The sequence below is a fragment of the Hypanus sabinus genome (assembly GCF_030144855.1).
Source record: "Hypanus sabinus isolate sHypSab1 chromosome X2 unlocalized genomic scaffold, sHypSab1.hap1 SUPER_X2_unloc_6, whole genome shotgun sequence".
NCBI classification, from domain to species: Eukaryota; Metazoa; Chordata; class Chondrichthyes; order Myliobatiformes; family Dasyatidae; genus Hypanus; species Hypanus sabinus.
Window position 1 is genome coordinate 474,284 of NW_026779006.1, and position 144,179 is coordinate 618,462.

Here is a 144,179-nt window from a genome sequence, read left to right on the forward strand (position 1 = left end):
GTGGTGCCCTCTTGGTGATGTGCACATATTTGAGGGTGCGCACCCACATGTTCGCAGATTTAGTGTGCGTTGTCGAACATGGGAACACGCGGATTTAGTGATGTCCGCTTTCAAATATCGGGGTGCATACGTGGCAGCACGTGATGGTCTTGCACATCAAGATTTCCACACGGGTTTTGGACTGGGTTCGGAGTTTTTACGTCGAGGCAGATTTTCAATGCGACTCATTTTTTGTTCTGAGATAATCTCATGCACATATGGGGTTGTCAGCAGGTCTGTTGTGCGCACTGATTTGGAACGACAATCGTGGTCCTTGGTGGTGCGCATGCGTTTAGGGATGCGCACGAGTTCATGGCTGTCTTCCCGAACATGTGGGGGCGCACTTACCTGGGGACCAGATTTAGCGGTTTGTCGGCAACTATGGAGGGCACACGGCTTTGGGTGGGGGGATTTGGATTTGGGGGTGCACGCAGATTTAGGGTTGTGCTGTCGGAGGTAGGACTGCACACGGATTTAAGGTTGCATCCAGATTTGGGGTTTCGGCCGATCTGGAGGTGCAAACAAACAACTGGGTGGCTGGGGATTTTTTTTTAATGTTGATACAGCCATTTTCTAAACTGTTTGAAATGATTCTTGCTCTGAGACAAGATATTATGCATGTGAGGTGTTTGGGTGCGCACTGATTTGGGGCTGGCACAGATTTTCATTACTTTCGGGCTTTATGGCGATGTTTACCGATTTCGGTGTTCTCACAGATTTTTTGGAGACTGCGGATTTGGAGTTGTGACGGGTTTTAATTTCCGATACGTTTATAACCCCTGTACTTTGTCCTTTCAACGGGTGCACATAGATTTTGTGGTGCTCTCTTATTTCTGTGTTGTCGAATATGGGATCAGCGTACGCCAGCGGATTTGGATTTACACAAGAATTGTGGGTTGCGTGCGAGTGCTTATTATCGAGTCAGCCGTTTTGTGTACTGTTTGAAAATGATGCTTTGGGATTAGATGATCTGCATGTGGAGCTTTCACCTGGTTGGTGTGCAAAATGATTATGGAGTGCGCTCCTGTTTCAGAATGTGCGCAGATTTGTGGGTGCACACGGATTTGGGTGTTCACACTGATTTGCGGGTTGCTTGCGCATTTGGAGGGGCACACAGATTTGGGGTTGAACATGGATTTGGGATGTACACAGATTACGGAATGCGTCGCCCAATATGGGATGCACAGTAATTTGCAGATGTACACAGTACGGGGTACACACCGATTTGCGGATGTGAGCAATTGTGGTTCATTTGTCGAATATTGTGGTTCACTTGGATTGGGCATCCATTCAGAATTGGGTGTGAATGAACGGGTTGACTATTCCGCTGCAAAAGCTGTTGAAGATTCAACTGTAGATTCAAACCTTCCACTTTGCAAATCAGGTTTTGAAAGGTTAAGAATTAAGGGCTTATTATAAATTTCGTGGGATACTGGGCACAAGGGGAGGCACCTTTAGAGAACCCCTGTGTTCGGTTCATGGGAGATCCGGGTAAAAACAAGAAGGGAAGGAATTATATTGATACGAGCTGAATTAGCCCGATTATAATGAATTATTCCTTATGTCGTGTTCGAAAACTTCATACTGGGTCATGTAGTTTTTGTCATTATGAAGCACTTGAACACACACTATTCAGGGTGAAGGTGATCAGGTAGACAGAAATGAAATACAGATTTCATTCCAATCGTTGGGGGCGGATATCTTTCATTTCAGTAGTGGGAATGAGTTTAATTTGATTCTCTCTATTGGGCTTCACGTGATACAATCTGTAGGATTTTTGGAGTGTAATTCAGTTTTCATTAGAACAAAGAAGCAGCAAGGGTTTTATTTCCCAATCCTCTACACCATATTCCAGTCCAGTTAGTGGCGGGAACGTGCATTAGTTTGGAGTACCAACCACAATGTATCCAATACCCGCCCTATTTATATGCACGTTAGCCAATCATTCAAGCGGAAGGCGGAAACTGGTGCGTTTGACATTTGATTATCCTACCAGCATCAGACTAGAACACCAGCTGTCTTGTGGGAAAGTCGGTCTGTGAGGTTGGTGGGCGGGAATAGGGATAAATGGACATATTCCCAGACCAATGGATAGCTGGCATTTCAAAGTAGTTCGTTGACTAACATCTGGCGAGTCCAGGACAGTGCTTTGCCCCTCCCCAGAAACACACTATCCTAATGTCCCAGACCTGCTGGTCAGTCGGACAGTCGGCCCCGGAATAACAACTGCGAGATCAGGCGGTGAATGTGAGAAGTTTGCCTCCGGACTGGAGAAATTGTGGTCGCGTCCGGCTTGGGCTCAGGACGCAGCTTTATTAATAAAATGAAGCACCGAGGGGACAGAATATTTCACCAACCTAATTATCTGTTCCCTGAATTTTGACTGAGTCACCGCGTAAATAAATGTGTTGGTGCAGCAGCTGAAATCACTCAGCAAAACCCCGACGTAGATAAAGATCCATTCAGAATCATTGAAACTGAATCCTTCCCCTGAGACCTGATAATATATAAAATTTACAACCACTGTCATCCACAGGAGGATGAAGCTGCCGGAGATGGTGAAGAGTAAAATCACAGACCTCCTCCTGCTCTCCATCTCCGGGTCACTGCAGTTCTCCCCCTTGCTCTGACCCTTTAGCCCCTTACGGACCCGACTGGCCACTAAAATGTGTCTAACTGTCAGAGCGTTGAGCAGCAGGATCCCAGCGAAAGGGAGGAATGGAACTAAAATCGTATCGACCCAGTCATATCCTATCCACCTGGGGTCAGTGAAAACATTGTCCCTGAGATCACAAAACCACGGTACATTGTCGATGATCACCCTGGGTTGCCGTGTGAAGTATCGGGGAACATTTTCCAGATAGAACAGTGCGCCGATTGTTGTTAGAACCACAGCTGCAGTTTTCCCGGTGCAATATTTTGTTTTCAGCTTCTGACAGCAAATGGCGACAAACCGGTCAAAGGTGAAAGCGACGGTGAACCAGACAGAACAGTTTGTGGCTGTGAACAACAGAACATCGATAACACTGCACACAGGAGTGATGTCCAGGAAACTCCACCGGAAGTAATAGGATTTGATTTGCCACAGAATGACCGCGGTGACAATGGACAGTAGATCCGCCGCTGCCATGGCCACCAGGTAGCGAGTGGTGCAGGTAGAGAGGCCGCACTTTCCCCGAGACAGGATCACAATTGCCAATAAATTCACTGCGTGTGGGAAAGGGGGAGAAAAGGAGGGAGAGGGGGAGGGAGACCAGGGAGAGGGGAGGTGGGAGGGCGAGGGAGCAGAGAGAGTGAGGGAGAGAGAGATAACAGACAGTGGGCATTACTGAACGCATTCCTCAAGGGATCGGGTTTCAGCTGAAGACCAGGCGTTGTGGAGTCAGTGCACGGCTGCTAACCTAACATGGAACACTGGTCACACTGTCTCTGACCTGCCTTCTTCAGTGTGGTGATAAGACAATGTGTGGACAATCGTCGGCGATAAAAGCGATCTTCATGAACAACATAGGTCGGTGCTGATCCCGATTCCTGTCCCTGACCTGGCCGGTTTCACTGATTTAACCGTGACTGACCTGGCCCCTGGGAACTCGAAAATGAGGGGGGCGATAAGGCATACAGAGGACAGGAACAGACACAAAACACTGGAGGGACTCAGCAGGCCAGGCAGCATTCTGTACATGGAATTGAACAAACTTTGGTATTGGGCCGAGTCTTTTCTCCAGGATGAAGAGGTGTCCTGGTGAAAATTTACGACGCGTCTCAGAGGGAAAGCAGGAACAACTGAGCAACCTGAGGCTGAGCGGCTCCGTTAATGGATTAATTCCACAGCGCAGTTCAATTCGATAACTATCGTCAGCAGATCCGTGGACCCTGGTTCAGATGATCAGACCCAATTATTGACCGACAGGCAGTGAGATCCGAGTGTGACAGACTCCACAGGGAGACATGAAACACAGGACCAGGGGTTCTCTCTGATCGATAACTCAGAAACAGTGAACTTTACAATGTAAACACATCCCAGTCACAGCTTGCGGGAGAGCTGCCTGTCCCCACACTGGGACAACTCCGGACAGGGTGTCATTGAAGGCAAGAACAACGTTCGAGTCGATCCCGTGAGTTTGATGAGAGACAGGAGTTTAGCTCCGCTTGTCATTAAATATGAAAAGTCAGAGTGTTGAACTGACAGGATCAATATCTCTAACGGATATTTCTACAATGATCATCAAGTTAGAAGCTTGTCAGATTCACATGGTTAACACACAGAAATACCAGACATGAATTGCTCTGTTCACTCACCAGGAACTCCAATGACGGCGATGAACACGTACAGTATTTTCTCCACACTTCTGTACCTATCCAAAATTGCCGGCATTTTCTCTGTCCAATGACCTGTCCCCACTGTGCTACAGGCGATCTCTTGGAATGAAATGTAAAGGCAGCCATGCCTACGGTTTTTAATACCATTTAGCGACTCCACAGGGACACATTTTAACAGATTTAAAAATAGCTGTTTTAAAATTATTTACAAACCAATTACGTCAGGCAGATGCAATCTCCGTGGTGACAGATTGCGATTAAATAATTAACTAGTGCAATGTTTGGACTGTTTGTGTGAATTAGTTTGTCCCAACAAAGGTGACTGAACCTTCAGTGGTTTCTTATCAATTCAATATTCTCCCACTCTAAATATGTACTTCAATGGAGCCAATTGAGAAACATTATACTGAAGTAAATTATGTCATTGTAGCTTGTCAAATTGTATTGAATCACCTACTATTATCATTCTCCTCGAGAGTATGAACTCTTGGATTAGTTTGTGTTTGGGGGACTCTAACCAAGTTGTCAAAAGTCTTGAACATCTTTTCTGTTCTATAAAAGAAAAATATCTTGTTAGTTAAGCAATTTTTAGGATTGCTCTCAAATTATTCCAGTCTTAACAAAATAGTTAATTTCAAATTCCCAAACGTAACGGTACACCAATGAGTAACTTTCTCCTGAAATGTAGGCATCTATCTCTGAATACAGATGCACGGATTTCCATCTGCTCAACCAGGATTTCACATTGCCAGTGTGGAATTCGGGTGTCCTTAATATCAATTACATGGAAAACAAATAAGGAAACACAACGAAACACACACGCACGCGCGCGCGCACCCACCCACACACACACACACACACACACACACACACACACACACACACACACACAAACACTCTCTCTCTCTCACACACACAAGACAGTACAAAAATCCATGTTTGTATCATTCTTTCATTCCTTCATTTCATTATATTTATTATCAGAATATGTATGCAGTACACAATCCTGTGATTCTTCTTCACCATATAGCCTCGAAACCAAGAAAAAAACATCAACAACTCCTCTTCCGCACGAAATGCACAAAAACAAATAAAAACGGAACAGAAATATTGTCCCCAATTCCACAGCTGTTTCGTGCCACAAAATAATTGCAAAACTTAAAATAAACAGTGCACTTTCACACGTTACAAAGAAACGTGGGGGTGGGGGTGGATACAGCTGCGTGGGAGACTGACACAAAAATGCATTTTCAACACAAAAGTGAATTCAGGTCATAATAACATATTTACTTTGATCATCTTATTTTTTGTCCTTCGAAGCCAAAGTCACACGCCTCCTTCCACGTCCTCAGTTAGCATACAGCAAAGCAATCTGGGATAATGCAGGGTCTATTGAGCACATTACAAGATTAAATATATTAAAAAATCTCAAAGTTTCGAATGTATATCAACGGTACTCCCACACGTGAGTGTCACGTAAATTCATTCATAATAACTGCATCTTCTGTTTCCCAATGTGTTGCATTAAAAGCCAATTTAGGGTGGTTCGAGACTCTCCTGCATTATTAACCATATGTATATATATACACTACTATTTCTACTTCTACAGGAAGCTCATTCCACACAGCTACCACTCTCTGAGTAAAGAAATACCCCCTAGTGTTACCCTTAAACTTTTGTCCCTTAACTCTCAAATCATGTCCTCTTGTTTGAATCCCCCTTACTCTCAATGGAAAAAGCCTATCCTCGTCACCTCTATCTATCCCCCTCATAATTTTAAATACCTCTATCAAGTCCCCACTCAAACCTCTATGCTCCAAAGTGGGGGTCGGCAACCCGCGGCTCCGGAGCCACATGTGGCTCTTTTACGTCTGTGCTGCGGCTCCCTGTTGCTTTGGGAAATAATTGGTTGTGGCGACCCTTTTCCTGGCACATCTGAACCGACTCACAATTAGATAGTCTACGGGGGTTTGCGAGCACAGAGCTTTGGAGCCTCTGCGCCATGGGGGGCAGGTTGAGGGAGGCTTAAAAGTGAGGCTGAAGTTTTCGAATAAAGTTTTTTCCTACGACTGCAGTTACCGACTCCGTGTCGTAATTTTAGCGCTGCGTGTAGCACACCGCTACATGGTCAGTATTTAATTAAAATGTATTTTATGTTAGTTTGTTAGTTTTTGAAATGTAATTCTAAATTTGAAGATTATGGTGATCTTGTACAATCTAAATAAGACGTTGTGGCGACCCATTTCCTGACACATCCGAACCGGCTCACAATTAGCCAGTGTTCAGGCTGAGGGAGATAGCCTACGGGGGTTTGTGAGTACGTGTCTTTTGCAGCATCCGCGCCCATGGGGGGTGGGTTGAGGGAGGCTTAAAAGCAAGGCTGTTTAGTTCGAATAAAGCTATCTTTGACTGCAGTTTACTGACACCGCTACAACGTGTTTTTATCGCTGGCTGTCCAGAGGGAAGGTGCTGAAACGCTTTGTCGCGTGTCTGGAAGAAGTGAAAACTTTCCTGGGCAGCAAAGGGCTCAACTTTCCTGAGCTGGAACAGCCAGAGTGGCTGGAAAAGCTACACTTCATGGTAGACATGACAGCGCACCTGAACACGCTGAACACAGCTCTTCAGGGGAAAGGACGTACAGCCCTGCACATGTTGGAGGATGTTTTGGCATTCGAGCGCAAGTTGACGTTGCTTGCCAGAGATTTACAGAAAGGCACATTGTCTCACTTCCCCAATTTGAGAGAGTTCAAACAAGGTCACGACATGATAAATTCGGAGTATTTACATTCTGCAATCATCGCAATGCAAACATCGTTTGGGAAACGCTTTTGTGAGTTCAGAGAGGAAAAAAACACATTATCCTTCCCGGTCACTCCCCTAAGCATCGATTCATCTCTACTGAATACGACTGCATTGTCAGGTGTGAGTCAACCTGAACAAGTATGATAAATATTTTAATTGCCTATTATTTTACGTATATTCATATGTTTTCATTGTTCAGTGAAATAGTCCTTTTATTTTTCAGGTTGACAGCTGGCTGACGTTATTTTTGGTTTGCTGCTGGCGGCAAATTTAAGTTTGGCGTTTTTCATAAATACAAGAAGGACTCAAATAGACGTTGAGTATTTTACTTAAAAGTAACCTTCAACCCAACGTCTTTTTTTCGGAGTTCAAAATGTTTTTGTTGCATGCAGAAATGTAATTTCGTTTTCTCTGCAGGAGTTCATCAATTTCATAAATGCAACACATTATAGTTTGTTTATACATAGCATAAAGGCAAAACAAAACTTTGTATGCAGTGTTATTTCATTTTAAATGTCAAACGGGTTTTGCGGCTCCCAGTGGTTTCTTTTCTGTGGGAAACGGGTCCAAGTGGCTCTTTCAGTGGTAAAGGTTGCTGACCCCTGCTCCAAAGAATAAAGACGTAACTTGTTCAACCTTTCCGTGTAAATAAGGTGCTGAAACCCAGGTAACATTCTAATAAATATGCTCTGTTCTCTGTCTATTTTGTTGATTTCTTTCCTATAATTCGGAGACCAGAACTGTACACAATGCTCCAAATTCGGCCTTACTAATGCATTGCACAATTTTAACATTACTCAATGCTCTGATTTATAAAGGCCAGCATACCAAAAGCTTTCTTCACCACCCGATCCACATGAGATTCCACCTTCAGCGAACTATGCACCATTATTCCTTGGTTCTACAGGTTCTACTGCATTCCTCAATGTCCTGCCATTTATCATTTATGTCCTCTTTGGATTATTCCTACCCAAATATAGGATCTCACACTTATCAGCATTAAACTCCATCTGCCATCGTTCAGCCCACTCTTCTAACTGACCGAAATCACTCCGCAAGCTTTGAAACAAGCTTTCCACAACGCCATCTACCTTATTATCATCTACAAGAAATTTTATGGGGCGGATTCCTACTTTAGTTTCAACAAGGGGTCCAGCTGCATCATCCGACCATGTGGTGAACACACATGTAACTTGGAGACCCCGTAGGTAACTCTGGATTCAAGTCGTGGCTTTTCGTCAGCACCATGGGCATTATATTAACACAATTGACCTTCTTGGGGCAATAGGCCATCGTTACATGATGACAAGTCCCAACCCACCTGGGTTGTGGGCAATCAATGCCAAAATAAACTTCGTGTCCAGAATTGCATCATTTCTTTGTGGATCCAGTATTCACAACAGGGGGAACGTAGATATTCCAACCACGTCTTTGACTACTCAGCCATTAGGTGGCGTTGTTGAGCTCATCCTGATTGGCCATCCCCACCCCCTTCTCCCTTCATTCTGCCACTGCAAACTTTGTTCTGTTATCGGGTCGTTTTCGAACCCTGTTTCCCCTTATCCTCCTCAGTACCTTTCTCCCTCACTCACTTTCCCTCATTCGCATCATCCTTCTGAGAGCCCATGCTTCAGCATGTGTGGGATTTGAATGGATCAATCATTTCACACACCCTTCTGCTTTCCTCGGTACTGTGCGATACCAAGTTCCTCGGCCAGTTCCTACTCTGTCACGGCGTCAAATTCTGCGTATCCAAAGTAGGACCAAAAACATTCGAGAAAACCGGCCACAACCTCATCACAAATATAGAAGGTTCCTTCCTTTTCACTGTCTGCAGTTATGCAAAACCCCCACTGTCACCTCTATTAGTCCAGCAGCTTCTAATGGTGCCTTCTGAACATCACCCCGTGTCCCCTGGGAGGGTGCCTGTTCCTCCGGCAGGGCTGAAGGGAAAGCTGAAGTTAGACAAAGAAGGGTTAGCTTCCCTTCCTCCGTTTCATACAAACCGTGAGCTATCCTGTCTGCTGAATGCACTGGGAAAGTTTCCGAGAATCATCTCATTCACCACTCCAGCACTCAATTGGGCCACGTCAAAGGGTCAGAATACCGTGTCACACACGCCCCACACCCCCGGCTCTGGTGTGTCCTGCAGTCCCTCCATTACTACAGGTACCATTGGGGCACCCACTCTCGGAAAAACCTGCTGGGAGGCGGGCCACTTCCCCAGTAATCCTGGCTTTGACACTGTTAGTCCCGGAGTGTAGGGACAAAGGATGGCGGACGTGGCTGTTCCTCATGGAGATCGACTGTAGTGGGTTCCCGGCACGGCCAGCATGGAGGTTGCTGTCTGTGCTGGGCCTTGATGAAAAGAACAACAAGGAAGCAGGATGGGGGAGGGAGCAGAAAGAGCCCCATACTGGGTATGGAGCTGGAGAGAGGGGTTGAGCTCGAGGTCAGGAACAGATGGGAGGAATGGACAGGAAAGGAGTGGAGGGTTATGGGCTGAGTGCGGGTAGGTGGGACTAGGTGAGATTAAGGGTTCAGCACGGACTAGGAGGGCCAAGATGGCCTGTTTCCGTGCTGTGATTGTTATATGGTTATATGGTTATATGGGCAGTGACTTGGCCCTGACTTCTGATCCACCAGCTGAACAGTGTAGAGGTTAAGGGTTGAAACACTCTATGAAATTTGGACACTACCTGACCATATCTGACCCAGGCCAAAGGCTACGATTACCTCATCAGGTGACTGAAGTAAGCAACCCGGTGTGTGATACAAGCGTCTCTTCATACTTTAAATCACCCCAATCTGCATCACCATCATCGTCAGTCCTCGCAGATATCACTCCTCTCCGAGCTGAGAGTTCACTTTGCAGATTTTCCATCTGCTTAAACACTTGCGATCAGCGCAGCCTTTCCTCTCATCTGCCGATTTCTTCATGACATTCACAACAGCCGTAAATCCCGACCCTGACTTTTCCTTTCTCTACTTCTGTATCCGCCTGTTTATACACCTCTTCAGTTTTCTCATTTTCTCTTGTTAATGTTCTCATGTTCTCATGTGGATCAAATTCCCCTGATCCTACTCTGTCAGAATTTCTAACTCTTCCCTACACTTGCACAATTCCTCCGCCAGTTTCAGTTTTTTCTCCCTTCACTTCAATTGGATCATCCAACAAACATCACATTACAATATTTTTAATCCCCTGTAATTTCTTTAATTTATTTTCACTAACTACTTTTCACAATTCTTTCTCCACAGTCCCGGACCCTTGGCTGTCAAACTTTTCTAACCACTCCTCATAATCTGACCAGTTCCTTCATAATTAACCATGAAAGTAATCTCTGAAATCCTCTGAATCCCTGGGTTCTGCCTGTCCTTTCGCTTTCACATTTTAATATCCTAACCTACTGTGTGGTTCAACTCGTCACCAGGGTCCCAGACCACTTTTCTTTCTTTTCGAGTTCACCCAGGGCGCGAAAATATGTTCACTGTTCATCAACTGAGATCAGTTTGGAAACTCACCAGGCAACTCGTAATTAATGACAGCTCGCATTTTATTTTTCCTACACAAACAACAAAATAACTACGTTGACCCCAGGCTAACATCTTAAAACATGAATACCACTGCTCCCTCTGTACTAATACACACCCTGACCACTTCTCAAATTCACAACACTGAAACAGGAGATCCCACTGTATCCAAATGATCGATCATTTCTTCTCCACTCCCTTCCTTGGGGGTTCTTCCTTGTGATAGTTAGTCTCAGGAGTTATCACACCTTTGCATTTGAAACTCTTTACTTGTTTTGAACCAAGTCTTATTTGAAACATTTGCAATAACTCTTATCAGTTCAGAAGACGCGTCTCATTCTTGTTGGCTGAGGTCCATCAGGCTGATGACTAACAGATTTTCCATTGGATGTAGTCCAAGGACAACACAACTTCATGCCAAAGGGAATTGCTTTTGTTCTCCTCCACTATGGTTCCAAACAGACAAACTGTGTCGCTCAGACTCTCAGCAGAAATATCGAGATTCCTTCTGCAGAACTGCCACTGTACGTAATACACACCTTATCTCAGAGTGACTTCAGGTTCAGAGATAACGAGATTACTTCTGCCAACCTGTCAGTGTACATAATACACAGATTATGTGAGAGTGATTTCAGGCTTACAATTGGAATACCGGAAACTTCTTGTGTTCACTTGATCTGATTAGGTTATCCCATAGCAATCAGTTCACAAAATGGGAGTTACAGAACAGCTTCACAAAATGGCAGCCTCTATTCCTTCGACCTCATGACAAAAACACAGACAGTTGATCACTCTACTTCCACTGTCATTGACCCATTCACGTTCGATGTTTTCTTGCATGTGTTAATTCATTCAGACAGTGGTGTATTTTGGTGCAGAGCAGTCAGGATGGGATGCTCCTCCAGTCAGATGTGGGAACTCTGGACATCTGACAGTTTTCCGATGACTATTTACAGGAAGTGCACCCAATCACAGCGCCTGACTGACTGGTTCAGGGAGTTGGATGTACTCAGGATCATTCGGGAGCCTGAAGATACTATCAATGAAACATCTGAAGAGATGGCCACACCCAGAGTACAAGCTTCGGACAGGAGAAGCGTGACCACCAGCAGAGGTAAGGGTCATTAGGAAGACAGTGCAGGGCTGTCCTGTGGGCATTCTCCTCAGCAGAACACCTTGTTGGATACTGCTGAGTGGGTGGCGAGTTGATCCGTTGGGGCATGAAAGTAACAGAAAGGCCGGCAGCACTGCCCACTCTGAAGCTTAATAGGGAAGTGTACATTTTGGCCTTGTGACAGTTATAAGAGATGATATTCTGGGGAGAGAAAGGAGAAATTAGAACTGATTTCTGCGTCACAGATCCAAACCATTAAACTCCAGTCCCATTAAACGGGAACATTAGCCGAGGAATACCTCCCACGCCCAGTGAACAAAGTGCAGAACTGGGTTTGATAAACAGCAGCAGTAATTGCCGAGTTCGGCATCTACATTCACTTTTGAACTTGATTCAGCAACTGTGATGGTGAAATATCCAGCCTGTAGCCTGTCGCCTGTTTAAACAGTTTCCCCAGTGTGAACTCGGTAGTGCGTCACAAGGTGGGATGACTGAGAGAATCTCTTCCCACATTGGGAGCAGGAAAATGTCCTCTCCCCAGTGTGAATCCGCTGATGTACCATCACTTGAGATGACCGAGTAAATGCCTTCCCACAGTCTGAGCAGGTGAACGGCCTCTCTCCAGTATGAACTCGCTGGTGAGCCTGTTGCCTGGATGAGTCAGTGAATTTCTTCCCACAGTCTGAGCAGGTGAACGGCCTCTCCCCAGTGTGAATTCTCTGATGCACCTTCAGTACAGATGAATGAGTGAATCCTTTCCCACAGTCTGAGCAGGTGAATGGCCTCTCCCCAGTGTGAATTCGCTGATGTTCCTTCAGTACAGAAGACTGAGTGAATCCTTTCCCACAGACTGAGCAGGTGAACGGCCTCTCCCCATTGTGAACTCGCTGATGTACCTTCAGTTGAGATGACCGAATAAACCCTTTCCCACAGTCTGAACAGGTGAATGGCCTCTCCCCAGTGTGAGTTCGCTGATGTATCTTCAGTTCAGATGACCAAGTGAATCCCTTCCCACAAGTCCGAGCAGGCGAATGGCTTCTCCCCAGTGTGAAGTGACTGGTGTCTCCGCAGTTGCGATGACTGAGTGAATCCCTTCCCACAGTCTGAGCAGGTGAACGGCTTCTCACCAGTGTGAACTCGCTGGTGTGTCAGTAGGCAGGATGACCGAGTGAATCCCTTCCCACAATCAGCGCAGGTGAAAGACATCTTATCAGTGTGAACTCGCTGTTGTGCATGCAGGTGAGATGAGTGAGTGAAGAGTGAATCCCTTCCCACAGTTCTTTGTCAATTCACAAATCAAATATCAGATGTAGTAAACCCCTTGCACAATCAATGTAGTTGAAGAACTGATCTCCAGTGAACAAATGCTGGTGTGTTCTCAGCTTCCCGGTTCCAGTGGATTTCAGTGAGTTACAACAGAAAACTTCATTTCAGACACAAAGCACTTTTCCAGCTGTGATGACAAAATTCTTCATCTCCAAGGATCAACAGTGGTACATTGTTAAATATCTAGTAACTCCTTAAATATCTGGGCAGAGACAGCAAACTGACATGTTGTTCTGTTTAAAATTCCCGTACACAATTTTTGTCATTTCTAACCTGTAAAAAAGATTTACAAAAGACATCAATGAATGAAACTCATCATTCAGAGAAGTGTATGGTCATCCACTTTGTTAGAGGCAATGAGAGTGCAGACTGTTTTCTCAATAGAGAGGAAATAATGTTGAAGAGTAGGAGAATATAAAAGCAAGGATGTGTTGTTGAATATTTATAAAGTGTGGCCTCACTTGGACTGTTGAGAGCAGATTCAGGCCCCTTAAGTAGAACAGATGTACTTACATTGCAGAGCGTTCAAAGGAAATTTACAAAAATATTTCAGGACTTATAAGGTTTGTCAGATGAAGAACATTTGATGGCTCAGGGCCTCTACTCACTGGAGTTCAGAATAATGAAGGGGCCCTCATTGAAATCTATCGAACATTGAAAAGTCTCGATAGAGTGGATGTGGAGAGTATGTTGACAAGAGTGGGGGAGTCGAAAACCAGAGGACGCAGCATCAAAATCGAGCTTTGTTCTTTCAGAATGGAGATGAGGAGGAATTTCTTTAACCGGAGCGTGGTGACTCTGTGGGATTTGCTGCTATGAGTTGCTCTGGAGTCCAAGTAATTGGGTCTATTTTTGGGAAGAGGGTGATGGATTCTTGATTAGTTAGGGCAGGAAGGGATATGGGGAGAAGGCAGGAGAGTGCAGCTGAGTTGGAAATGGATCAGCTGTAATGAAATGGTGGAGCAGACTCGATGGGCCAAACGACCTCATTCTGCTCCTGTATCTGATTAATTTTCACAGCCGATATATTATGAAATAATTTTAATCTCCTTTCTGAACTCTGACATCACACTGTTACAGCGAGGATCAACCCAAGTTGGGGGAAAAACTCTCCTTCCAACTGCTCATGATGCCGGCAACTGGTCTGTCCATCTAATTCCCCAACAGATTTCCTGTCTGTGTGAGAATGGGAATTTCAATCTGTGACTTAGCTCAGGCTGATTCCTTCCATTAGTATTATTCTCTGTCCCATATTATTCCGAGCTGCGCAGTAACTGAAATGTTCCCACACAGACAGCCTTTGCTGCTGCACAGCTGGTGTTTTGTTGATGCCGTGCTGTTTTCATGATGTTTAAACATTTAACTTTCAGACAAATACTCGGTCCATACGTTCTGAGAAAAATAAATTAGAGAAAACATTGGTATTATTTCAAGTTCTGGTCATGTACGACAGCACTACAAAGAGCATGTGATGTTACATGGCAAACCCTGGAGAGTTTCAAATTACTCTGCCCCTCCGCACAGGTGATTGATGGTGGAGAGCCCATCAGAGGCAATGCCAATGAACATGATGGGGAGGGCAGTCCTTGTTCTCATTGGAGTGTGGCATATTTGTGATGAGAACGCTACAGGTCACTTGTTACCCAGGCCAAAGGTAATTGGTATCATTATGTACCCAAAGCGAATGGTACTAAACAAGTTCTCACAGGTAGAAAGGTCCAGATCAAGATGGAACAAAGGTGATTTCCACAAGGACTAAAGCTGTCCATCGTGCGCACGCGCGAAACTCACCGCGACCTTACGCATGCGCATGTGATCGTCTGGTCACGGACGGCGATTTCTGGAACTAACAGGAGAAAGTCTGCAAATGCTGGAAATCCAAAGCGACTCACACAAAACGCTGTAGGAACTCAGCACTTCAGGCAGCATCTATAGAAAATTATAAACAGACGGCGTTTTTTGGCAGAAAGCCTTCTGCAGGGCAGAGAAGCACGGGGGAAGGTGCCAGAAGAGAAATGTGGTGGGGGAGGGGAAGAGGCGAGCTGGAATTTGATGCCGGGTGGGTGGGGAAGGTCAAGAAAGGGTGGGCTGGAGAATAAAGAATCTGATAGGAGGGGAGAGTGGACCAGAGAGAGGGCGTGAGGAGGGTCCCGGGAGGAGTGTAGGAAGGTGAGAAGTACAAGGTCAGAGTGGGGCATAGAGGAGGGTGACGGTAATTTGTTCTCCTGAGTGGAAATCGATGTTCATGCCATCAGATTGGAGGGTACCCAGACAGAATATAATGTGTTGCTCCTCCACGGGGAGAGGAGCTCATCTTGGCACAAGAGGAGTCCACGGATCGACACGGCGGAACAGGACTGGGAATGAAGAATTAAAATGCTTGCTGACTGGTAAGTCAGACTTGTGGAGGATGGTGCGAAGTTGCTCCTAATTGATGACTGCACCCTCAGGGTGGCGGAGCAACAACTTATATTCTGCCTTGGTACGAGTGCACCAGTCTTGTCTGTTTGAATCCAGAGCCCAAGAAAAGCTCTCTTTCGTGTCTCAGTGGTCTTTGACCCCCTGAAGAACTGTTTCTGAGTGACAGCTAAGATCCACCTACAATTCCTCGGCCCACTTTCCCAACTCGTCTCGATCCCACTGTAACCTGAGACAACCCTCACTTTCTCCACACACCGGTTTAGGTGACATCCACAACCTCACTAATTGTTTGATCTGCATTCTCCAAATAATTAACATACATCATTGTCCAGTTGTAAGCGGATGAATTTACTTTCTCTTTCATCTCCCAGGGGGACGAGACTGCCTGGATCCGGGGTGGGGGGGGGGTGCAGGGAAACACGGGCTTTCAGTGTCTGAGCCGGTGAGGAAGCCGTAAGTGGCCAGCCCACAAGACAAGACAGCAGATCCCCTTGGCAATCAAACCGACCCTCATCAGGCCTTTCACTCCGTGTCCAATCCCCCTCTCAGTGCGAACTCAATCGCCACTGCGACTCCTTCAATGGGGCGACTGAGTCGTGCAGACGGTGTGAAACCACCTCATTTGCGTCGGGACCATTTCCATTCCACCCATCCCCAGGCAAAGGAGCTGGTTTTAAATTTGTTTTTACATTGGTTTATTTCTGATTTTAAAAGTTGTCATTTCTGTGTACTAATGTCTGTTTGTCATCCTGAGCAGTTCTGCCTGAAGTTGTTTGGCCTGATTGTTTCTTGGTGAAATTTGACAATGGCGTCTCCCCGGGTTTGGACCTTCATGTCCGTAACCCAACAGGAACCGTCCCTGCTCCCACTCCAGGCTCAGCTGAGAGTGACTGTACTGGCACTGGAGACGGCCCAGTCCCTGACCTCCCAGACTGCACCGTCGGGTAAACCCCGTTACGACTGATACCAGGACATCCCAGAATAAAGGACGAGCCCTTGTCTGGCATCTGCTGGCTCTGACATATCTCTACCCACCCGTACAAGTACAACACTAACACCCCCCGCCCCCAGCGCCGACACCTACCGTCAGTGGGTCCATCACCAGGGACACACATCATGTTCTCTGGCGGCAACAAACCAGCCCGAAGACCCCGGTCTCCGGTTGGCAGCAGCTCATTTGAGGGACCCGCCATTTGGGCTCCACCTCATTCGGGGGCAGACGTTGTGGGTGGGTGAAGCTCATTTCACACTCCTGTGACCCTCTGAGTGAAGAGGTATCCCCTCATGTGCCCCATAAACTCCCCATCTTTCACCCCTAACCCCCTGTCAAGTATCTCTCTGCTGAGACTCACAGAACACAATCCCAACACTGAGTGTTTCTTCATCAAGCAGCTTTATTCTTTATTACCTGCCGGGGGTAAGTTCACCTCCATTCTCACCAGGGATGGGAGGGGACTTCAAACACAGCGTTTACAAAATATTCCTTCTGTCCCCTCGTTTCGGTCACATGGAAGAGTAAAATAATCATAATCTGATTATTATTACTCTAATGGTTATTCCATAATGTAAAACCGTATTCTCTCATCCAGATTCCAAAAATGGCTTCCTGAGGGATTATCATTGCGGAAATGTACAATGTAAACCAGTATCCCACCATCGTCCCAGAGTCCCAAATGGCCACCGGCTTCCTGAGGGGTTATCATTGCGGAACAGTACAACGTAAACCAGTATCCCACCATCCTCCCAGAGTCCCAAATGGCCACCGGCTTCCTGAGGGGTTATCATTGTGGAACTGTACAATGTAAATCAGTATCCCATCATCCTCCCAGAGTCCCAAATGGCCAGTGGCTTCCTGAGGGGTTATCATTGTGGAACTGTACAATGTAAACCAGTATCCCTCCATCCTCCCAGAGTCCCAAATGGCCACCGGCTTCCTGAGGGGTTATCATTGTTGAAATGTACAATGTAAACCAGTATCCCTCCATCCTCCCAGAGTCCCAAATGGCCACCGGCTTCCTGAGGGGTTATCATTGTTGAAATGTACAATGTAAACCAGTATCCCACCATCGTCCCAGAGTCCCAAATGGCCACTGACTTACTGAGGGGTTATCATTGTGGAACTGCTCTCCCACTTCTCTCATTCTATCTGCTGCCTCTCAAATATAGTCCATCAGATGAGTTACATTTTCAGATTTGTCTGGTGTGTTGGTGCAACATTCTTGTCCAATTAAAGCACACACACCCCACTTTTTATCTAATATAAAGTCTCGGGTGGCTGGAAAACGATGCTGGAGAGGCAGTGACGGGAGGCAAAGAAATGGTAGACAGACTGAAAAAGTATGTTGTGTCTGTCTTCACAGAGGAAGACACCAGCAGAATGGTGGAATTTCCGGGTGTCAGGAGTCAGAAGTGTGCAAAGTTACCAGAACCAGAGTGAAGGTTCTTGAGGAACTGGAAGGCCAAGTTAGATAAGTCACGTGACCCAGATGGTGTACACCCCAGCTTTCTGAAAGAGGTGGCTAAAAAGATTGTGGCCCCATTAGTAATGAACATTCAGGAATCACAATGTTCCGGAATGGTTCCTCAAGAATGTAAAATTGCCAATGTCACACCACTCTTCAAGAAGGGAGAGAGGCAGAAGAAAGGAATCTATAGGGCAGTTAGTCTGTCCGCAGTGATTGGAAAGATGCTGGAGTTGATTATTAATGATGAGGTCTGAGAGTACCGTGTCACAAGATAAAATAGGCCACAGTCAGCATGGTTTCCTGAAGGGAAAACCTTGCCTGACCAACCTGTAGAAATTATTTTAAGAAATAACAAGCAGGACAGACAAAGGAGAATCGATTGATGTTGTTCACCTGGATTTTCAGACGGCTTCTGACATGATGCCACACACGAAACTGCTTTAACAACCCACGAGCCCATGGTATTACCGGAAAGATTCCAGCATGGACAAAGCCGTGGCTGACTGAGAGGAAACAAAGAGTGGGTATAAACGGAGCCTCTTGATGATTGGGTTCCACAGTCGTCTGTGTTGGGACTGATACTCTTTCTGTTAAATGTCACTGATGTGCATGATGAAATTGATGACCTTGCTGCAAAGTTTACAGGTGCTATGAAGATGGTTGAGGGTCAGGTCGTTTTGAGGAAATAGAGAGACTATGGAAGGTCTTCAACAGATGAGGAGAATGGGCGAAGAAGTGGGAGATGGAATACACTGTCAGCAAAGGGTATCAGCATGCACTTTGGTAGAAGAAATGAAAGGGCTGACTATTTTCCAAATACTTCCTAAAGGTCAATTTGCAGATTGAGTCTGTGGTGAAGAAGGCAAATGTAATGTCAGAATTCATTTGAAGAGGAATAGAATATAAACGCAGGGATGTAATGTAGAAATTTTTGTAAGCACTGGTGAGGCCTCACTGGGAGTACTGTGAGCAGTTTTGGACTCCTTATCTGAGAAAAAGATGTGCTGAAACTGGAGAGTATCCAAAAGAGGTTCACGTAAATGATTCCCAAATTAAATATGTTGTCATATGAGGAGTATTTGATGGCTCTGGGCCTGTGTTGAGAGGAATTCAAAAGAATGAGAGCAGACCTAATTGAAATATATCAAATAGTGAAAGGATTAATAGATTGAATATGGACAGGATGTTTCCTATTTTGGGACAGTCTAAGACCAAAGGACACAGCCTCAGAACAGAGGGGTGTCTTTAGAATGGAGATGAGGGGGAATTTCTTTAGCGAGAGAGTAATGAATCTATGGATTCTATGGATAGTGAATCATAGGCAGCTGTGGAGGCCAAATCTTCATGTACATTTAAGGCAGAGGTTGATAGTTTCTTGGTTGGTCAGGGCATGATGGGCTACCAGAAGAAGGCAGGAGATTGGGGCCAAGAGGGAAATTGGATCCGCTAAAATGAAATGGCGGAGAAGACTCGATGAGCTAAATGGCCTAATTCTGCTCCTATATCTGATGGTCTTCTGGCAACCTCTCATTAAACATCAGCAAGAGCCAGGAGCTAATTATTGACTTCAGGAGGAGGAACCAGGAGATCTGTGAGCCTGTCCTCATCAGAGATCAAAGGCGGAGAAGGTCAGCAACCTTAAATTCCTCAATGTCATCACTTTCCGGGATGTGTCTTGAGCCCAGCATGGAAGTGTAATTACGAAGAAAGCACAGCAACATCTCCATTTCCTTAGAAGCTTGCAAAGATTCAGCATGACATCTACAACCTTGACTAACTTCTACAGGTGTATGTGGAGAATATGTTCAGTGGTTACATCATGGCCTGGTATGGAAACACCAAAGTCCTTGAAAGGAAAATCCTACAGAAAGTAGTGGATACGGCCCAGTACATCACGGGTAAAACCCTCCCCACCACTGCGCACATTTCTCTGGTGTGCTGTCATCGGAAAGCTACAACTATGTGAAACATGATCTCTTCTCACTGATGCCATCAGGAAGAAAGTGCAGGAGTCTCAGGACCCACACCACCAGGTTCAGGAACTGTTATCACCCTTCAAACATCAAGGTCTTCAAACAGAGGAGATAATCTTACTCAAATTCAATTGCTCCATCACTGAACTGTTCCTATAACCCATGGATACATTCACAGATTCTTCATCACCTGTTCATGGTAATTATTTATTTCTTCTTTTTTTCTTTTGTGTTTGCACAGTTTGTTGTCTTTTGCACATTGTATTTTGTCTACAATATTGGGTTCGGGCTTTCATTGATTCAATCATGATTCTTTGATTTACTGAGTTTATCCAAAAAAAAAAATCTCAGGATTGAACATGGTGGCATGCGTAAACTTCGATTATAAACTTACTTTGTAAATTTTGAATTCTACATTTAAATTACTCTCTCAAACACACAAGTGCTTTGTAATTTCTAAAGGTTCAGCATCGACTGGCTAAATGATTTGGCTCTGATCAGAATGATCGTCCCATCACAATGACCCCTCTTCTGAGGTACCCCAGCTACAGGAAAGATTCCTGAATCAAACTGGGATCATTGTTTCAAGCGTGCACGCACACACACAGACACACAGCTGTGATGAAGAGCTTTGAGGGGGTTGGTCCTGACTAGAATCAACTCCTGTCTGTACATGGACCTGGACCCACTGCAATTTGCCAATCACCACAATCTGTCTACAGCAGATGCAATCTCACTGACTCTCCACTCAGCCTTAGATCACCTGGACAATAGCAATACACAAGTCAGGCTGCTGATTACAGCTCAGCGTTCAACACAATCAGACCCTCAATTGTTATCAACAAGCTCCAAAACCTGGGCCTCTGTACCTCCTTCTGCAACTGGATCCTCACCAGGAGACCCCAGTCTGTGTGGATCAGAAATAACATCTCCTCCTTGCTGACAATCAACACCGGCACACCTCAACGATGCGTGCTCATCCCACTGCTCTACTCTCTCTGCACCACGTCTGTGTGTCTAGACTCATCTACAAACTTGCTGACAACCCAATTATTGTTGGTGGAATTTCAGACGGTGACGAGGAGGAGTACAGGAGTGAGATAGATCAGCAAGTTGAGTGGTGTCGCAGCAACAACCGTGCACTCAGCATCATGAAGACAAAGGAATTGATTGTGGATTCAGGAAGAGGAAGTCGAGGGAACACACACCAGTCCTCATCGTGGGATCAGAAGTGAACAGGGTGAGCAGTTTCCATTTCCTGCCTGTCATCATCTCTGAGGAACTATCCTGGGCCCAACATATTGATGCAGTTACAATGAAGGAACAACATCGACTATATTTCATTCGGAGATTTGAGGAAAATCGGTCTGTCATGAAAGGCACTTGCAAATTTCTACAGATGTACTGTGGAGAGCATTCTAACCGGTTGCATCACTGCCTGGTGTGGAGAGGCCACTGCACAGGATCGGAAAATGCTGTAGTAATTTGTAAACTCAGCCAGCTCCTTCATGGGCACTGGACTGCACAGCATCCAGGACACATTCAAAAGATGATGCCACAAAAAGGTGGCATCCATCATTACGGACCCTCATCACCCAGGATATGCCTTCAGCTCATTGCTACCATCAAGGAGGATGTACAGGACCGTGAAGAGACACTCAATGTCTCAGGAAAAGCTTCCTCCCTCCACTGTCAGATTTCTAAATGGACAATGAATTCTAGAATACTTCCTCAGTATTTTCCCTCACGTTTGCCACTACATTTCAAATTTAATTTTATAAATACTTGTTCTAATTTATAGTTTTTATTGCTATGTATTGCAATGTACTGCAGACACAAAGAAACAAATTTCACCACATATGCAGATGATATTAAACCTGATTCTGATAAACAAACACACACAGCTGGGCTCAGACATACAACACTCCCACATTCCTCCCATTGTGACACCCTGCTTGCTCCGTGGCCCCCGGTATGAAGCTCAAACTGTTGCAACACCTGCCCTTTAAATTCATGGCTGAGGCTGTGTTGTGTCTGTTCACTGTTTGAGTTCGATATTAAATGAAGAGGATTGAATGGGAAGGAACGTTTGAATAGAAGAATAAAGATCTCCTCTGAAGGTATATGGGGTCCTTGTGAGAGCGTACATGGAACACTGTGCACAGGTCTGGTCTCCCTCCCGGAGTCAGCCTGTGGGATGAAAGGAATGAAGAGATTTCCCAGATTGATATAGGGGGTGAGGTAGTGTCCTCGGAGAGATTATACTGACTGGGCCTGTCTCAAAATTAGAGAAATAAAAGGCCGTCTGACTGAGACAGTCACAGCCTCACAGGGTATTGACAGGGTAGAGGGAGCAATGATGTTTCCTTTGGCTGTGGTGAGGAATGGGGGTCACAGAATCCGAGTTCACCGCAACACGACTGAAATGAGGCGGAATTTCCTCATCCAGAGGGCAGTGAAACTTTGGAATTTCCTCCACAAGGTTTCTCAATTTGAAGGACAAATTTTACGGCTCTGCGATGCTGGGAACGTTGCGTGAAAGTCGCGCTGAGGTCAAAGATCAGGCATGTTCTGTGTGAAACGCGGAAAAGACACAAGGGACGTCTGTTTATTTGTTTCTAAAGTACGAGATTACCTTTGTGCCTGGTTCTCCCTTGACCTTCAGCCTGTCCTTTTGCACACACCGGAGTTCCATCGGCAGCCGCTGCGGGCCAGCTCCCGTATCCCAGCAGCAGGAGACAGGACTGGGAGGAAACTCCGGACAACAGGCCCCGATCCACGGCGGGGAAAGACCGGGCACCCCCTGTCTGGCTGAAACATCTCACGGAATCTCCGCCCGAATCTTCACCTCCGCCATCGGAAGGGTTCAAAACTCCGGCCGCTGTTGCAGCCTTTACCCGGGGAGCTGCTCCCAATCTCGGGTCTCTGACCGGGTCCACTCGTTCCCGGTTCCAAACTTCGGTCCGCTCAGCGTCCCGCCCACAGACACCTCTCAGCCAATGGAGGCAAGATTCTCCCAGGGGTGTTCTCTGAATGGCTGAGAGTGTGTCTGAGGACGGACTGCTACTGGAAGCTGGAACTGTCAGTCACAGTTGGATCTCAGAAACAAAGCAAGTTCCCCGAGGCTCAAAGTTCAAAGTAAGTTTTATTATCAGAGTACATATAAGTCGCCAGATACAACTCCTACAAACATACAGAGCAAAACTACAGAATGGTAACTATAACTGGATCACTGAAAGATCAACCAGAGTGCAGAAGACAACAAACTTCGCCAATGCTAATAAACAACGAGAACATGAAATAACCGCAGCTGCTGCCAATAGATGTCCGGTGCAGTTATCCTGTGTTGTTCCACAGCCTGATGGTTGAAGGGTAGTAACGGTTCCTGATCCTGGTGGGGCTAGTCCTGAGGCTCTTGTACCTTCTACCTGATTACAGCAGTGAGAAAAGAGCCTGCCTGTGTGGTGAGCCTGATCACAACCGCCTGTATCACCGTCCCCTTTGGCCTGACCTATCCGGGACCAAAGGGATTGTGGAGAGTAAATGTGGTACTCTGTCGAGTATCACTGTGATCCGTCCCCTCTGGCCTGTCCTATCCGGGACCTAAAGGATTGTGGAGAGTAAATGTGGTACTCTGTCGAGTATCACTGTGATCTGTCCACTCTGGCCTGCCCTATCTGGGACCAAAGGGATTGTGGAGAGTAAATGTGGTACTCTGTCGAGTATCACTGTGATCCGTCCCCTCTGGCCTGCCCTATCCGGGACCAAAGGGATTGTGGAGAGTAAATGTGGTACTCTGTCGATTATCACTGTGATCCGTCCCCTCTGGCCTGTCCTATCCGGGACCAAAGGGATTGCGGAGAGTAAATGTGGTACTCTGTCGATTATCACTGTGATCCGTCCCCTCTGGGCTGCCCTATCCGGGACCAAAGGGATTGTGGAGAGTAAATATGGTACTCTGTCGAGTATCACTGTCATCCAGGCTCTCTTCTGGCCCCTTATTATTCTTGTCTGTGATTGCAGTGCGACAATCTCTGGCCCAATGTCCCCTCTTTCTACAAACCCCGGTTCTGTCCTTAGCCAAGTGTCCTCTTCATCTGCACCGTCCGCACGATCCTGCCACCCGTTGTGGGTTCTTCGTCGGGACCCGAACTCCATCTCCTCACTACCGGTTATCTGTGCTCACTCTAGCTTTTCCCCAGTCCCTTTAAAGAGTCAATTGAGCTCCGTATTCATAAGAATTTATGTCACCCTGGGGCCAGGTCTGACACAGCGAATTAAGATTAATTCACTTAAAGGAGTGGGCCGGCTTGGGTCTGAGACAGTTTAGAAAAGTCTGCACTGCCAGCTGGACACACGGATCTGTCCAGGTGTTTGCCGGCATTGGAATCTCACGTATCCTTAAAACGAGCTATAAAGTACGCAAGAGATTCTCCTTTTTTCTGTAGTTATCGGGTAAACTCACCAAAATCCGCATGCAGTCGGGCTGTCATTCAAATGGGTTCCCTTACCTCAGTGACCCACCGTGCCATGGCTTGTATTACACCAGCCCCTCCGGTGGCTCCCGGTCACCTTCAGGTGTCTACCTGGGAAAGGGGAATCCACTCCCTGTCCCTGTCCGAGAGGTTCCATAAATCACCCTGAGGAGTGGCACAAGTCCCCGGGCAGGGTCTGGAAAGGGGAACCCACTCCCTTTTTCAATGAATTCAGGTAAAGCCCCTGGTCCGAACGGTTATACTGCCGAATTTTTAAAATCCTTTTCTTCTATACTCGCTCCTTGGCTTTGTAAAATTTTTAAAGATGCGTTAACTGTAGGTAAATAACCACAATCTTTTTATGATGGCTCCATTTCTCCAATTCTTAAAAAAGATAAAGACCCCACTGAATGTGCATCCTATCGGCCAATATCCTTGCTGAATACGGATTCTAAGATTTTTACCAAAATTTTGGCCACTAGATTAGAAAATATTTACTTCAAATTATCTCTGAAGATCAGACCGGATTTATTACAAACTGTTATTCATCTTTTAACATTAGAAAATTAATTAATATAATTTATACTTCTTCATCTAAAGTACCAGAATATCATTTCCTTAGCTGCTGAAAAACCGTTCGATAGAGTTGCATGGCTATATTTATTTAATACATTGCAGAATTTTTATATTAGGAGGGTAAGGGACTTATCAGTTATCATTATATGCTGATGATTTGTTACTATACATATCTGACCCCGAGAGATCTATTCCTGCTATTTCATCCTTGCTTGCTCAGTTTAGTAGCTTTTCTGGCTACAAACTGAATTTTAAGAAGAGTGAATTATTTTTCATTAAATATGCAATTTCCAATTTATAAACACCGTTTAAAGTTGTCACAGATCATTTTACTTATTTGGGTATTAAAATTACCAAGAAACATAAGGGTTTATTTAAAGTTAATTTTTTACCTTTAATTGAACAAATCAAGCAACTTGTTACCAGGTGGTCCCCATCATCTCTGTCATTGGTTGGTCAAATTAATACTAACAAGATGATTGTATTACCCAAATGTTTATATTTATTCCAAGCATTACCAATTTCTATTCCTAAATCTTTATTTGATATTATTGACTCCAAAATATCCTCGTATGTGTGGCAGAATAAAAATCCTAGATTAAGTAAAAAATATTTACAGAAGCCTAAGAAGGAAGGTGGTTTTGCTTTGCCAAACCTGTGATTTTACTGTTGGGCAGTTAATATTCAATATTTAATATTTTGGACACAAAAATAGGTCATAGTACCTTGCCCACAATGGGTAAATTTGGAGTGTAAATCTGTACAAGACTTCTCATTGTTTTCTATTTTAGGGTCTTCGCTTCCTTTTGCTTTATCTAAACTGAATAAACAAATAGCTAATCCTACAGTTAAACATACACTAAGAATATGGTTTCAATTTCGGAAATTCTTCAGCTTGAATAAGTTTATCTTATCAACCCCTATTATATCTAACTTTTTGTCCAGCCCTCTTTTATGGACCAAGCCTTTGTGTTATGCAAAACAAAAGGTATAACATGTTTTCATGATCAATTTTTAGATAACAGTTTTATGTCCTTTGAACAGCTATCCAGCCTGAAACTTTTTTTTTCACATACTTGAAAGTTAGAAATTTCTTGAATGTGAGTATTTTCTGCAATTATGTCCAATGGATATTGTAGAAAAAATTCTAGCTCTGAATCCTTGCCAGAAGGGTTAAGTAGCCATGATTTATCATATGATCATGAAAATACAACCAGGATTATCAGAAATAATTAAGTTGGAATGGGAAAAAGATAATACAAAAGATGCAAAAGCAGTTCATTCCAATGAGAAGGAAGGATTCAAAGAGGGGGAAGGGGCCACAGTGGTTGACAAAGTAAGTCAGAGATTGTACAGCATTAAAGAAAAAGAAGTATGACAGGGCTAAGATGAGTGGAAATACAGAAAATTGGGAAAGTTTTAAGGAACAGCAGATCTTAACTAAAAAAGCAATACGGAGAGAAAAAAATCAGGTATGAGCTCAGTCTAGCCAGGAACATAAAAGGGGATAGCAAAAGCTTTTTTAGCTATGTGAAGAGAAAGAAGATAGTTAAGAACAATGTTGGCCCCTTGAAGAATGAATTGGGAGAAATTGTTATGGGAAACAGGGAAATGGCAACAGAATTTAATGCGTACTTTAGATCTGTCTTCACCAGGGAGGACACAAGCAATCTCCCAGATGTATGCATGGGCCAGGGTCATAAGATATCAGAGGAATTGAGACAGATTGACATTAGGAAAGAAACTGTGATGAGTAGACTGGTAGGACTGAAGGCTAATAAATCCCCTGGTCCAGATGGTCTGCATCCGAGGGTTCTAAAAGAGGTAGCTCAGGAAATTGCGGATGCATTGGTAATCATTTTCCAATGTTCCTTAGATTCAGGATCAGTTCCTGAAGATTGGAGAGTGGCTAATGTTATCCCACTTTTCAAGAAGGGAGGGAAGGAGAAAACGGAGAACTATCGCCCTGTTAGCCTAACGTCAGTCGTGGGGAAGATGCTTGAGTCCATTATTAAGGACAAAATAGTGGCACATCTTGATGGCAGAAATAGGATTAGGCCGAGCCAGCATGGATTTACCTAGGGTAAATCATGCTTGACTAATCTGTTGGAGTTTTTTGAGGGTGTAACAAGGATGTTAAACGAGGGTAAGCCAGTGGATGTTGTGTACCTAGATTTTCAGAAGGCATTCTATAAGGTGCCACATAGGAGATTGGTGAGTAAAATCAGAGCTCATGGCATTGGGGGCAGGGTTTCAACATGGATAGAAAACTGGTTGGCAGATAGAAAGCAAAGGGTAGCAGTGAATGGGTGTTTCTCGGACTGGCTGTAGGTGACTAGTGGGGTACCACAGGGCTCTGTATTGGGACTACGGCTCTTTACGATTTATGTCAATGATTTAGATGAGGGCATTGAAAACTATATCAGCAAGTTTGCTGACGATACTAAACTGGGTGGCAGTGTGACATGCGAAGAGGACGTTAGGAGAATACAAGGAGACTTGGATAGGCTGGGTGAGTGGGCAGATACTTGGCAGATGTCATTCAATGTGAGTAAATGTGAAGTTATCCACTTTGGAAGCAGGAACAAGAGGGCAGAGTATTGTCTGAAAGTTGTAGAGTTAGGTAAGGAAGAAATGCAAAGAGACCTAGGAGTCCTAGTTCACCAGTCAATGAAGGTGAATAAGCAAGTGCAGCAGGCAGTGAAGAGGGCAAATGGAATGTTGGCCCTTGTTACAAGGGGAATTGAGTACAAGAGCAAGGATGTCCTTTTGCATTTGTACAGGGCCCTAGTGAGACCACACCTGGAAAATTGTGTACAGTTTTGGTCTCCAGGTTTAAGGAAGGACATTCTGGCAATTGAGGAAGTGCAGCGTAGATTCACTAGGTTGATTCCTGGGATGGCAGGGCTGTCTTACGCAGAGAGACTGGAGAGATTGGGCTTGTACACGCTGAAATTGAGGAGATTGAGAGGGGATCTGATTGAAACGTTTAAGATAATTAAAGGATTTGATAGGATTGAGGTAGGAAATATGTTCCAGATGTTGGGAGAGTCCAGTACCAGAGGGCATGGATTGAGAATAAGAGGTCAGTTATTTAAAACAGAGTTGAGGAAGAGCTTCCTCTCCCAGAGAGTTGTGGAGGTGTGGAATGCCACTGCCTCGGAAGACGGTGGAGGCCAATTCTCTGGATGCTTTCAAGAAGGAGCTAAATAGATATCTGATGGATAGGGGAATCAAGGGATATGGGGACATGGCAGGGACTGGGTATTGATAGTGAATGATCAGTCATGATCTCAGAACGGCGGTGCAGACTCGGGGGGCCGAATGGTCTACTTCTGCACCTATTGTCTATTGTCTATTCACTGTCTTATACCCACAGAGCAGTGGGAGAAAATTTTACAATTAGTCAACTCTTCTTCTATTTGTGCTAAACATGCCTAATACAATTTAAGGTTGTTCATAGGGCTCACATGTCCAAGGATAAACTCGCTCGATTTTATTCTTATGTTAATCCAACCAGTGACAGATGTCATTCTGAAGTCACTTCATTGACTCACATGTTCTGGTCTTGCCCCTATTTGCAAAATTACTGGAAAGATAGTTTTGGTATTATTTCAACAGTTCTGAATATCAAATTGCAACCGCATCCTATTACTGCAATTTTCGGTTTAACAATGGTGGATAATAGTCGTTTATCCACCCTCAGCCCGGCGGATGATTGCATTTGTTACATTAATGGCTAGAAGATTTATCCTATTGAATTGGAAAGAAATTAGTCCTCCAACTATATTTCAGTGGTTTTCTCAAACTATTTCTTGTTTGAGTTTAGAAAAAATTACAAGTGTTGTCTTTGACCCTTCAGTTAAATATGAAGAAACTTGGAGACCATTTATTCAACATTTTCATATAAGCTAAACTGACTTTTCCTAAACCTGACTTTTATTGTCCTTAATTATTTGGATGGAGGTGCGGAGTTATTGACGCTACTGTGTATAGTTGATATAATGCAATGGCCCATGTCGGTTAGGATTTTTTTCACTTTTTTTGGGGGGGGGAGGGTTTCTTATTTTCTCCATTTTTTTGTAACCACTATGAGTTTGGGAGGTTAATATCATCTATTTGTATTTATACCTGAACCTATTAATTATGTACTCTCAAGCTCTTTGTATTCATGTTTCATTTATGTTTGTTTAAAATCAATAAAAAGATTTAAAAAGAAAGGACTACTCTGAGGAAAGGGTGGAATAGGCGCAACGGGCCGAGTGGCCTGGCCTGCTCCTGTTACTTATTTTCTAAAGTCCGAGTTTAACTTTGCGTCTGGTTCTCCCTTGACCTTCAGCCTGTCCTTTTGCACAGGGGAGCGCTCACACACCGGAGTTCCACCGGCAGCCGCTGCGGGCCAGCTCCCGTATCCCAGCAGCAGGAGACAGGACCGGGAGGAATCTCCGGACAATAGGCCCGATCCACGGCGGGGAAAACCAGGCACGCTCTGTGTGGCTGAAACATCTCACGGAATCTCCGCCCGAATCTTCACCTCCGCCATCGGAAGGATTCAAAGCTCCGGCCGCTGTTGCAGCCTTTACCCGGGGAGCTGCTCCCAGTCTCGGGACTCTCACCGGGTCCACTCGTTCCCGGTTCCAAACTTCGGTCCGCCCACTGACACTCCTCAGCCAATGGAGGCAAGAGTCTCCCAGTGGTGATCTTCGATTGGCTGTGAGTGTGTCCGAGGGCGGGCTGCTGCCGGTTGCTGGAGATGTCAGTCACAGTTTGTTCTCAGAATCAAAGCAAGTTCACCGAGGCTCAAAGTTCAAAATAAATTTTATTACTATTTTTTTTAAATTTTTATTGAACACAAACAAAAAGAGAAACACTAAACATATGCTAACAAAGCCAGGGAAGCACACAAAAGCAGCAACGAATATATAACCATTAACTTTAAATATACAAATAAACAAGGAAAGCCGCTCTAAATATTTATGACAGAGAAATGATCCCCATGAGATTCGGTGTTATTAGTAAACCCAGATAAGACATTTTCAAAACAAAAAGTAAAATCTATTAATATATTGATCTTTAAATTGACAAACATCAACCTAAAATGTTTTAACATATTCACAATCCCAAAACAGATGAAATAAATCCTCTGGTTATAAACCACAAAAATAACAGTTAGTTTCAATATCAGAATTATCCCGTCAAATAAACACTATTTGGATAATATCTATGTATAGTTTTAAATAAGCCCCAAATACTCCTCCACCTCAGATTCCCCAAGTGACTATTCCAAAAACTAACAGAGTACATATAAGTCGCCACATACAACACCTACAAACATACAGAGCAAAGCTACAGAACGGTAACTATATCTGGATCACTGAAAGATCAACCAGAGTGCAGAAGACAACAAACTTCGCCAATGCAAATAAACAACGAGAACATGAAATAACCGCAGCGGCTGCCGATAGATGTCCGGTGCTCTAAGCGCTCCCTGTTCAATCTGACAGGACAAGAAACAGCAAGGCGCAAAGGTAACTTCGTGTTTCAGAAATTAAGAAATAGAGGTGTGGCCATTCGTCCCCTTGCACCTCTACTGCCCTTCAACTCAGAACAATCTTGTCTTTTGACCTCAGCACCACTTTCCTGCAACTTCCCATCACCGCCGAACCCCAGGATATGTCTATTCAATTTAGAAAACTTGTGGAGATAATTGCAATGATTCACTGCACGCTGGGTGAGGAAATTTCTCCTCATCTCAGTCCTGCTGAGTTGTCCTCGGATTTTGAGTCTGTGACCGCTGGTTCCACACCTTATGGAAAACAGCATTCCAGCCCTTCCGCGATAAATATCCTGTGAGATTGTGTGTCTCTAATTCTGAGACAGGAATGTGATCTGTCTCAGTCAAACCACCTCTTATTTCACTCATTTGGAGACAGTCCCAGTGCGATGATTTGTTGTGGGAGCATCTCTATGGACAGCAGGTGAGTGCAGTTATCCTGTGTTGTTCCACAGCCTGATGGTTGAGGGGTAGTAACTGTTCCTGACCCTGGAGGGGCGAGTCCTGAGGCTCTTCTACCTTCTACCTGATTACAGCAGTGAGAAAAGAGCCTGCCTGTGTGGTGAGCCTGATCACAGACACCTGTATCACTGTCCCCCTCTGGCCTGTCCTATCCGGGACCAAAGAGATTGTGGAGAGTAAATGTGTTACTCTGTCGAGTATTACTGTCATCCAGGCTCTCTTCCTGCCTCTTATTAGTCTTGTCTGTGATTGCAGTGCGACAATCTCTGGCCCAATGTCCCCTCTTTCTACAAACCCCGTTTCTGTCCTTAGCCAAGTGTCCTCTTCATCTGCACCATCCGCACGGTCCTGCCACCCGTTCTGGGTTCTTCGTCGGGACCCGAACTCCATCTCCTCACTACCGGTTCCCTGTGCACACTCTCGCTTTTCCCCAGTCCCTTTAAAGAGTCAATTGCGCTCTCTATTCATCAGAATTTATGTCACCCTGGGGCCAGGTCTGACACAGCGAATTGAGATTAGTTAACTTAAAGGAGTGGGCCGGCTTGGGCCTGAGAGAGTTTAGAAAAGTCTGCACTGCCAGCTGGACACACTGATCTGTCCAGGGGTTTGCCGGCATTGGACTCACACGTATCCTTAAAACGAGCGATAAAGTACGCAAGGGATTCTCCTTTTTTCTGTAGTTATCGGGTAAATTCACCAAAATCCGCCTGTAGTCGGGCTGTCATTCAAATGGGTTCCCTTACCTCAGTGACCCACCGTGCCAGGGCTTGTATTACATCAGCCCCTCTGGTGGGCTGCGAAGAGGACGTTAGGAGAATACAGGGAGACTTGGATAGGCTGGGTGAGTGGGCAGATACTTGGCAGATGTCATTCAATGTGAATAAATGTGAAGTTATCCACTTTGGAAGCAGGAACAAGAGGGCAGAGTATTGTCTGAACGGTGTCGAGTTAGGTAAGGGAGAAATGCAAAGAGACCTAGGAGTCCTAGTTCACCAGTCAATGAAGGTGAATGAGCAAGTGCAACAGGCAGTGAAGAGGGCAAATGGAATGTTGGCCTTTGTTACAAGGGGAATTGAATACAAGAGCAAGGATGTCCTTTTGCATTTGTACAGGGCCCTGGTGAGACCACACCTGGAATATTGTGTACAGTTTTGGTCTCCAGGTTTAAGGAAGGACATTCTGGCAGTTGAGGAAGTGCAGCGTAGATTCACTAGATTGATTCCTGGGATGGCAGGGCTGTCTTACGCAGAGAGATTGGAGAGATTGGGCTTGTACACGCTGGAATTGAGGAGATTGAGAGGGGATCTGATTGAAACGTTTAAGATAATTAATGGATTTGATAGGATTGAGGCAGGAAATATGTTCCAGATGTTGGGAGAGTCCAGTACCAGAGGGCATGGATTGAGAATAAGAGGTCAGTTATTTAAAACAGAGTTGAGGAAGAGCTTCTTCTCCCAGAGAGTTGTGCAGGTGTGGAATGGACTACCTCAGAAGACGGTGGAGGCCAATTCTCTGGAAGCTTTCAAGAAGGAGCTGGATAGATATCTGATGGATAGGGGAATCAAGGGATATGGGGACAAGGCAGGGACTGGGTATTGATAGTGAATGATCAGCCATGATCTCAGAGTGGCGGTGCAGTCTCGAGGGGCCGAATGGTCTACTTCTGCACATATTGTCTATTGTCTATTGGCTCCCTGTCACCTTCGGGCGTCTGCCTGGGAAAGGGGAACCCACTCCCTGTCCCTGTCCGAGAGGTTCCATATATAACCCTGAGGAGTTGCACAAGTCCCCGGTCAGGGTCTCGAAAGGGGAACCCACTCCGTCCCTGCCCGAGAAGTTCCATATATAACCCTGAGGAGTGGCACAAGTCCCCGGGCAGGGTCTGGAAAGGGGAACCCACACCCTGTCCCTGTCCGAGAGGTTCCAGGTATAACCCTGAGGAGTGGCACAAGTCCCCGGGCAGGGTCTGGAAAGGAGAACCCACTCCCTTTTTCAATGAATTCAGGAAAAGCCCCTGGTCCGGATGGTTAAACTGCTGAATGTTTAAAGTCCTTTTCTTCTATACTCGCTCCTTAGCTTCGTAAAATTTTTAAAGATGCATTAACTGTAGGTAAATAACCACAATCTTTTTATGATCCTCCATTAATCCAATTCTTAAAAAAGATAAAGACCCCACTGAATTTGCATCCTATCGGCCAATATCCTTGCTGAATACGGATTCTAAGATTTTTACCAAAATTTTGGCCACTACATGAGAAAATGTATTACCTCAAATTATCTCTGAAGATCAGAAAGGATTTATTAAAATCTGTTATACATCTTTTAACATTAGAAAATAAATTAATATAATTTATACTTCTTCATCTAAAATACTAGAATGTCATTTCTTTAGGTGCTGAAAAAGCGTTTGATAGAGTTGAATGGCTATATTTAGTTAATACATTGCAGAATTTTAATTTTAGCTTGAAATTTATATCATGGATTAAATTAATGTATTATACACCTTTGGCTTCACTTCTTACCAATAATCAAAGATCTCCTTTTTTTCAGTTGTCCCATGGGACGAGGCAAGGCTGCCCTTTAAGTCCTCTATTATTTGACATTGCTTGGAACCTTTAGCCGTTGCCATTCGTGAATCACCTAATATTTTTGGTATTACCCGTGGGTGAGGGACTTATTGCAATCTATCGGCAGCCGCTGCGGTTATTTCATGTTCTCGTTGTTTATTTGCATTGGCGAAGTTTGTTGTCTTCTGCACTCTGGCTGATCTTTCAGTGATCCAGATATAGTTACCGTTCTGCAGCTTTAAGAAATAGAGAAGGTGTGGCCATTCGTCCCCTGGCACCTCTACTGCCCTTCAACTCAGAACATGCTTGTCTTTTGACCTCAGCACCACTTTCCTGCAACTTCCCATCACCTCCGAACCCCAGGATATGTCTATTCAATTTAGAAAACTTGTGGAGATTATCGCAATGATTCACTGCACGCTGGGTGAGGAAATTTCTCATCTCAGTCCGGCTGAGTTGTCCTCGGATTTTGAGTCTGTGAGCGCTGGTTCCACACCTTATGGAAAACAGCATTCCAGCCCTTCCGCTGTAAATATCCTGTGAGATTGTGTGTCTCTAATTCTGAGACAGGAATGTGATCTGTCTCAGTCAAACCACCTCTTATTTCACTCATTTGGAGACAGTCCCAGTGCGATGATTTGTTGTGGGAGCATCTCTATGGACAGCAGGTGAGTGCAGTTATCCTGTGTTGTTCCACAGCCTGATGGTTGAGGGGTAGTAACTGTTCCTGACCCTGGTGGGGCGAGTCCTGAGGCTCTTGTACCTTCTACCTGATTACAACAGTGAGAAAAGAGCCTGCCTGTGTGGTGAGCCTGATCACAGCCGCCTGTATCACCGTCCCCTCTGGCCTGCCCTATCCGGGACCAAAGGAATTGTGGAGAGTAAATGTGGCACACTATCAATTATCACCGTGATCCGTCCAATCTGGTCTGTCCATTCCGGGACCAAACGGATTCTGCAGAGTAAATATGTTACTCTGTCGAGTATCACTGTGATCCATCCCCTCTGGCCTGACCTATCCGGGACCAAAGGGATTGTGGAGAGTAAATGTGGTACTCTGTCAAGTATCACTGTCATCCAGGCTCTCTTCCGGTCCCTTATTATTGGACACAAGAATCGGTCATCGTACCTTGCCCACAATGGGTAAATTTGGAGTGTAAATCTGTACAAGACTTCTCATTGTTTTCTATTTTAGGATCTTCGCTTCCTTTTGCTTTATCTAAACCGAATAAACAAATAACTAATCCTACAGTTAAACATACATTAAGAATATGGTTTAAATTTCGTAAATTCTTTGGCTTGAATAATCAAGCCCTATTATATCCAACTTCTTTTTCCAGCCCTCTTTTAAGGACCAAGCCTTTGTATTATGGAAAACAAAAGGTATAACATGTTTTTGTGATCTATTTTTATATAACAGTTTTATGTCCTTTGAACAGCTATCCAGACTGAAACTCATTTTTTTAGATACTTGGAAGTTAGAAATTTCTCGAATGTTAGTCTTTTCTGAAATTATGTCCAATGGACATTACAGAAAAAATTCAGGCTCTGAATCCTTGCCAGAAGGTTTTAGTAGCCATCATTTATAATACGATCATGAAAATACAGCCAGGAGTATCAGAAAAAATTAAGAAGGAATGGGTAAAAGAACTTTACTGTCTTATACCCTCAGAGCAGTGGGAGAAAATTTTACAATTAGTCAATTCTTCTTCTATTTGTGCTAAACATGCCTAATACAATTTAAGGTTGTTCATAGGGCTCACATGTCCAAGGATAAACTCACTCAATTTTATTCTTAAGTTAATCCAAACAGTGACAGATGTCATTCTGAAGTCGCTTCATTGACCCACATGTTCTGGTCTTGCCCCTATTTGCAAAATTACTGGAAAGATATTTTCGGTATTATTTCAACAGTTCTGAATATCAAATTACAAACGCATACTATTACTGCAATTTTCGGTTCACCAATGGTGGTTAATAGTCGTTTATCCCCCCTCAGCACGGTGGATGATTGCATTTGTTACATTAATGTCTAGAAGATCTATCCTACTGAATTGGAAAGAAATTAGTCCTCCAGCTATATTTCAGTGGTTTTCTCAAACTATTTCTTGTTCGAGTTTAGAAAAAATTACAAGTGTTGTCTTTGACCCTTCAGTTAAATATGAAGAAACTTGGAGACCATTTATTCAACATTTTCATATAAGCTAACCTGACTTTTCCTAAACCTTACTTTTATTCTCCTTAATTATTTGGATGGTGGTGCGGAGTTATTGACGCTACTGTGTATAATTGATATAATGCAATGGCCCATGTCGGTTAGGATTTTTTTCATTTTTTGGGGGGCGGGAGAGGGTTTCTTATGTTCACCATTTTTTGTAACCACTATGAGATTGGGAGGCTAATACCCTGAACCTATTAATTATGTACTCTCAAGCTATTTGTATTCATGTTTCATTTATGTTTGTTTAAAATCAATAAAAAGATTTTTAAAAGGACTACTCTGAGGAAAGGGTGGAATAGGCGCAACGGGCCGAGTGGCCTGGCCTGCTCCTGTTACTTATTTTCTAAAGTCCGAGTTTACCTTTGCGCCTGGTTCTCCCTTGACCTTCAGCCTGTCCTTTTGCACAGGGGAGCGCTCACACACCGGAGCTCCATCGGCAGCCGCAGCTCCAGTAACCCAGCAGCAGGAGACAGGACTGGGAGGAAACTCCGGACAACAGGCCCCGATCCACGGCGGGGAAAGACCGTGCACCCCCTGTGTGGTTGAAACATCTCACGGAATCTCCGCCCGAATCTTCACCTCCGCCATCGGAAGGGTTCAAAGCTCCGGCCGCTGTTGCAGCCTTTACCCGTGGAGCTGCTCCCAATCTCGGGTCTCTCGCCGGGTCCACTCGTTCCCGGTTCCAAACTTCGGTCCGCCCAGCGTCCCGCCCACTGACACTCCTCAGCCAATGGAGGCAAGAGTCTCCCAGTCGTGTTCTCTGATTGGCGGTGAATGTGTCCGAGAGCGGACTGCTGCCGGGAGCTGGAGATGTCAGTCACAGTTTGTTTTCAGAATCAAAGCAAGTTCCCCGAGGCTCAAAGTTCAAAGTAAATTTTATTATTTTTTTTAATAGTTTAATAGTTTTTTTAATAGTTGAACACAAACAAAAACAGAAACGCTAAACATATGCTAACAAAGCCAGGGAATCACACAAAAGCAGCAACGAATACATAACGATTAACTTTAAATATACAAGTAAACGAGGAAACCCACTCTAAATACTGTTGGACAGAAGGAACTGTATCTTAGAGGAGTCACAAAACAAGAACATTTACAGAGATAACACAAAACTTTGACAGATTTGTCCAGTCTTTATAGCTTTCTGGTTACGGGAAGTTTTCAGAGTATAAACGTATAGTTTGAAGTCTGAGGTAAAAATCTAAATGAAGGATTGTTATTGCTGTGGTTGCATTTATGGATATAAAACTTGCTAAATTAACAAAAGATTTATGATACAGAAATGATCCTTGTGAGATTTGGTATTACTAGTAAACCCAATAAGAAAATTTCAAAAGAAAAAGTAAAATCCACATTAATATATTGATCTATAAATTGACAAACATCAACCCAAAATGTTTTAACATATTCGCAATCCCAAAACAGATGAAATAAATCCTCTGGGTATAAACCACAAAAAGAACAGTTAGTTTCAATATCAGAATTAACCCTTGTCAAATAAACATTGTTTGGATAATATCTATATATATTTTATATAAGCCCCAGATACTCCTCCACCTCAGATTCCCCAAGCGTCTATTCCAAAAACTAACAGAGTACATATAAGTCGCCACATATAACTCCTACAAACATACAGAGCAAAGCTACAGAACGGTAACTATATCTGGATCACTGAAAGATCAACCAGAATGCAGAAGACAACAAACTTCGCCAATGCAAATAAACGACGAGAAGATGAAATAACCGCAGTGGCTGCCGATAGATGTCCGGTGCTCTCAGCGCTCCCCTGTTCAATCTGACAGGACGAGAAACAGTGAGGCGCAAAGGTAAACTCGTGTTTCAGAAAATAAGAAATAGAGGTATGGCCATTCGGCCACTTGCGTCTCTTCTGCCCTTCACTCAGAACATGCTTGACTTTTGACCTCAGCACCACTTTCCTGCAACTTCCCATCACCTCCGAACCCCAGGATATGTCTATTCAATTTAGAAACCTTGTGGAGATAATTGCAATGATTCACTGCACTCTGGGTGAGGAAATTTCTCCTCATCTCAGTCCTGCTGAGATCTCCTCGGATTTTGAGTCTGTCAGCGCTGGTTCCATACCTTAAGGGAAACATCATTCCAGGCCTTCCGCTGTAAATATTCTGTGAGATTGTACTTCTCTAATTCTGAGACAAGACTGTGATCTGTCTCAGTCAAATAACCTCTTATTTCACTCATTTTGAGACAATCCCAGTACGATGATTTGTTGTGGGAGCATCTCTAAGGACAAGTGAGTGCAGTTGTCCTGTGTTGTTCCATAGCCTGGTGGTTGAGAGGTAGTAACTGTTCCTGACCCTGGTGGGGTGAGTCCTGAGGCTCTTGTACCTTCTACCTGATCACAGCAGTGAGAAAAGAGCCTGCCTGTGTGGTGAGCCTGATCACAGCCGCCCGTATCACCGTACCCTCGGGCCTGCCCTATCCGGGACCAAAGGGATTGTGGAGAGTAAATGTGGTACTCTGTCGAGTATTACTGGGACCCGTCCCCTCTGGCCTGTCCCATCCGGGACCAAAGGGATTGTGGAGAGTAAATGTAGTACTCTGTCGAGTATCACTGTGATCCGTCCCCTCAAGGCATTGTGGAGAGTAAATGTGGTACTCTGTCGAGTATCACTATCGTCCAGGCTCTCTTCCTGCCTCTTATTATTCTTGTCTGTGATTGCAGTGCGACAATCTCTGGCCTAATGTCCCCTCTTTCGACAAACTCCTTTTCTGTCCTTAGCCAAGTGTCCTCTTCATCTGCACCGTCCGCACGATCCTGCCACCCGTTCTGGACACGAACTCCATCTCCTCAGTACCGGTTCTCTGTGCACACTCTCGCTTTTCCCCAGTCTCTTTAAAAAGTCAATTGCGCTCCCTATTCATCAGAATTTATGTCACCCGGGGCCAGGTCTGTCACAGCCAATTGAGATTAGTTAACTTAAAGGAGTGAGCAGGCTTGGGTCTGAGACAGTTTAGGAAAGACTGCACTGCCAGCTGGACACACTGATCTGTCCAGGGGTTTGCCGGCATTGGACTCTCACGTATCCTTAAAACGAGCTAGAAAGTGCCCAAGGGGTTCTCCTTTTCTCTGTAGTTATCGGATAAATTCTCAAAATCCGCCTGCAGTCGGGCTGTCATTCAAATGGGTTCCCTTACCTCAGCGACCCACCGTGCCAGGGCTTGTATTACATCAGCCCCTCTGGTGGCTCCCGGTCACCTTCGGGCATCTGCCTGGGAAAGGGGATCCCACTCCCTGTCCCTGTCCGAGAGGTTCCATATATAACCCTGAGGAGTGGCACCAGTCCCCAGGCAGGGTCTGGAAAGGGGAACCCACTCTCTTTTTCAATGAATTCAGGTAAAGCCCCTTGTCCAAACGGTTATACTGCTGAATTTTTTAAATCCTTTTCTTCTATACTCACTCCTTGGCTTTGTAAAATTTTTAAAGATGCGTTAACTGTAGGTAAATAACTACAATCTTTTTATGAAGCCTCCCTTTCTCCAATTGTTAAAAAAGATAAAGAACCCACTAAATGTGCATCCTATCGGCCAACATCCTTGCTGAATACGGATTCTAAGGTTTTTACCAAAATTTTGGCCACTACATGAGAAAATGTATTACCTCAAGTTATCTCTGAAGATCAGACCAGATTTATTAAACCTGTTATTCATCTTTTAACATTAGAATAAATTAATATAATTTATACTTCTTCATCGAAAATACCAGAATATCATTGCCCGAGATGCTGAAAAAGCATTTGATAGAGTTGAATGGTTATATTTATGTAATAATTTGCAGAATTTTAATTTTAGCTTGAAGTTTATATCATGGATTAAATTAATGTATTATAAATCTTTGGCTTCACTTCTTACCAATAATCAAAGATCTCCTTTTTTTCAGTGGTCCCGTGGCATGAGGCAAGGCTGCCCTTTAAGTCCTCTATTATTTGACATTGCTTTGGAACCTTTAGCCGTTGCCATTCGTGAATCACCTAATATTTTTGTATTACCCGTGGGTAAGGGACTTATAATTTATCGTTATATGCTGATGATTTGTTACTATACATATCTGACCCCGAGAGATCTATTCCTGCTGTTTCATCCTTGCTTGCTCAGTTTAGTAGCTTTTCTGGCTACAAACTGAATTTTAATAAGAGTGAATTATTTCCATTAAATATGCAAGTTCCAATTTATAAACACTTACCATTTAAAGTTGTCACAGATCATTTTACTTATTTGGGTATTAAAATTACCAAGAAACATAAGGGTTTATTTAAAGTTAATTTTTTTACCTTTAATTGATCAAATCAAGCAACTTGTTACCAGGTGGTCCCCATTATCTCTGTCATTGGTTGGTCGAATTAATACTATCAAGATGATAGTATTACCCAAATTTTTATATTTAATCCAAGCATTACTAATTTTCATTTCTAAATCGTTTTTTGATATTATTGATTGCAAAATGTCTTCATACATGTGGCAGAATAAAAATCCTAGATTAAGTAAGAAATATTTACAGAAGCCTAAGTAGGAAGGTTTTCTGGCTTTGACAAACCTAAGATTTTACTACTGGGCAGTTAACATCCGATAGTTAATATTTTGGACACGAGAATTGGTGTAATGGGTAAATTTGCCCACAATGGGTAAATTTGGAGTGTAAATCTGTACAAGATTTTTTAGGACCTATTTTAGGACCTTTGCCTCCTTTTGCTTTATCTAAACTGAATAAACAAATAACTAATCCTATAGTTAAACATACATTAAGAATATGGTTTGAATTTTGTAAATTCTTCAGCTTGAATAAGTTTATCTTATCAACCCCTCTTATATCTAACTGTTTTTCCATCCCTCTTTTATGGACTTTGTGTTATTGTGTTTATGGCCTTTGTGTTATGGAAAACAAAAGGTATAACATGTTTTTCTGATTTACTTTTAGATAACAGTTTTCTGTCCTTTGAACAGCAATCCAGCCTAAAACCCTTTTTTTTTAGATACTTGCAAGTTAGAAATTTCTTGAATGTTAGTCTTTTCTGAAATTATGTCCAATGGACATTACAGAAAAAATTCTGGCTCTGAATCCTTGCCAGAAGGGTTTAGTAGCCATCATTTATAATACGATCATGAAAATACAGCCAGGCGTATCAGAAAAAATTAAGAAGGAATGGGTAAAAGAACTTTACTGTCTTATACCCACAGGGTAGTGGGAGAACATTTTACAATTAATCAATTCTTCTTCTATTTGTGCTAAACATGCCTAATACAATTTAAGGTTGTTCATAGGGCTCACATGTCCAAGGATAAACTCGCTCTATTTAATTCTTATGTTAATCCACCCTGTGACAGATGTCATTCTGAAGTCACTTCATTGACCCACATGTTCTGGTCTTGCCCCTATTTGCAAAATTACTGGAAAGATATTTTTGGTATTATTTCATCAGTTCTGAATATCAAATTGCAATCCTATGACTGCAATTTTTGGTTTAACAATGGTGGATAATGGTCGTTTATCCCCCCCTCAGCCCTGCAGATGATTGCATTTGTTACATTAATGACTAAAAGATCTATCCTATTGAACTGGACAGAAATTAATCCTCCAACTATCCTTCAGTGGTTTTCTCAAACTATTTCTTGTTCAAGTTTAATAAAAAAATACAAGTGTTGTCTTTGACCCTTCAGTTAAATATGAAGAAACTTGGAGACCGTTTGTTCAACATTTCCATAAAAACTAAACTGACTTTTCCTAAACCTTACTTTTATTGTCCTTAATTATTTGGGTGGAGGTGCGGAGTTATTGACGCTACTGTGTATAGTTGATATAATACAATGGCCCATATAGGTTAGGATTTTTTTCAATTTTTTTGAGAGGGGAAGAGTTTCTTATTTTCTCCATTTTTTGTAACCACTATGAGTTTGGGAGATTTATATTAATATGGTATTTATACCTTAACCTATTAATTATGTACTCTCCAGCTCTTTGTATTCATGTTTCATTTATGTTTGTTTAAAATCAATAAAAAGATTTAGAAAAGTCTACTCTGAGGAAAGGGTGGAATAGGCGCAACGGGCCGAGTGGCCTGGCCTGCTCCTGTTCCTTATTTTCTAAAGTCCGAGTTTACCTTTGCGCCTGGTTCTCCCTTGACCTTCAGCCTGTCCTTTTGCACAGGGGAGCGCTCGACAACAGGCCCCGATCCGCGGCGGGGAAAGACCGGGCTCCCTCTGTGTGGCTGAAACATCTCACGGAATCTCCGCCCGAATCTTCACCTCCGCCATCGGAAGGGTACAAAACACCGGCCGCTGTTGCATCCTTTACCCGGGGAGCTGCTCCCAATCTCGGGTCTCTCACCGGGTCCACTCGTTCCCGATTCCAAACTTCGGTCCGCCCAGCGTCCCGCCCACTGACACTCCTCAGCCAATGGAAGCAAGGTTCTACCAGCGGTGTTCGCTGATTGGCTGCAAGTGTGTCCGAGGGCGGACTGCTGCCGGTAGCTGGCAATGTCAGTCACAGTTTGTTCTCAGACTCATAGCAAGTTCCCCGAGGCTCAAAGTTCAAAATAAATTTTATTTTTATTTTTTAATATTTTAAATTTTTATTGAACACAAACAAAAACAGAAACACTAAACATATGCTAACAAAGCCAGGAAATCACACAAAAGCAACAACGAATATATAACGATTAACTTTAAATATACAAATAAACAAGGAAATCCGCTCTAAATATTGTTGGACAGAAGGAACTGTATCTAAGAGGAGTCACAAAACAGGAACATTTACAAAGATAACCCAAAACATTCACAGATTTGTCCAGTCTTTACAGCTTTCTAATTACAGGAAGTGTTCAGAGCATAAACGGATAGTTTGAAGTCTGAGGTAAAAATCTAAATGAAGGTTTCTTATTGCTGTGATTGCATTTATGGATATAAAATTTGCTGTAAATTAACAAATGATTTATGATAGAGAAATGATCCCTGTGAGATTTGGTATTACTAGAAAACCCAATAAGACATTTTCAAAACAAAAAGTAAAATCCACATTAATATATTGATCTATAAATTGACAAACATCAACCTAAAATGTTTCAACATATTCACAATCCCAAAACAGATGAAATAAATCCTCTGGTTATAAACCACAAAAATAACAGTTAGTTTCAATATCAGAATTAACCCTTGTCAAATAAACATTGGTTGGATAATATCTATGTATAATTTAAAATAAGCCCCAAGTACTCCTCCACCTCAGATTCCCCAAGTGACAATTCCAAAAACTAACAGAGTACATATAAGTCGCCACATACAACTCCTACAAACATGCAGAGCAAAGCTACAGAATGGTAACTATATCTGGATCACTGAAAGATCAGCCAAAGTGCAAAAGACAACAAACCGCCAATGCAAATAAACAAGGAGAACATGAAATAAGCGCAGCGTCTGCCGATAGATGTCCGGTGCTCTCAGCTCTCCCTGTTCAATCTGTCAGGACAAGAAACAGTGAGGCACAAAGGTAACCGAGTGTATCAGAAAACAATAAATCGAGAAGGTGTGGCCATTCGGCCCCTTGCGCTAACACTGCCCTTCAACTCAGAACATGCTTGACGTTTGACCTCAGCACCACTTTCCTGCAACTCTCCATCACCGCTGAGCCCCAGGATATGTCTATTCAATTTAGAAACCTTGTGAAGATAATTGCAATGATTCACTGCACTCTGGGTGAGGAAATTTCTCCTCACCTCAGTCCTGCTGAGTTGTCCTCGGATTCTGAGTTTGCGAGTGCTGGTTCCACACCTTCTGGGAAACATCATTCCAGCACTTCCACTGTAAATATCCTGTGAGATTGTATTTCTCTAATTCTGATACAGGAATTCAATCTGTCTCAGTTAAACCACTCAGTTATTTCGCTCAGTTTGAGACAGTCCCAGTACGATCATTTGTTGTGGGAGCATCTCTATGGACAGCAAGTGAGTGCAGTTATCCTGTGTTGTACCACAGCCTGATGGCTGAGGGGTAGTAACTGTTCCTGACCCTGGTGGGGCGAGTCCTGAGGCTCTTGTACCTTCTACCTGATCACAGCAGTGAGAAAAGAGCCTGCCTGTGTGGTGAGCCTGATCACAGCCGCCTGTATCACCGTCCCCTCTGGCCTGCCTGAACCTGGCCCAATGGGATTGTGGAGAGTAAATGTGGTACTCTGTCGATTATCACCGTGATCCGTCCCCTCTGGTCTGCCCTATCCGGGACCAAAGCGATTCTGGAGAGTAAATGTGGTACTCTGTCGAGTATCACTGTGATCCGTACCCTCTGGCCTGACCTATCCGGGACCAAAGTGATTCTGGAGAGTAAATGTGGTACTCTGTCGAGTATCACTGTCATCCAGTCTCTCATCCTGCCTCTTATTATTTTTCTCTGTGATTCCAGTGCGACAATCTCTGGCCCAATGTCCCCACTTTCTACAAACCCCGTTTCTGTCCTTAGTCAAGTGTCCTCTTCATCTGCACCATCGCACGATCCTGTCACCCGTTCTGGGTTCTTCGTCAGGACCCGAACTCCATCTCCTCACTACCGGTTCTCTGTGCACACTCTCGCTTTTCCACAGTCCCTTTAAAGAGTCAATTGTGTTCCCTATCCATCAGAATTTATGTCACCCGGCGCCAGGTCTGACACAGCGAATTGAGATTAATTAACTTAATGGAGTGGGCAGGCTTGGGTCTGAGACAGTTTAGAAAAGTCTGCACTGCCAGCTGGACACACTGATCTGTCCAGGGTTTTGCCGGCATGGGACTCTCACGTATCCTTAAAACGAGCTATAAAGTACGCAAGGGATTCTCCTTTTTTGTGTAGTTATTGGGTAAATTCACCAAAATCTGCTTGCAGTCGGGCTGTCATTCAAATGGGTTCCCTTACCTCAGTGACCCACCGTGCCATGGCTTGTATTACATCAGCCCCTCTGGTGGCTCCTGGTCACCTTCGGGCATCTGCCTGGGAAAAGGGAACCCACTCCCTGTCCCTGCCCGGGAGGTTCCATATATAACCCTGAGGAGTGGCACAAGTCCCCGGGCAGGGTGTGGAAAGGGGAACCCACTCCCTGTCCGAGAGGTTCCATATATAACCCTGAGGAGTGGCACAAGTCCCCGGGCAGGGTCTGGAAAGGGGAACCCACTCCCTGTCCATGTACGAGAAGTTCCATATATAACCCTGAGGAGTGCAGGCAAGTCCCCGGGCAGGGTCTGGAAAGGGGAACCCACTCCCTGTCCCTGCCCAAGAGGTTCCATATGTAACCCTGAGGAGAGGCACAAGGCCCCGGGCAGGGTCTCGAAAGTGGATCCCACTCCCTGTCCATGTACGAGAAGTTCCATATATAACCCTGAGGAGTGGCACAAGTCCACGGGCAGGGTCTGGAAAGGGGAACCCACTCCTTTTTTCAATGAATTCAGGTAATGCCCCTAGTCCGGACGGTTATACTGCCGATTTTTTAAAATCCTTTTCTTCTGTACTCGGTCCTTGGCTTTGTAAAATTTTTAAAGATGCGTTAACTGTAGGTAAATAACCACAATCTTTTTATGATGCCTCCATTTCTCCAATTCTTAAAAAAGATAAAGACCCCACTGAATGTGCATCCTATCGGCCAATATCCTTGCTGAATATGGATTCTAAGATTTTTACCAACATTCTGGCCAGTGGATTAGAAAATGTATTACCACAAATTATCTCTGAAGATCAGACTGGATTTATTAAAAACTGTTATTCATCTTTGAACATTAGAAAATTAATTAATATAATTTATACTTCTTCATCTAAAATACCAGAATGTCATTTCCTTAGATGCTGAAAAAGCATTCGATAGAGCTGAATGGCTATATTTATTTAATACGTTGAAGAATTTTAATTTTAGCTTGAAATTTATATCATTAATTAAATTAATGTATTATAAACCTTTGGCTTCAGTTCTTACCATTAATCAAAGAACTTTTTTTTTCAGTTGTCCTGTGGTACGAGGCAAGGCTGCCCTTTAAGTCCTCTATTATTTGACATTGCTTTGGAACCTTTAGCCATTGCCATTCGTGAATCACCTAATATTTTTGGTATTACCCGTGGGTAAGGGACTTATAAGATATCATTATATGCTAATCATTTGCTACTATACATATCTGACCCCGAGAGATCTATTCCTGCTATTTCATCCTTGCTTGCTCAGTTTAGTAGCTTTTCTGGCTACAAAATGAATTTTAATAAGAGTGAATTATTTCCATTAAATATGCAAGTTCCAATTTATAAACACTTACCATTTAAAGTTGTCACAGATCATTTTACTTATTTGGGTATTAAAATTACCAAGAAACATAAGGGTTTATTTAAAGTTAATTTTTTACCTTTAATTGAACAAATCAAGCAACTTGTTACCAGATGGTCCCCATCATCTCTGTCATTGGTTGGTTGAATTAATACTATCAAGATGATAGCGTTACCCAAATTTTTATATTTATTCCAAGCATTAACAATTTTTATTCCTAAACCTTTTTTTTTTGATATTGACTCCAAAATATCCTCGTACATATGGCAGAATAAAAATCCTAGATTAAGTAAAAAATACTTACAGAAGCCTAAGAAGAAAGGTGGTTTTGCTTTGCCAATCCTGAGATTTTACAATTGGGCAGTTAATATTCAATATTTAATATTTTGGACACAAGGATCGGTCATAGTACCTTGCCCACAATGGGTAAGTTTGGAGTGTAAATCTGTACAAGACTTCTCATTGTTTTCTATTTTAGGATCTTCGCTTCCTTTTGCTTTATCTAAACCAAATAAACAAATAACTAATCCTATAGTTCATCATACATTAAGAATATGGTTTCAATTTTGTAAATTCTTTGGCTTGAATAATCAAGCCCTATTATATCTAACTTCTTTTTCCAACCCTCTTTTATGGACCAAGCCTTTGTGTTATGGAAAACAAAAGGTATAACATGTTTTTGTGATCTATTTTTAGATAACAGTTTGAACAGCAATCCAGCCTAAAACTCTTTTTTTTAGATACTTGCAAGTTAGAAATTTCTTGAATGTTAGTCTTTTCTGAAATTATGTCCAATGGACATTACAGAAAAAAAACTCTAGCTCTGAATCCTTGCCAGAAGGGTTAAGTAGCCATCATGTATCATATGATCATGAAAATACAGCCAGGAGTATCAGAAATAATTAAGAAGGAATGGGAAAAAGAACTTCATTGTCTTATACCCACAGAGCAGTGGGAGAAAATTTTACAATTAGTCAATTCTTCTTCTATTTGTGCTAAACATGCCTAATACAATTTAAGGTTGTTCATAGGGCTCACATGTCCAAGGATAAACTCGCTCGATTTTATTCTTATGTTAATCCAACCAGTGACAGATGTCATTCTGAAGTCGCTTCATTGACTCACATGTTCTGGTCTTGCACCTATTTGTAAAATTACTGGAAAGATAGTTTTGTTATTATTTCAACAGTTCTGAATATCAAATTGCAACCGCATCATATTACTGCAATTTTCGGTTTAACAAAGGTGGATAATAGTCGTTTATCCACCCTCAGCCCGGCGGATGATTGCATTTGTTACATTAATGGCTAGAAGATTTATCCTATTGAATTGGAAAGAAATTAGTCCTCCAGCTATACTTCAGTGGTTTTATCAAACTATTTCTTGTTCGAGTTTAGAAAAAAATTACAAGTGTTGTCTTTGACCCTTCAGGTAAAAATGAAGAAACTTGGAGGCCATTTATTCAACATTTTCATATGAGCTAAACTGACATTTCCTAAACCTTACTTTTATTGTCCTTAATTATTTGGATGGACGTGCGGAGTTATTGACGCTACTGTGTATAATTGATATAATGCAATGGCCCATGTCGATTAGGATTTTTTTCATTTTTTTGGCGGGGGGAGGGTTTCTTATTTTCTCCATTTTTTGTAACCACCATGAGTTTGGGAGGTTAATATCATCTATTTGTATTTATACCTTAACCTATTAATTCTGTACTCTCAAGCTCTTTGTATTCATGTTTCATTTAAGTTTGTTTAAAATCAATAAAAAGATTTAAAAAGGGCTAGTCTGAGGAAAGGATGGAATAGGCGCAACGGGCCGAGTGGCCAGGCATGCTCCTGTTACTTACTTTCTAAAGCACGAGTTTACCTTTGCGCCTTGTTCTCCCTTGGTTTTCAGCCGTTCGGATTGCACAGGGGAGCGGTGAGAGCTCCGGAAATCCATCGGCAGCCGCTGCGGGGCAGCTCCCGTCTCCCAGCAGGAAGGGACGGGTCTGGGAGACAACCCCGGACAACAGGCCCCGATCCTCGGCGGGGAAAGGACGGGCGCCTCCGTGTAGCTGAAACATCTCACGGAATCTCCGCCGGTCGCTTCAGCTCTGCCTTCGAAAGGATTCACGACCCGCCGGTGGTGCTGCCGAAATCCGAGGCGCAGGTCCCGGTCCCAAACAGCGGCCCGGCCGGGCGTTCAGCGTCCCGCCCACTGACACCCCTCAGCTAATGGGAGCATCCCTCTCCCAGCGGTGATCGCTGATTGGCTGTGAGTGTGTGAGATCGGGTTGCTGCTGGGAGTTGGAGATGTCAGTCACAGTTTGTTCTCAGAATTAAAGGGAAATCCCCAAAACTCAAATTAACATAGAAAATAGGTGCTGGAGCAGGCCATTCGGCCCTTCGAACCTGCACCACCATTCAGTATCATCATGGCTGATCATCCAACTCAGAACCCTGTACCTGCTTTCTCTCCATACCCCCGATCGTTTAGCTACAAGGGCAATATCTAACTTCCTCTGAAATATAGCCAATGAACCGGCCTCAACTGTTTCCTGTGGGAGAGAATTCCACAGGTTCACCACTCCCTGTGTAAAGGAGTGTTTCCTCATCTCCGTCCTAAAAGGCTTCCCCTTTATCTTTAAACTGTGACCCCTCGTTCTGGACTTCCCCAACATCGGAAACAATCTGCATCTAGCCTGTCCAATCCCTTGAGAATTTTATACGTTTCAATAATCTTCCAAATTCCAGTGAGTATAAGCCTGGTCGATCCAGTCTTTCTTCATCTGAAAGTCCTGTCATCTCAGGAATCAATCTGGTGTCTCTGTACTCCCTCTATGGTAAGAATGTGTTAGCATTAGGATCGATACAGACATACTGACCAAAGAACTTGTTTCTCTACTTTATCATAGAGCCATTCAGCATGGACTCATCATTTGGCCCAACTGGTCCATGCTGACCAAGATGTCCATCTAATTCCATTTGCCTGTGTTTTTTGGCAAATTGCAAAATAAATTTTATTATCAGAGTCCAGATAAGTCACCACATACAACCCCGAGAAGCATTTTCCTGCGGACATACTTAGAAAAAGTATAGAATAGTAACCATAACAGAAGCAGGCAGTGAAAGATCAGCCAGAGTGCTGAAGGTAACAAACTGTGCAAAAACAGAGAAACAGCGATAAATAACAAGAGCATGAAATAACTGCAGCGGCTGCTGATGGATCTCCGGAGCTCTCACCGCTCCCCTGTGCAATCCGACAGGCTGAAGGCCAAGGGAGAACAGGCGCAAAGGGAAACTCGTGATTTAGGAAATAAGAAACAGGAGCAGGCGTTGCCATTCGGCCGGTTGCACTGTTCTGCCCCTCAATCAGAACATGTTGAACTTTGACCTCAGCGCCACTTTCCTGAAACGTTCCCAACATCGCCGAGCTCCTAAATATGTCCGTTTAATTTAGAAATCTTGTGGAGAAATTTCCAAATATTCACCGCACTGTGTTGGGGCAATTTCTCCTCATCTCAGTCCTGATGAGGTGATCACGGATTTTGAGTCTGTGATCCCTGGTTCCACTGCCCAGCCAGGAGCAACATCATTCCTGCCCCTACCCTGTAAATACACTGTGAGACTGTGTCTGTCTCAGTCAGGAAGCTTCTCCATGTGAACCTTGTGCTAATGAAATTGGTGACAGTTCTTTCAGACCAGCAGCTTTGACCACAAGAACACCAGACAGTGGTCAGCACGGAATGTCCTGCAGTTACTGCAGGAGAAGGACTGGATGGACACAGTGGAGTGGTTCCCTGAGCAGACAGTCCAGACCATCTGGCAGAATGCCTCATCACCAGATCTCACAACCAGGCAGCAAGACCTCAGCTGTGTGGCGGAGATTCGGGCCCCTCCCAGTCTGATCCTTGCTGCATGCCCGGAGATCACTCCCACAGCGCGCTGCCCCGAGATTACTGCAGTGGAGACGAGAGGGCCCCTCCCAGTCTGATCCTTGCTGCATGCCCGGAGATTACTCCCACAGCGCGCTGCCCCGAGATTACTGCAGTGGAGACGAGAGGGCCCCTCCCAGTCTGATCCTTGCTGCATGCCCGGAGATCACTCCCACAGCGCGCTGCCCCGAGATTACTGCAGTGGAGACGAGAGGGCCCCTCCCAGTCTGATCCTTGCTGCATGCCCAGAGATCACTCCCACAGCGCGCTGCCCCGAGATTACTGCAGTGGAGACGAGAGGGCCCCTCCCAGTCTGATCCTTGCTGCATGCCCGGAGATCACTCCCACAGCGCGCTGCCCCGAGATTACTGCAGTGGAGACGAGAGGGCCCCTCCCAGTCTGATCCTTGCTGCATGCCCGGAGATCACTCCCACAGCGCGCTGCCCCGAGATTACTGCCGTGGAGACGAGAGGGCCCTTCCCAGTCTGATCCTTGCTGCATGCCCGGAGATCACTCCCACAGCGCGCTGCCCCGAGATTACTGCAGTGGAGACGAGAGGGCCCTTCCCAGTCTGATCCTTGCTGCATGCCCGGAGATCACTTCCACAGCGCGCTGTCCCGAGATTACTGCCGTGGAGACGAGAGGGCCCCTCCCAGTCTGATCCTCGCTGCATGCCCGGAGATCACTTCCACAGCGCGCTGCCCCGAGATTACTGCCGTGGAGACGAGAGGGCCCCTCCCAGTCTGATCCTTGCTGCATGCCCGGAGATCACTCCCACAGCGCGCTGCCCCGAGATTACTGCAGTGGAGACGAGAGGGCCCCTCCCAGTCTGATCCTTGCTGCATGCCCGGAGATCACTCCCACAGCGCGCTGCCCCGGGATTACTGCAGTGGAGACGAGATGGTCACTCGCCTCTTTGCGGACTGTGGGCTGGCGAAGATCTGTGGAGAAAGATGCAAGGGCCTATGCCACAGCAGCTGCGTGACAGAAGGCTCACTGATCCTCGGGCTGTTCCCAGGACGCGCAGGAAAACGGACAGCGGGTGCTGCTGGAAGATCATCTATTCGGGGAAAGATGCCCGAAACTTGTTGGCCTGCCATCACATCGAGATGTCCGGAAAGCAGGGGTTCGCAACCTGGGGTCCACGGTTCCTGTTACTGGTATTGGTCTTTGGCATTAAAAAACGTTTGAGAACCCCTGTCGTACAGGAATACTGCCGACTGACACATTCCAGACTACAGGGACACCATTGGAACTACAGGGATCCTCTACACTGGACAGGGAGAGGCCGGGTTGGCTGAGGAAGCCTCACAGTTATTGTAGTAGTGAACCACCCCAGGGGGGCAGACGGCTTCTCCTTTCAGCGCAGGACTTCAATCGTCTTCCAGGGGAAGGTCCTTCCGACCGCAGGGATGGGGCCTTTGGAGATTCAGCTGACGTTTTTGTCGCACTGGGTTTTTACAAGATGGGGTTGCTCACACACTAAACATAGAAATGGTCAGAATTTCCACTGAACACATCCAGCAAAACCATGTTGATTCCCAGAGCAAACACGAAGAAATATGCTGATGCTGGAAATTCAAACAACACACACAAAATGCTGGTGGGACACAGCAGGTCAGGCAGCATCGATAGGGAGAAGCACTGTCGATGTCAGGACTGACTGAAAGCAGAGATAGTAAGAGATTTGAAAGTAGTGGGGGGAGGGGAAATGCGAAATGATAGGAGAAGACCGGAGGGGGTGGGGTGAAACAGAGAGCTGGAAAGGTGATTGGCAAAAGGGATACAGAGCTGGAGAAGCGAAAGGATCATGGGACGGGAGGCCTCGGGAGAAAGAAAGGGGGAGGGGGAGCACCAGAGGGAGATGGAGAACAGGCAGTGATGGGGAGAGAGAGAGAAAAAAAGACAAACAACTAAATATTTCAGGGATGGGGTAAGAAGGGAAGGAGGGGCATTAACGGAAGTGACAGAAGTCAATGTTCATGCCATCAGGTTGGAGGCTACCCAGGTGTTGTTCCTCCAACCTGAATGTGGCTTCATCTTGACAGTAGAGGAGTCCATGGATAGACATATCAGAATGGGACTGGGACGTGGAATTAAAATGTGTGGCCACTGGGAGATCCTGCTTTCTCTGTCGGACCGAGCGTAGGTATTCAGCGAAACGGTCTCCCAGTCTGCGTCGGGTCTCACCAATATATAAAAGGCCACACCGGGAAGACCGGACACAGTATAACACACCAGCTGTCCTGACGAAGAGTCTCGGCCCGAAACGTCGACAGTGCTTCTCCCTACAGATGCTGCCTGGCCTGCTGTGTTCCACCAGCATTGTGTGTGTGTTGTGTGATTCCCCGAGTCTGCAGCGCGCGTAGTGGACAATCGCGGTACTGCAGGGGATCAGCAACTCCCCGAAAGTGAAAGCATTCTGAATCAGGAAGTGCCGGAGTTAACATGGCTTCGAAAGGAGAGACCGACAGTTTGAGCGAGGAAGTAATTTGTCCCGTCTGTCTGGATTTCTTCACCGATCCGGTGTCACTGGAGTGCGGACACAACTTCTGTCGCTCTTGTATCACACGGTATTGGGAAAGGGAGCAGAGAAACTCCTGCCCGGAATGTAGAGAGGAGTTTGCTGACCGCACCCTCAGGGCCAGTCGGGCCTTAGCAAATCTGGCTGAAAAATTTCGAAATCTAAACCTGAATCCGAAAGGGAAGGAAAGTAAACGTCACTGCGAGGAACATGAGGAAGAATTGAAGCTGTTTTGCGAAACGGACAAGACACCGATCTGTGTGATCTGTGCAGTGGCGGAGGAACACAGAGAGCACCGCTTCAGGCCGATTAAAGAAGCTGTTAAAAACTATATGGTAAAAACTAACGTTAGTTCAATACTTAAAATATTTCCTTTGACCTACATATCATCACACGAGCCTCTATAACTAACACGTGATTCTCTGCAACTTCCGCCTTCTCCAACGGGATTCTAGCATCTCTCAGTCCAACAGCCCACCTCCGCACCCCGCAACTCTCCGCTCTCTATTCGGATCGCTCCCCGTACTGTATCGCCCTGATCCACTCGCTCCTCCCCACTGATCTCCCTCCTGGCACTGACACCTGCAAGCGGGATAAGTGCTACACCTGACTCCTAACCTCCTCCCTCGTCACCATTCAGGGCCGCAAACAGCTCAGTTCTTCCCGTTTCTTCCATGGTCGAATGTCCTCTCGTATTAGATTCCTATTTCTCCAGCTCTTTACCTCTTCTACCTGTCCACTCTCAGCTTCTCACTTCATCACCCTCCCTCACGTTGTCTCACCCGTCACCTGTCAGCTGGTTCTCATCCCCAATCTTTTTATTCTGGCTTCTGTCCCATTCCTTCCCAGTCCTAATGAAGGGTCTCATCCCGAAGCAGCGACTGTTTATTTCCCCTGAATAGAGGCTGCCTGACTCACTGAGTTCCTCCGGCATTTTGTGCGATAATCGGGTTTGATCACCTGTTTCTTTTGATGCATCTTTGTTTCTATTTCCTTCACTCTCTGACTTCCAGGATCAGATAAAATCTTCCTTAGACTCTCTCACAAAAAAGAAATCAGACTTCCAGGAAAAGGAGCAGCAACAGAAAGAGAAGATTTCCGGAGTTCAGGTGAGGCTTCCTGAGCGGAATTTCTGATATTACTGTCGAGTTTTGCTCCCTTTAATGCAGAATAGCCGAGTATCGCAGCTCCAGTGACCTAGGTTCGATCCTGACCTCTGCTGCTGTCTGTGTGGAGTTTGCATGCTCCCCCTGTGACCAGGAAAGATTCCGACACATCCCAAGGACATGCTGGATGAATGGCTAATTACCGTTAACCCTGTAAAGGTGGGGAGCGTGTGTGTGAATCAGATGGGAGTTTATGGGTCAATAAGTGAGAATAGGTTTCAGGAAAACGTGAGTGAATGGTGTTGACGGGAATGCACTCAGAAGTAGCATAGACTCTAATAGACTGAACTTAACGACAAAAGGAAACAGAGCACAGCAATACAGTATATTAATCTTCACCTTTCATTCAACAGGAACAGTCACACAGCCTTCAGTCTCACGTCACATCCCAGTTTGCTGAACTGCGCCAGATTATCACTGAGAAAGAGCAGAGCTTACTCAGGGATCTCAGGGAAGAAGAGAAGAGGATTCTCAACCAAATGGAGAAAAATCTTCGGGAGATTCAGGAGAATATAAGGATTATTCAGGAGGAAATCACTAAGTTAAAGGAACAGATGGATCAGAAAGATGGTGTGATATTTCTCAAGGTGAGGAATTATATTTCAATTTGTTTCTGTCAAACGGCACTAAATGAACAGTGGTATATTTGAAATAAACACAGCACAGAGGCCAATTCTAACAAATCAATTGCCGCTACTGGCGACCTCACACAAGTTGTTATACCTGCATGATGCGCCCTCCCATCACTCCAATAATGGCATTTTAAAATGTCCAAGATACGCTTTCAGTCCTTCATTAGCAAAATACAATCTTGAAGTGATGAAACTTCAGAGTAATTCATTGTGAAGTAAGCTGCAACACAGCGGTCAAGAACAGAATGACATCCGCCCGTCCCCAGCTCAAAACTGCCCAGAACAAAGTACAGATACGTAACTTTTTCCCTTCGCTTTTACCACGTCCCCACTCACGTGACGAGTTACCATAATAAACACGTAACACAGAATACAATGCAGACAGAAAACAGACGTGTTGCTCCTACACACAGCATTTACAAATGGCAGTAAACTGTTTCTCACCAGACAATTGATGCAACTATTCAGGGTTGTTGTTGTCCCATAATAATTAGATTATTAAGGGATTGGACACGCTGGAGGCAGGAACCATGTTCCCGCTGATGGGTGAGTCCAGAACTAGAGGCCACAGTTTAAGAATAAAGGGTAGGCCATTTAGAACAGTGATGCGGAAAAACTTTTTCACCCAGAGAGTGGTGGATATGTGGAATGCTCTGCCCCAGAAGGCAGTGGAGGCCAAGTCTCTGGATGCATTCAAGAGACAGTTAGATACAGCTCTTATAGATAGAGTCAAGGGATATGGGGAGAGGGCAGGAATGGGGCACTGATTGTGTATGATCAGCCATGATCACAGTGAATGATGGTGCTGGCTAGAAGGGCCGAATGGCCTACCCCTGCACCTATTGTCTATTGTCTATTGTCCTAAAACTGGGCTTCCACAACTTCTGTACACCCCAGGACAAAATGCAAATTTCTCTGAAATTATTTACTCCGATCATAACACAGAGCTGCTGACTGTTTCCTTAATTACTGCATTAAATATCCTTTGAAATTCCCATTAACACCCGGTTCTAGTCACAGGCTGTGCGTGTGTCTGGTGCGGAGGGTGTGAGGGTCTCTGTCAATCAGTGAGAACAAAGAATGTGACCCACACATTAGACTTATCCTCCATATCCGGTTTCCATCAGATTATGGAAACTTTCACTGTCTCTTTATTTTTTGGATATATTTCGCATGGGATTATATCCCATTCTCTATCATAAACAGGCCATTAGGTCCATCTTCTATCAGTATCCCTGCTTCACAATCCTCCTGCCACCTACTCACCGCACCCAGCAACAGTGCCCCGAACTCCCTGGTCCCTCAACTGTTTATTCAGCCTCCCCATTACAGTCACTCTGCTGTTCCATTTCATCCACTCCTGTGGCACTGAGTTACACATCCTCCTCACTAAATTTCTTGTGGAATTTGTTAAAATCCATCTGGAATTACATCTCCCCACGAGTCTCCCCATAAATAGAGGTACTTCCTCCACCCGCACACAATCACATACATCACTGATCATAAATTCCTCCATCCTATCACACTGACGTCATATCCAGATGATAATGCACAGCCTGTCCTGTCTTCCCTGTAAGTTTCATCCTCTCAGTAATGGTCTGACATTCAGAAACTTTCCCTGTCATTTACCCCATGGTTCTGTATTGTCGGTGTGCCTGAGTGATTGTGGGAGTGGGAATTTTCAACTCCTTGTAATGATTTGGATGAAATTCAGAATGTGGACAGTAAGTCCAGGTCTAATCAGATTTGTGTTTTATTTATTTCAGGAGGAAGCTCGTCGGAACAGGAGGTAGGACATGCTCTTTACTGAAACACTGAATGGATTTGTAAGATAGTTCAGAATAGCAATTTATAACCAGTAGTTTAATATTTACAGGATTAATGACGATGTCCAGGAATTGTCAGTGACAGATGAGACCCTACCGGTTGAAAAATTCGATCACCTCTATTTGTTGAAAACAGTGCTGAGAGAAATGCTTGATGCTATTAATCGAGGTAAAACTTACAAAGATTCATTTCCCCTTGTTTATGAAGATCAATTTAGTTCCAATGTGAGGCAAAGATTGTCTGTAATACTGGGCTGAAGGGGAACTGAAGTTTATTCCACATCAACCCCACCGACTGGGAGGCATCACTGTCACATGGTCAGCTGGAGATGTCAGACCCCTGGACATACCAGCACAGGGTCACAACACAATCAATATACAGGACTGTCAGATGAACCACTGTGTTCCAATCCCAGGCAAATGCATTAACACACCAGGACATAAGTTTGGATCTACCAGAGGAGCTGAGAATTTAATACTGACAATAATATTGTCAGGAATAAAAATGAGTATCAGTGTGGTGATAGGGATTGTCAGGAAAATACACAAGTCGTTCATGTGCCCTGTGAGTGCAGACTCTGACTGACACAGGTCTTCCCCCTTCCGGATCAGCATCTCTCATTGTTGATAGAGGCAGAAGAGGGGAGTGGTCGTGATCGGGGACTGAATCGCCAGGGGAACAGACAGGAGATTCTATTGATGTGAACGGGACACCTGAATGGTATGTTGCCTCCTGGGTGCCAGGGTCAGGGATGGGTATCAGTGCATTAGGGAATCGTCAGGGGAACAGACAGGAGGTTCTATTGATGTGAAAGGGACACCCGAATGGTATGTTGCCTCTTGGGTGCCAGGGTTAGGGATGGGTACCAGTGCATTAGGGAATCGTCAGGGGAACAGACAGGAAAATCTATTGATGTGAACGGGACACCCGAATGGTATGTTGCCTCCTGGGTGTCAGGGTCAGGGATGGGTATCAGTGCATTAGGGAATCGTCAGGGGAACAGACAGGATAATCTATTGATGTGAACGGGACACCCGAATGGTATGTTGCCTCCTGGGTGCCAGGGTCGGGGATGGGTATCAGTGCATTAGGGAATCGTCAGGGGAACAGACAGGAGAATCTATTGATGTGAACGGGACACTCGAATGTTATGTTGCCTCCTGGGTGCCAGGGTCAGGGATGCCTCGAATCGTGTCCGCAGCATTTTAGAGAGGGAGGGAAAAGAGCCAGATATCTTTGTAAATTTGTGACAATGACATTGGAAGTAAAAACAAAGAGGTCCTGAAAATAGAATTTGGAGAGCTTGGTAGAAAGTACTGAAGAAGCACCCACAGGGTTGTAATTTCTAGATTGCTGCCTGTGCCACGTGCTGGTGAGGGTAGAAACAGGATAATTTGACAGATAAACATGGCTGAGAAGATGGTGCTGGGGACAGGGATTCAGGTTCTTGGATCATTGGGATCTCTTCTGTTGGAGGAATGACCTACTCAAAAGGGATGGGTCGCACCTCGACCCGAGGGAGAACTCACAGAGTGGTTTGATAGAGCTGTTGGGGAGGATTTAAACTAATTTGGTGGGGGGGGGGTGTTGGAACTGGAGTGAAGGGATAAGACTGATGGTAAAAATGCAAAGACAGCGTCCAGTCAGACTGTCAGATAGGGCGGACAGATGAGAGGAGAAAATTGCAGCCAGTAGAGTGAGTATCAGTGCATTAGGGATGCAGAATTAAAAAGGGTAGCAGATATAGTACACCAAGTGTTATATTCCAATATATGGAGTATGAGAAATAAGGTGGATGATCTTGTTGCACTATTACCGATTGTTAGGTATGATGTTCTGGCCATCACTGAATTTTGACTGAAGGATGGTTGTAGTTGGGATCTGAATGTTCAAGGTTACACAATGTATCGGAGGAAGGAAGGAAGGTCGATGGGGTGGTGTGGCTCTGCTGGTAAATCAGTAGCAAGATGTGACATAGGATTGGAAGATGTTGAATCTTGTGGGTTGAGGTAAGGAACTGCAAAAGTAAAAATGACACAGACACCAGTCATATACAGGCCTCCCAACAGTCAGTGGGTTGAGGCCCACAGATTACAACTGGAAATAGAAAAGGCTGATGCAAAGGACAATGATATGATAATCATGGGAGATTTCAACATGCAGGTCAATTGGGAAAATCAGGTTGGTAAAGGATCTCAAGAGAGTGAGTTTGTTGAATGCATTGTGATGGCTTTCCAGAGCAGTTTGTCGTTGAGCCTACTCGGGGAACAGCTCTACTGGACTGGGTGTTATGTATTGAACCAGAGGGGAGTAGTTAAAAGAAACCTTAGGAGGCAGAGCTCACAACATGACCGAGTTCAACTTGAAATCTGATAAGGAGAAAGTAAAGCCTGACATTGTAGTATTTCAGAGGAGTGAAAGAAATTACAGCGGTCTGAGTGAGGAGTTGGCCAAAGCAAATTGGAAGGAGATGCTGCCAGGGATGAGAGCAGAGCAGAAATGGTGTCAGTTTCTGGGAAAATGAGGATAGATATACTCCAAAAATAAATAAATACTCAAATGGCGAAATAGTTCAACCATGGCTGACAAGGGAAGACAAGTTAATGTAAAGGCAAAGGAGAGGGCATACAACTAAACAAAAATTATTCGGAAGAGAGAGGATTGGGAAGCTTTGAAATATCTACAGAGAGGAACTAAAAGGATGATTGGGTGGGAAAAAATTAAACAAGAAATTGATTTGAATTGAACTGGCCTGGTTGAAGAAGCTGTCCCGGAGCCTGTTTCTCCCGGCTTTTATGCTGCGGTACCGTATCCCGGATGGTAGCAACTGGTACAGGTTGTGGTTGGAGTGACTCTGGTATCCAATGATCCTTCAGGCCCTTTTTACAAACCTATCTTTGGAAAGCAAGATAGCAAACAATATCAAATTGTTTTTCAAGTATTGTAAAAAAATAAAACAGAGATGAGAGTGGATATAGGACAGCTAGAAAATGAGGCTGGATACATAATAACAGAGGATAAAGAGATGGCAGATAAGCCAAATATTTTGCACCAGTATTCACCGTGGAAGACACCAGCACTGTGCCCGGTGTTGAAGAGTGCGAGGGAAGAGAAGTGAGTGCAGTTACTGTTACAAGGGAGAAGCTGCTCAAAAAGCTGAAAGCCCTAAAGATACATAAGTCACCCAGACCAGATGAACTGCACCCTAGTGTTCTGAAAGAGGTCGCAGTAGAAATTATGGAGGCATTCCAAATAATCTTTCAAAATCATTGGACCCTGGCATGGTGCCAGAGGACTGGAAAATGGCAAATGTCACTTGACTCTTTAAGTAAGGAGGAAGGCAGCAGAAAGGAAATTATTGACCAGTTTGCCTCACCTCTGTGGTTGGGAAGAAATTGGAGTCAATTGTTAAGTATGAGGTTATGGAATACTTGGTGACACTGGACAAGATAGGACAAGTCAGCATGGCTTCGTTAGGGAATATCCTGCCTGACAAACCTGTTGGGATTCTTTGAGGAGATTACAAGCAGGATCAATAAAGGGGATGCAGTGGATGTTGTATATTTGGAATCTCGGAAGGCCTTTGACAAAGTGCCATGCATGAAGGTGGTAACCAGGTTAAGAGGCCATGGTATTACAGAAAAGTTACAGGCATGGTTAGAACATTGGCTGATTGGTAGGAAACAGCGAATGGGAGTAAACGGAACCTTTCCTGGTTGGCTGCCAGTGAGTCGTGTTCCACAGGGACACAGGTGTTAGGACACCTTCATTGTATGCTGTATATCAAGATTTAGCTGATGGAATAGAAAATAAGATATAGGAGCAGAAATAGGCCATTCGGCCCATTGAGTTTGCTCTAATATTCAGTCATGGGAAGACCCAATTCTTCCGGACATCCCCACTCCCCTGCTTTCACCCCATACCATTTGATGCCCTGGCTAAATGAGAACCGGTACATCTCTGCCTTAAATATGCCTTGGCCTCCACAGCCACATGTCGCAACAAATTCCACAGATTCTCCACAGACACTGACTAAAGTAATTTCTCTGCATCTCAGTTCTAAAAGGACGTCCTTCAATCCTGAAGTCATACCCTCTTGTCCTAGAGTAGATGGCTTTGTTTCCAGGTTTTGCAGATGATACGAAGATTGGCGGAGGGGCCGGTAGTGTTGAGGAAACAGTTAGGCTGGACAAGGATTTGGATGAGGAGAATGGGAAAGAAATTGGCAAATTATATACAATGTTGGAAAATACATGGTCCTGCACTTTGGTCGTAGAAATAATGTGCAGATTTTTATTTCAAATGGGGAGAAAATCAAAAAATCTGAGACGAAATTGGATTTAGCAGTCATTCTGCAGAACTCCCTAAAGGTTAACTTGAAGGTAGAGTCACTGGTGAGGAAGGCAAATCCAATGTTAGCATTGAATTCAATCGGTTTAAATTGCATTCATTTCAAGAGCAGGGATGTGATGCTGAGGATTTATAAGGCACTCACCTTGAGTATTGTGAACAATTTTGGGCTCCTTGTCTAAGAAAAGATGTGCTGGCATTGCAGAAGGTTCATTTCATAAGGATGATTCCAGGAATGAAAGGGTTATCATACGAGGAAAGTATGATAGCTCTGTGTCTGTACTCGCTGGAATTTAGAAAGATGAGGGGGAATCTCATTGAAACCTTTCGAATGTTGAAAGTCCTAGACAGAGTAGATGTGGAAAGGATGTTTCCCATGGTGGTGGAGTTTAGGACAAGAGGGCACAGGCTCAAGACAGAGGGGGAATCTATTTAAAACATGCGGAGAAATTTGTGCCAGTAGCTAGTGAATTTGTGGAACCTGTTGGGTGTATTTAAGGCAGAGCTTGATAGGTTCTAGATTGGACACAACATCAAAGGTTACGGGGAGAAGGTCAGGTAGTGGGGCTGAGGAGGGAAAATAAGGATCAGCCATGATTGAATGGCGGAGCAGACTCGATGGGCAAATGGCCTAATTCTGCTCCTATGTCTCATGGTGATCAGACCACTACATTGAAGCATTGTGAGAATGAGTTCGGACACACCAACAAGCATTGACATGGGTCAAGATTTCATCTCGGGAGAAGCACACACAGCATAACCGGCCTGGCAAACTCCCTCACACACATACCCAGGAAGGACTGGCAGATTGTAGTCAGAGCCTCAGCAATGTACGTTGTTATTTCCCTCAGTAACCTGGAAACCAATCTCTTCAGAGAAAGTCACTTATTCATTTAAACAACTCAATCACGTGTGACATATTGTCAACACACACTAGACATGTGATGACACACTGTAACATAGAAATTCTTCAATGTGCACACTATCCTTAAATGTGTATACACAACACACACACACACACACACACACACACACACTAACAGAGTGTGACACACGGCCACAGAAATAGGCACAAATTCCCATTTAGGATTGAAATCTGCCGTCCTTACCCAGTCTGTCTGTTCTGTGGCACTGAGCTGCCCTCTGACGTGACGTCACATCAACACCTCACAGATAGACTCCGGGGTGAGATTCCTCAGGAGGATGATCTGGGAGGGTTTGATGGATGTTGAACTCACGGCCCACTTCATCAATCTGCAAGACTAAGATGCCTTCTTGAGCATGGCCCATTTGTGTGTATTTGCACCCCCCCCCCATCCCTCTAACCATTTCCCATCTGTGTATTTATTTTAAAATATGTTATTTTTTACCTGTTTCTACAGCGTCTGAGGGCAAATTCCGTTCACCAACCTCCCTCTCTCTGAGAATGTTACCCGATTTCCCATCTCACTTTCAATCTGAGGCCTCTGGTTCTGTACTCCCATTTCTTGGAAAAAGAACGTTATTTAAGCTCTTTAGAATTATTTACCTTGATAAGGGGTCATACCTGAACATCCTACACTACAGCTGAATAGCCCAAGCTTACTCACTCTTTGCTTTTAACTCAAGCCCCCAGTCCTGGTAACATCCTCCTGAAGCCTCCTGTCCAGTGTAATGACATCCTCCCCATATTCGGGAACCGGAAAAGCAGACAATACTCCAAGTGTGGTCTATCATCGACATCAAAGGCCTTGCTGAATTTCATGTGGACAGTGTGGAATAGGCTGATGAATACAGGACTGAAGGTGTTTTTTAGATTGGGACAAGAAGGGCGGCGTGGGAGCTAAATTCTGAAGGAAGTCAGTGTAAAAAAAATCTTCGCGTACAAGAACGGCGAGACTGCGCAGGACAGCGTGGAGAGTTTAAAAAGATGACCACCCTATACAGCGGGCAGCGGAGGGGGTGGCAGCAGAGTGTAGGGCTTTGGCTCAACGGGCTTAGGCGGTAACGGGAAGAGGCGAGAGCGAGGCACCGACTCTTTTTCTCCCCTTGGCAAATCGGCCTGGACAGACGGGGGAACAGCAGGGCACATTAGCGAACGGTTTAAAAAGTTCATCTGCTTAGCGAAGAAAGTGGGGGAGTAGACCTATCTTTCTTTGTTTCATTCCTGTAGAATTAGGTAGCATGACTGCAGGGTTAGTGCTTTGTTCAGGGTGTCAGATGTGGGAATCCTGGGAGACTTCCAGCCTCCCTGATAGCCACATCTGCACCAGCTGAACCGAGATTCAGCTCCTCGGAGACCGTGTTAGGGATCTGGAGCTGCAGCTTGATGACCTGCTGCTTATTAGAGAAAACGAAGAAGTGATAGACAGGAGCTACAGGGAGGTAGTCATCCCTAGGCTACAGGGGTCAGAAAACTGGGTGACTGTCAGGAGAGGGAAGGGGAATGTCCAGATAGTGGAGAGCACCCCTGTGGCTGCCCCCCCAAGCAACAAGTATATTATTTCGGATGCTGTTGAGGGGGATGACCTGACAGGGGACGGCCACGGTGACCGGGTCTCTGGCACTGAGCCTGGCGCTGTTGTGCAGGAGGGAAGGAGGGAGAAGAGGAATGCCGGAGTCATAGGGGATTCCATAGTCAGGGGAACAGACAGGAGATACTGTGAGCCTGGTAGAGATACCCGCACGGTGGGCTGCCTCCCAGGTACCAGGGTACAGGATGTCTCAAACCGGGACCAGAAGATATTGAAGGGAGAGGGCGAGCAGCCAGCTGTCTTGGTACATGTTGGTACCAGTGACATAGAGAGGAAAGGGAAGGAGGTCCTGAAGAGAGATTTCCGGGAGTTAGGAATAAAGCTGAGAAGCAGGATCTCCAGGGTCACCAGGGTAGTAACCTCAGGATTGCTACCTGTGCCACGTGCTAGCAAGGGCAAGAATAGTAGGATCAGGCTGATGAATGCGTGGCTGAGAGACTGGTGCAGGGGGCAGGGCTTCAGATTCTTGGATCATTGGTATCTCTTCAGGGGGAAGTATTAACTGTTCAAAAAGGACGGGTTACACTTGAACAATAGCGGGAATGTTTAATAGAGCTGTTAGGGAGGGTTTAAACTAATTTGGCAGGGGGATGGTAAACCGGAATGATAGAGTAGAGGAGGGGGAAAACAGAAATAAATCTAAGATATTGAGCAGTAAAGATGTCAGGAAGGACAGGCAGGTGATGGGGCAAATTTTCAGCCACTTGGATGAGTTGCAGTGCAATCAAACCAAAAATGACCAAATACTAGACTTAAGGTGTTATACTTAAATACACACAGCATAAGGCATAAGGTGGATGATCTTGTCGTACAGCTACAGATTGGCAGCTATAATTTTGTGGCCATCACCTAGACGTGGCTAAAGGATGCATGTCTCTGACAGCTGAACGTCCAAGGATACACGGTGTATCGGAAGGATAGGCAGGGAGGCAGAGAGAGTGGCGTGGCTTTATTGGCAAGAAATGATGTTAAATCATCAGAAAGAGGTGAGATAGGATCGGAAGGTGCAGAATCTTTATGGGTTGAGCTAAGAAATCGCAGGGGTAAAAGGACCCTGATGGCAGTTATCTGCAGGCCTCCTAACAGCTGCAGTGATGTGGATTACAAATTACAACAGGAAATAGAAAAGGCTTGCCAGAAGGGCAGTGTTATGATAATTGTAGGGATTTTAACATGCGAGTGGATTGGGAAAATCAGGTCGACACTGGTTCTCAAGACAGAGAATTTGTAGAATGTATACGAGATGGCTTTTCAGAACAGCTTGTTGTTGAGCCCACTGGGGGATCAGAGGTACTGGATTGGATATTGTGTAATGACCCAGAGGAGATTAGAGAGATTGAGGTGAAGGAACCGTTAGGAGGCAGTGATCGTAACATGATTGAGTTCACCGAGAAATTTGAGAAATAGAAGCCGAAATCCGAAGTGTCGGTATTTCAGTGGAGTAAAAGGAATTACAGTGGCATGAGAGAGGAACTGGCCAAATTTGACTGGAAAGGGACACTAGCGGGAGGACGGCAGAGCAGCAGTGGCTGGAGTTTATGCGAGAAGTGATGAAGGTGCAAGACAGATATATTCCAAAAAAGAAGAAATTTTCGAAAGGATAAAGGTTGCGACCGTGGCTGACAAGAGAAGTCAAAGCCAAAGTAAAAGCAAAGGAGAAGGCATTCAAGGAAGCAAAAATTAGTGGGAAGACAGAGGATTGGAAAGTTTTAAAAAGCTTACAAAAGGAAACTAAGAAGGCGATTAAAAGGGAAAAGATGAACTATAAAAGGAAGCTCGCAAATAATATCAAAGAAGATACTAAAATCTTTTTCAAGTACATAAAGAGTAAAAAAAAAACAGGTGAGAGTGGATATCGGACCGATAGAAAATGATGCTGGAGAGATTGTAATGGGAGATAAGGAGATGGCTGAGAAACTGAACGAGTATTTTCATGTCCTCAATGAGGAAGATATCAGCAGTATGCCGGACATTCAAGGATGTCAGGGATGAGAAGTTGCGCAGTCACAATTACGACAGAGAAAGTACTCAGGAAGTTGAATAGTCTGAGGGTAGATAAATCTCCAGGACCAGATGGAATGCGCCCTCGTGTTTTGAAGGAAGTAGCTGTGGAGATCGCGGAGGCAATAGCAATGATCGGAGCATGAGGAGTGGAGGTTCCGGAGCAGTGGGAGATTGCAAATGCCACTCTGGTATTTAGGAAAGGGGCAAGGATGCAAAAAGTGAATTATAAACCTGTTAGCTTGAGAAATGGTTGGGAAGTTTCAGGAGTCAATTGTCAAGGATGAGGTTACGGAGTACCTGGAGGCATATGACAAGATAGGCCAAACTCAGCATGGTTTCCTTAAAAGAAAATCCTGCCTGACAAACCCATTGAAATTTTTTGAGGAGATTACAAGTAGGCTGGACAAGGGAGATGCAGTGGATGTTGTGTATTTGGATTTTCAGAAGGCCTTTGACAAGGTGCCACACGTGAGGCTGCTAAACAAGATAAGGGCCCATGGAATTATGGGAAAATTACGTCGGTCGATAGAGCATTGGCTGATAGGCAGGAAACAGAGAGTGGGAATAAAGGATCCCATTCTGGTTGTCTGCCAGTTACCAGTGGTGTTCCACAGGGGTCTGTGTTGGGGCCGCTTCTTTTTACATTGTATATCAACGATTTGTATTATGGAATAGATGGCTTTGTGGCTAAGTTTGCTGATGATGCAAAGATAGGTGGAGGGGCTGGTAGTGCTGAGGAAACAGAGAGTCTGCAGAGAGACTTGGATAGATTGGGAGAATGGTCAAAGAAGTGGCAAATGAAATACAATGTTGAAAAGTGTATGGTCATGCACTTTGGTAGAAGAAATAAATGGGCAGATTATTATTTAAATGGAGAGAGAATTCAAAGTTCTGAGATGCAATGGGACTTGGGAGTGCTCGTGCAGGATACTCTTAAGGTTAACCTCCAGGTTGAGTCGATGGTGAAGAATGCGAATGCAATGTTGGCATTCATTTCTAGAGGAGTAGAGTATAGGAGCAGGGGTGTGATGTTGAGGCTCTATAAGGCAATGATAAGACCTCACTTGGAATACTGTGTGCATTTTTGGGCTCCTTATTTAAGAAAGGATATTCTGACAGTGGAGAGGGTTCAGAGAAGATTCGTTAGAATGATTCCAGGAATGAGGGGTTAACATATGAGTAACGTTTAACCGCTCTTGGACTGAACTCCGTGGAGTTTAGAAGAAAGAGGGGGGACCTCACAGAAACATTTCGAATGTTGAAAGGCATGGACAGAGTGGATGTGGCAAAGTTGTTTCCCATGGTGGGGGAGTCTAGTACGAGAGCATGACTTAAGGATTGAAGGGCGCCCATTCAGAACGGAGTTGCGAAGAAATTTTTTTAGCCAGAGGGTGGTGAATCTCTGAATTTCTTGCGGCAGTGGAGGCTAGGTCATTGGGTGTATTTAAGGCAGAGATTGATAGGTATGTGAGTAGCCAGGGCATCAAAGGTCACAGTGAGAAGGTGGGGGAGTGGCACTAAATGGAAGAATGGATCAATTCATGATAAAATGGCGGAGCCGATTCGAAGGGCCGAATGGCCGGCTTCTGCTGCTTTGTCTTATGGTCTTATTTGAATGAACCAGAATACGTAATAAGGATCTTGTAGGACAGGTAGAGTTTGACAGGTACAAACTTAGACACGTACGACTTTGGTCGAAGGGATAAACACATAGACGATTCTGTAAACAAGGCGAAATTCAAAAATCAGAGGTGCAAAGGGACATGGGTGTCCTTGTGCAGGATTCCCTGAAGGTTAACTTGCAGTTTGTGTCAGTGGTAAGATTGGCAAACTCAATGTTTGCTTTCATTACGAGAGGATTACAGTACGAGAGCAACGATGTAATTCTGAGGTTTTATAAGGCATTGATCAGACCACACTTGGAGTATTGTGAGCAGTTTTGGGTCCCTTCTATTGGAAAACATGTACTGGCATTGGAGGGGGTGCAGAAGATACACAAGAATGATTCCGGGAATAAAAGAGTTAACATATGAGGAATGTTTGATGGTTCTGGGCCTGTACTCACTGGAGTTTAGAAGAATGGCTGATTTATTATCCCCCTCAATCCTATTCTCCGGCCTCCTCCCCATAACTTTTGAGACTCTGACTAATCAATCTGTTTAGTTATTAACTTCTGCTTTAAAAATCAAACAGGAGAAAATCTACAGAAGCTGGTAATCCAAGCTACACAGGTCCTGATGAAGGGTCTCGCCAGATCTCTCTGACACCCGTCTGGAGAGAGTTAATGTTGGGAGGATGTGGGTGGGTCGAGAACGGTAAGCAAAGCCTCCGACCATAGGGATGTCCATTTAGGACAGAGATGAGGAGGAATTCCTTTATCCACAGGATAGTGAATCTGCCACAGGCAGCTGTGGGGGCCAAATAATTGAGTATATTTAAAGCAGAGTAACACAGAGTAACAGCAGGCCGGGAAGTTTCTATGGAAAAGAGTAAAAAGTCGACGGTTCAGACTGAAACACTTCATCAGGACCTGTGTTGCTTAAGGGTTCCTGCAAATTCATCCCCTGTCCTAATGAGGGGCTGCGGGGCATGCGGCTCTGGGAAAGGGGACAAAGCCATCCTCATCTGCGATCTTTGCCCCCTCCAGCTTCTCATTACGTCTACACTCACAGATCACCCACGAGGTTTCCACCCCTCCCATTCCTGGTCCAATCTGCCATTCATCTCTACCCCACTGGTTACCATTATCACCTCCTGTACTGTCTCAAACCATCACACTGCCCCACTTCCCACTCACAAATGAATGTGAACATTGAATGACGGGCCTGTTCCGGTATTGTGCTGCTCTGTGCCCCGCTGCCCGAGTCTCCCCCCGATCCCCGGGGCCGCGCTGTCCGAGTCTCCCACCGATCCCCGGGGCCGCGCTGCCCGAGTCTCCCCCCGATCCCCGGGGCCGCGCTGCCCGAGTCTCCCCCCGATCCCCGGGGCCGCGCTGTCCGAGTCTCCCCCCGATCCCCGGGGCCGCGCAGTCCGAGTCTGCCCCCGATCCCCGGGGCCGCACTGCCCGAGTCTCCCCCGATCCCCGGGGCCGCGCGGTCCGAGTCTCCCCCCGATCCCCGGTGCCCCGCTGTCCGAGTCTCCCCCCGATCCCCGGGGCCGCGCTGTCCGAGTCTCCCCCCGATCCCCGGGGCCGCGCTGCCCGAGTCTCCCCCCGATCCCCGGGGCCGCGCTGTCCGAGTCTCCCCCCGATCCCCGGGGCCGCGCTGCCCGAGTCTCCCCCCGATCCCCGGGGCCGCGCTGCCCGTGTCTCCCCCCGCTCCCCGGGGCCCCGCTGTCCGAGTCTCCCCCCGATCCACGGGGCCGCTCTGTCCGAGTCTCCACCAGATCCCCGGGGCCGCGCTGCCCGAGTCTCCCCCCGATCCCCGGGACCCCGCTGTCCGAGTCTTCCCCCGATCCCTGGGGCCGCGCTGCCCGAGACTCCCACCGATCTCCGGGACCCCGCTGTCCGAGTCTCCCCCCGATCCCCGGGGCCCCGCTGTCCGAGTCTCCCCCCGATCCACGGGGCCCCGCTGTCCGAGTCTCCCCCCGATCCCCGGGGTCGCGCTGTCCGAGTCTCCCCCCGATCCCCGGGGCCGCGCTGTCCGAGTCTCCCCCCGATCCCCGGGGCCGCGCTGTCCGAGTCTCCCCCCGATCCCCGGGACCCCGCTGTCCGAGTCTCCCCCCGATCCCCGGGGCCGCGCTGTCCGAGTCTCCCCCCGATCCCCGGCGCCGCGCTGTCCGAGTCTCCCCCCGATCCCCGGGGCAGCGCTCTCCGACTCTCCCCCCGATCCCCGGGGCCGCGCTGTCCGAGTCTCCCCCCGATCCCCGGGACCGCGCTGTCCGAGTCTCCCCCGATCCCCCGACTCTCTAACTCTCTGCCTCTCCCCACAGTCTCTGTCACCCTGGATGTGGAAACGGCGTATCCGTGTCTCGAGGTGTCTGAGGATCGGAAGAGTGTGAGATGGACCGGGACCCGGAGGAATCTCCCTGACACCGGGAAGAGATTCACATACTGGGCTTGTGTGCTGGGATCGGAGGGATTCACATCGGGGAGACATTACTGGGAGGTGGAGGTGACGGGGATTCGGGTCTGGTTTCTGGGATTCGCCGCAGAGTCTGTGGAGAGGAAGAGAGGGGTCAGACTGAGTCCGGAGTCCGGATTCTGGGTCATCGGGCGGTGTTGTGACGTATTACATCGGGATTATGACGTGTTCGGTCTCCCCTCCCCCGAGTCCCGTCTCGCTGCCGGTCCCATCCCCGGGAGGGTGGGAGTTTATCTCAGTTACGAGTCCGGGACAGTTTCATTTTACAACGCGGAGACCAAGTCCCATCTCCACACCTTCACTGGGAATAAATTCACGGGGAAACTTTATCCTTTCTTCGAGACCTGGGATGTGAACCAGTGGCTGAGAATCTGCTCCGGTTCCGCTCCGGGTCTGTAAACGGGTCGGGTCCCGGCACCGGCGTCAGGAGTAAAGTCCCTGTAAATATAAATGTGCGGAGATTGCAGCTAAATACGTGGCTAAGGGGATGGTGCAGGAGGGAGGGCTTCATGTTTCTGGACAATTGGGCTTTGTTCCCGGGAAGGTGGGGCCTGTTCCGACGGGACGGTTTGCCCCTAAACTGGGCGGGGGGGGGGGGAAATAACATTCTTGCGGGTAGATTTGCCAGTGCTGCTCCGGGAAATTTAATTTAGATTTGCAGAGGGAGGGGAACCAGAGTGTAAGAGCAGATAGTGAGGTGCAGGAGGATAAGGAACATGAGAGGACTGCATGTTTAAACGGAAATGAAAAAAAAAAGCGGATGATATACATATTCTCAGGAACATCTATTTCAATGCACGGAGTATTGTCGGTAAAACAGATGAGTTTAGGGCTTAGGTTGACACGTGGGATAACGTCATTACTGCTATTAGTGAGGGGCAGAACTGGCAGCTTAATGTTCTGGTAAAATTGGAGATCGGCCAATTTTGTGGAAATGAAAAAGGATCTAGGAAGAGTGGATTGGGATAAGTTTTTTTTTCTGGCAAGGATGTGCTCAGTAAGTTCACGGGCATAAGAAATTAAATAGAGATTGGGTTGGAAATGTTATAGCAACTTCATTTAATTCAAAATCGAGAGGAGTTGCAATTTCGGTTAATAAATCTTTACCAATTAAAATACAAAATGTAATAATTGATTCTGTGGGGAGATATGTGATTATACATTGTCAATTTTTTTTCAGAATTATGGACTTTTATGAACATTTATGCACCAAATGAAAATGATCCAAAATTAATTCAAGAAGATTTTTTGAACTTGGCTGACGCAAATGATAAAATATTAATAGGCGGAGATTTTAATTTTTGTTTACATCCAGTTTTGGATAGGTCAACTAAAGTTGTTACAAAATTAAAAGTAATAAAACTAACTTTATCATTAATGAAAGATTTAAACCTGATTGATATATGGAGAAAAATTAATCCAAGAGAAAGAGATTATTCATTTTATTCAAATAGACATAAAACTTAGATGGAGATTTAATACAATTTTATTAAAACGTCAAGATTTTTGTGATTTTATGAAAAAACAGATTCAATTTTTTTTTGGATACAAATTTACATTCAGTTGAGGATACAATTGTATTATAGGAAGCGATGACAGCATATTTAAGGGGTCAGATTATAAGTTATACATCTAAAATTAAGAAGGAAAATTGGGAAAAGATATCATAAAGTTAGAAAAAGAATCTCAAAGATATATGACAGAAGAAAAACAAAGACAACTTGTTAATAAAAAACTACAATATAATACACTCCAGACATATCGTACAGAAAAAGTAATTAAGAGAACTAAACAGAAATATTACGAATTAGGTGAAAGATCACATAAAATTCTTGCTTGGCAGTTGAAAACAGAACAGGCTTTTAAAACAATAAATGCAATTAGAACAAGTGTAAATAAGGTTGCTGATAAACCTTTAGAAATTAATGAAACATTATTTTTTTTATACTGGACTATATCAATCAGAATCACAAAATAAGATTACTGAGATGGATAAATTTTTATCACAAATAACCCTTCCAAAATTTAATTTGGAAGAACAGAAAGGATTAGATATGCCCTTTACATTAAAAGAGGTTGAAGAAGCTTTAGGATCACTTCAGAGTAACAAATCCCCAGAAGAAGATGGTTTTCCTCCTGAATTTTATAAAAAAATTTAAAGATATATTAATTCCTCCCTTTATGGAATTAATATACGAAGTGGAAAGAATGCATAAACTCCCACAATCTTTTTTAACAGCGTTCATAACTGCACTGCCAAAAAAAGAGATCCTCTAAAACCAACATCATATAGGCCTATTTCTTTGTTGAATACAGATTATAAGATAATAGCAAAAATTTTATCTAATAGAATATCTAAATATTTACCAAAATTAATACATATGGATCAAACAGATTTTGTTAAAAACAGACAATCAATGGATAATCTAACCTGGTTACTTAGTATAATTCATCTGGCACAAAAAAGAGAGGAAATGAGTGTGGCATTTGCTTTGGATGCAGAAAAAACATTTGATAGATTGGAATGGGATTTTTTTGTTTAAGGTATTGGAAAAATATGAGCTAGTAAAATCTTTTATACAATGGATTAAAACCTTAAATACTAATCCTCAAGCTGAAGTAGTTACAAATGCTCAGATTTCAACACCATTTTGCTTAACGAGGTCAACTGGACAAGGCTGCCCGTTATCACCTGCTTTATTTGTATTGGCAAAAGAACCATTAGCTTAATTAATTAGAACAGATTCAGATATTGGCGGTTTTAGAGTTAATCAAGAAGAATATAAAATTAATTTATTTGCTGATGATGTTTTGATTTATTTAACAAACCCATTACAATCTTTGCAAAGATTATCTTTTAAATTGGAAGAATACGGGAAAGTATCAGGGTATAAATTAAATTGGGATAAAAGTGAAATTTTACCCCTTACAAAAGGAAATTATAATCAATGTCGATTAGTAACTCAATTTCGATGGTGAATAAATGGGATAAAATATTTAGGTATCAGAGTTGTCAATGATGTAAAAAATTTATATAAACAAAATTATTTGCCATTATTAAAAAAAATAAAAGAGGATCTTGATAAATGTATGATGTTACCAATAACATTAATAGGTAGAGTTAATGCTGTAAAAATGAATATATTCCATAGATTGCAATATATATTCCAAACTTTACCAATACAATTACCGCAGAAGTTTTTTCAAGAACTAAATAAATATGTAAGGAAATTTCTTTGGAAAGGAAAGATGTCAAGAATATCATTGGAAAAATTGAGATGTAAATTTGATTTAGGAGGGTTACAACTTCCGAATTTTAAGAATTATGATAAAGCAAATCAACTTAGATTTATTGCATCTTTTTTTTTGATGAAAAAAAAACCCGGCATGGATTAGCATAAAATTAGATAAGATAGGAGAAAACATACCAGAAGATTTTACATATAAATGGAAATCCAAATTGATACGGGAAAAAAAAGAATCTCCTATATTAAGACACTTGAATGATTTATGGAATAAGGTAAATATGGATGATAAGATAAAGAAATCTTTATTAGCAAAAATAAACTTTAATTCAAAATAGGCTTATTCCTTTTACAATGGATAATAAACTTTTACATAATTGGTTCCAAAAGGGGATTAAATATATACGTAATTGTTTTGAAGGAGGTATATTGATGTCGTTTGATCAATGAAAAAATAAATATAAAATATCAAACAACACTCTTTTCTCTTATTTTCAATTAAAGGACAATTACGAGAAAAGCTGGGTCAAACAATGTTGATGCCAAAACTTAGTGAAATAGAAATATTAATTCAAAAAGGAAAAATTTTAAAAATTACATCTTGTATGTACAATTTGATTGAAAAACAGACGGAATCTGGAATTCATAAATCAAGACAAAAATGGGAAACTGATTTGAATGTTAAAATTGTTGGAAAAAGTTGGTCAAGATTATGTTCTGATAGTATGATAAATACAATAAATGTTCAAATTAGATTAATACAATATAATTTTTACAACAATTATATATAACACCACAGAAAATAAATAGATTAAATTCAAATATGTCTGACCAATGCTTTCGATGTAATCAAGAAATTGGTACTTTTTTACATTCTACTTGGTCTTGTTTTAAAATTCAACCATTTTCGATATATCTGACTTTTATTGGAACAAAGTACTGGAGTTCAACTCCCAAATAGTGCAATATTATTTTTATTAGGAGATATTGAAGGGACAATACCGAAAATTAAATTGAATATGTATCAGAAAAAAAGTATAAATATTGATTGGCAGTAGCTAAAAAAGTTATCGCAATTACTTGGAAATCTGAGTTATATTTAACTATGGATCATTGGAATAATGAAATATATAGTTGTATTCCACTTGAAAAAATTACATATAATCTAAGAAACGAATATGATATATTTTTCAAAATTTGGCTCCCATACCTACAAAAGATAGGATTAAATATATAGGTCCTTTGAAGATAACATTATAATGTAATTGGGGAAAGTAAGAATAAATATTAAAATTATTTTGAACTCCATGGAGCATGTGGGTATCCTCCAATATCGAGGCAATCTTTTTCTTCTTTATTTATTTCTTTAGATAAGGGTTAAGGTGGGGATGGGGAGGAGGACTAATATTATTTTTCTTTTTCTTAGTAATTTTTCATTGCATTTATTCTTTGTAATTTTCTAAAAAATTAATAAATAAATAAAAAGAGCATCCCAGTAATCCAACAGCCCACTCACCTTTGCTACCCTTTATGTTATTTCCTTACGTTTTACACAATTATTACGTGCCTTTTCCAGCTCAAACTGTGAATTGATTTAAAGTCAGTCCCATAATTTAATAGCTTTTATTTGAAAACTATCTACCCTCGCAAAGATTGTACTGAAGACTGCATTTGATTTTTCTTCAGCCTTGTACGCTTCACATTGAAATAGTATGTGTTTCGACGGTTTCATAATGACAAAATGTACACGACACAGAATGAAGTTTTCCAATTAGTTACAAGGCATAATTAAGCATAGTGTGGATATTTCCGTCATGTGAATATCATTCCTTCCCTTGTTTTAAGCCCTTCTTCTATAAACCCAACAGGTTTATGTATTCTGGAAAGGTGTCTGTCTTTACGTCCATTATCCTACGTCTTGCCATAAGCCCCTTATTCTTAACACTACCAACCCTTTAGCTTCTAATTTGCTAAGTGGAAGGTCTATATCCACAGCTTAACATTTAACAGCTTTTGGTGCTAAACAGTCAACATCATCATTTCCCTCAACAGTGTGATATGCAGGCCCCATAATGTGCAGACATATAAATCAAACTTTATATATGAAATACCGTTTGACAAGTTTCCAACAGTCAATCTGACCTACTGCCAGAATGACCTGTTTAAGACTCATCAAAACCGAAATGTATTCTGAGCAAATTATAAGGACCAATTTCCTTCATCCACTGTAAGCCTAAACTGTTGGGAAAGAATTCTGCCTTCTATGCTGATAAATGGCTATAAGTCATTTCTTTATCATTACCTGCTATTCAGGCACACAAAAACAGCCACACCAACATCCCCAATTAAATTATCTTTTGATTCATCTGTAAAAATGGTTACTGTATGATAATAACTTTCATTAATATACTGATGACCAACAGACTCTCAGGCAGAACCGAATCCGATCGTGTAAAAACTAAAATCAACTGAAGTCATTGGAAAAAACAATGTGGGGTTACAGAGAACGCTACCGTGGGACATACTGTATCATCAGATACACCCATATTCGCAGCGTGGTAAGAACTCAACCACCCAAAACTAAAAACACTCTTCTAGTGATGTCCCGAACCGTCCTCCAGCTTACCTTTAACAGGATGATCATTTCCTTGACCCGCAAATTAATCCAGTATGTTGACATCAACTTGAACCTCTGTTACTTTGAGGGCAATTGTCCCATTGCAATCAGTAAAGCCAAAGCAGGAGACAACATTACCGCACCAGAACACAATCTAAAAGTCTGTAATTGTATCTCATACAAACACTTTTAATTTGAAGATGAAGCTGATCCATAAGCCACACAGATATAATCAAGAACAGATCAAATTAAACAAATATAATTGGTCAACAAAGATTTTCATGTTGCACCCAAGAATACCCACATAGATGTCTGAGGAGATTTAAAGCTCTTTTACATTTATAAATTATTTTACTGATAGGTGGTTCCCCGTCAGCTTATTATCCATCCACATACTGAGAAATCTTACCACTGACACTTCCTCAAGACATTAATCCTATAAGTTAAAATCAAGTGCAAGTCTATTAATGCTGTTTGTAAACCACGTAATGTGTTTTAACGACGGAAAGCTAACAATCCTCATCAATCTGCCCACTGTTTGATCTATTAATTGTAAATTGCAGTTAATACCTCAAATCCATAAAGCTAAGTCATCTGTATATTGTGATTTACCCAGGGAATCCCATTTTCGCATCTCAGAGAAAATATCATTAATCATAATATTAAATAATGAAGGGCTACAAATACTGCCTTGTGGGATTCCATTCTCTATCTCATAGACACAAACATGCCGACCCTTACTTGGATAGTCCATACAAAAAAAAACTCAGAAAAATTATACAATGTCCCCCTTACTCCTAATTTAATCAAAAGTCCTTTCTTCCATATCATTTCCCTTTTCAGTCTCAAGACAAACTGCTATTACAACAACTTTATTTAATTGTGATTTCCGAATATCATCTTCCAAACCTAAAACTGAATCTAATGTCATTTCACACTTCCAAAATCCACTCTAATAAAACATTTTATCACCACTCTTTCCAAAATATAACTCAAGCGCTTGATTACTATACATTCCATAAGTTTACATAAATGAAACTTTCACGATATAGGCCCTTAACTCGAAGGATCAAATGGGGATCTGTCAGGTTTTCAGGCACTACTATTTCCATTTTTCATGAGGAAAGTGGATGCACAATTCAAATATTTAATATTTTACAAATGCAAATTATATACAATTACAATTTCAAATATCACTCTTTCCTGGAGACACCTGACCTGCATTATTAATAGACTTCTTAAATTCATACAAAGAAATCTCTCCATCAGTGATACTATCATTGCTGCAGCTGACTTCCAGCACATCAGGGTATTCATTGAAAAACATATCCCTACATTGTTTAATTTCTTCACTTAAATTATCCTGATTATGAATCTCAGCAAATGACCCAGCCAGTAACACAACCTTCCCTGTTTCAGTAACAATCATTTTGCCCTCATTAATCAACACTGGAATATTATGATCCCCACAAATCCCCATATTTTCTAAATCTTATCCCAAACAATTCCAAGTTTGATATCCGTTCCAATATTATCTCCATATAACCACCAGTAAATCACCTACTTCCTCACCACTGCCTTTGCCCTTTTGTTGTTAATAATGTCACTCAGAGACCGATGCACCATCACATAAAAACTCACATTTCTCCCAATTTGCTTCCTGTCCCGTTATAAATCCAAATCCAAACTCATAAAGACTGGAAGGCTGACTGACGTTCACATAAACTAATCACCCTCCGAGTTCCCACTTGAGCGACGGCACTACAGCCAATGATGCAGGGGTCAGTGTTAGGTCTGAGCTACGATACGCTGGAGGAAATCGGCCTATGACCAGCCCCTCCTCTTCCGCTCCATCGCCATGTCGGAGATCAGCGAGTCGCTTCTGTCGGTGTCGCCGGCCTCGGCGCCCACAAGGACGGGTGTGATTCCCCTTCGCGTTTCGGTGCCGCCTGTGGTGGCTGACGGAACATGCTTTGACAGGGAGCGAGCGAGGACCAATGACTACAACTCCCGGAAGGCCCCACTGATGACGTTGTGGTGTTGTTCAGGGGTAAGGTATAAAAGCTAAATGGAGAAAAATTCAATGCATTACGTTTTCTGTACTGTGTCGTGCCTTCAATAAAAAAATAAATTAAAAGAGTGATTCCAGCGAGAAATAGATAGAACATAGAATAATACCGCACAGTACAGGCCCTTCGGTAGTGCCGACCCTTAAACTCTGCCTCCCTAAGCTTAAATTCCTCCATATACCTGTCTAGTAGTCTCTTAAACATCACTAGTGTTTCTGCCTCCACCTCTGACTCGTGCAGTGCATTCCAGGCACCAACCACACTGAGTATAAAATCTTCCTCTGATATCCCCCTTGAACTTCCCTCCCCTTCCCTTAAAGCCATGTCCTCTTGTATTGAGCAGTGGTGCCCTGGGGAAGAGGCGCTGGCTGTCCACTATCTATTCCCCTTAATATCAACTATCCCTCTATCATTTCTCCTCTCATCCTCCTTCTCTCCAGAAAGTAAAACCTTAGCTCCCTTAATCTCTGATCATAATCCATACTCTCTAAACCAGGCAGCATTCTGGTAAATCTCCTCTGTACCCTTTCCAATGCTTCCACATTCTTCTCATAGTGAGGTGACCAGAACTGGACAGAGTACTCCCAAGTGTGGCCCAAACAGCGTTTTATAGAGCTGCATCATTACTTCGCGACTCTTAAGCTCTATCCCTCGACTTATGAAAGCTAACACCCCATCAGCTTTCTTATCTACTCTGTTTACCAGTGAGGCAACTTTCAGGGATCTGTGGACATGTAGCCCCAGAACCCTTTGCTTCTCCACACTTCCAAGTAGGGATCCCTTGTGGGACACCACTAGTCACAACCCTCCAATCCGAATGTACTCCCTCCACCACAACTCTCTGCTTTCTGCAGGCAAGCCAATTCTGAATCCACCTGGTCAAACATCCCTGGATCCCATGCCTTCTGACTTTCTGAATAAGCCTACCGTGTGGAACCTTGTCAAATACATTACTAAAATCCATGTAGATTACATCCACTACACTACCCTCATCTATATACCTGGTCACCTCCTCAAAGAACTCCATCAAGCTTGTTGGACACGATCTGCCCTTCAGAAAGCCATGCTGACTGTCACTGATCAGACCATGATTCTCTAAATGCCAATAAATCCTATCTTTTTGAATCTTTTCCAACAGCTTTCCCACCACAGATGTAAGGCTTAATGGTCTATAATTATCTGGACTATCCCTGCTACCCTTTTTGAACAAGGGGACAACATTTGCCTCCCTCCAGTCCTCCGGTACCATTCCCGTGGACAATGAGGACATAATGATCCTAGCCAGAGGCTCAGCAATCTATTTCCTCACCTCGGATGCAGAACTGGGAAGTGGCAGAGGGAGTTCAACACAGATGAAGAGATTCATTTCTGCAGGTCAAATTTGAACACAGAATATAATAATGGTAAGACTCTTGGCAGTGTGGAGGGTCAGAGATATCTTGGGGTCCATGTCCATACGACACTCAAAGCTGCTGTGGAGGTTGGCAGTGTTGTTAGGAAGACGTCTGGTGTGATGGCCTTCATCAATCGTGGGATTGAGTTCAAGAGCTGAGAGGTGATGTTGAAGCTATATTTCTCCTAACCTGTACATAAGTAATTGTAATAAGATGATGAGAGGCTTTGACCATGTGAATAACCAGAGGCATTTCCCAGGCTTGAAGTGACTAAGGGGTAAGTTTCTTACACACAGAGTGGTGGGTGCGTGGAATGCACTGCCGGCAGCGATGGTGGAGGTGGATACAACAGGATATTTTAAGAGATTCTTAGATAGGTTCATGGAGCTTAGAAACATAGAGGGATATACGATCAGGAAATCCGAGGCAGTCTCTAGAGTAGGTTACATGGTCGGTACAACATTGTGGGCTGAAGAGCCAGTAATGTGCTGTAGATTACTGTGTTCTGTGTCAAAGACAGGCAGAGGGATTAGATTAAATGCACTGGAGGACAGCATGGAAAGGTTGGGCTGAAGGGCCTGTGTTACTGCCGTAAGGGAGGGGTTCTGTCCCAAACATCGATTCTATTCCCCTCAACAGATGCTGCCTGACTTGACAACGTTCTTGAAAAGTTGCATTCAGTTCCGCTTAGCATTCTGTACAAAGGATGTTTTGTGCTGGAAGAGTGCAAAGGAGATTCATCATGATTGAGGGGGCTTGTGTTCATAAGTCCATAAGGCATAGGAACAGAATTAGGCCATTCAGCCCATTGAGTCAGCCACCTTTCCATCATGGCTGATCCCAGATCGCACTCAATTCCAGATATCTGACCTCCCCCCATATCCATTGATGCCCTGACCGATCAGGAAACGATCAACTTCCGCCTTGAATATACCCACACACTCGGCCTCCACCGCAGTCTGTGGCAGAGCATTCCACAGATCCAATACACCTTGGCTAATAAAAAAGTAACCTTCTTACCTCTGTTTGAAAAGGTGGCACCTCTGCTTTGTGGCTGTGCCCCACCACAGGAAATACCTTCTCCACATCCACCTTATCCAGGCCTTTCAACATTCGGTAGGTTTCAATGAGATGCCCCGCATTTTTCTGAGTTCCAGTGAGCACAGGGTCAAAGCTGCCAAGTGCTCCTCATATTTTAACCCCTTCATTCCCAAAATCTTCTTTCTGAACTTCCTCTGGCCTCTCTCCAATGACAACACAACCTGTCTGAGATATGGGGCCCAACAGTGTCAACAATACTCCAAGTGTGGCCTGACTAGTGTCTTTTAAAGCCTCAGCATTATCTCTTTGCTGTTATATTCATGGGGTGAGATTGGACTGTGTTGATCTGCAGGGGGATCTTGGAATCCGAGTTCATAACTCCCAGATAGTGATTCCATTGTCAGGCAGTCATGTTGCAGTTGTATAAATCTCTAGTTCAACCACATCTGGAGAATTGCATTGGAAGACAGGAATAATGCGGAGGTTTTGGATGGTGAGTGGAAGAGGCTTAACAGGATGCTGCCTGGATAAAGTGAGACCGGACAATCTCGGGGAATTTTCTCCGGAGTGGCAGAGGCTGAGGGAGGTCTGACAGATGTTTACAGGAATGTGAGAGACACAGACAGAGTGGAGAGACGGGATTTTTTCTCTAAGGAGGAAATGTCCAATGCCAGAGGGCATGAACTTCAGGAGAAAGGGGGAACACATTCTCATTGGACTTTTTGCACTATTGAAGTATTTTGTAATTTAGTGCATTTTGTATCTTTTCTATGCATAGAGCTGCTGTTGAAAAAAAGAATTGAAAAGGCAATGATGTTAAAAACCTGACTCAGAATGTTTAAAGGAGATTTGCGTTTCAAGTTTTGTTTTTCATTCCCATAGTGGTGGGTGTCTGGAGTGAATATCGGGTGGTGATGGAGGCGAAAGTGGCTATTAGATACCACGTGGATGTGAGGCGAATGGAGGGATGCGTTCCTTGTGTAGGCAGAAGGGATTGGTTTAGTAAGGCATGAAGTGACCAGTTCAATTGGTTCAGAGAGCTGTGAGCAGAAGGGCCTGTTCAAGGACAAGTACAGCAAGCAGAGCAGGTAAACTGGATAAAGTGATCCCACTCAGAGAACAGACTGTGACGTCAGTGGATATATGTCGTCATCACAGTTCTCTCACCAAAGATACTTCACTGCTGGATAAAATGAAGTTTGTAATGTTTATAACCAATGTGGTGAATTGTACTGATCAGACATCTCATCCTGCTGAGGAAATTAAAATTATTGTGAAAGCTGCAGAAAGGTATCTTGGTGTAACTGGTGTTTTGTGGGAAGCTGTGAATGAAGCTCTGAGTTGTGGGGGTTTCTGCATCCCAGTCTACTTGTGAAGATATGTAATGGGATTGAAATATTGAAGTGAAATGCAAGAAGCCTGATTTTACATGGCCAACACTTTCAGCAGTTTATTTCTGATTTGTCAGATTCTTCCGATGTTATATCTGTTCAGGAAACCTGCACATTTTAATTTTTATTCCTGTGCAGGATTATATTGTCATTTGGCTTGACAGGTTAGTTGGTAGAGGGGTGGTGTTGTCAGTTTTATAAGGAAAGGGGCAGAGTATAGTCTTGCGAATGGAATAAAATGTATCATGAACTTGTAGAAAATCTTGATTCAACAGATATGTGTAATTTTCTTTCGTGAAAATATTAACTTTCTGAATCGTATTTGGAGGTTTGGCCATCTACTTTTCTCATGGAAAATGGTTGTAGCAGTTCCCATTCTAAAACCTGGATCTCCCCGTCTGATCCTCCTTGTAGGCCAATATCCTTAATGTCTCATTTATGTAAACTTGTGGAATGTATGGTAATGGAGTGTTTGAATTATATTTTCGATAAAAGAGGTAATTTCACGTTTTATCAGAGGCAATTTGGAACGGTAGAATAAGACCATTAGACAAAGGAGCAGAAGTCGGTCGTTCGGCCCATCGAGTCAGCTCTGCCATTTTATCATGAGCTGATCCATTCTCCCATTTTGTCCCACTCCCCGCCTTCTCACCATGACCTTTGATACCCTGGCTACTCAGATACCTAGCAATCTCTGCCTTAAATATCATTGGAAACAGTTTGGGTTTGGAAGATCATATTAAGAAAGTACAGTTAAATAAAGATGTTGTAATTGCAATATTTTTGATATTACAAATAATATTTCTTGAAGGATGGACTTGATTAATTTTTGGAAATGCAATTGAGAGGGCTATTGTACAATTTTTTCTGATTGTTTCTATTTGTACATCTTGTAAAGGTCTGGATGAGCAAGTATGACATTGAATTCATTTTTATATTTGGAGGATGGTATTAGTAAAGCCAGTTAAATATAGATGTTTGTAACAGCAGCATTTTTACTTTTCAAAAGGCAGAAGGTATTTATGCAAGGAAAGAATTTTTATGAAATTGTGGAAATGAGGATGGAGGGACTATTATCTAACTTTGAATTGTTTTAATTGAATGTTTTGTGTCAGGTATGGGTGGGAAAGTTATATTCAGGTTGTTATGTGATAGAGACTGGGATTCCACAGGCAGTATTTATTATTTTATATTATAATTAATATTTTTTCTGAGATAGGTTTTTCATTGTGTAAATTTCTATATGCAGATGATGGAGGTTTATGGATTAGAGGTAGAAATTTCACTTTGACTGTATATAGGATGCATTCGCAATTAATAAGGTCGAAAAGTCGGCAAATAGATGGGACAAGTTATGTGTTTTACAGACAGGATTAATGAACCTGCACTTGATTGGAAATGATAGGAACTGATATGGTCAAACTCCTTAAAGGGTGTCAGTGGTAAGATTTCCAGGCATGTGGTCGGATAACAAGCTGACATGGAAGCACCGGATAAGAAAATAATTGATAAATATAAAGAAACATTAAACATTCTCAGTTATCCCTGCGGTATTCTCGGGTGTTACATGAAAGTATTTGTTGACCAATCTCATTTTTTTAATTGGATTTGTTCTTGATTATAGATCAGCTTGCTTCAACTTTATTATGTTTGGGTGTAATACAAGCACGGGCTTTGAGATTGTGTTGTGGTGCAGTCAGGTCGTCCCCTGTTTCGGCTTTACTGCATTGGTCAGGCCTAATCTGGAGTACTGTGTGTAGTTTTTGATACTGGCCTGAAGGGAAGTTATCAACAACATTGAAAGAGTGCAGTGAAAATTTACAATACGTTTGCTGGGACTTGAGGACTCGAGCTTCAGGAAAAGCTGATGACTTTATTGCCTTTAGTGTTGGAAAATGAAGGGGGATTTTAGATTTATACAAAATTATGAGTGTTGTTGACAGGGTAAATGCAGGCAGGATTTTTCCTCTGAGTTTGGGTGAGATGGGAACTGGAGGTCGCAGTTTAAGGGTGAAAGGTGAAATATTTATGAGGAACCTGAGTAGGAATTTCTTCATTCAGAGGGTGTTGAGGGTGTGGGAAGAGCTGGCAGTGGAAGTTATGGATTTCATTGCAGAAAAGTTTGGATCAGTACATGGACGGGAGGGGTATTGAGGGCCATGGTCCAGCTGCGGTTATGGGAGTCAGCAGAACAACAAGTCGGTACGGACTAAATGGGAAAAAGGGTTTGTTTGTTTGTTATAGTACTCTCTGACTCCAAGTAAATTGTCGATGAAGGGCAATTTGTTGGGGCTGTTGTCGGGAAGCAAACGATGCGCTTTCAGGATTTCCTGCTGGGGACAGAAGTGAATTGATACTGGATATCCATGGTCAAAGTGTGGCGATCAGAGCCAGGGATTGTAAAGTTGTTGAAAACAAACAAACACACACACACACACACACACACACACACACACACACACACACACACAAACTCCCTTCAACTTCACATTGGCGTTCACCCCACTTCCCAAAAATATCTCATTGCTCCTCTTTGGCTCAAACTCTTGCCACTCTCCTGCCCCCATCTTCACCCCTTCCCACATTTGCCACCTCTGCTTCCCTTTCCCTCACCGTCTCTTTCTCTCCATCTCTTGTCTCCCACTCCCTCATTCTTTCTCTTTCTCCTCTCCCCTCACCTATTTCCCTCTCTTCCACACACTCTCTGTCTCTCTCCTCTCTTCATCCGTTCCCTTCCCCACTGACACACTCTTGTCCGCAGCACATTCTTTCCTCCCTACCTACTCACTCCCTCCTCCTTTACCTTATTGTCTCTTTCTCCCTTTCTACCCAACACTTCACCTGCCTCTCACCCTCACCCAAATTCCTCCTTTAATGCAGCTCGTTTTCACCGCCACCCTCCCGTCCCCACATCCCCACCCCGCACTCTGATGATGGTTGACTCGCACAGTGAATTGTCTGATGTTGTGCAATTCTTCGTTGTTTGGGCAGTGACAATGTTTTCTCGGAAGATGAAGGCTTGTGGTTTCCGGGAGAGGCCAGTTTGTTCCCTTTTTATGTGCTACAGAATTGGCGGGGGAAGGGATTGTGGAGGAGAGAGGAGAGAAAGAGAGAGAGAGAGACTAAATATATATAGCCTCAATCTCTTTCTCCCTGTTCTCCTCTCTTCATCTGTTCTCATCCACACTGCCCCACTCTTTCCTCCACACATTCCTCCCTAACCCTCCCCCTTTTCTAACACCCGCTTTCCGGGCCACCCCCCCGTCCCCACATCCCCCACCCCGCACTGTGATGACGGTTGACTCGCACAATGAATTATAGATGTTGTGTAATTCTTCATAGTTTGGAAAGCAGCAATGTTCTCTCAGAGATGAAGGCTTGTGGTTTCCGGGAGAGGCCAGTTTGTTCCCTTTCTGGGTGCTGCAGAATAGGCGGGGGAGGGGATGTGGAGTAGACGGGAGAGCCGTGTGTTCTCAGGAGGTACGCCGTCACGACAAAGACCGAGCACCGTCTGCGAGCTGGTCTCTGACACAGGCCGACACAGACACACAAAGAGACGGACAGACACATACGATTTCGCATATAAACACACAGAGATTCAGACATACAAAAATACTTTAAAAATGAATGCAGTTTGCATTTTCGTCGTTTTAAGATGGAGGCAGCTATTTTGTGAACTGTTTGAAATGATTCTTAGCTCTGGGATAATCTAGTGTGCTTGTGGGGATGTCAGCGGGTTTGGGGGTTCACATGGAAATGGGTCTGCACATTGATTTGCGGATGTGCGAAGGTTTCAGGTATGTTGGTGAATATGGATTTTGGAGTGTCGGTGAATTTGGGGGTGCACACTGCTTTGGACATTTGAGGGTGCACAGGGATTTGGGAGTATTTAGGGCTGCACACAGATTTGAGTGTCTCAGCGGATTTGGGGTTGCACACGGATTTGAGGATTGTGCTGACTTAGAAACGTTTTGGCGAATATGGGGTGCACAGGGATTTGCGCAGACTTAGGGGTTTGTCAGTGAATATGGGAGTATTGGTGGATTTGCGGGCACCCACTGACTACGGGGTGAGGATGGGTTTGGGGAGGAGCGTAGATTTAAGGGGATGTCAACTAGAATATGGGGACTATGCATGTGGACGTGTGCTTGAAATTTAAACTTTGTTCTGGCTAGTTTTTAGGAGGAGGCAGCTGTTTTGTGAACACAATTCTTAAATATTCTCTCTCTCTTCGGCTGTCAGTCAGAAACCAGCTCCAGGCTCTTAAAGTGACACTCAGAGTTAAGGAAACAGGAGCTGGTAACAGGTGTGTCGGTTGCTTTGGGGTGCACACTGACTGGAGGGTTGAATGTGGGGTTTTTCGGTGAGCACAGATTTGTGGGTGCACACCGATTTGCAGATATGTGAAGAGTGGGTGTGTTGGCGGATTCGGGGTGAACACTGACTGGAGGGTTGAATGTGGGGTTTTTCGGTGAGCACAGATTTGTGGGTGCACACCGATTTGCAGATATGTGAAGAGTGGGTGTGTTGGCGGATTCGGGGGTGAACACTGACTTGGGGGAACCAGTGGATTTCGAGGTGTTACAAATCTCATGGTTTTTCCCTTTATACAGACTTCAATAATAAATGCAATATGAACTTTGACCTGTGTTTTTTAATTTTTTTATATAGACACAGCCATTCCGTGAAATGATTCTTGCACTTAATGTGTATGTGGGGCTGTGTGCAGATTTGGAGCTGTGACGAGTCTCAAGGTAAATTTACACTGGCAGCATATTTCATTGATCCCAACCTTTGTTGAGACAGTTGACTCCCACATACGGTCTAAATATGAATTCATTAAACATAAATGTAATCACAATCTCTCACCGTGGGCATTGCGCCGGTCAGACGTTCTCAGGTGATGATCCGGTGAAATATCCGGTCACCTCGGGGCTTCAGTTCATTAATAAAGCCGCGTCCCGAGCACACGGCAGAGGCGGCAGCAGTGTCTCCGGTCCGAGCTCCAGATCCTCACATTCACCGCCTCATCTCCCAGGTATTTCTAAGGTGAGGCCATGTTCGGCACAGCACCTCCTGTTTTGTGCCGGAGGTTTCGATGTTTATTCTTGGGCGGATTGTCCCATCGATCGGCAGCTCCGGGCAGTTACCAGAGTGTGCGTGGGGGACGGGGCAACGCACCGGCCTGGAAACTCGGTACCTCATTGGATCGGTCAGATGGCAGTCAAAGAATTACTCCTGAATGCCGCTCGCCCATTGGTCTGCATATATGCCCATCAGTTCCCATTCCCTCCCACTGAACTCGCAGCCCGACGTTGCCAGAAAGTGGCGGAGATCTAGTCGACACGTACAAACAAGCTGGAGGAACTCAGCAAGTCGGGAAGCAACATTTCGGGCTGGGACCCTTCGTCAGGACCACTTCGATGGCGACGGTCTTGCCGGATGCTGGTTGGCTAATCCATTGTCAATCACCTCAGTCTCCGCCTTCTCCTTGAATAATTGGCTGACATGGAGAACGAGGTTTGTATAAACGGCAGCTTACACTCCAATTTAAAGCCTCATTCCGGACACGAACTGGACATAGTGTGGTGTAGAGAATTGGGACATAAAACCCTCACTGCTTCCTTTTTCAAATGAAACCTAAATTACCCCCCAAAAGTCCTATAGTTTGTATGTAACAAAACACAATAGCTTGAGTTAAATTAAAATTATTGCCATTTTTAAATGAAAACTACATACCCAGAATGATGCTTCCCAACACGAACAAAGGAATACAGTAATTAGGCATAGTGTGTCAAATTCTAAGTCGTGTCAATGTAATTCCTTATCTTCTTGTTTCATCCACAAACTTCCATAAACACAACAAGTATGTATTCTGTAAAGGTGTCTGCATTGATGCCCTTTATACCACCAATATTGATTTAATTATTAATTCAACAACCCCTCAGCTTCTGATGTGCTAGTTAGAATTTTAACAGCTTTTGTAACTGATCCGCTGTGTCAGGGACCCATAAGAAGTGGAAATATAAACCAATACTCTGCGTATGAAATAACGTTTGATGCGTTTGATTTCCAACAGTAAATCTGTCCTACTGCAAGAATACCGGTTTGAAGACTCATCAAAACCGAACAGGCATCTGAACAAATTACAGCTTTGTGTCACACTTAACCAACAGGCTGGTATATGTCTAGGGGAAAAGGAGATCCAGCCACACACCAACCCCACCTCCGGTACACGCAGGTGCTGTGAGAATCAAGTTTATGCCTCGCGCCCGCACACAGTATCAAATTCACACCAGATACCGTTATGAAATACACTTTAAAGAGTTTACTAAAACTAAAAGAGTACTAGGCAATGCAACATATATGAAAGAAAAGAAGAAGCAAAAGGCGCCAACTTATCAAAGTTCAGTCAGTTTAGTGCACATCGTTGGAGCTCAACCATCGAAGCATTCGACCCCTCGTCGCTTGCCTCCGCCCTCCGCGTCTTCGCACCCGGGGCCACCCCGGTGTTCGACCGGGCACGTCCACCTTCCTCGGCGTCTTCCTCCCGACTCTCTGGAAAACCCGCGAAAACACCCCGGCCCCCAAGTTCCCAGCCTCACAAGACAAATAACAATCCCCATTGGTTACCAAATGAATACAATCCCCATATCAGCAAGTCTAAAGCTAAACAACTGCGAGAGAAACACCTATCAGACAAAGAAGCATTCCTACTCTTAAGAAACCAAAGAAGCCATTTTGAGTCACATACACAGGACATTGTACATTTACAGGAACAAATTTCCGCCACCCACTGTAAGCCAAAAATGATGGAAACAAATTCTACTATATATACTGATAAATGGTTGGTAAATTGTTTCTTTATCGTTACTTGTAATTCATGAACAAAAAACAGCCACACCGTCATCCCGGTTACGTTATCGTTTGATTCTTCTGCAGCAATGTCTAACATATCATAATAATTTTCGAAAATATGCTGACGAATCAAGATTGTCAAGCAGAACAGAATCCTGAGACCTCATTAAATTGTGTATCCTAAAATCAACTAAAGGCATTGAGAAAAACAATGTGGGGTTACTAAGAATGCGACAGTGGGACATATTGCATAATCCAACAAACCCATATTCCCAGCGTGAATAGAACCCAGCCCCTGGACAACAAGCTGTGTGAAATGACAGCCAGAATCTCTCACCAGCGGGAAACAGAATAATATAACGTTTTGTGCTTTGCCGAGACCTGGTTGACGGAGGAGACACCGGACCACGCCATCGAGCCCTCTGGGTTCTCCCTGTTCCCTGTGGACAGCTGGAAACCACTCACTGGGAAGAGTAAAGGAGGTGGGGTACGCTTCAGGGTCAACAATGCTTGGTGCAACCCCCAGAATATGCATGTGCTCCAGTCCTTTGTTGCGCAGATGGGGAGCAGCTGTTTAGACCCTACTGGCTGCCCAGGGAGTTCACGGTGTTATCATCACGGCAGTGTACATTCCACCCCAGGTTGATTCTGACCTGGCTCTCAAGGAACTGTACGAAACCCTCAACACGCTGAAGACTGCCCACCCAGAGGCTGCCTTCATTGTCGCCGTGACTTTAATCCAGCATCGCTGACTGAAGCCCCTCCGAAGTGTTGTCAGCACATCCAGGTGAGCGCTCGGGGAGCTGGCACACTCGACCTTTCCATAACGCTTACAAAGTGCTCCTCCGACCACACTTCAATAATCAGATCACTCTCTGATCCGGCTTCTGCCGATGTACAGGCAAAAGCTGAAACAAGAGGCGGCCATGGGTGATCGGTCCACTGTTGGTCCGACCAATCGGACTTCATGCTGCAGGACCGCTTGGATGACATCAATTGGATTGTCTTCCATGATGAGGATGTGACCAGGTTCACGATGGGGTCACGTGCTTCATCTGAAAGTGCATCGAGAGTGTTGTTCTGCAGAAATCGGTCAATGTCGTTTCTTCATCATTACCTATTATTTGGGCACAAAAACAGCCACACCAACAATCCCAGTTACATTATATTTTGATCCTTCTGTAAAATGGTTAACATATCACCATAAATTTCCTTAATATACCAATGAACTAACAGATTCTCAGGCATAACAAAATCCTGAGACTTTATTAAATTGTGTATCCCAAAATCAACAAAGGCATTTAAAAAACAATTAGGGGTTACCGAGAATGCCACAGTGGAATATATTGCACAATTCAATGAACCCACGTTCCCAGCGTAATAAGAACCCAAACACCCAAAACTATAACACTCTTCTTGTGATGTTCCCAACTGTCCTCCGACACACCTCCAACAGGATGATCATTTCTTTGCTCCTTCAAATTTATCCAGTACGTTAACATTAAATTCATTCTCCGCAAGATCAATCAGTAAACCTGAAACAGGGACGACCTTACTGCACCACAGCAGAATCATAAAGCCTGTGCTTGTATCACAGTCAAACATTTGAAAGTTGGAGATGAAGCTGATCCATGAGCCACAGAATCAAGACATGATCTAATGAAACAAATGTAAATGGTTAGCAGAGATTTTCATGTCGCTCACAAAGAATATTCACAGAAACACCGAGAATATGTATTGCTCCTTTATATTTATCAATAATTTTACTGATACGGTGTTTCCATGTCAGCTCATTGTGCATCCACCTGTCTGGAAATCTCACCACTGACACGTCTTCAAGAGTTTGATCAGATGATTTCAAATCAAGCGCAGGTCTATTAATCCTGTTTATAAAACACGTGACTTGTGTTTTTTTTTGCCACTGAAAGCTTAAGTCCCATCTATTTGCCAACTGATTAATTGCTAATGGCATCCTATATACAGTTAAATTGACATTTCTACCTCCAATCCATAAACCTCCATCATCTGTAAATGGTGATTTACCCACCCTTGTATCTATCTCAGAGAGAATATTATTAATTATAATAAGAAATAAAAGATACTGCCTTGTGGGATCCCAATCTCTATCTCATAAACCAGTGTATAACTTCCCCACCGGCACCTGGTCAAGGCGAATAAATAATAAAAAAAGTCTTATAAAACTTACAGTCGAACTTCCAAAAATAATCAAAAGGCCTGTGTAAGAGCTGAGGAAATGGCATGTAAGTAGCAAAATTGAGTGAGATGCTGGATCAACGGGATGATTTTAAAGTTCAACAAAAGGCAACTAAGAAGCCATAAGAATGGTAAAGGAGAAACACGAGAGCAAACTCGCCAATAATATAAAACAGGATACTATTTTTTCAGCTACATAAGGAGTGAAAGGGAGATGAGAGCTGATATTGGACCACTGGAAAATGATGCTGGTGAGGTAGTAATGGGGGACAAAAAATGGCAGATGAGCTTAATGAATACTTTGCATCATTCTTCACTGTGGCAGACACAGAAGGAGTGAGTGCCTTTTCTATTACAAAGGAAAAAGCGCGTGACTAACTCAAAGGTCTGAAGGTGGACAAGTCACCTGGAACAGATGGACGACAACACAGAGTCCTGAAAAAAACTGTTGAAGAGATACAGATGCATTGGTCACGGTCTGTCAAGGATCACTTGATTCTGGAATGGTCCCGGAAGATCGGAAAGCGGAAAATTCCAATTGTTACGAAGGGATGAAAGCAAAAGAAGGGACTTTCTAGGCCAGTCAGCCTGTGTTCCGTGGTTGGGAAAATATTCTGATCATTTAACGAGGGTGAGTTTCCGAGGTACTTGGAGACTGATGATAAAACAAGTGAATGTCAGCATGGTTTCTGTGAAAGGAAATCGTGCCTGACAAACCTGTTAGAGGTCAGTGAGGAAATGAAAAGGAGGATGGACAAATGAGAGGCAGTTGATATCATTTACTTCGATTTTCAGAAGGCCTTTGATAAGGTACCAGACATGAGGTTGCCGAGAAAGATAAAATCCCATGTTGTTACAGGAAAGATACTGGCATGGACAGAGGAATGTCTGACAGGCAGGAGGCAGCAGGTGGGAATAAAAGGCTGGCAGCCAGTGACTAGTGTTCCTCAGGGGTCAGTATTGGGACCGCTATTTTTCACATTGTGTATCAACGATTCAGATAATGGAATTGACGGCTTTGTGGCAAAGTTTGCGGATGATACAAAGATAGGTGCAGCGGAAGGGCGTGCTAAGGAAGCAATGCGTTTGCAACAGGACTTAGATAAATTTGAAGAATCGGAAAAAATGTGGCAGATTGAATACGGTTTTGGGAAATGTATGATAATGCACTTTGGTCAAAGGAGGAATAGTGCCGACTATTATTTAAATGGGGAGAAAATTCAAACATCAGAGGTGCAGGGGGTGTTCGGAGTTCTCGTGCAAGAGTCCTAGGAGGTTATTTCACAGGGTGAGTCTGTGGTAAAGAATCGAAATAAAATGTTGTTTTTTTTTTAAGGGAAATAAAATATTTAATTCGGGGGATAATCCATAGACTCTCTAGGACACAAGTCAGGTTTTGCATGGAGATTTGTCAACGTTTTGGGTCCCAGACGTCAGAAGGGAAGGGGGATCTCATTGAAACCCACCGAGTGTTGAAGCGACGAGACAGGGTGGATGTGGGGAGGTTGTTTCATGTGGTGGGGCATCCAGACTAGACGGCACAGCCTCAACATTGAGGGGAGATGTTTTTGAACAGAGCTAAGGAGGAATAGTTTTAGCCAGAGGGTAGTGAACCGGTGGAATACCCTGCCACGGGCTGCGGTGGAAACTGTCTGTGGGTGTATTTATGGCGGAAGCTGCATTTCCTGATCGATCAGGCCATCAAAGGATATGGCGAGAAGGCAGGTGTATGAGGTTGAGTGGGATCCGGTATCTGCGATGATAGAATGGCGGAGCCATTCTACAAGATTCATTAAACTCAATCTACCACGAACACAGCCATACTGACTATACTTAATCAGCCCTTGGTTGTCCAAATACTTGTAAATCCGATCTCTCAGAACATCTTCCAATAATTTACCTACTACAGGTGTCAGGCTCACTGGCCTGTAATTACCTGGTTTACTATTGGAGCATTTTTTAAACAACAGAATAACAAGAGCTACCCTCCAATCCACCGGCACTGCAACCGTGGCTGAGGACATTTTAAATACTTCTGTCAGGTCCCCTGCAATTTCTACTCTAGTCTCTCAAGCTCCGAGTAAATATCAAGTCAGGCCCGGGGGATTTATCTACTTAGTTCTATCATGTATAAACGTTTTTTCATTTCTGTCTATACATGCAGTCCTCGCATGATCGTTATCTTCCTCCACCCCACTATTTGCTCTAACACTCTGGTTCCCCTCCCTCTGCAAATCTAGTTTAAACCCCCCGGGGTGCAGCACTAGTAAATCTACCCCCAAGGATGTTAGTCCCCCTCCAGTTTAGGTGCAAACCGTCCGGTCGGAACAGGCGCCACCTTCCCGGGATCAAAGCCCAATTGTCCAGAAGCATGAAGCCCTCCCTCCTGCACCATCTCCTTAGCCACGTATTTAGATGCACTCTCCGCACATTAATATTTACAGGGACTTTACTCCTGACGCCGGTCCCGGGACCCGACCCGTTTACAGACCCGGAGCGGAACCGGAGCAGATTCTCAGCCATTGGTTTTCATACCAGGTCGCGAAGAAAGGATAAAGTTTCCCCGTGAATTTATTCCCAGTGACGGTGTGGAGATGGGACTTAGTCTCCACGTTGTAAAATGAAACTGTCCCGGACTCGTAACTGAGATAAACTCCCACCCTCCCGGGGTTGGGACCGGCAGCGAGACGGGGGTCAGGGGAGGTGGCAACACTGAGCAAATCATAATTAAAGTCATAACCCTGTCCGGTGACCCAGATCAGCCAGATCTTGGCGTCTGTGTCCACAGGACACTCGAAGCTGCTGCATAGGTTGACAGCGTTGTTAAGAAGGCGTATGGCGTAATGGGCTTCACCAACTGTCGGATTGATTTCAAGAGCTGTGACGTGATGTTACAGAGAAACAACGCCTGAGTCAGACCCCAACTGGAGTACTGTGTTCAATTCTGGTCACCTCACTACAGGAAGGATGTGGATACTATAGAGCGAGTGCAGAGGAGATTTACAAGGGTGTTGCCTGGATTGGAGAGCATGCCTTATGAGAATAGGCAGAGTGAACTTGGTCTTTACTCTCTGGAGCGCCGGACGGTGAGAGGTGACCTGATACACGTGTATAAAATGATGAGAGACACTGATCGTGTGGATTGCCAGAGGCTATTTCCCAGGGCTGAAAAGGCTAACACGAGGGGGCACAGTTTTAAGGTGCTTGGAAGTAGGTACAGAGGGGGTGTCAGAGGTAAGTGTTTCACACAGAAAGTGGTGGTGCATGGAATGCATGGCGAAGATGGCAGTGGTGGATAGAACAGGGTCTTTTAAGAGACTCTTAGTTAGGTTCATGGAGCTGAGAAAATAGAGGGCTATGCGGTAGGGCAGTTCTTGGCAGTTTCTAGAGTATGTTACATGGTCCGCACATCATTGTGGGCCGAAAGGCCTGTAATGTGCTGTAGATTCCATGTTCACTACTAACGGCAAGATGCCGAACAGTGTTGCGGAAAGACAGTTCTTGGGATGCAAGTTCACAGATCGATGGATGTGGCGAAATATGTCGATTAGTTGGTGAAGGAGGCTTATAGAATACCGGCTTTTATTCGTGAAGCGCCGAGTTCAAAAGCCAGGAGGTTATGTTGTAATTTATAACACTCTGGTCAGACCATGTCCGGAGTAAAATTGAGGCGCAACCTTTCAGTACTTTTCTTGTTTTTACTGACTCTGTCTCAGGAGGCAGGTTATCCACTGATGTCTACTGCAAACCCACGGACTCTCAAAGCTGTTCCCATCCTGTTATCTGTAAAATCGCGATGCATTTCTCTCAATTCCCCTGTCTCCAACACATCTCATCTCAGGATGAGGCTTTTCATTCTAGAGCGAAGGAGATGTCCTCCTTTTTCAAAAAAGAGGCTTCCCTTCCTCCACCATCAACGCTGCCCTCAACAGCATCTCTTCCATATCGTGCATGTCTGCTCTTACCCCATCCACCCGCCACCCTACCCGGGATAGGTTTCACCACCCCAACAGCCTTCGCCACCAGCACGTAAATCAGACCTTCTCACTGATCTCCCTCCTGGGGCTTATCCTTGGAAGCAGAACAAATGCTACACCCGCCCCGACATCTCCTCCCTCTTTACCATTCTGGACCACAGACTGTCCTTCCAGGTGAGGCGACGCTTCACTGGTGAGGCTGTAGGGATGCTGTACTGTGTCCGGTGCTCCTGCTGTTCCTCCTGTTTAACGCTGAGACCCGACGGAGGTTGGGAGACCGCTTCGCCGAGCACCTGTGCTCCGTCCGCCAGAAGATCCTCTACTATCGCGATGAGGCCCCATTCAGGTTAGAGGAACAAGACCTTATATTCCGTCTGGGTTGCCTCCAAACTGATGTCATGAACATCGATTTCTCGAACTTCTGGTAATGCTTCCCCCCCCCCCCTTCACCAGTCCTCATCCCATTTTCCGTATCTTACTCCTTGCCTGCCCATCGCCTCCCATCTGAGTCAACTGGCCCATCTGGGTCATCTGTGCGATCCGGGTCACATCTGGGTCACATCTGGCCCATTTGGGTCATTTGGGTGACATCTGGGTTACTTCAGAGTCTGTTGAGACTCAGTTTTCTGCAAAGGAACAAAAAGCTCCTGAATTAAACTAAATGAAGCAGTCTGGATCCTGATTTGTGCCCTGTGACTGGCCTCTCAATGAGCTTGTGGGAGACCCGGACTGGGATGAGCAGTGACATCGGCGGGTTGCAACGGTCGTCACACTGAAGACCAACCTGAACCAGGCCTGGAATTGTACGGCGGGTGGGGGATGGTGCGAAATACAGAAAGGAACCGCAGAGGCTGCGTTGAGCTTCTGATGATTGAAAACATTTTCTGGACGGACTGTTGTGTATTCTGTGATATTTCATTACAACCCCCGGGGAGGTGTTCTTTGTTAAATAAATTCCAAGCTGTGAACTAGATCTCCACTTTGCTCTGTGAGCTCCGCCCCGATGCTGTCTGGCGTGGAATGAAATCAGCTTAATTATTTCTCTGAACAAAAGGATCCTATTCCACTGAACTCGGCCCAAATCCCTTAATTGCTTTCTGAAACCACTTCTCTCAATACTTCTAGTCGCAGAGAACTTGGGTGAAATTTGAGTATGCTTGGTGAAAGGAGAAAGTAAGGGGGCAGGAGAGACTGTGGTTGCTCGGCGGATAGGTCGCCTCGGGACTGACCCTGTGCCAATTTAACCCGTTCAATGCCGGATATTCTCCATTTCTCCATCTGAATCCGCTCTCCTCCAGACATTGAAACCCGGGTCGCGTACAATAAATCTGTTCCAAGATTCTCTCAGGACTTCTCGATTCAGGGGAATTCACTAACATTCATTTATTAACTCTATCATTGAAAGATTATTGCATTTCCATCTTACATTATTAGTCCTTTGTGTTTGGTTTAATTGCAGCAGAAAGGACGCTCCCTGTACCTGAACAGGCGAGGGGAGTTTCAGCTGAAACTCTATCCATGTCAGGCAGTCTTTCTTACACAGAAGGCGGATCTCAGATCCTCACAGAACCCAGGCTGGATCAAATTCGCAGCCTGGGACTCGCTGAGCCAAACAGAGAAACTCCACCCCACTGGTTGCGATGAAAGAAAAAGGCGAGATCTCCATGGAAATCCGGACATAAAGGTTAACGCAGCCTGTTTGTTTACCGCTTTAGGGTTGCTACATGATCCCACTCCCGCCTCCTCCCGCTGTCAGACCCGTCCTGAGCCAGTGAGAGTTAGTGTGACCCGGACCGCGGCCGCCCAGCTCTACCCCGGCTCTCCCGGCCCTGTCAATCTGATGAGCGACGGACACATCACAGCCGAGTGGCCTCCGGAGCAGCAGCTCAGACTCAACTCTCCGTACAGGGTGAGAACACCGGTGCAGGAACACTTTCGGTCACCCGTGTAGTCAGACTGATTTCCCGGGACCACACTGAACACTGTCCGGTTACAACATCAGAAGTAAGTGTTGTCTATGATTCTGTACCATTATTCAGCATTTACAGCGAGGCTCCGCTTTGGTCGGGATCGGAAGTGAATTTAGAGGGAGGAGGGAGTCCTGACGTGTTCATGTCAACGAGTGAGTTATTGTCAAAATGGATTCAGACAAACGAGGTCTTTGCCGTCAACCACAAATACTCTCCAGTGTTGTCTCGAACCAGTGCGAGCAGAAAGCATCTTTTACCCCGGTAGTGACATGCGAAGTATCCCACCCGTCACCGATCTCTCTGAAACAAGAGAAAATCAGCTGATGCTGGAAATCCGAGAAGCAGACACAAAATGGCGGAGGAACTCTACAAGCAGGGCAGCATCTATGGAAAAATAAAGTGCAGTCACCTTGGAGACGACAGGTAATGTTCTTTGCATCGCGCCATGTAGCAGAAAGGTTTAAATAACAAATTGAACTTCCTTCACATTTGAATTGTTCTGGATTTGATTTCCGCAGAACATTCAGAACAATGTGCAAGGACAGTGCACGGACACAGAGAACCTGAACACCGTTTCTCACAAAACAACAAGCCGTGCCTTCCGAATCAGTCAATCCTTTGGCTCCTTCCCCTTTCCATTCCAGTCCTGATGAAGGGACTCGGTCCACAACATTGACTGTCCTTGGATGCTTCCTGACTGCTGAGTTCCTCCAGTATTGTGTGTTGCCGTGGTTACGAGAGATCCGCTTCGGGCAGTGAGAGGGGCAACTTGTAAAACACGACACACAGTATCCACGTTGCCATAATATTCTTGGGGAATTAAGGTGAGAATAATTCAGCTTCCGATGGTTTTTCCTATACTCATTCTACATGAAATGTTCCTTTGATTTCTCTGATCTTCTTCAACGGATCTCTTGTTTTTGCTTCAATTCTGTTGGTTTCTTCAGCTTCAATGCAACGCTTCTTTAAGAGAGTTTCCTTATATGTTCTTGCTATCGTCTTGAACTTTGTGTACAGTTGGAAGTATTTGTTCCAATCTCCATTTACTCCCTGGAATGTAGGAGAGTGAGCAATGACCTTACAAAAGTGCATTAAATTATGAAGGGCAGAGTGAAGGACTCACTCTGTTTAATTTGTGTAATTTCAGGTCATTGCCAGCAGGCGGAGCTTTCTTCCACCCGGACGGCAAACAGGAGGACGACACTCAACCAAATTCAGAATGGACACAGGTATGTTCATTTGGGTTCATTGTCATTAAAGCTCTGTCCTTCTGGTACACGTGAGGTCATATCACCAATAGTTCAGAGGAATAAACCTCAGCGATATAGGGGCAGAGAGAAAGTAGCATCAAACGGGGTCATTGATCCTACTGATAAAGCGACCTTGGGCATCGGAACAATTCACCAGCTCCAGCGCAGGTATCTAACAAGGAGATGGTCGAATCACTCCGCTACCATGAGGGTGTGGGCGAAACTCAGACAGGAATATAGCAGCGAGCAAGGTAACAGTCCAGGGAACAGACAGAATTTCTGTCAGTATTTGGTACATTCTGATGTGAGATATGCCTTCAACAGCCAGTGATAGAAACAAATGTTGCCTTCTCTTTCGGAAGGGCAATGGTGAATTCCCTCCGGATTTTCTGGTTGATGCACAATGGAGGTGAGGATAGTTTCCCGGTGTATGTTTCTGTGACCGAAATTTTAAACAGGGAATCAGGGGTGGGGGTGAGAGTGGGTGGTGGTGGCTACTGAAATGACATTGACGAACAGACTTAAAGTAAAACAAAATGATAAGCAGAGAGGGCAAAATCTGGAGTAACTCAGCAGGTCAGGTAGTATTGGAGAAGGAAGTTATCTATCGACGTTTCGGTTGGAGGCATCTTAATCGGAGAATTTGCACATAGATTTCAGGGTTGTCTTGGGAACATAAAAAAGAGTCAGGACTGCAGAAGCATTATTCTGGCTGAAGGTCTGTGTCCAGTAGAGTCCGCAAGTTTCACTGTTTCACCATGCACCGTGTATGATGTAAATAAATCAATAATGAACTATGATGTAAAATTACATGGGTGGAGTGATTCGTCGATTTACAGAGTTGTCGGAGTTCTCTAAATTTGGGACTGTTGTCAAAGTGTTTGATCCAATTACGAACACTGTTGAAATATAAACAGAGAATCACCAGGTACAGGTAATTAGAGCAAATGTGAGAAGTTGCACTTTGGGAGGTCAAGTTCGCAACGATGTGCACTGTGAATGCGGGAAGCGTTAATAAGATTGATGTACGGACGGGTCTTGTGATGGAGATGCGCAGCTCCCTGAAAGCGGCAACACAGTTGGTAGTGCGCCAACGATAAGTTGAGGTATTTGTTAAAGATGGGCTATAACTGGATGAAGTTTGGTTAAGAGACAATTTCAGTTTTGTGCACAAATCTGGTAGCCACATCACGAGAATGATATGAGTGTCTGGACAGGGTGCAGACGAGTTTCGCCACAATTCCCAGAAGGAATTTGCTTAAGGTTAGAGGGTAAAGTTTAAGGGGGATTTAGGACGCATGTTTTGCACAGAGAGTGATCAATGTTTGGAATGTGCTCCCGAGGGAGGAACTGGAAACAGATACCCAGCAGCATCTGAGAGGCCGGGAACGGACGGACATTGGCCCTGTTCCTGAAGATGGGATTGGTTTAAACGGCATCGTGTTGGCATACGCATGGTGCACTCTACTATTTTATGTTCTGTGACCGACTACAGATCTGAACTCTGCAATCTCCGCCTTCCTGTCAAATTGTGAGGATCACCAACTGTTCCGGTTGACAAGATTCTACACGGAGCGACTGGAGCAGGCGATTGAGGCGGGTGTGGAAGGAGTCGGCTTCCTGTTAACACATGATCATCATTTCAATGAGCGGGAGTATCACGTAAGTGGAAGGAACATAGATTCAGTGTAGATTCTACTGAATCAATCACAGACCGACAGAATAGTAACAACGGCACCACAGGGCTATGACAATCCTGCAATGCTTGGGGTTAACATCAAGAAAAGAGTTTACATCTGCGGAATCACTGAACCTGTATTCACCAATACAATCCTCTGTCCAATTGTCGGAACACATTCATTCTTTTTTTTAGACGGGTTAAGATACAGACAATGATTGACCAGTGACTTTAGTAAAATGTCGCTTGACGGATATTGCAAGTGGACATGGGACCACTTTACACCACTGTTTTTGGTATCACATCAGGTTCCCAATGTTCGACCTTGATGGCCATTCACCAATCTGTGTTCTCATGATGACCCACAGGATTCTCACAAATCAAATACATAGTGAGCTTCATTTCTCGGGTCCACTTTCACCCTGATTTTCAATTGACAAGGCCACACTGATTATCGTCTCTCATTTGAACTACTGATCCTTTTGTGATCAATATCCGAATATGCCTCATGTTTCTGTTACTTTCTGTTTCTTGTGACTATTCCAATCTGAGTTTGTAATTACTACAGCATATACTGTTAACACCTGGAAGTGCGGCATTAGGATAGCTAACACAGAATTACAAATGGTCCTTGTGCTACTTAGGAGTGATTCACCTAATGCCACCCAGATTGAATTTTAGTGAAGAGCCACACACCATACTGAACACTACATCCCACGTGAGGCAGCTGACAATTTCAGTCCAAACCTCTTAATCAACATTACCACCAGTTGGCTTTGGTCAGTCACATATGCACAATAGTTCTGAATTTGCTGTCTGCTCCTCACTGTCAATTCCCAGCTGTAGGCTGACACTGCCCCCGCCAACTCCCTTACAGCCCGGAAGAGAAGTGTATACCTGCTGGGGATCACCAACAATTACCCCAGAGAAAATCAACAGCGGCCCTGCCATAGTTTGACCTACCCATAGTCATCAATCTGTACAGTACAGCAACAGACTGTTCTGCTCATCGAGTCTACACCGACATATTACCACCTTACTGAAGTTGCTCTGAACCCGGTCTGGAGACGCACATAACTCCCCCATTAAATGAACTTATCCAAACTGATGGTAAATGTTGAAATCGAATGTACATCGACTAATTCCGATGGCAGCGCGTTCCACCCCTCAGCAACCTCTGAGTGAACAAATTCCCCTTCATATTCTGAAGAAGAATAGGACTGGACCCAGGGTTGAGATTTTTGATTGGAGAAAGTCTAACTTTGAGGGGATGCCAAAGGATTCAGAAGGAGTAGATTGGGACAGTTTGTTTCATGGGAAGAATGTAATGGAGACATGGAGGTCATTTAAAGGTGAAATTTTGAGGTTACAGAAACTTTATGTTCCTTTTAGGTTGAAAGGAAAGGTTCAAAGCTGGAGAGAGTCATGGGATATTGGAAACTTGGTTAGGAAGAAGAGAGATATCTATAATAAATATAGACAGCATGGAGTACATGTGGTGCTCGAGGAATATAAAGAATGTAAGACGGATCTTAAGAAAGAAATTAGAAAAGCTAAAAGAAGATACGAGAGTGCTTTAGCAAGTAAGGTGAAAATAAATCCGAAGGGTTTCTACAGTTATATTAATAACAAAAGGATAGTGAGGGATAAAATTGGTCCATCAGAGAATCAGAGATGACAGCTCTGTTTGGAGCCAAAAGAGATGTGGGAGATTTTGAACAATAACTTTTCTTCATTGTTCACCAAGTAGATGGATATTGGATTAGGAAGGTTCAATCGTTAGGTATTAATATTGAAGTAGTAAAATGGAATCAACAGTGGCTGGATGGAAGATGCCACAGGGTTGTGGTGGATAACTGTTTGGCAGGTTGGAGGACGGTGACTAGCGGTGTGCTTCAGGGATCTGTACTGGGTCCAGTGTTGTTTGTCATATACATTAATGATCTAAATGATGGGGTAGTAAATTGAATTCGTAAGTATGCAGAAGATACTAAGGTAGATAGCGTTGTCGATAATGAAGTCGGTTTTCAAAGTTTGCAGAGAGATTTAGGCCAGTTAGAAGAGTGGACTGAACGATGGCAGATGGAGTTTAATGCTGACAAGTGTGAGGTGCGACATTTTGGTAGGAATAATCCAAATAGGACATACATGGTAAATGGGGTAGGGCATTGAAGCATGCAGGAGAACAGAGTGATCTAAGAATAATGGTGGATAGTGAAAGTAGAATCTCACGTGGATAGGGTGGTAAATAAAGTTTTTGGTATGCTGACCTTTAAAAATCAGAGTGTTGAGTATAGGAGTTGGGATGTAATGTTAAAATTGTACACGACCAAATTTGGAGTATTGTGTACAGTTCTGGTCAACGAATTATAGGAAAGATGTCAACAAAATAGAGAGAGAACAGAGAAGATTTACCATAATGTTACCTGGGTTTCAGCACCTAAGTTACGGGGAAAGGTCGAACAAGTTAGGGCTTTATTCTTTGGAGCGTAGAAGGATTAGGGGGTTCTTGATAGAGGTATTTTAAATTATGTGGGAGATAGATAGAGTTGATGTTGATAGGCTTTTTCCATTGAGGGCAGGGGGGAATTCAAACAAGAGGACATGAGTTGTGAGTTAGGGGGCAAATGTTTAAGGGTATCACGAGGGGGAATTTCTTTACTCAGAGAGTGCTAGTTGTGTGGAACGAGCATCCAGTAGAAATGGTAGAGGCAGGTTTGATATTCGCATTTAAAGTAAAATTGGATAGCTATATGGACAGGCAAGGAATGCAGGGTTATGGGCTGAGTGCGGGACAGTGAGACTAGGTGAGAGTAAGCGTTCGGCACGGACTAGAAGGATCGAGATGTCCTGTTTCCGTGCTGCAAAATTTATATGGTTATTTTGCCTTTCACCTGTCATCGTTACCCCATGACCCCTAATTCCAGTCCCACCCAACCTCAGTTGTAAATACCTTTTCGCACTTGCTCTTTAATAAACCTTTAATAATCTTGTATACCTCTATCACATTTGTCCTCGTCCTCCTAGATTCGATGGAATAATTTCCTAACCTTTTTACACTTTCCCTCGATCTCAGATGCTCGGGTCCTGACAACAATCTTTAAATTTGTTCTGCACACGTTCAATTTTATTGATATCCTTTCGAGATGTAGGTGTACAAAGTGCTTCAAATTAGCCTGTGCTACATCAATTTCGACATGATATCCCAACTTCTGTATTCAATATTTTGATTTATGAAGTCCCCTGTCCTAAAGGCTTTACAACGCCATCATTCTTCGACAACACTTTCACGAGATTTTGGATCTGTATTCCCAGACACTTCAGTTTCACCGCACTGTTCAATGCCCTACCTCTCAATATCGTGGTTTGTCCTCAAAAAGTACAACACCTCGAATGTGTCTTCATTAAATTCTGTCTCCCAATCTACATTCCACCATTTCTAATCTGTTCCACGTCCCACTGCAATCTCTGATAACCTTTCTCGCTGTCACTGCCTTGGTGTCATCCAGATTTGCTGACCCAGTTTACCACATTATCATCCAGAGCGTTGATACATATGACAGACAACAACAAGATCCCTACTGCACACCACTAGTCATAGAGTCAGAGAAGCAAGTCTCTGCTGCCTCTCTTAGCTTCTCTCGTGAATCCAATATCTAAACTAACATAAACTATCATGTCATGAATGTCAAGCGACTTAAATCTTATTGACAAAGCTCCTATGATGGACTTTGTCAATGGCCTAGCTGAAATCCCTGTAGACAACTTCCACTGACTTGTTTTCATGATTTGCTTGGTCAATTCCCAATGAAGCTATAAGATAGGTTAGATGAGATCTACTAAGCACAAATCCGTGTTGACGATCCCTAATCAATCCTTGCTCATCCAAATGCTCATATTCAGTCCCTTAGAGTACCTGCCAGTAACTTTACTATCACTGCTGTCAGTCTCACCAGCCTGTAATGCCCTGGCTTATTCTTACAGACTTTCAAGCAGCAGAACAGCATTACCTATCCTCCAATACTTCCGCATCAAACATTTAAAATACCTTTACTGAAGCACCTGCAATCTCTGTTTATCCTCAAACGAGGTACGAAGCAAAGCCCCAGCGACGATTCTGCCCTAAACTGCTTCAAGACAGTAAATATCTCATCCTCTGTAATCTGTATAGAGTCCGCGATCTCACTGCTGATTTGCCTCACTCTAACTACTCTGTATGCCTCCTGACTAAATAATAATGCAAAAAACTGATTTAAAATCTCCCCCATTTTTTTTCCAGCTTCATGCATAAAGGCCCACTCTGAACTTCAAGTGGACCAATTTTGTTCTGAATATATTAGATGAAGAGTTTGGTATTCTCCTTTCCCTTGTCTGCTAGTGCAAACTCATGCCGTACTTTAGCCCTCTTGATTTCTTACTTCAGTAACTCTTGCATTTCTTTTACTCATCAAGTGCCTCATCTGATCCTTCGAGCCTGTACTTGTGATGCACTCGGGGCCTCAATATCTCTCAAAAGCCTAGGTTCCCGGAATATGTCACACTTGCCTTGTATTCTGTCAGTAAGATTCAAACTGTACTTGTGGTCATTCATGCATTCAAACTTTGTACTCTGAAAATATCAGCTTTGGAATCCTCTCACCTACCAAGCACATCTGTTACCAGAAAACAACCAGTCCCATTCCCTTTCGTCAGATCCCTTCCGATGATACTGAAGTTGGCTTTCTCCAATTTAGATTCTTAACCCGAGGGCCAGACCCATCCTTGCACATAATGATCTTTAAACTAAAGGCATTATGATCACCAGATCCCTGCACACATGCTTGTCACCTGCCGTATCTTGTACCCTGATAGAATTGTCACGACCGCAATGTATTGATTACGGAAACTTCCCTGGACATACTTGACATACACAATTCCATCGAGCCCTTTAAAATGTGGATATCACAGCCAATAAATGGACAGTTAACATCACCTACCATCAGAAGCCGATGTTTCTCGCAACTGTCCGTGATCTCTCTACAAATTTCATCCGCTAAGTCCCAGTAACTATTGGGTGATGCACAGCGTCATCCCATTAACCTGGTCGTTCCTGTCCTATTGCTCAGTTTCACACATGTAGACTCAATAGATGAGCTCTACAGTCTGTCCAGTCTGAGCAATGCAGTAACATCTTCCCTTAAGCGACCGCTCCTTCTGTAATCCGACCCGGACTGTTGAATCATGTCTAACGCTACAGAACCCTTTAATGCTGAAAAACCAGTCTTCACCAATTCCAACCAAATCACATCAATGGTCGCCATCCTGTAATTCAATGTGCTGACCCATGCGTGAATCTCATCTTCCTTTCCTACAACACTCTTTACATTGAAATAATACGGATTTTGGAAAAGAAATAGCTTGACCATGCTCATCCTTTAGCTTCCTGACTTTCCCACTCCGGTTATCCACTCCGGTTCTTCATTCCCCTGCTCATTTTGAACACATCCCCACTCCCTATGCAGCGCTAACAAACCTTCCCCCATGGGTATCAGTCCCCCTCCAACTCGATTTCAAAACTAACACGTCTGTCCAAGTCCCACATTCCTTGGAAGAGAGCCCAATCATCCCACCATCTGAAGCGCTCAGTTATGCACCATCCCATCAGCCACACGTTAGACTGTATTATCGTCCTACCTCAGGCCTCACTGGTACCTGGTGCGGATAGCGATCTTGAGAACACAACCCTGGGGGTCCTGCCCTTTGGCTTAGCATCCATGAACACACATTGCAGGAAATTCTCACACTTCCGGCTCTTACGTCATCCGGCGAATCACCCTGCCGTTAAGAAAGTTTCAGACTCGATGCGAGAGATCCCTGACCTTGGCAACACACCATCCAGAAATCTTGACGTCAACAGAAACCCCAGGCTGTTTTCCTACCCGCTGAATTCCCCTTGTTAATGCAGCTCACTCTTCTCAGTCCTTCTGAGTCACAAAACCAAACTCAGTGCCAGAGGTATAGTCGACATGGCTTTTCTCTTCTAGGTCATACCCGGAAACAGAAAATTTGTTCTGTTACGGAGGGGTTCCCTGCAGTGACATATTCTGATTTCTCCCTCTTGACAGTCACCCACTTACCTGTGTCCTGCCCCTGGTGTATAGCTCCATCCCTGTACATCCTGTCAGTCAACCTCTCAGCCTCCTGAATGATCCCGGTTTCATCCAGCTACAGCTCCAGTTCCTTAGCACAGTCTGTAATAAGCTGCAGTTGGATGCACTTCTTCCAGTTGTACTTGTCAGGGACACTGGATTTCTCCTTGTCTTGCCACAGCCTGCAGGAAGAACATTCCACTATCCTGCCTGGCATTCCCACTGTTCTAACCGTAAAAACGGGAGCTAAAATATTACCCAAATTCCAGCTAAAGCCTCACTGGACCGTCTCTGACACTAAGCCTCAATTCTCCGCACTATCTCTGGCTCACTCACCCTATGTCTGCTCCACTTAAACATTGCTGAGTGATAATTACTGCGCAATCTGTGGCACAGAATGTCCGGACTGACACCTCTCGCTTCTTTAAATTCTTTCTCCCGCTATGAACACTTCAATGGCTGTTAGCGATCTGTGTCGAGCAGAAAGTGCTGGAACAGTCCATGCTCAGGGTAGATTTGTACCCATCCCTCCGCTCCTCAATATATTCCCCATTGTTCATTACAGAGCGTGACTGAGCTCGCGGAGAAGGGAAACCGAGCGGGCGCTTCCAAACTCCTCCTGGATCTGGTGATGGAGAAGGGCACCGGAGCCCGGAGGGTGATGTGGGAATCCTTTGTGAAACTACACCATCATTTACCGAAGCTGAGCAGAATATTGAATGAAATACGGGAACGTGGTACGGTGAACAATACAATTTGTGTTCCAGATGTAAATGCTAATGAATTTACAGTATTACAAAGAACAGACTTCATGCAGGTTAATCTATTTGGACAGGTGACGGCCAGTTCGCCTACATGGACACTGAGCGGGGTTTATCTGAAGTGCCCGCGCGTCTGAAAGGTAAGCGATGGAACGGAGATCTCAAAGTCTTTCTTTTACTCTGAGAGTCTGAATACCAGTTTTTAGTGATATGATTAGAGACTGTCTAAACATGGCAGACATTTTTTGTTGCTGTAGCTGGAGGACATGTAACCATCTGTAATTTTCAGAACACCTTGTACCGTCCGGGTCTTCGGCTGTGCACCTGGAGACATCTATGAAATTCAACCCCATACACCTGCCTTCTCACCATATCTATTGATGCCCTGACCAATCAAGACCTTCTGCCATAAATATACCCACAAACACGGCCTCCACTGCAGTCTGTGGCACAGCATTCCAGGATTTACTATTCATTGGCAACAATACCTGTCGTAATGGTTGCCTCTCAATTTTGATGTTGTGCCTTTCAGTTCTGGAGACGCTCACCACAGAAAACATCTTGTACATATCCACGCTATCTGGCTTTTTCAACATTCAGTAGGTTTCAAAGAGATTCCCAACCTCACCCCACCTCCCCGCATTCCGCTAAATTCCAGTGATTACAGGCCCAAATTTGCCAAGACGCTCCTCACATGTTAATCCCCCTCCCCCATTCCCAGAATCATCATCGTGAATCTTCTCTGGACTCTCTCTAATGACAACACATCCAGTTTGAGACATGGGTTCCAACATTGTTGACAATACTCCAGGTGCGGCCTGACTACAGTCGTATAAAGGCTCAGCATTATCCCCTTGTTTTTATATTCAATTCCCTTTGAAATAAATGCCAACATTGCATTTTCCTACTTTGCTACAGACTCAACCTGTAAATGAACCTTCTGTGAATCTTGCTGGAGGACTCCTAAGTCCCTCTGCACCTCTGGTGTTTGGCCCTTCCTCCCATTCAGATAATGGTCCGCACTATTGTTCATTTAACCAAAATGCATTTTCATACATTTCCCAACACTCTATATAATCTGCTACTTTTTTCCCATTCTTCCAATTTGTCTTCTTTCTGGTACAATTGCATTGCTTCCTCAGCACTACCTATCCCTCCACCTATCTTTTTATCATCTGCAAACTTTGCCACAAAGGCATCAATTCCATTATCTAAATCATTAATCCATCAATGTGAAAACCTGCGGTCCCAATACTGACCCTGAAGAACACCACTGGTCAGAAAAGGCCCCTTTTATTCCCACTCGCAGTCTCCTGTCTGTCAGCCATTCCACTATCCATGCCAGTATCTTTCCTGTAACGCAATAGGACTGTATCCTGTTCAGCAGTCTCATATGTGGCACCTTATCAAATGCCTTCTAAACTCCAAGTAAATGGCACCCACTGGCTCCCTTTGTTCACCATTCCTGTAATTTCCTCGAAGAACAGATTTACCAGGCATGATTTCCCTTTACAGATACCATACTGACTTTGACTTATTTTGTCATTAGTCTCTTGGTACCTCGAAAGCTCAAACTTAATAAGGGATTCCAACATGTTCTCAACCATCGAGGTTTGGTTAACTGACCTATACTTTCCCATCTTTTTCCTTCCACTCTTGTTAAAGAGTGGAGTGATATTTGCAATCCTCCAGTCCTCCGGGACCATGTCAGAATTAAGTGAATTTTGAAAGACCATTACCAATGCATCGGTTATCTCTCCAGAAACCTCTCTCAGGTCTCTGGGACGTAATCCATCATGTCCTGGTGACTTATCCAACTTAAGACCCTTTCGTGTGCCGAGTACTTTTCCTTTTGTAATAGCAATGACACTCAATGCTACTGCCTGCTAGTTAAGGACCACTACACACTGCTAACGTCTTCCACAGTGAAGACATATGCAAAGTACCCATTACGTTATCTGAAATTTCTTTGTCCCCAATTACTATCTCACCAACATCATTTTCCATTGGTTCAATATGAACTCTCAACTCACTTTTACTCTTTATATTACTGAGAAAATGTTTATTACCCTGCTTTATATTATTGGCTTGCTTGCCCTCATATATCACCTTTTCCCTTCCTATAGCTTGTTTAGTTGCCTTGTGTTAGATTTTACAACGTTTTATTTCATCCAAATTCCACTCACTTTTGAAACCTTATACATGCCCTTTCCTTGGCTTTTATGCAGTCCTTCACTTACTTTGTCAATCACCGTTTCCTACCCCTGCCGCTTAAGAACGTCTTCGTCTGTGGACCGTATCTATGCTGCGCCTTGTGAACTATTCCCAGAATCTTCAGCCATCTATGTTTTGCCGTTATTCCAGCTAGTATCCTTTCTAATCCACCTGGCAGAGCTCCTCTCTCATGTCTCTGTAATTCGCTTTGTACCATTGCGCTACTGATATATGTAAGCTATGCTTCTCACTCTCAAATTGCTGTTTGAATTCCATCATTTTGTGATCACTGCCTCCTAAGGTTCCTTTGCATTAAGCTACCTATTAACGTCTTGGCTTTTACACAACACCCAATCTAAGATAGCCTTTTCCTGAGTAGTCGCAAGCACGAGATACTCTGCAAAGCTATCACGTTGGTATTCAATAAATTCCCTCTCTTGCGAGCCAACACTTTAAATATGCTTGATTTTCCTATTCCCCTTGCATATTGATGTCCTCCATTACAATAGTGTCATTACCATTTTTACATGACTCTTCCAGCTCCTTTTTCAATGTCAACCTTTCCTCTTGGCTACTATTGTGAGGCCTAACATAATTCTCATCATGTTTATTTTCACCTTTGCAATTTCGCATCTTCACCCACAAAGATTAAACAAGGATTGAACCCCATATCACGTCGTTCTAAAGATGTAATTCCATCACGAGCCACACTACCGCCTAAGTTGCCCTGCCTGTCCTTCGATACAATGTATGTCCTGTGATCTTGAGGTCCCAACTATGGCCACGACTCAGTGACGCCCACAGAATCAAAGCGACCAATATATAATTGCACCAAGTGTTCGTCCACCTTGGTCCGAATGCTAGGCGCATTAACTACAACGCCTTCAGTTCTGCATCTGCGCCCTTATGAATTTTACCTGTGTGGTGCATTTCAACACTTCTATCTGTCTGCATTTCAACCCAATCATCAGCTTCTCCTTCCTTACATTCATGTTACATCTATCATCTACCTTTAAGCTTGTTGGCGCATCCTCAGCTCTGTCACCCTGGTTCCCACACCGCTGCCATGTTGAAACACTCCCAACAGCTCCAGTAAATCTGTCCGCAGTAATATTGGTCCCCCTCGTAATCGTTCAACCTATCCATTTTGGACAGGACACGACTGTCCCAGAGGTTGTCCTAATTATCCAAAAGCCTGAATCCCTGCTCCCCGCTGGAATTCTTCAGCCGGGCATTTATCTGCCACCTCATTCTATTCCCCCGTTCACTATCGTGCGAAACAGACAACAATCCCGAGATTACTATGAGTTCCAGATTCTCAGCTTCCTTCAAGACCACCTCCTGTTTTTCCCTCCAGTGTCATTGATCCCAATATGTGCCATGACTTCTGGCTGCGCTCCCTCTCTTTTCAGCATGTTGTGGACGTGCCCAGAAACATTTCGGACCCTGGCACCGGGGAGACAAAATACCATCTGTGTCCCTTTTAATGTCCACAGAACCGCCTATCTGTCCCTCAGACTATAGAGTTCCCTATTACTGCTGCCATACTTTTCAGTTCCTATTGTTCTGTGCAACATCAGGGAATTGCCTGAATTCATGTACAAGTTCCCTGTAGCAGAGGAGACTGTAGAGGTGTGGTAGGCGTGTATTGCCTGAGTTCATGAACCAGCTCCTCGGAGAATACGAGACTGTAGAGTAGAGCGGGGTGTGTTATATCGCGACTGGTTCAGCCTGGAAAATGAAACAAAAATAATCTTCCTTTTCTGTGGGTCAGTACTACAGATTAAACTTAAATGATTGTCAAAAGCATCGGATCCTTTATGAAACATAGAAACACAGAAAACCTGCAGAACAATACAGGCCTATTGTCCCACAGATATGTGTCAGATGTGTCCCCACCTGAGAAAGTACCAAGGGTTACCCATAGCCCTCTAGTTCTCTGAGCTCTATGTACCTGTCCAGGTTCTCTTAACAGACCCTATCATATCCACCTCCACCACCATCGCCGATAGCCTATTCCACGCAATCACCACTTTCCGTGTAAAAGGTTGACCCTGACATCTCCTCTGTACCTACTTCCAAGCACCGTAAAATTAGCCATTCACATGCTAGCCATTTCAGCCCTGGGAAAAAAGCCTCTGACTCTCTACGTGATTAATGCCTCTCATCACCTTATACACCTCTATCGGATCATCTCTCATCCTCTGTCACTCCAAGCAGAAAAGACCGTGTTCACACAACCTATTCTCATAAGGCATGCTCCCCAGTCCAGTCAACATCCTCGTAAATCTTCCCTGCACCCTTTCATGTGTTCAACATCCTTCCTGTCCTGACGCGACCAGAATTGAGCAAATCATTGCAAATGAAGTCTGACCATGTTCCTGTATATCTGCAGCATTACCTCTCGGCTCCTAAACTCAGTTCCACGGTGTTCGAAAGTCAATGCACCGCATGTTTCTTAAACACAGAGTTAACCTGCGCAGCCGCTTTGAGTGTCTTAAGAAATTAGACGCCACATTGCCAATAGTCTTTCCATTAATGCTATAATCTGCCACCATATTTGACCTACCAAAATGAACCTCTTCGCACTTATCTGGATTGACCTCCAACTGCCACTTCTCAGCCCAGTTTTGCATCCTATCAATGTCCTGCTGTACACTCTGACATCACTCCACACCATTGACAACACCTCCAGCCTTTGTGTCATCAGGAAATTTACTAACACATAAAGTACGGTGTGTTACACCATTACTGGCTAGGCTGCAAAATGAAAACTCTGTGGCTCAGTACTGACAGCTTAAACCGAAAGGACTATCAGCAACATCAGATCAGTTATGAGAAAAAAATGAACTAAATTGCCCATTGCCCCCCTCCACTGTTACCCTCTGCAGTGTTGCTCAGTTCAACAGAAGCTGAGCAGTGAAACCACCCGCTCCACACAACACTCTCCTCTCCAGAATCACGTGTGCACCTGGTGCTCGCTGGAACACCGGGGAATCAGGAAACTACAAACGGAGGGGCGAGTGGAGGCTTTAACAGCGAATCTGAATCAGATCAGAAACGTTTCTGTGCCATCAGTCATTTTCAGACACTCTGTCTCTGAGCTCCAAACAATGTCTTCAATATGTTTTCTTTTTGAGGAAATACGCGATTGTTCCATGTTCATCAGATCAGGCATTGACAACCTATTTCCTCAGATGTTCGACAGAAACACATGGAGACTCTGCGGGAACAAACTGAAAAACTAAGAGTGAACACGATCCTGATGAGAGAGAAGGTGAAGGTTTTCCAGCTGGTCGATCGATACGCTGAGCTCACGGTCATTTCCACTGTTCGAGATCGGACACTGGTGGAACATGAGCTGCTGGCAAGAGGCAGAGACCACGAGGAGTGGAGACAGAAACATCTCTGCAAAGACTTGGAGAAACTCCACATTGCTCATCTGTTTCAGAATCGTTACTCACATAGTTTTCGGGAAGAAATGAAAAGAACCTCAGGATGTTCGGCAGCAGTGGCCGGAGTCCCGGGGATCGGGAAAACAACAATGGTACAAAAGATTGTTTATGACTGGTCCACAGGGAAAATATACGAGCAATTCCATTTTGTATTCGTTTTCAAATTCCGAGATTTCAACTCCATTAACTGCAGAATAAATCTGAGGGAATTGATTCTGGATCAATATCCTTACTTTGGGAATGTTCTGAGAGAGGTGTGGAAGAACCCAGAGGGCTTATTGTTTATTTTTGATGGTTTAGATGAATTCAAACACAGAATCGATTTTGCTGACAGTCGGAGAGACACAGAACCCAAGCACCAGTGCCCAGATCCCGAGTGGTGGTGTGAAGTGTCGGACATTGTGTACAGTTTAATCCAACACAAGCTGCTCCCAGGGTGTTCAGTGCTGGTGACCACCCGCCCTACTGCGTTACATTTATTGGAAAAGTCAGAGATCAGCATCTGGGCTGAAATCCTGGGATTTGTTGGTGAGGAACGGAAGGAATATTTCATCAGATATTTTGATGATCAGACGGTGGCAGAAGCTGTTTTCAAACACGTGAAGGAGAACGAGATCCTATACACCATGAGCTACAACCCCTCCTACTGCTGGATCCTCGCTCTGGCACTGGGCCCCTTTTTCTCACAAAGAGTCAGTGACCCGCAGCGAGTTCCCAAGAACATCACCCAACTCTATTCCTACTATATCTACAATATCCTGAAAAACCACGGCCGTGAAATTGAGAACCCCCGTGAAGTGTTACTCAGGGTTGGTCAGATGGCCTTCAGAGGAGTGTCCGAGAAGAAGATTGTGTTTACGGGTGAAGATTTGATCAACTACAATCTGCAGCCTTCCCAGTTCCTGTCCGGGTTCCTGATGGAGCTTTTGGAGAGAGAAAATTCTGCCCGGAGCGTGGTGTACACATTCCCACACCTCACCATCCAAGAGTTTGTAGCTGCAGTCGCACAATTCCTGACTCTACATCCCGGCGATATACTGAAATTCCTCACTGAAACCCACAACACGACAGATGGGCGATTTCAGGTATTTCTCCGATTTGTTGCTGGTCTCTCCTCCCCAATGACAGCTCGGGGCCTGGAGGAGTTTCTGGGTCCATTTCTTCATCAAACAACCTGCCGGGTGATTGACTGGGTGAAAGAGGAAGTTAAACGCCAGATTGGAAAAGCAAGGAGTGAAGCTGGTAAAAGGAGCCTCCTGAACACATTGCACTACCTGTTTGAGTCTCAGAATCGTGGACTGGCTCAGGCTACACTGGGATCTGTGGAAAATCTTTCATTCAGTGAAATGTCACGGACCCCGATTGACTGCGCGGTCCTGGCCCATGTCATCGGATTCTGTGATACAATAATAAACCTCGATCTGGCTGGCAGCCACATTCAGTGTGAAGGAATCCAGCGGCTGGGACCCGGGCTGCACAAGTGCCAGGATTTGAGGTAACTTGATTTATCGCTCACTCTGAACTGTGAAACTTCCATTGTGATTTTGGTAAAGTTGTAGTAAATCCGATTGTGAAGAATTGTGTAAAATCACCAGGGGATCGGTCTGTATTTCCCCAAGGATGAGAACTTTCTGTGTTTCGTTGTTAAGGGCTGTGTAGACTTTAGATTAGTAAAGAATGGCCATTTGATTAATGGTAGTAAATCACAGGAATGGCCGTGACTGCAGCAGGTTGGTCAGAGTTTCACACACCCTTCCCGGTGAAGGACAAGAGATCGTCAGCGGACTGTCCCTATGGGAAGGAAATAATTATCATTATGAAATTGTCCTCCACCGCCCTTCCCCGCGTGTGACTATCACCATCAGTCCACCTATGTGACTGTGCTCACTACCGGATACCCAGACCCCATGGGTGCATCTGCTCTCCCGCATGTGGGGCTCAGTTCAGATCCACCCCTCCCGTGCAATCCCTCGTCTTGTCGGAATGTCCTTTCCCATCAGTATCCTCCTATGGGATCTCTCTTTCCCATCCCCCTTCCTCTTGTGTGATCTCTTCTCCTTCCTCCTGTGGGACCACTCCTCTTTCCTCTTCTGGGATCTCTCTTCTTTCCTCATGTGGGATCTCTCCTCTTTCCTCTGTGGGACCTCTCCTCCAGCCTCCCCCGTGATCTCTCTTCCTCAATCACCATCCTCTTGCAGGTTCTCTCTTCCTATCCCTTTTCCTCAGGTGGGTTTGCTTCCACCATCTCACATCAACTTTCCCTTTAACAAATCTTCCTCACTGTGGGACTTTCCCCCATCCTTCAACCCCGCCCCTGCCGATTCTCCCACGTCTAGAACACGTTTCTAACTATTGGTGAATGACACAGAATATGTGGAGTTTACATGGTCACGCTGACAGACAAACTTACTGACATTCGGTGAATACCCTGGAGCTGGGCAGTGAGGAACATGGGCAGTGATGGGAACTCCGACCGGTGATTTACTGATGGGTTTAATTTTTCCTGAAATATCTGAGTGCGAGAAATTCCCTCAGACACACGGGTTGAATCACTTTGTACATCAATTTGTCTGTTTGTTTAGACTTGGGCGTAATGAACTGGGAGATTCTGGGATGAAACCGGTGTCGGCGGCACTAAAGAACCCGGAGTGTAAAATAGAGAAACTGCGGTAAGTACGGGACTGTGGGAGATTGTGCTTACAGTCACTGGGTGTCTGACACTGAACACTAACGAGATATGTAATTGTGTTACTGATAAACACTGGCTATTTGTGCCGTCTCCTGTTTCGCTGTGTCCTTTACTCCGCTCTCTCTCATCTCCAGGCTGAGCCATGTCGGTGTCACAGATTCCGGTGCCAAGGAACTCACTTCCGCACTCAATACAAACCGATCACTTACGGAGCTGCTCCTGAGTGAAAATGACCTGGGAGATTCAGGAGTGAAACAGGTGTCTGCAGCTCTGAGGAATCCGGAGTGTAAAATACAGAAATTGGGGTAAGTACCAGACTGTGGGAGATTGTGTTTACAGTCACTGGGTGTCTGACACTGAACATTAATGTGATCAGTTGTGTTACTGATAAACGCTCGAGATTTGTACTGTCTCCTGTCTCTCTGTGTCTTTCACCTTCACTGTCTCTCATCTCCAGGCTGGAGAAAGTTGGTCTCACAGATTCTGGTGCCGAAGATCTCGCCTCCGCTCTCAGTACAAACCCATCAATGTCGGAGCTGTACCTTGGTGATAATAAGCTGAGAGCTACCGGAGTTAAACTGATGTCAGTGGGTTTGAGGAACCCGGAGTGTAATTTACAGAAACTGCGGTAAGTACCAGACTGGGGTATCGAATTTACAGTCACTGGGTGTCTGACACTGAACAATAATGTGATCAGTAATTGTGTATCTAATAAACTCTGGGGATCAGCAGCGTCTCCTTTCTCTCTGTGTCAGTCAACCTCTCTCTCTCATCTCCAGGCTGGAGAGAGTCGGTCTCACACAATCTGGTGCCAAGGATCTAGCCTCCGCTCTCAGTACAAACCCATCACTGACGGAGTTGCAACTGAGTGATAATGAACTGGGTGATTCAGGAGTGAAACTGGTGTCTGCGGCTCTGAGGAACCCGGGGTGTAAAATACAGAAACTGGTGTAAGTACCAGACTGTGAGAGACTGTGTTTGCAGTCACTGTGTCTGACACTGAGAACTAATGTGATCAGTAATTGTGTTACTGATAAACACCGAGGACTTGTCCCGTCTCCTGTCTCTCTGTGTCTTTCACCCTCGTTATCTCTCATCTCCAGGCTGGACAATGTCGGTCTCACAGATTCTGGTATCGAGGATCTCGGCTGCGCTCTCAGTACAAATTTATCACTGACGGAGCTGGATCTAGGATGGAACTCTCTCACAGATCGATCTGTCCCCGGTCTCCGCCGCCTCATACTGACTCTCCCCAGTCTGGTATGGATCCGGTGAGTGTCTGTGTTAATGTTCGATGCGATAAAATAACAGCGGATCCGCGGGTTTTCTGGTTTCCCGGTCTCCTGTAACTGATACTGATGTGTAATCTGTTTATTTCATCTTTATTCATCCATCTGTTTCAGGCTGGGTGGGAATCAGTTCAGTGAGACCGGGAGGAAGGAACTGAGATCTCTGCAGGAACCCAGACCCGGACTAAGAGTGTGGACCGCGTGAATCTATGAATACGTGAACATCCACGTCCACGTGATGAGGACACTTTGGCCGATTCCCCCCTCCCATTTAACTTCCCCTCCCCTTTAACTCCCGCCCTTAAATTGCCGCGCACCAGATTTAATTCCCAAAGGTTTTGAAGGAACCTGCTTCAGTCTCGTGCTCCGCGAAAAGAGAAGCGATCCCACAGCCGCAGTGACGTAATTCCGCCTCCTGTCCAGCAGAGGCGCTGTTTCCGCCGGTTATCCGCTTTCGAGACTCCCTGCGTGAGATGGAGAATTACGCGAGGATGGCGGGTTTCATTCTGGGACGCCATTGATGACATTAAGAAAACCCTCGACTTTATCTTTGAAGTGGTGAGCACCCTGAAATCTGATGTCGTGCAAATCAATGGGCCTTGTACGGACCACGAAAAGGTAATTCAGACTTTGGAGCTGAGGCCGAGCATTATCGGAGAAGGTGGAATCTGAAATTCTCGACATTCCAGAGCAAACAGATGAAAATGTTAAAAATAAAGTAGCTCAAAAATGCGAAGCAGTAGCTCCGGAGTCCAACGAGGAGATTTGACGACGCGTGGAAGCTGCCCATCGTCTCGGTCGGATAAGAGGGAATAAGAATTCAAGGATAAGAATGGAGGAATTCCAGGGGCGGGTGGAATATATTTGAAGCAGGGTTTAAGGGTCGGCCCAACAAAAGATGCCTCGGTTGACCATTTTTCGATTTTCAAACTGAACCACCAGCAATCTGGAATGGACACTATCCAGAAAAAAAAGAGTACTTGCTCTTGCAGAGGCTGTGGTTCGCCGAGGACCTGACTGCAGCTGATAAGTTTGCCCGACAGAAGCTGTGGCCGATGGTGGAGGCGACTAGAAAAGATGGGAAGCGTGCTTTGTTTGCTGGTACTCGAGCTTTCATTGATGGAAAAGAGATCCGAGCAGAACTGTAACGTGTTGGTGTGGCAACTGGTCTACTATCACTGCTAATATTCGAATCTGGTCTTTGTTTATGTCGGACTGGGATAGTTTTTTCTTACTTTTATTATTAGAAATGAAGAATTTTTTTCTGTATATATATAGTCTGTCATGAGACTGTCTTTCTCACTTGTTTCTCTTTAATGCCAGGGGACTTAGTCACACTGTTAACCGTAAGGCTTTATTCTTGTTCTTCAAGCAGCATAAACATGTAGATTTCTTCTTCTTAATCCAAGAGTCACACTCTGTGACTGAAGACGTTAAACTATGGAAATCCCTGTGGGGGAATGATGCTTGGTTATCACATAGTTGTGGACATTCTGCGGGGGTTCTTATTCTGATGTTTAACTTTAAAGGATATGTTTTGCACTCTGAGGCGGACAAACATGGCCATTTTCTGGTTCGAATTGTTCAATATTGTGATAACACTTCTCATATTTCTAATATTTATGGATATAATATTATAAATGATAATGAAAGATTACTTGATATTTTGGGAAAACATGTTTTGGTTATTGGCTCTTCAAATTTCCTAACTTTTACTCGTTACGATAGGAAACTTTAATATCGTTTTAGATTTTAAAAAATTGACCGATGTTCCCCATGGTAACACTCCACTTATAATAACTTTACTAACTTTATTCTGAAGTTTAATATTATAGATATTTGGAGAGAGCACTTTCTTGGAGTAAGAGATTATACTTGGACTAATTACTATTATATGCATGTCTAGATTAGATTACTGGTTACTATCCATACCTTAAGAAATGATAGTCTCTTTTATTTTTTCCCTCATCTTTAACAGATCATAAAGCTACCTCTATACAAATTGCATTGTCTTCAGCTGAATCCAACTTAAAATAAGATTGGGAACTAAATAATTCCATTTTGGGGCAAAAAGTTGTCTCTTTGCACATTAAAACGTTGGCAAACTCCTTCTTACGTAAAGCGATGGCAAAGAATAATTTCTCTACAAATTGGGAACATTTAAATTCGAATTTGCCAAATTTGAAAGGAAATGTAGTCGTGACTTAGTAAAGAAAAGAAAATCGGAAGAACGATTATTGATCTCAGAGACTACAACTTTATGTGAATTGTTTCCAGATAACCTTCCAGGGACAGATAAGAGGAACTAGCTTTATTAAAGGATAAGTTATACCATTTCTAACTTATAAAGGCAGATTGTGCATATGTGAGATCTAGAAAGCAATGGCTGCAAGAGGGTGAACAACGGACAGCTTATTTCTTTCGTTTAGAAAAGCAACGTGCCCAATTCAATTCCATTCATTAGATTAATATTGATGGTGTGACCACAGAGTAATCTAATAAAAAGTGTAAAATATGTACTGCTTGTTCTGCTCAAACTTTGTGAAGTATCTACTCTACATTTCATGAATGATATTAATATTCCTAGGAACCTGTCGAATGATTAGAAAGCCTTGTGTGATGCTCTTATTACCGTGGGAGAGGTTAAGGCTGCCATCTCAAATGTAAAAATCAATAAGTCGCCGGGTGTGAACGGTCTGACTGCAGAATTGTGTAAGATGTTTTCTGACACCTTAGCTCACTTTTTACTAAATTTGTTATTTTAGAATACATTGATAAAGAATTTCTTTCCACTTCTTTAACACAGGGCCTTATTACTTTAATTCCCACCCGAAGAAAAGATGAAATATTTGTCGATAATTGGCGTCCTATTTGCCTTCTCAATAGTGATTATAAAATTCTGGCCCAAATCATTGCTGACAGAATGAACATAGTTTTACCATTTATTATTGACGAAACACAGTCAGGTTTCATAAAGGGTCATCATTTCTCTACTAATGTCAGATTTATTTTTCTCATCTTGTTTAAAATGATAGTTTTATACTGTTTCTGATTTTCGCAAAGCTTTTGATACTATGGAGCATCAGCTTATCATCACTGCTCTTGGTAAATTTGGATTTGGTCCAGTATTTTGTCAGGCGGGGTGGAATTATCCCGGGAGGTAATCTTTTTGTTCCCCTTGCTGAGGACGGTGCATTCAGCAGTCTGGCCGATATAATGATGTTAGATTGACAAATCCCTCGGCAGTGAGCCTGGATCTACAGCGCTCTCTGACGCGGGCCTGAAGTGTGATTTTATAATCATCGGTTCCCCGATGCAGAGTGGTGGTGAGAAACGGGAATGATTATTCAGACTGGCACTCGTTGTCGCCGGTCAGCTAATTGTGTGTGAATATGAGTGAGTCGAGAGCAGCTTATTTATTCCCGCACGTCAGCGCTCACACGTTGTTTAACTTACACTTGTCGTGATGAATCCAATAAACGGCTGCAGCTTCCTGTCTTGGTGTCGGACTTTATTCTTATTAGAGCAGAAACGATGACCTGGGGTTACTGCTGCCCTCCGCCCCCGGAGAACTACAAGAATGGGTCTGAGCTCCTCACACTGACACAGTAGCATCTCAGCCCCAGGCTGAGGGACGTCAGAATTGCGGAGTCTGGGTGCTCAGGATCTCATCTCCACTCTACCCCCATCGTGGCTACCTGCCCCTGCAGACAGGCACAATAGACTGTTATGTCAGACGTGATTTCACTTATGTCCCAAGTGCGATAAGGTTGGGGGATGGAATACCGGGCACAGGCTGAAGCTCCATCTACATCATCCCATCACACACACTCCCGGGGTCAGACACAGAGTGAAGCTCCCTCCACACCGACCCATCACACACTCCCGGGGTCAGACACAGAGTGAAGCTCCCTCCACACCGACCCATCACACACTCCCGAGTTCAGACACGGAGTAAAACTCTCTCCTCGCTGTCCGATCTCGCCCTCTCATACCCAGCCACGGAGAAGCGGTCTCTGTGACGTGAGATGTATCAGCTAAGTTCAGTTTGAAACTGTCGCACAGGAACATCCTCCATCCCACACACGAGTTGAATCTACGTAGGGGTGGTTAGAGAGAGGGGGAGTGATGAAGTGTGCACGGAGGTGGAGCGGGTGGGAGGGGGCACAAATGGGAAGGGAAATGGTGGTGGATATTAGAACGCTAGCGGTTGACAACCGAATTTGACGTCTATCGTGGAGAAGTAGCCCAGGATGAAATTGAAGATGAGGATAATTTTGCAAAATGAGACCCCAACACTTGGCGTCCTATCTCACTGACCGCTCTCCTAACGGGACGCTGTCCCTTCCCGTCCACTGACACTGGTCTCGATCTCAATCCAATGCCATCTTTTCCCATTCATTCCTGTCATCCGCACTCCCAATAGACGTCACCCCTTCCCATTCACTCCACCCATTCGCATTCCTAACGGGACGCTGTCCCTTCCCGTCCACTGACACTGGCCTCGATCTCAATCCAATGTCATCTTTTCCCATTCATTCCTGTCATCCGCACTCCCAATAGACGTCACCCCTTCCCATTCACGCCACCCATTCGCATTCCTAACGGGACGCACTACGACCCATTCGCTCCCATCATCCGAAAATTCCAACGGGACCCCACCGCTTCCCACTCACTCCCCACCATCCACACTCTCAATAGACCCCAAGAGGGTGACGCTGTGACATAAAATGCAAAAGATGTGTTTAAAATGTCTGACGGGACAGTTTAGGGCTGGTGATACTTTTTTAAAGTAGGCTTCGGGAATGGAGGGGGTGAGAGGCCGATTGAAAGCGGCCTTCACCATCGTTAATTTTGTTGAGAAAAAGGGAGAGATTTGGTGACTGAAGGAGACCCCGTTCGGCCGGGTTAAAACGGGACCAAGGAGGGAGCGATGCCTTGGTTAAAGTGAGCGGCAGAGAAGGAGTGAAGGACACGTTGACTGCAAATGGCCGACGCTCCTCTGAAATGGCTGCTGGGGAGAGTGTGACGGATTTGGTAGAAGTGAGCATAAGAGAGGGAGGGACGCGCTGACTTAAAACGGAAGAATCCTGGGTTAATGTTGCACAGACTGACAAATACAGAATGAGACACACTCTCACACTGTAACAGAGACTGACAGATACAGAATGAATCCCATACTCTCACACTGTAACAGAGACTGGCAGATACAGAATGAAACCCATACTCTCACACTGTAACAGAGACTGGCAGATACAGAATGAATCCCATACTCTCACACTGTAACAGAGACTGACAGATACAGAATGAAACCCAGACTCTCACACTGTAACAGAGACTGACAGATACAGAATGAAACCCACACTCTCACACTGTAACAGAGACTGACAGATACAGAATGAAACCCACACTCTCACACTGTTTCAGAGACTGTTATACGCGAATAAAATTCTTACGTTAACACTAAACCAGAGAGTGACACCGCCCGAACCCCACAGTCCAAGCCTGTAACAGGGACTGATATCCACAAAATGATCTCCATACACTCACATTGCTCCGAAGGCTGGTGAGTTATGAATGAACCACCCCTCTACACACTGTATTGGCGACAAACAGGTAAGGATAATCTTATTTCCACCGTCCGCATGTCCCCGCCTCCTCAGAGACAGCCGTTTATCAGCCCTACCCCGCCCGCACAGGGACCCCGCTTGTGTCGCGTCTTTTAAATTCTGCAACTGCCCTTTTTCGGGGGTTTTTCACACTACGTCAAGGTATCCATTCAGAAAATTCAATTTAATGTTTTTATGGATTCTGCCTGACATGCTGATTATTTTAAGTATTTTGTTCAATAGTGGACACATCATCAAACAACAATATCGGCTTCAAATCATCTACCTCTTTAGGGGCTGCTCCATATTACTGCAGCATACTCCCGTTTGTAAATACTTCGATGCATATTGGCTCCACATCTCCCTGACTCCACAAACACGAATCGTTGTCCCACCACTCTACAGGGATCAGCTGCCGGCTGATGTGGTCACAATGTCTGCACCGCACTCGCTGATACATCGGCATCACAGCGTTGTCGGTAACTGATCGGGTCCGCAGACTTCACACACAAAACTGCAAATGTTGCTTCGCCGATGCTCTTACGGGGAACTCGGATAACGGAAAGATCAATCAGCATGTCTTTCTCACACGGTAAGATGTTTCAAGCATGCTGTGTGAGATTCAGCCTGTCTTCCAGCTGCCCGCGATCCCTCTGAAGAATCTCTGAGCGACGCGGTCTTCTGTCTCCTGTACGCGGTGCCCTGAGTGATGCAGGCTGGCATGCCAAAATCCGCTTTTACCTCCCCGTCTACGTGGAACCACATACCAACATTTAGTGCGTTCCGTTAATCGAAAACTAGACAGAGTTAACACAGATTTCTCTCCACCCCGCCACATCTAAACACATTTCCCTGTCTTACACTCCCCTCTCTCTCCTCCCAATGCTTTCCTTTCGCCGCCACCACTCTACCCATACCCCAAACACACCCCCTCCTCTTACTTACCGGCCATCTGTCCCTCTCCACTTCCCCTTCACTATTTCTTCCACTCTGCCGCCTTCGTCTCTTGTTCTTCTCTTTACCTCCCTCGACACTCACCCCCTTCTCTCACACACTCTCAACTATCCCCTTCTGCTCCACACACTCTCTCTGTCTCTTGCCGTTCCTCCCCTCTACTCATCTTTGTCTTTCATCTCTCTTCCCCCTCAGTCTTTCTGCCTCTCACCCGTGTCATTCCTGTCTCACTCTATCACCCCTCTCCCCTTCCCCGGCTCACACAACCTGTCCCCCTCTCACCCTACTCTGTCCCTCATCCCTCTCCGACTCACTTCTCTCCTTCTTCTATCTTTCACAACTCCACACTTCTCCGTCTTTTAACCTCATTCCCACTCTCACCCTGCTCTGTCTCTCACCCCTCTCCCGCTCTCATTCCCTCCCTCTCACCTCTCTCCCCCACTGTGTTCCACCATTCCCTCCCCACACTCTCGACCTCTTTCATCTCCTGCCTCTCACGCGTCTCCCCCCCCCCCCACTTCTCTCTCCTCTCCGACTTCCACCATTCTCTCTCACATTTCTGCCTCACCTCCCGTTCCCCAATCGGTCTCTCACGTCTCTCCCCTCTTTCGACTGTTCTCTCCCACCTCTCCTCCCTCCCCCTTCTCTAAGCCCATCCCTCCCCCCTTCCTCCCTGTCTCTGTCTCCCACCTCCACTTACCCCACACTCTCACTCCCTCCCACTCCCTCTCCCTCTCCTCCATCCCTCCTCTCCCCCAGCCAACACACCCCAAACACCCAGATCTCTCTCACCTCCTCCTTTCTGTTTCTCACCGCTCTCTCTCCCTCTTTCCACCGCTCTACTCCTGACGACCACCTCCAACTAAAGGAGCATCGCGTGCTGCACCGTACCGCCTTCGGTTGAGAGTGGGATCTTCCTGTGCACAGCGAGGGTTGAGACACAGGGAGGAGAAATGGGAGACCGGGTGGGGGGGATGAAAATAACTGGGAAGAGGCGGGAGGGAGCAAGAGAACGGGGAGGGTTATAGAGCGGGATGAGGACGGAGGGGAGAAAGGAAAAGGGTGGGAAGACAGAGTGGAGTGATATGGATAGGGTGGGGGAGAGAGGGGTAGGGGAAGAAATGGAGAGAGTGGGGATAGAGAGCGGAAAGTTAGGGGAGTGGGAGAGAGAGGCGGAGGAGTGGGTAATAAATGACGCAAGGGCGATGATGGTTTCCTGACCTCGTCTCCTCCCACATTCTCTTTCTCCCCTCTCCTCCTCAATCTGATCTCGCCCTACCCCTGCCCCCGAAGAGAATGGTGGTGATCCACGCTAACCAGCCCACGGCGCCAGTCCTCGCCTCCATCTTCTCCAGCAAGCCCGCGTCCACTCCTGCCTTTGACGGGCCTCATGAACGACACTTTCCTCACGGGACAGTCTGAAGGATTCGGGCCGCGCGACCTGAAGAGGGCAGCAAAAAAAACGAGACGGTATTTTGGAGACGGGGGGTGACGGTGCCAGTCTTTCTCGGAGCCACATTCCTCCCCGTGGGTACACCCAATTCCAGCTCCCTTGTTATGAGTCGCCCTGTCCCACCCTCAGCATCCCTTCATTCCTAAAACTCTCAAATCTCTGTCCCCTCGCTCCCGCCTCTATGAGCGCCATCTAACCCTGACTGGTGGCCTTTTTGTGCTGGGTACCATTGACAACCGCTCTCCCAGCAGCATAGAATGAGTCACACCCTTTTCCTCACCTTCCAATCACTTCCCTCCCTGTTTATTCAAACCCAACTCCCCGTTCCTCCTCTCATTGCCCTCGGTGCCCGCTCTCCCGACTCTCCCGACTCTCTGCTGACAGCAATTTTGTGCCAGTGTGTAACTCTCTCTCTCACTTCCTCCACCACGAAGTGTGTCACTCCCTGACACTCATCCTCTTGTCACACTACTTCCCATTCCATCACTCGCAAATCCCTTCCCTCGCTCACCTCGCTCTCCTCTCCCCGATACCTCAATGCTGTTTACTGTTTGGCTGCCATTTTACGATGCAATTTTTCGCCTCTCCACATCGCCTTCTCTCTCTGTTACCCACGGAGTCATTCCCCTATTCACCTCATCACTCCTGACACCTTCCCCTCTCTGTTCCCTTGCCCTTTCTCCCGCCATCCACCACTTCCTGGGTGGCGAACATTTTCTGATGGGAAATTTCGCTCTCCCACCCAATCCCTTCCCTCCGTCGTTGACTGAGTGGCTGCCTCTCTCTCTCTGCTGGAGCACTCAACTCTCCGTCCCACCAAGTCCACGACCTCTCGCTCCTCATTTTCCCAAGAGCACACCCTTCGCCTTTCTTGCCGTCCGTCTGATTTGCGAAGGCAATTTCACCACAAACCCTTCCACCACATTCCCTATCCTGCTCCTCCCACCCTGTCCTATCACCTCCCTCGCCGTCCATTCATTCCCCTCCTTCCCTTTCCCAACACTTTCCCTCCTTCTCCATCGCGTCACTTCCCCTTCCTCCCCATCCCATCACACCCCCTCTCCCCGTCACATCATTTTCCCTCCCTCCCCATCCTGTCAAATCTCGTCTCTCCCCGACCTATCAATTCCCGTCTCCCTCTATCCCATCACTTCACCTCCTTCCCCGACCCATCACTCCAGCTCCCTTCCTGTCGTTTCACTCCTCCACACCCCATCTTTACCTTATCCATGTCGTCCACAAATTTGTGAAAGGAAATTTCGCCCCTTCCCTTTTCGTCCCCTATTGAGTCAGTGACTTCGCCACCTCTCTGTCTCATCAGTCCGGTCCTCATCCCATCACTCCTCTTCCTCCCAAACCTCCCCAAAACCCACATGTATATGGGTGTGCCTGTGTGAATATCTGAGATACATACATTACTTTATTCAATGACAAAATTATTAGAAGTGAAGCAAAAATACAAGACGTAAGACTATGTAAAGCACACATTAAAATACTGTTTTTGCAATGAATAACACGCTCGATCCCGGGATTGCATCCATGGGCAACGAGTGTTCCTTCGCCATCGATCCTGTGTGCGACAGTGGCCATTGTGAGTCAGAGCCTCACTCCATCCGTGGCGGCAACATTAACCCAGGATTCCCTGCCAGTCCCTCCCTCTCTTATGCTCACTTCTACCAAATTCGTCACTCCCTCCCCAACAACCATTTCAGAGGAGCGTCGGCCATTTGCAGTCAACGTGTCCTTCACTCCTCCTCGGCCGCTCACTTTAACCAAGTCGGCGCTCCCTCCTTGATCCCGTTTCAACCCGGCCGAACGGGGTCTCCTTCAGTCACCAAATCTCTCCCTTTTTCTCAACAAAATTAACGATGGTGAAGGCCGCTTTCAATCGGCCTCTCACCCCCTCCATTCCCGAAGCCCACTTTAAACAAGGTATCACCAGCCCTAAACTGTCTCGTCAGACATTTTAAGCGAATCTGTGACTATTTTATGTCACAGCGTCACTCTGTTGGGGTCTATTGAGAGTGTGGATGGTGGGAGTGGCTGGGAACTGGTGGGGTCTGTTGGAATCTTCGGATGATGGGAGCGAATGGGTCGTGGTGCGTCCCGTTAGGAATGCGAATGGGTGGAGTGAATGGGAAGGGGTGACGTCTATTGGGAGTGCGGATGACAGGAATGAATGGGAAAAGTTGGCCTTTGATTGAGATCGAAGCCAGTGCGAGTGGACGGGAAGGTACAGCGTCCCGTTAGGACTGCTATCGGTGAGAGAGGTCGGTAAGGGGTGGGGTCCCGTTTTGCAAAATTATCCTCATCTTCGATTTCACCCTGGGCTACTTTTCCACGATAGACGTCAAATTCGATTGTCAACCGCTAGCGTTCTAATATCCACCACCATTTCCCTTCCCATTTGTGCCCCCTCCCACCCTCTCCACCTCCGTGCACCCTGTATCACGCCCCATCTCTCTGACCACCCCTACGTAGATTCAACTCGTGTGTGGGATGGAAGATGTTCCTGTGCTAGATTTTCAAACTGAACTTAACTGATACATCTCACGCCACAGAGACCGCTTCTCCGTGGCTGGGTATGAGAGGGCTAGATCGGTCAGCGAGGAGAGAGTTTTACTCCGTGTCTGACCCCGGGAGTGTGTGATGGGTCGGTATGGAGGGAGCTTCACTCTGTGTCTGACCCCGGGAGTGTGTGATGGGTCGGTATGGAGGGAGCTTCACTCTGTGTCTGACCCCGGGAGTGTGTGTGATGGGATGATGTAGAGGGAGCTTCACCCTGTGCCCAACGCCGGTATTCCATCCCCAATCCCTATCGTACTTGGGACATAAGTGAAATCACGTCTGACATAACAGTCGATTTGGACTGTCTGCAGGGGCAGTTAGCCACGATGGGGGTAGAGTGGAGATGAGATCCTGAGCACCCAGACTCCGCAAGTCCGACATCCCTCAGCCTGGGGCTGAGACGCTACTGTGTCAGTGTGAGGAGCTCAGACCCATTATTGTAGTTCTCCGGGGGCGGAGGGCAGCAGTAACCCCAGGTCATCGTTTCTGCTCTGATGAGAATAAAGTCCGACACCAAGACAGGAAGCTGCAGCGGTTTATGGGATTCATCATGACAAGTGTAAGTTAAAGAACGTGTGAACTGCTGACGTGCGGGAATAAATAAGCTGCTCTCGACTCACTCACATTCACACAATTAGCTGACCGGCGACAACGAGTGCCAGTCTGAATAATCCTTCCCGTTTCTCACCACCACTCTGCATCGGGGAACCGATGATTATAAAATCACACTTCAGGCCCGCGTCCGAGAGCGCTGTAGATCTAGGCTCACTGCCGAGGGATTTGTCAATCTAACATCATTATATCGGCCAGACTGCTGAATGCACCGTCCTCAGTAAGGGGAACAAAAAGATTCCCTCCCGGGATAATTCCACCCCGCCTGACAAAATACTGGACCAAATCCAAATTTACCAAGAGCAGTGATGATAAACTGCTGCTCAATAGTATCAAAAGCTTTGCGAAAATCAGAAACAGTATAAAACTATCATTTTAAACAAGATGAGAATAATCAATCTGACATTATGAGACATATGATGACCCTTTATGAAACCTGACTGTGTTTCGTCAATTATAAATGGTAAAACTATGTTCATTCTGTCAGCAATGATTTGGGCCAGAATTTCATAATCACTATTGGGAAGGCAAACAGGACGCCAAAATATCGACAAATAATTTATCTTTTCTTGGGTTGGGAATTAAAGTAATAAGGCCCTGTGTTAAAGAAGTGGAAAGAAATCCTTTATCAATATATTCTAAACTAACAATTTTAGTAAAAAGTGAGCTAAGGTGTCAGGAAACATTTTACGCAATTCTGCAGTCAGACCGTCCACACCCGGCGACTTATTGATTTTTACATTTGAAATGGCAGCCTTAACCTCTCCCACGGTAATAAGAGCATCACACAAGGCTTTCTAATCATTCGACAGGTTCCTAGGAATATGAATATCATTCATGAAATGTACAGTAGATGCTTCACAAAGTTTGAGCAGAACAAGCAGTACATATTTTACTATTTTTATTAGATTACTCTGTGGTCACACCATCAATATTAATCTAATGAATGGAATTGAATTGGGCACGTTGCTTTTCTAAACGAAGGAAATAAGCTGTCCGTTGTTCACCCTCTTGCAGCCATTGCTTTCTAGATCTCACATATGCACAATCTGCCTTTATAAGTTAGAAATGGTATAACTTATCCTTTAATAAAGTTAGTTCCTCTTATCTGTCCCTGGAAGGTTATCTGGAATCAATTCACATAAAGTTGTAGTCTCTGAGATCAATAATCGTTCTTCCGATTTTCTTTTCTTTACTAAGTCACTACTACATTTCCTTTCAAATTTGGCAAATTCGAATTTAAATGTTCCCAATTTGTAGAGAAATTATTCTTTGCCATCGCTTTACGTAAGAAGGAGTTTGCCAACGTTTTAATGTGCAAAGAGACAACTTTTTGCCCCAAAATGGAATTATTTAGTTCCCAATCTTATCAGCTGAAGACAATGCAATGCAATGCAATTTGTATAGATGTAGCTTTATGATCTGTTAAAGATGAGGGAAAAAATAAAAGAGACTATCATTTCTTAAGGAAATTATTCTTTGCCATCGCTTTACGTAAGAAGGAGTTTGCCAACGTTTTAATGTGCAAAGAGACAACTTTTTGCCCCAAAATGGAATTATTTAGTTCCCAATCTTATCAGCTGAAGACAATGCAATGCAATGCAATTTGTATAGATGCAGCTTTATGATCTGTTAAAGATGAGGGAAAAAATAAAAGAGACTATCATTTCTTAAGGTATGGATAGTAACCAGTAATCTAATCTAGACATGCATATAATTGTAATTAGTCCAAGTATAATCTCTTACTCCAAGAAAGTGCTCTCTCCAAATATCTATAATATTAAACTTCAGAATAAAGTTAGTAAAGTTATTATAAGTGGAGTGTTACCATGGGGAACATCGGTCAATTTTTTAAAATCTAAAACGATATTAAAGTTTCCTATCGTAACGAGTAAAAGTTAGGAAATTTGAAGAGCCAATAACCAAAACATGTTTTCCCAAAATATCAAGTAATCTTTCATTATCATTTATAATATTATATCCATAAATATTAGAAATATGAGAAGTGTTATCACAATATTGAACAATTCGAACCAGAAAATGGCCATGTTTGTCCGCCTCAGAGTGCAAAACATATCCTTTAAAGTTAAACATCAGAATAAGAACCCCGCAGAATGTCCACAACCATGTGATAACCAAGCATCATTCCCCCACAGGGATTTCCATAGTTTAACGTCTTCAGTCACAGAGTGTGACTCTTGGATTAAGAAGAAGAAATCTACATGTTTATGCTGCTTGAAGAACAAGAATAAAGCCTTACGTTTAACAGTGTGACTAAGTCCCCTGGCATTAAAGAGAAACAAGTGAGAAAGACAGTCTCATGACAGACTATATATATATATATATATATACAGAAAAAAATAATTCTTCATTTCTAATAATAAAAGTAAGAAAAAACTATCCCAGTTCTACATAAACAAAGGCCAGACTGAAATATTAGCAGAGATAGTAGACCAGTTGCCACACCAACATGTTACCGTTCTGCTCGGATCTCTTTTCCATCATGAAAGCTCGAGTACCAGCAAACAAAGCACGCTTCCCATCTTTTCTAGTCGCCTCCACCAGCGGCCACAGCTTCTGTCGGGCTAACTTATCAGCTGCAGTCAGGTCCTCGGCGAACCACAGCCTCTGCAAGAGCAAGTACTCTTTTTTTCTGGATAGTGTCCATTCCAGATTGCTGGTGGTTCAGTTTGAAAATCGAAAAATGGTCAACCGAGACATCTTTTGTTGGGCCGACGCTTAAACCCTGCTTCAAATATATACCACCCGCCCCTGGAATTCCTCCATTCTTATCCTTGAATTCTTATTCCCTCTTATCCGACCCAGCCGATGGGCAGCATCCACGCGTCGTCAAATCTCCTCGTTGGACTCCGGAGCTACTGCTTCGCATTTTTGAGTTACTTTATTTTTAACATTTTCATCTGTTTGCTCTGGAATGTCGAGAATGTCAGATTCCACCTTCTCCGATAATGCTCGGCCTCAGCTCCAAAGTCTGAATTACCTTTTCGTGGTCCGTACAAGGCCCATTGATTTGCACGACATCAGACTTCAGGGTGTTCACCACTTCAAAGATAAAGTCGAGGGTTTTCTTAATGTCATCAATGGCGTCCCAGACTGAAAACCGCCATCCACGCGTAATTCCCCATCTCACGCAGGGAGTCTCGAAAGCGGATAACCGGCGGAAACAGCGCCTCTGCTGGACAGGAGGCTGAATTACGTCACTGCGGCTGCGGGATCGCTTCTCTTTTCGCGGAGCACGAGACTGAAGCAGGTTCCTTCAAAACCTTTGGGAATTAAATCTGGTGCGCGGCAATTTAAGGGCGGGAGTTAAAGGGGAGGGGGAGTTAAATGGGAGGGGGGAATCGGCCAAAGTGTCCTCATCACGTGGACGTGGATGTTCACGTATTCATAGATTCACGCGGTCCACACTCTTAGTCCGGGTCTGGGTTCCTGCAGAGATCTCAGTTCCTTCCTCCCGGTCTCACTGAACTGATTCCCACCCAGCCTGAAACAGATGGATGAATAAAGATGAAATAAACAGATTACACATCAGTATCAGTTACAGGAGACCGGGAAACCAGAAAACCCGCGGATCCGCTGTTATTTTATCGCATCGAACATTAACACAGACACTCACCGGATCCATACCAGACTGGGGAGAGTCAGTATGAGGCGGCGGAGACCGGGGACAGATCGATCTGTGAGAGAGTTCCATCCTAGATCCAGCTCCGTCAGTGATAAATTTGAACTGAGAGCGCAGCCGAGATCCTCGATACCAGAATCTGTGAGACCGACATTGTCCAGCCTGGAGATGAGAGATAACGAGGGTGAAAGACACAGAGAGACAGGAGACGGGACAAGTCCTCGGTGTTTATCAGTAACACAATTACTGATCACATTAGTTCTCAGTGTCAGACACAGTGACTGCAAACACAGTCTCCCACAGTCTGGTACTTACACCAGTTTCTGTATTTTACACCCCGGGTTCCTCAGAGCCGCAGACACCAGTTTCACTCCTGAATCACCCAGTTCATTATCACTCAGTTGCAACTCCGTCAGTGATGGGTTTGTACTGAGAGCGGAGGCGAGATCCTTGGCACCAGATTGTGTGAGACCGACTCTCTCCAGCCTGGAGATGAGAGAGAGAGGATGACTGACACAGAGAGAAAGGAGACGCTGCAGATCCCCAGAGTTTATTAGATACACAATTACTGATCACATTATTGTTCAGTGTCAGACACCCAGTGACTGTAAATTCGATACCCCAGTCTGGTACTTACCGCAGTTTCTGTAAATTACACTCCGGGTTCCTCAAACCCACTGACATCAGTTTAACTCCGGTATCTCTCAGCTTATTATCACCAAGGTACAGCTCCGTCATTGATGGGTTTGTACTGAGAGCGGAGGCGAGATCTTCGACACCAGAATCTGTGAGACCGACTTTCTCCAGCCTGGAGATGAGAGACAGTGAAGGTGAAAGACACAGAGAGACAGGAGACAGTACAAATCTCCAGCGTTTATCAGTAACACAACTGATCACATTAATGTTCAGTGTCAGACACCCAGTGACTGTAAACACAATCTCCCACAGTCTGGTACTTACCCCAATTTCTGTATTTTACACTCCGGTTTCCTCAGAGCTGCAGACACCAGTTTCACTCCTGAATCTCCCAGGTCATTTTCACTCAGGAGCAGCTCCGTAAGTGATCGGTTTGTATTGAGTGCGGAAGTGAGTTCCTTGGCACCGGAATCTGTGACACCGACATGGCTCAGCCTGGAGATGAGAGAGAGCGGAGTAAAGGACACAGCGAAACAGGAGACGGCACAAATAGCCAGTGTTTATCAGTAACACAATTACATATCTCGTTAGTGTTCAGTGTCAGACACCCAGTGACTGTAAGCACAATCTCCCACAGTCCCGTACTTACCGCAGTTTCTCTATTTTACACTCCGGGTTCTTTAGTGCCGCCGACACCGGTTTCATCCCAGAATCTCCCAGTTCATTACGCCCAAGTCTAAACAAACAGACAAATTGATGTACAAAGTGATTCAACCCGTGTGTCTGAGGGAATTTCTCGCACTCAGATATTTCAGGAAAAATTAAACCCATCAGTAAATCACCGGTCGGAGTTCCCATCACTGCCCATGTTCCTCACTGCCCAGCTCCAGGGTATTCACCGAATGTCAGTAAGTTTGTCTGTCAGCGTGACCATGTAAACTCCACATATTCTGTGTCATTCACCAATAGTTAGAAACGTGTTCCAGACGTGGGAGAATCGGCAGGGGCGGGGTTGAAGGATGGGGGAAAGTCCCACAGTGAGGAAGATTTGTTAAAGGGAAAGTTGATGTGAGATGGTGGAAGTAAACCCACCTGAGGAAAAAGGATAGGAAGAGAGAACCTGCAAGAGGATGGTGATTGAGGAAGAGAGATCACGGGGGAGGCTGGAGGAGAGGTCCCACAGAGGAAAGAGGAGAGATCCCACATGAGGAAAGAAGAGAGATCCCAGAAGAGGAAAGAGGAGTGGTCCCACAGGAGGAAGGAGAAGAGATCACACAAGAGGAAGGGGGATGGGAAAGAGAGATCCCATAGGAGGATACTGATGGGAAAGGACATTCCGACAAGACGAGGGATTGCACGGGAGGGGTGGATCTGAACTGAGCCCCACATGCGGGAGAGCAGATGCACCCATGGGGTCTGGGTATCCGGTAGTGAGCACAGTCACATAGGTGGACTGATGGTGATAGTCACACGCGGGGAAGGGCGGTGGAGGACAATTTCATATTGATAATTATTTCCTTCCCATAGGGACAGTCCGCTGACGATCTCTTGTCCTTCACCGGGAAGGGTGTGTGAAACTCTGACCAACCTGCTGCAGTCACGGCCATTCCTGTGATTTACTACCATTAATCAAATGGCCATTCTTTACTAATCTAAAGTCTACACAGCCCTTAACAACGAAACACAGAAAGCTCTCATCCTTGGGGAAATACAGACCGATCCCCTGGTGATTTTACACAATTCTTCACAATCGGATTTACTACAACTTTACCAAAATCACAATGGAAGTTTCACAGTTCAGAGTGAGCGATAAATCAAGTTACCTCAAATCCTGGCACTTGTGCAGCCCGGGTCCCAGCCGCTGGATTCCTTCACACTGAATGTGGCTGCCAGCCAGATCGAGGTTTATTATTGTATCACAGAATCCGATGACATGGGCCAGGACCGCGCAGTCAATCGGGGTCAGTGACATTTCACTGAATGAAAGATTTTCCACAGATCCCAGTGTAGCCTGAGCCAGTCCACGATTCTGAGACTCAAACAGGTAGTGCAATGTGTTCAGGAGGCTCCTTTTACCAGCTTCACTCCTTGCGTTTCCAATCTGGCGTTTAACTTCCTCTTTCACCCAGTCAATCACCCGGCAGGTTGTTTGATGAAGAAATGGACCCAGAAACTCCTCCAGGCCCCGAGCTGTCATTGGGGAGGAGAGACCAGCAACAAATCGGAGAAATACCTGAAATCGCCCATCTGTCGTGTTGTGGGCTTCAGTGAGGAATTTCAGGATATCGCCGGGAAGTAGAGTCAGGAATTGTGCGACTGCAGCTACAAACTCTTGGATGGTGAGGTGTGGGAATGTGTACACCACGCTCCGGGCAGAATTTTCTCTCTCCAAAAGCTCCATCAGGAACCCGGACAGGAACTGGGAAGGCTGCAGATTGTAGTTGATCAAATCTTCACCCGTAAACACAATTTTCTTCTCGGACACTCCTCTGAAGGCCATCTGACCAACCCTGAGTAACACTTCACGGGGGTTCTCAATTTCACGGCCGTGGTTTTTCAGGATATTGTAGATATAGTAGGAATAGAGTTGGGTGATGTTCTTGGGAACTCGCTGCGGGTCACTGACTCTTTGTGAGAAAAAGGGGCCCAGTGCCAGAGCGAGGATCCAGCAGTAGGAGGGGTTGTAGCTCATGGTGTATAGGATCTCGTTCTCCTTCACGTATTTGAAAACAGCTTCTGCCACCGTCTGATCATCAAAATATCTGATGAAATATTCCTTCCGTTCCTCACCAACAAATCCCAGGATTTCAGCCCAGATGCTGATCTCTGACTTTTCCAATAAATGTAACGCAGTAGGGCGGGTGGTCACCAGCACTGAACACCCTGGGAGCAGCTTGTGTTGGATTAAACTGTACACAATGTCCGACACTTCACACCACCACTCGGGATCTGGGCACTGGTGCTTGGGTTCTGTGTCTCTCCGACTGTCAGCAAAATCGATTCTGTGTTTGAATTCATCTAAACCATCAAAAATAAACAATAAGCCCTCTGGGTTCTTCCACACCTCTCTCAGAACATTCCCAAAATAAGGATATTGATCCAGAATCAATTCCCTCAGATTTATTCTGCAGTTAATGGAGTTTAAATCTCGGAATTTGAAAACGAACACAAAATGGAATTGCTCGTATATTTTCCCTGTGGACCAGTCATAAACAATCTTTTGTACCATTGTTGTTTTCCCGATCCCCGGGACTCCGGCCACTGCTGCCGAACATCCTGAGGTTCTTTTCATTTCTTCCCGAAAACTATGTGAGTAACGATTCTGAAACAGATGAGCAATGTGGAGTTTCTCCAAGTCTTTGCAGAGATGTTTCTGTCTCCACTCCTCGTGGTCTCTGCCTCTTGCCAGCAGCTCATGTTCCACCAGTGTCCGATCTCGAACAGTGGAAATGACCGTGAGCTCAGCGTATCGATCGACCAGCTGGAAAACCTTCACCTTCTCTCTCATCAGGATCGTGTTCACTCTTAGTTTTTCAGTTTGTTCCCGTAGAGTCTCCATGTGTTTCTGTCGAACATCTGAGGAAATAGGTTGACAATGCCTGATCTGATGAACATGGAACAATCGCGTATTTCCTCAAAAAGAAAACATATTGAAGACATTGTTTGGAGCTCAGAGACAGAGTGTCTGAAAATGACTGATGGCACAGAAACGTTTCTGATCTGATTCAGATTCGCTGTTAAAGCCTCCACTCGCCCCTCCGTTTGTAGTTTCCTGATTCCCCGGTGTTCCAGCGAGCACCAGGTGCACACGTGATTCTGGAGAGGAGAGTCTTGTGTGGAGCGGGTGGTTTCACTGCTCAGCTTCTGTTGAACTGAGCAACACTGCAGAGGGTAACAGTGGAGGGGGGCAATGGGCAATTTAGTTCATTTTTTCTCATAACTGATCTGATGTTGCTGATAGTCCTTTCGGTTTAAGCTGTCAGTACTGAGCCACAGAGTTTTCATTTTGCAGCCTAGCCAGTAATGGTGTAACACACCGTACTTTATGTGTTAGTAAATTTCCTGATGACACAAAGGCTGGAGGTGTTGTCAATGGTGTGGAGTGATGTCAGAGTGTACAGCAGGACATTGATAGGATGCAAAACTGGGCTGAGAAGTGGCAGTTGGAGGTCAATCCAGATAAGTGCGAAGAGGTTCATTTTGGTAGGTCAAATATGGTGGCAGATTATAGCATTAATGGAAAGACTATTGGCAATGTGGCGTCTAATTTCTTAAGACACTCAAAGCGGCTGCGCAGGTTAACTCTGTGTTTAAGAAACATGCGGTGCATTGACTTTCGAACACCGTGGAACTGAGTTTAGGAGCCGAGAGGTAATGCTGCAGATATACAGGAACATGGTCAGACTTCATTTGCAATGATTTGCTCAATTCTGGTCGCGTCAGGACAGGAAGGATGTTGAACACATGAAAGGGTGCAGGGAAGATTTACGAGGATGTTGACTGGACTGGGGAGCATGCCTTATGAGAATAGGTTGTGTGAACACGGTCTTTTCTGCTTGGAGTGACAGAGGATGAGAGATGATCCGATAGAGGTGTATAAGGTGATGAGAGGCATTAATCACGTAGAGAGTCAGAGGCTTTTTTCCCAGGGCTGAAATGGCTAGCATGTGAATGGCTAATTTTACGGTGCTTGGAAGTAGGTACAGAGGAGATGTCAGGGTCAACCTTTTACACGGAAAGTGGTGATTGCGTGGAATAGGCTATCGGCGATGGTGGTGGAGGTGGATATGATAGGGTCTGTTAAGAGAACCTGGACAGGTACATAGAGCTCAGAGAACTAGAGGGCTATGGGTAACCCTTGGTACTTTCTCAGGTGGGGACACATCTGACACATATCTGTGGGACAATAGGCCTGTATTGTTCTGCAGGTTTTCTGTGTTTCTATGTTTCATAAAGGATCCGATGCTTTTGACAATCATTTAAGTTTAATCTGTAGTACTGACCCACAGAAAAGGAAGATTATTTTTGTTTCATTTTCCAGGCTGAACCAGTCGCGATATAACACACCCCGCTCTACTCTACAGTCTCGTATTCTCCGAGGAGCTGGTTCATGAACTCAGGCAATACACGCCTACCACACCTCTACAGTCTCCTCTGCTACAGGGAACTTGTACATGAATTCAGGCAATTCCCTGATGTTGCACAGAACAATAGGAACTGAAAAGTATGGCAGCAGTAATAGGGAACTCTATAGTCTGAGGGACAGATAGGCGGTTCTGTGGACATTAAAAGGGACACAGATAGTATTTTGTCTCCCCGGTGCCAGGGTCCGAAATGTTTCTGGGCACGTCCACAACATGCTGAAAAGAGAGGGAGCGCAGCCAGAAGTCATGGCACATATTGGGATCAATGACACTGGAGGGAAAAACAGGAGGTGGTCTTGAAGGAAGCTGAGAATCTGGAACTCATAGTAATCTCGGGATTGTTGTCTGTTTCGCACGATAGTGAACGGGGGAATAGAATGAGGTGGCAGATAAATGCCCGGCTGAAGAATTCCAGCGGGGAGCAGGGATTCAGGCTTTTGGATAATTAGGACAACCTCTGGGACAGTCGTGTCCTGTCCAAAATGGATAGGTTGAACGATTACGAGGGGGACCAATATTACTGCGGACAGATTTACTGGAGCTGTTGGGAGTGTTTCAACATGGCAGCGGTGTGGGAACCAGGGTGACAGAGCTGAGGATGCGTCAACAAGCTTAAAGGTAGATGATAGATGTAACATGAATGTAAGGAAGGAGAAGCTGATGATTGGGTTGAAATGCAGACAGATAGAAGTGTTGAAATGCACCACACAGGTAAAATTCATAAGGGCGCAGATGCAGAACTGAAGGCGTTGTAGTTAATGCGCCTAGCATTCGGACCAAGGTGGACGAACACTTGGTGCAATTATATATTGGTCGCTTTGATTCTGTGGGCGTCACTGAGTCGTGGCCATAGTTGGGACCTCAAGATCACAGGACATACATTGTATCGAAGGACAGGCAGGGCAACTTAGGCGGTAGTGTGGCTCGTGATGGAATTACATCTTTAGAACGACGTGATATGGGGTTCAATCCTTGTTTAATCTTTGTGGGTGAAGATGCGAAATTGCAAAGGTGAAAATAAACATGATGAGAATTATGTTAGGCCTCACAATAGTAGCCAAGAGGAAAGGTTGACATTGAAAAAGGAGAGGGAAGAGGCATGTAAAAATGGTAATGACACTATTGTAATGGAGGACATCAATATGCAAGGGGAATAGGAAAATCAAGCATATTTAAAGTGTTGGCTCGCAAGAGGGGGAATTTATTGAATACCAACGTGATAGCTTTGCAGAGTATCTTGTGCTTGTGACTGCTCAGGAAAAGGCTATCTTAGATTGGGTGTTGTGTAAAAACCAAGACGTTAATAGGTAGCTTAATGCAAAGGAACCTTAGGAGGCAGTGATCACAAAATAGTGGAATTCAAACAGCAATTTGAGAGTGAGAAGCATAGCTTACATATATCAGTAGCGCAATGGTATAAAGCGAATTACAGAGACATGAGAGAGGAGCTCTGCCAGGTGGATTAGAAAGGATACTAGCTGGAATAACGGCAAAACATAGATGGCTGAAGATTCTGGGAATAGTTCACAAGGCGCAGCATAGATACGGTCCACAGACGAAGACGTTCTTAAGCGGCAGGGATAGGAAACGGTGATTGACAAAGGAAGTGAAGGACTGCATGAAAGCCAAGGAAAGGGCATATATAAGGTTTCAAAAGTGAGGGAAGTTTGGATGAAAGGAAACGTTTTAAAATCTAACACAAGGCAACTAAACAAGCTATAGGAAGGGAAAAGGTGATATATGAGGGCAAGCAAGCCAATAATATAAAGCAGGGTAATAAACATTTTCTCAGTAATATAAAGAGTAAAAGTGAGTTGAGAGTTCATATTGAACCACTGGAAAATGATGTTGGTGAGATAGTAATTGGGGACAAAGAAATTTCAGATAACGTAATGGGTACTTTGCATATGTCTTCACTGTGGAAGACGTTAGCAGTGTGTAGTGGTCCTTAACTAGCAGGCAGTAGCATTGAGTGTCATTGCTATTACAAAAGGAAAAGTACTCGGCACACGAAAGGGTCTTAAGTTGGATAAGTCACCAGGACATGATAGATTACGTCCCAGAGACCTGAGAGAGGTTTCTGGAGAGATAACCGATGCATTGGTAATGGTCTTTCAAAATTCACTTAATTCTGACATGGTCCCGGAGGACTGGCGGATTGCAAATATCACTCCACTCTTTAACAAGAGTGGAAGGAAAAAGATGGGAAAGTATAGGTCAGTTAACCAAACCTCGATGGTTGAGAACATGTTGGAATCCCTTATTAAGTTTGAGCTTTCGAGGTACCAAGAGACTAATGACAAAATAAGTCAAAGTCAGTATGGTGTCTGTAAAGGGAAATCATGCCTGGTAAATCTGTTCTTCGAGGAAATTACAGGAATGGTGAACAAAGGGAGCCAGTCGGTGCCATTTACTTGGATTTTAGAAGGCATTTGATAAGGTGCCACATATGAGACTGCTGAAAAGGATAAAGTCCTATTGTGTTAGAGGAAAGATACTGGCATGGATAGTGGAATGGCTGACAGACAGGAGACTGCGAGTGGGAATAAAAGGGGCCTTTTCTGGTTTGTTGCCTGTGACCAGTGGTGTTCTTCAGGGTCAGTATTGGGACCGCAGGTTTTCACATTGATGGATTAATGATTTAGATAATGGAATTGATGCCTTTGTGGCAAAGTTTGCAGATGATAAAAAGATAGGTGGAGGGATAGGTAGTGCTGAGGAAGCAATGCAATTGTACCAGAAAGAAGACAAATTGGAAGAATGGGAAAAAAGTAGCAGATTATATAGAGTGTTGGGAAATGTATGAAAATGCATTTTGGTTAAATGAACAATAGTGCGGACCATTATCTGAATGGGAGGAAGGGCCAAACACCAGAGGTGCAGAGGGACTTAGGAGTCCTCCAGCAAGATTCACAGAAGGTTCATTTACAGGTTGAGTCTGTAGCAAAGTAGGAAAATGCAATGTTGGCATTTATTTCAAAGGGAATTGAATATAAACACAAGGGGATAATGCTGAGCCTTTATACGACTGTAGTCAGGCCGCACCTGGAGTATTGTCAACAATGTTGGAACCCATATCTCAAACTGGATGTGTTGTCATTGGAGAGAGTCCAGAGAAGATTCACGATCATGATTCTGGGAATGGGGGAGGGGGATTAACATGTGAGGAGCGTCTTGGCAAATTTGGGCCTGTAATCACTGGAATTTTGCGGAATGCGGGGAGGTGGGGTGAGGTTGGGAATCTCTTTGAAACCTACTGAATGTTGAAAAAGCCAGATAGCGTGGATATGTACAAGATGTTTTCTGTGGTGAGCGTCTCCAGAACTGAAAGGCACAACATCAAAATTGTGAGGCAACCATTACGACAGGTAAGGAGGATTATTGTTGCCAATGAATAGTAAATCCTGGAATGCTGTGCCACAGACTGCAGTGGAGGCCGTGTTTGTGGGTATATTTATGGCAGAAGGTCTTGATTGGTCAGGGCATCAATAGATATGGTGAGAAGGCAGGTGTAACTTCAGGGTTGAACTTCATAGATGTCTCCAGGTGCACAGCCGAAGACCCGGACGGTACAAGGTGTTCTGAAAATTACAGATGGTTACATGTCCTCCAGCTACAGCAACAAAAAATGTCTGCCATGTTTAGACAGTCTCTAATCATATCACTAAAAACTGGTATTCAGACTCTCAGAGTAAAAGAAAGACTTTGAGATCTCCGTTCCATCGCTTACCTTTCAGACGCGCGGGCACTTCAGATAAACCCCGCTCAGTGTCCATGTAGGCGAACTGGCCGTCACCTGTCCAAATAGATTAACCTGCATGAAGTCTGTTCTTTGTAATACTGTACATTCATTAGCATTTACATCTGTAACACATAGTGTATTGTTCACCGTACCGCGTTCCCGTATTTCATTCAATATTCTGCTCAGCTTCGGTAAATGATGGTGTAGTTTCACAAAGGATTCCCACATCACCCTCCGGGCTCCGGTGCCCTTCTCCATCACCAGATCCAGGAGGAGTTTGGAAGCGCCCGCTCGGTTTCCCTTCTCCGCGAGCTCAGTCACGCTCTGTAATGAACAATGGGGAATATATTGAGGAGCGGAGGGATGGGTACAAATCTACCCTGAGCATGGACTGTCCCAGCACTTTCTGCTCGACACAGATCGCTAACAGCCATTGAAGTGTTCATAGCGGGAGAAAGAATTTAAAGAAGCGAGAGGTGTCAGTCCGGACATTCTGTGCCACAGACTGCGCAGTAATTATCACTCAGCAATGTTTAAGTGGAGCAGACATAGGGTGAGTGAGCCAGAGACAGTGCGGAGAATTGAGGCTTAGTGTCAGAGACGGTCCAGTGAGGCTTTAGCTGGAATTTGGGTAATATTTTCGCTCCCGTTTTTACGGTTAGAACAGTGGGAATGCCAGGCAGGATAGTGGAATGTTCTTCCTGCAGGGTGTGGCAAGACAAGGAGAAATCCAGTGTCCCTGACAAGTACAACTGGAAGAAGTGCATCCAACTGCAGCTTATTACAGACTGTGCTAAGGAACTGGAGCTGTAGCTGGATGAAACCGGGATCATTCAGGAGGCTGAGAGGTTGACTGACAGGATGTACAGGGATGGAGCTATACACCAGGGGCAGGACACAGGTAAGTGGGTGACTGTCAAGAGGGAGAAATCAGAATATGTCACTGCAGGGAACCCCTCCGTAACAGAACAAATTTTCTGTTTCCGGGTATGACCTAGAAGAGAAAAGCCATGTCGACTATACCTCTGGCACTGAGTTTGGTTTTGTGACTCAGAAGGACTGAGAAGAGTGAGCTGCATTAACAAGGGGAATTCAGCGGGTAGGAAAACAGCCTGGGGTTTCTGTTGACGACAAGATTTCTGGATGGTGTGTTGCCAAGGTCAGGGATCTCTCGCATCGAGTCTGAAACTTTCTTAACGGCAGGGTGATTCGCCGGATGACGTAAGAGCCGGAAGTGTGAGAAGTTCCTGCAATGTGTGTTCATGGATGCTAAGCCAAAGGGCAGGACCCCCAGGGTTGTGTTGTCAAGATCGCTATCCGCACCAGGTACCAGTGAGGCCTGAGGTAGGACGATAATACAGACTAACGTGTGGCTGATGGGATGGTGCATAACTGAGCGCTTCAGATGGTGGGATGATTGGGCTCTCTTCCAAGGAATGTGGGACTTGGACAGACGTGTTAGTTTTGAAATCGAGTTGGAGGGGGACTGATACCCATGGGGGAAGGTTTGTTAGCGCTGCATAGGGAGTGGGGGTGTGTTCAAAATGAGCAGGGGAATGAAGAACCGGAGTGGATAACCGGAGTGGGAAAGTCAGGAAGCTAAAGGATGAGCATGGTCAAGCTATTTCTTTTCCGAAATCCGTATTATTTCAATGTAAAGAGTGTTGTAGGAAAGGAAGATGAGCTTCACGCATGGGTCAGCACATTGAATTACAGGATGGCGACCATTGATGTGATTTGGTTGGAATTGGTGAAGACTGGTTTTTCAGCATTAAAGGGTTCTGTAGCGTTAGACATGATTCAACAGTCGGGTCGGATTACAGAAGGAGCGGTCGCTTAAGGGAAGATGTCACTGCATTGCTCAGACTGGACAGACTGTAGAGCTCATCTATTGAGTCTACATGTGTGAAACTGAGCAATAGGACAGGAACGACCAGGTTAATGGGATGACGCTGTGCATCACCCAATAGTTACTGGGACTTAGCGGATGAAATTTGTAGAGAGATCACGGACAGTTGCGAGAAACATCGGCTTCTGATGGTAGGTGATGTTAACTGTCCATTTATTGGCTGTGATATCCACATTTTAAAGGGCTCGATGGAATTGTGTATGTCAAGTATGTCCAGGGAAGTTTCCGTAATCAATACATTGCGGTCGTGACAATTCTATCAGGGTACAAGATACGGCAGGTGACAAGCATGTGTGCAGGGATCTGGTGATCATAATGCCTTTAGTTTAAAGATCATTATGTGCAAGGATGGGTCTGGCCCTCGGGTTAAGAATCTAAATTGGAGAAAGCCAACTTCAGTATCATCGGAAGGGATCTGACGAAAGGGAATGGGACTGGTTGTTTTCTGGTAACAGATGTGCTTGGTAGGTGAGAGGATTCCAAAGCTGATATTTTCAGAGTACAAAGTTTGAATGCATGAATGACCACAAGTACAGGTTGAATCTTACTGACAGAATACAAGGCAAGTGTGACATATTCCGGGAACCTAGGCTTTTGAGAGATATTGAGGCCCCGAGCGCATCACAAGTACAGGCTCGAAGGATCAGATGAGGCACTTGATGAGTAAAAGAAATGCAAGAGTTACTGAAGTAAGAAATCAAGAGGGCTAAAGTACGGCATGAGTTTGCGCTAGCAGACAAGGGAAAGGAGAATACCAAACTCTTCATCTAATATATTCAGAACGAAATTGGTCCACTTGAAGTTCAGAGTGGGCCTTTATGCATGAAGCTGGAAAAAAAAATGGGGGAGATTTTAAATCAGTTTTTTGCAATATTATTTAGTCAGGAGGCATACAGAGTAGTTGGAGTGAGGCAAATCAGCAGTGAGATCGCGGACTCTATACAGATTACAGAGGATGAGATATTTACTGTCTTGAAGCAGTTTAGGGCAGAAACATCCCTGGGGCTTTGCTTCGTACCTCGTTTGAGGATAAACAGAGATTGCAGGTGCTTCAGTAAAGGTATTTTAAATGTTTGATGCGGAAGTATTGGAGGATAGGTAATGCTGTTCTGCTGCTTGAAAGTCTGTAAGAATAAGCCAGGGCATTACAGGCTGGTGAGACTGACAGCAGTGTTAGTAAAGTTACTGGCAGGTACTCTAAGGGACTGAATATGAGCATTTGGATGAGCAAGGATTGATTAGGGATCGTCAACACGGATTTGTGCTTAGTAGATCTCATCTAACCTATCTTATAGCTTCATAGGGAATTGACCAAGCAAATCATGAAAACAAGTCAGTGGAAGTTGTCTACAGGGATTTCAGCTAGGCCATTGACAAAGTCCATCATGGGAGCTTTGTCAATAAGATTTAAGTCGCTTGACATTCATGACATGATAGTATGTTAGTTTAGATATTGGATTCACGAGAGAAGCTAAGAGAGGCAGCAGAGACTTGCTTCTCTGACTCTATGACTAGTGGTGTGCAGTAGGGATCTTGTTGTTGTCTGTCATATGTATCAACGCTCTGGATGATAATGTGGTAAACTGGGTCAGCAAATCTGGATGACACCAAGGCAGTGACAGCGAGAAAGGTTATCAGAGATTGCAGTGGGACGTGGAACAGATTAGAAATTGTGGAATGTAGATTGGGAGACAGAATTTAATGAAGACACATTCGAGGTGTTGTACTTTTTGAGGACAAACCACGATAACACTAAGACATTGAGAGGTAGGGCATTGAACAGTGCGGTGAAACTGAAGTGTCTGGGAATACAGATCCAAAATCTCGTGAAAGTGTTGTCGAAGATAGATGGCGTTGTAAAGCCTTTAGGACAGGGGTCTTCATAAATCAAAATATTGAATACAGAAGTTGGGATATCATGTCGAAATTGATGTAGCACAGGCTAATTTGAAGCACTTTGTACACCTACCTCTCGAAAGGATATCAATAAAATTGAACGTGTGCAGAACAAATTTAAAGATTGTTGTCAGGACCCGAGCATCTGAGATCGAGGGAAAGTGTAAAAAGGTTAGGAAATTATTCCATCGAATCTAGGAGGACGAGGACAAATGTGATAGAGGTATACAAGATTATTAAAGGTTTATTAAAGAGCAAGTGCGAAAAGGTATTTACAACTGAGGTTGGGTGGGACTGGAATTAGGGGTCATGGGGTAACGATGACAGGTGAAAGGCAAAATAACCATATAAATTTTGCAGCACGGAAACAGGACATCTCGATCCTTCTAGTCCGTGCCGAACGCTTACTCTCACCTAGTCTCACTGTCCCGCACTCAGCCCATAACCCTGCATTCCTTGCCTGTCCATATAGCTATCCAATTTTACTTTAAATGCGAATATCAAACCTGCCTCTACCATTTCTACTGGATGCTCGTTCCACACAACTAGCACTCTCTGAGTAAAGAAATTCCCCCTCGTGATACCCTTAAACATTTGCCCCCTA

At 44.7% G+C, this 144,179-nt stretch overlaps 3 protein-coding genes across 3 annotated transcripts; 2 read left to right on the forward strand and 1 right to left on the reverse strand.

The window, feature by feature from the left end:
* Positions 1–52,519: 52,519 nt before the first annotated feature.
* LOC132385935 (zinc-binding protein A33-like) lies at positions 52,520–88,536 on the forward strand. Its single transcript, XM_059958168.1, has 5 exons — positions 52,520–52,942; positions 53,609–53,704; positions 54,115–54,331; positions 69,018–69,520; positions 88,426–88,536. The coding sequence occupies exons 1-5, from the start codon at positions 52,520–52,522 to the stop codon at positions 88,534–88,536; spliced, it is 1,350 nt and encodes a 449-aa protein (XP_059814151.1).
* Positions 88,537–97,400: 8,864 nt separating this feature from the next.
* Positions 97,401–116,557, forward strand: LOC132385936 (NACHT, LRR and PYD domains-containing protein 3-like). Its single transcript, XM_059958170.1, has 12 exons — positions 97,401–97,446; positions 98,691–98,857; positions 105,567–105,738; positions 105,837–105,902; positions 111,174–112,926; positions 114,014–114,100; positions 114,578–114,748; positions 114,900–115,070; positions 115,224–115,391; positions 115,524–115,599; positions 115,836–116,027; positions 116,402–116,557. Exons 1-12 carry the CDS (start codon positions 97,401–97,403, stop codon positions 116,555–116,557), a joined length of 3,225 nt encoding a protein of 1,074 aa, XP_059814153.1.
* A 12,484-nt stretch (positions 116,558–129,041) lies between these two features.
* Positions 129,042–140,043, reverse strand: LOC132385937 (NACHT, LRR and PYD domains-containing protein 14-like). Its single transcript, XM_059958171.1, has 11 exons — positions 139,923–140,043; positions 139,759–139,824; positions 132,708–134,460; positions 131,534–131,620; positions 131,209–131,379; positions 130,886–131,056; positions 130,564–130,734; positions 130,243–130,410; positions 130,024–130,110; positions 129,607–129,880; positions 129,042–129,233 (listed from the first exon to the last, which is right to left on the reverse strand). The coding sequence occupies exons 1-11, from the start codon at positions 140,026–140,028 to the stop codon at positions 129,042–129,044; spliced, it is 3,246 nt and encodes a 1,081-aa protein (XP_059814154.1). The 5' UTR covers positions 140,029–140,043.
* Positions 140,044–144,179: the final 4,136 nt, after the last annotated feature.

Coding starts and splice junctions, on each gene's coding strand:
- LOC132385935 (XM_059958168.1), top strand. CDS start 52,520: ATGGCTTCGAAAGGAGAGACCGACAGTTTGAGCGAGGAAGTAATTTGT. Junction 53,705..54,114: donor AGAAGATTTCCGGAGTTCAG/GTGAGGCTTCCT, acceptor TTCATTCAACAG/GAACAGTCACACAGCCTTCA. Junction 54,332..69,017: donor ACAGATGGATCAGAAAGATG/GTGTGATATTTC, acceptor CTCTCCCCACAG/TCTCTGTCACCCTGGATGTG.
- LOC132385936 (XM_059958170.1), top strand. CDS start 97,401: ATGAGGGTGTGGGCGAAACTCAGACAGGAATATAGCAGCGAGCAAG. Junction 112,927..114,013: donor CACAAGTGCCAGGATTTGAG/GTAACTTGATTT, acceptor CTGTTTGTTTAG/ACTTGGGCGTAATGAACTGG. Junction 115,392..115,523: donor CCCAGTCTGGTATGGATCCG/GTGAGTGTCTGT, acceptor CATCTGTTTCAG/GCTGGGTGGGAATCAGTTCA.
- LOC132385937 (XM_059958171.1), bottom strand. CDS start 140,028: ATGGAGAAGGGCACCGGAGCCCGGAGGGTGATGTGGGAATCCTTTGTG. Junction 130,735..130,885: donor TGTAATTTACAGAAACTGCG/GTAAGTACCAGA, acceptor TCTCATCTCCAG/GCTGGAGAGAGTCGGTCTCA. Junction 129,881..130,023: donor GGACTAAGAGTGTGGACCGC/GTGAATCTATGA, acceptor AAGGTTTTGAAG/GAACCTGCTTCAGTCTCGTG.